Source organism: Phocoena phocoena, chromosome 7, assembly GCF_963924675.1.
Source record: "Phocoena phocoena chromosome 7, mPhoPho1.1, whole genome shotgun sequence".
In the NCBI taxonomy this organism is placed as follows: Eukaryota; Metazoa; Chordata; class Mammalia; order Artiodactyla; family Phocoenidae; genus Phocoena; species Phocoena phocoena.
In genome coordinates, this window is record NC_089225.1 from 67,985,911 (window position 1) to 68,109,777 (window position 123,867).

Consider the following 123,867-nt stretch of genomic DNA (forward strand, 5'->3'; position numbering starts at 1 on the left):
CCACCGGGGAAGCCCTGGTTTCTACTCTTGATTCTCTTTCTAAAACTGTTCTCTCAAGGTCACCAATTACCCCATAATTGGCAAAGCCTACAGTTTTTCTCAAGCTTTTATGTACCATTTAGCAATGTTGAACATCCCTGTCCTTCCTGCAGTGTCCTCCTTTCTTGGGACTGTGACGGCTATCATTCTACTTCTGCATCACTCATCTTTTCTTATGAATCCCTTCCTGGCCTCTCTTCCTCCTCCCATCTTCAATGAGCAAACACCTGGTAAGGTTCATCAGGCCTCCTTATTCCCTATACTCTCTCAAGGTTCTCAATTATTATCTCTATGCATGTATTCTAAAATCCATACCTTAAGGCCCCAAACCCTAAGTTCCCAATAAACAGAGCAAAGTGCCCTCTAGATATCTTCAATTTATATTTTACAACATCCATCTATCTATCTATTTTCTAAGTAAACTACATATTGAGAAAATTCTTTAAAGAACCCACAATTAATAGAGAGGTAACAACCAAATATCTACCTAATGCAATGTAGTTGTAGTAGTAGTAGTAGTAGTAGCAGTGTAATTATAATAATAGTACCTAACATTTAGAATCTTGACTGTATGCTGAATACATTCAAGAACTTGTTGAATCTTCACAAGAGCTCTGTTTGGGAGCTACAAGTGCTATCCTCTTAAGAAGTTCTATGCATAGATCATCTCATAAGTCTTTACAACAACCATAGTTGTTGTAGTTATTCTTATTATCCCCCATTTTAAAGATGAGAAAACGAAGGTTTAAAAAGATTAATCACACAGCTAGTAAATGACAGAGCCAGTATTTGGACCTGACTCTGTAAGGGTGATGATGATGGTGATCGCTATCGTTTCTTAGCACCAACTACATGTTAGGACCTGTGCAAGGTAGGTACATATGTTATCTAACTTCGGAAGTCGATGACATAGGTTTTCCTTTTGCGATGTTAGGAAACTAAGGCTGAGAAGGATTAAGGTAAAAGCCCTTGGTTACAGGGCTAATGCATTGTAAAATTGGTGTAGTACATTCAAGGTGGCAACAAATTCTTTGCAGAATTGGAGGTGGAGTCTATTTCCCTACCAATTGAAGGACAGAATGGAGCCAGAAGTGACTAGAGTTATTCACTTGAATGTCCCAGTAACATCTCAAACTTAGTATCTAAGTCTGAGCTCATTGTTTTATCTTTCTAACACAAATCTTTTTTTATTTGCTTTAATCAGATAAGTCAAGGCTTAGAATCATACAAATAGGGAATTGAATCTCAATTCCATCTCAGTTATTCCCATTCCCTTATCTCTGAATTGAAACTGCCTTATGTATCACTGCCTGATTCATCTTCTTTAAAAGCAACTCTAAAGTGAGTACCTTGTTCAAAAATTTTCCATGTGTTTCCACAGTATGGTCAAAGCCTGTCCAGCCTCTTCCCCAACTTACTTATACTCTAAGTTTCAGCCAGAATGAATTACTTGTTGTTTCTCCACAGATATCTCCTTGCCACCCTCCCTCTCCTGACACACATACTCATGCTTTTCTGCCTTTATGGTATTGCTGTGTGTTTAAAATGCTCTCTCCCTCCCCCATTCAATCTGTCAAAGTAATAACCACATTAAATACTATCTCTTCCATGAGTTTTTTTTTTTTCCTGATGCCTCCAGAAGGAAGTGATTTCTCCCTCCTTTGAATTGCCCACAAAATTTACTTTTCTTTTTTATTTTATGTATGTATTTATTTATTTTGGGCTGCATTGAGTCTTCGCTGCTGCATGCGAGCTTTCTCTAGTTGTGGCGAGTGGGGGCTACTCTTCGTTGCCGTGCGCGGGCTTCTCATTGCAGTGGCTTCTCGTTGCGGATCACGGTCTCTAGGCGTGTGGGCTTCAGTAGTTGTGGCACATGGGCTCAGTAGTTGTGGTGCATGGGCTTAGTTGCTCCATAGCATGTGGTATCTTCCTGGACCAGGGATCAAATCCGTGTCCCCTGCCATTGGCAGGCGATTCTTAACCACTGCACCACCAGGGAAGTCCCCACAATTTGCTTTTCTTATTTTAATTATTCATCCTGTGTTATAGTTACTTATGAAAAGTTATCATTCTTTTTACTAGATTTCAAGCTCCCCGAGGAAAAGAAGTTACCTTAGACATTAATGTATCACCTACAGAAACTTCTGCGAACCTTACACATAGTAGGTTTTGAGAATTTGGGGACCCAATAAATAAAATATTATTCTGCCTCTGAGTCAAAACCAACTGAGAAAAAGACATCCTAGTCATATGGTGGAGAAATATAAGCTTTGTTACTGCTAAAAAGTAGATTGGAAAATAGGTCCAAATAATGGATATCATAGCTCTAAAATAGTACACTTATCATCTACCTTGTCATGGAAGAGCTAGACAAACTCAAATCTTCCGCACAGGGCCAGGCCTGACTGTTGGTGGAGAGCCACACCAGAATGTATCTGGTCGGCACAATGACAGATCCACTGACCACACAGCCCAGGTCCTTCTCCCAAGCCCTCTACGGTGAGAAGTGAGTGACAAGGCAGCGACCTGAGGTATTTGGCAGTTGAAGTCCCTCCACATGACAACTTGAGGATTGGCCTTGAGGAAATGATGAAAACTGAAGGGACAGTCTATCTTCAACTAACACCCAACCAGATTAACCAGATTTATGGAATAAGGAATAGAAGAAAAATGATTTAATATAGAGAAACTTAGAGAGGTACATGAAAGTAATAATAATGAAAGGGCTGGGGGGCAATACATGCTGAATTTTACAATGAGTTAGGACATTATTCCAAGCCTCTAGAAAGAATGTACTAATATTCCTCTATAAAGAATGTACTAATGTTATCTCCCCTCTACAGACAAAGAAACTGGGATATAGAGAGGTTTAAAAATTCGTCCAAGCTCACACATCCAGTAAGTGGTAAAGATGGGATTCAAACACAGTCTCCCTCTAGAACCCAACTGTTTATAAGCCAAGAAATATTAATGACGCTTTTCATATTGCTGTGCTACCTAAACCTCCCCAGCTCATACGCCACTTCCCTACCCCAAGCAATTCCAATAACTCGAAGTTTCTCTTTGTCACAGTTAGGTTATCATTGGTTTGGGAGTCTGCAAATGAAGAATGTCTGTTATTGTGTGATCAGACCGTTAAACGGTTACATCAATAAAGAAACCCCAGATTGGTTTCCAGAATCTAGATGCCCTTCAAGTAGCAAAAGGCATCCTCCAGTCATTCTATTTTTTTACTGCCCTGGTTTTCCATTGTAAAATGTGTCTTTAAGTAATAAAATCTCTTGTCTGGAGATGCCTCCTCTTTACCCTCACTCCCATTCTCCAGCACATGAATGTGTTGGGTTTTTAGAAGTTCAGTTTACTACTAAGATACTTCACTTAACTAAGAACACATGATAGAGACTGTGTGGCATGTAGGCATTAGCCCGGGAATGAAAAATTCCTTGTTGATTACATGCAGACCTGACAGGCTAGACTGATTGTCTCTTGGGACTTGCTGAGTTACCACTACTCAAGAGCAATGTGCTATGAAAAGAAGTAGGTATCCACAGCTCCCAGTTATTGAGGTCAGTTGCCTCCTATGCTGCAACCAGTATGAAACTCCAGAAAGACACTGGCACACAAGCCTAACACCAGATAACAAACTGTGCCCAGCATTACTGCAAGCAGGGATGTGACTGCCTCCACTTGAGAAGTCCCAGAATACCCTAGGATGCCTGAGTAGGATGGGGTAGGGAGGGGAATCAGGATAAGGTGAAGAGAGCAACACACCTGGACTGATTTTTTTTTTTTCAGTACGCAGGCCTCTCACTGCTGTGGCCTCTCCCATTGCGGAGCACAGGCTCTGGACGCACAGGCTCAGCGGCCATGGCTCACGGGCCCAGCCGCTCCACGGCATGTGGGATCTTCCCGGACCGGGGCATGAACCCGTGTCCCCTGCATCGGCAGGCGGACTCTCAACCACTGTGCCACCAGGGAAGACCCTGGACTGATTTTTATAGTGCCACAGTCATTGCATTGCCTTTTGATGGCTGCTTTAATGAAAAGCAAGGTTTAAATTATCTTTGGAACGTAGACAAAAGCTGGGTAGAAACTGATATGCCCCACTGTCTTTGAACAGCCCTTCCTAAACCATAGTCGAGGCCTTGGACACCCCTTAGGAAGAGTGACAGTTTCACTTAGCTGCTTAGGGAATGTCTCAGTATCTGCCTCCAACCTTCCATGCTTTATCCCACTGGCTTTGTTTTGGCATATACAGTGTCATTAGTATTCAACAATATTTATTGAGCAAGGAAGGAAATAAAATAACACAGTCCCTACCTTCATGAAATCTGTAGTCTAGACTAGAGGGGAATACACATTCCTGTGTAAAGCACTTAGAAAGTCCTTACCTCATAGTCAGTGCTACACTGATATTTATTATTATTATTATTTCCTATTGCTTCTTGCCTATTTAAGCTTCAGAGAATTCAGCTTCTCTGCTTATTCCTCTTAGATTTATATCTTGTTTGGACTCTGATTTTTTTTTTTTTTTTTTTGCGGTACACGGGCCTCTCACTGTTGTGGCCTCTCCCGTTGCGGAGCACAGGCTCCGGACGCGCAGGCTCAGCGGCCATGGCTCACGGGCCCAGCCGCTCCGTGGCATGTGGGATCCTCCCGGACCGGGGCACGAACACATGTCCCCTGCATCGGCAGGCGGACTCTCAACCACTGCACCACCAGGAAAGCCCCTGGACTCTGATTTTGCTTCCTGGCATTGCCTTGTATCACCCTGACCTCCATGTTTCCCAGACAATTGGTCAATTTCCATATGTCCCTCCATCTCTATCTCTCTGTCTCTCAAATACACACACAGGCTCCTGCCAGAGGATCAGAGCTCAAGTTCAGTGCCTCAGATTTAAATGGATACTTCTCAACCTTTAAATTGATGACTTTACACCTTAGTTCTAATTGAAAGGGAAAAAAATTCTCTGTCCTTCTCTGGAAAAAATTGTCTGTGCCCAAAAGAATAATAGTATGGGCCTATCTGCTAAAAAACAGACTGGTAAATGATTAAAATTAATTACTAGAAATTTTGTTTCTATTTAAAATGGGAGTGGTGAATGAGCAATTGTTCTGTTGAAGGATTGTATACATTTTTCCAGTCAGCAGGATGTTGTTCAAATGTGTTTCTAAAGAACACGAGTTACAATGATTTCACACTTGCCAAAAAGAATTATAATTCCTGTTTTGAAGCCAGTGGAAGCTCAAACGCTTCTGACTGTTTCGGATCTGACTGGAAACAGAGCCCTTAAGTGAATGAATCAGTAAATAAATCATTTATTAATACTGACATTATGTGGGGCAATCAGCTAGACCCCTGCCTTCTAGCAGCTTGCGGGGTAATGGGGAGACAAATGCGTTGATATGAACAACATCATTGACCCTAAAAAGTAGTTTGAATTATATCCAATGAGTAGGATCGCTCAGTACTGCTAAGACTCTCTAAACTGGAGTGTGGAACAATTACTAGTGCCCTTTAGCCTCTAAGGAAGTTTCACACTTAATGCCAAAGCAAGGGTATGTTTCTCAGGGTTCCCACTGTGTATAATACAGTAGCATTTCAACAGTGCCTACAACACATGGCAAGAGAAAATAATGGGTAGTGTAGTAAACATTTTTTTCTGGCTATGCATATCAATTTACCCTACTTCTGGTAACAGCCCACAATTTATGTTTGGGGATTGACCACCCCTCCCCGCTCAGTCCATGTGGTTCCTATGCAGATAATTCCACTTTCAACTCTGGAGGGTGTTACGTGACCCATACATACTTGGCCTGAGCCAAGTTACTAATTCACAAGCAGGTCAATCATGCTAATGAGACTCCAGGACTTTTGTTGGAGCCATCAAGGTGGCAGACTTCTTCTTTCCTGCTGGACCCCAACCAGAAGCATTGTGAGACCGGGGCTGCTGCAGCTCTCTTGTCACCAAGGGGAGACTTAGAATGGAGCATGACCATGTCACACATGAATCTTCATATGGAGATTAAAAAGACAGAAGCCAAGAGCTTCCTTCTCCTGGGTTTTTCAGTTATGCAAGCCAGTAAACTCCTTTCTTAGTTAGTTTGTGTTTGAGAATATTGTGTTTTGGTTTTACCTAATGCAACTGGCAAGTGTGGTTTATTTTCTCTTAGGCAAACAGTGGCTGATTCAGGAGCTAGTCCTTAAGGAAACTCCCTTTGTCTCAGATCCACTGAGTCAGTGCTGTTTCTTCTCCAGAACTCATGACTCACATGGCTGCAGCCAAGGTTGTTGCTCCCCCTGAGAGGAAATTTCAAGTCAGATTTTCTTTACCACCCACCTGACCTTGGAAGTTCCCCAAGAGCCAGTATAGTTGGGATTCTATCACCTTCTCCCACCTTCCCACCTCATGGTACTGCCCCTTACTTGTTGTGGGACCTTGGAAAACCCTCTCTTTGCCTCCCCCTTCTCCTCTCTCACTGCCACCCCTGCTGGAGTCCTTCCTCTCAGCACTGATTGTTGAGGAAGTGTCTTGCCTCCCCATGGAAAATGTGAGCATCATCTCCTAACATTCTGTTCTGTGGACAAGTAGTAATTGTTAACATATGTTGAATGCACATTAGAGACCATGACTGCTAAAAGTTTTACATAATCCTTTCACCAACCCTGACCTGTCAGTTTATTATTCCCACTTTACAGGTCAGCAAGTGGAGGCATAGATCAGTTAAATAAATTTTGCAAGGTCACACAACCAGTAAGCATAAAATGGGAAGGAATATCACATCCTCTTGTGAATCTTGGTGTGCTTTTCTGGACTCCACCCAGATACTGGTAATTCATGTACGTCACAGGACTGGAAGGGGATGTGGGAGAAGGAGCCCAGGGTCAGGCAGAGACAAGATGATTCAATTAAGTAGAGATAGAGTAAAAGAATATATGTAAGATATATCTGGGGTGGAAAAGAACAGAATAATAATGGAAATAACATTCCAATAATAATGGAATAACTTCCAATTTGTAATTGTTCATAGCAAAGACTATTCTGGAAAGATGTGATACCTCACAAATTCATGTATCTTTTATCTTTGAAAGGCACCTTTCTGGAAACCTTATCTTGTTACGTGCTCTATCAACATTCTTTTCCTATCACTGCTTCCTTACATATTTATTCCAACTCAGCAAATGTTTGTTGCTTGTTTATTACGTACCAGGCACCAAGCCAGGCATGGGGATACAATCTCTGGCAAAAAAGGGTTAGTGTGCCTGAGTTAATGGAGCTACACTGTCAATCTATATATTATACAAATAGGTGTAAGCTTACGAAACAGAGACAGATGGTCACAACTACGAGAGCCTAGGATAGGAGATGTGCCCAGTGAAGGAGGCCAAGCAAAAGAGAAAGAAAAAGATAAAAGATATATATTTGGAGGACATTTGTTCAGGCTCTTAGTCCTCACGTTGGTTTCAGTTGAGACACTCCCCTTCATTATTTTCTTTCTTATCCTTCTTCTTTTTTTTTTTTTTTTTTGGTACGTGGGCCTCTCACTATTGTGGCCTCTCCCGTTGCGGAGCACAGGCTCCGGACGCGCAGGCTTAGCGGCCATGGCTCACGGGCCCAGCCGCTCTGCTGCATGTGGGATCTTCCCGGACTGGGGCACGAACCTGTGTCCCCTGCAGACTCTCAACCACTGCGCCACCAGGGAAGCCCATCTTATCCTTAACTTCTTAACACTTTTACATCCTCTGCACTGAATGTCCACACTTTCCCACAACCCCACACTCACAGTGCCTGCCTTTCCTTACCCTTTCTCAAGCTCCAAGTCTCCAACCTTGGTCCCAATCAAAATGTATGCCTTATGTCTTTGTCCCATTCCCCAAGGCTTTTTCTGTTTTAAAATCATGTGGTTATGTTTTAAAATCATTGTACAGATGTGGCAAAGGCTGCCAACTGCCTGGCCAATGTTTGCTGATCCCTGCTTCTTTAGTACTAGAATTTTTGCTTTATTTTTTTTTTTGGATTTTTACTTTATTTGATTTATTAATGTGCCTACCTGAAAATACTGTATTTCTCAACCTCCCTTGAAGCTAGGTGTGGCCATACGACTAAGTTCTAGCAAAGGAGATATAAGCAGAAAGGTTACATGAAAGCTCCCAGAAGACTTCCTGAAAAGGCAGCAAGTGTAGGCTGTTTTGCCTCTCCTTCTTTCCTATCTCTTTCTCTTTTTTAGCTGGCTAGATTATTGATACAGTAAGTAAAGTTTTTGAAAAAACACACTCCTATTACTCTTTCTGTGTCTCTCAACTCTCAATGCTCTACTTAGGACCACTTAACACTTGTAACACCAGATGTGTGGGTTTTCCACATGCCGATCGGTTCTGTGACACCAGCTGTGTGTTCTAAAATGTAACTCAATTCTGACACTACCTGGAGATAGCGTCACATCCCACAGGTTAAGGGTTCAGTCCCACAGACTGCCACTCCCACACCCCCACTGATGCCAGTCGCAAGCCCAGGTTGTCATCTGTGCTTCTGACAGACAGCTATAAATCAGAGGTTCCCACAACCCCCTCCATGCGTTCAATTAATTTTCTAGGGTGACTCACAGAACTCAGACAAACAGTATACTACTAAATTATCAGTTTATTATAAAAGGGAACACTGCAGGAACAGCCAGGTGGAAGAGATACACAGGACAGGTATGTGGGAAGGGGCGAAGAGCTTCCATGCCTTCTCTGGAAAGGCCACTCTCCGAGCACCTAGTCAGGGTTGGTTACCCTGGCAACCAGCTTCCATCGTTATGGGTTTTCCAAAGTCACCTCGTTAATATAAACTCTGATGTAGTTGAAACGTGCTTGTTATGAATAACCAAAGATACCTTTATCTCTCTGATCTCTTAGGAAATTCCAAAGGTTTAGGAGCTCTGTGCCAGAAACCAGGAAGAAGACCAAATATATATATTTCTTATTATGAATCACAATATCACATGGTGGCTGGAGCTTGAGCAGCTATTTTGATCCTTGAGGTGATCTTGGAATGGAAGTTGCTAGGAGATATCCAACAAGAAAAAGAGGAGACTGAATTTTTGAGGGTGTTTTGGAGCAGGGTTGCCGTAATGACCTTAGGCTGTGTAGCTCCCTAAGGAAAAAAACTCTGATCATGTTTAAGCCACTGGTGTTATGCACATCTGTTACACTTCTAGGAATACCCCTTAAAAGAGGACATATCGTTAGCATGCAGCTTTTTTGCTCTTCTTTACTTCTACTTCTTGCCTGGAACGTGGACACCAGAGCCAAAGCATTGGCAGCTATTTTAGCCAACTCTGAAGATGATAAATAGAAAGAGACAGGGTGCCTGATGACTGGAACTGCCTTGCCAGCTCTGGACTTATTTTCTGTGAGAGGAATATAAAATTCTCTCTTGCTTGAGCACTAATATTTCAGTTCTTTAGTACTCTAGCAGCTGAATACAATTTATAACATAAAATCTGCAATTCTATAAAGAATCTCCTGTATCCACCTAACACAGCAAAAGCTTTCGTTTCCTTTTTTTTTTTTTAATGTCTATTTTTTTTAACTGGGGTATAGTTGCTTATGTTGTGTTAGTTTCTGCTGTACAGCAAAGTGAATCAGCTATGTGTATACATATATCCCCTCTTTTTTGGATTTCCTTCCCATTTAGTTCACCACAGAGCATTAAGTAGAGTTCCCTGTGCTATACAGCAAGTTCTCATCAGTTATATATTTTATACATAGTAGTGTATATATGTCAATCCCAATCTCCCAATTCATCCCACCCACCTTTACCCCCTTGGTGTCCATATGTTTGTTCCCTATGTCTGTGTCTCTATTTCTTCCTTGCAAACAGGCTCATCTGTACCATTTTTCTAGATTCCACATGTATGCGTTAATATACGATATTTGTTTTTCTCTTTCTGACTTACTTCACTCTGTGTGGCAGTCTCTAGGTCCATCCACATCTCCACAACTGACCCAGTTTTGTTCCTTTTTATGGCTGAGTAATATTCCATTGTATATATGTACCACATCTTCTTTATCCATTCATCTGTTGATGGCCATTTAGGTTGTTTCCATGTCCTGGCTATTGTAAATAGTGCTGCAATGAACATTGGGGTGCACGTGTCTTTTTGAATAATGGTTAAAAACTTTCTTTTTTGTGGTTTTACAACTTTATTTTATAATCAGCTGTTAGCCCTCATCCACATTGGCTGTAGATCTTTGACAGTAGTGATAGGTACGTAGATAACCAACATATAGAGCTTGCTTGTTTGGTGAATCTTCATCCTCGTTACACTTTCTGGACAACCACACATGGAAACAGTATGGGACATTCCTATTCCTTTGGCCCAGACAGCTTTGTTGAGCCTGGTGTGAAAGTGCACATCTGGAGTTCCCATCTCCTTCATGGCAAATTTCCAGATCTCTCTGAGTGCCTGAGGGCCCCACTTCTTGAAACCCACTTCGTGGATGAGCTGGTGAATGTCAAGGATGTATCTTCTGGTCTCTACCTCCTTGATGGCAGAACCATTCTTCTTTGCCTGAGCCATTCTCCGGGCCCAGGTTGGAAAGGAAGAGAGTGAGGTATTGTGGGAGAGGGAAAACATTTTTAAGTTATTGAAAACTCTTTGTGCTTATTGTTGTTAATGCCAGCATCATAGTTCATTGCATAGGTGTAGCATGATTTAAATATACAGGGCCCCATTTTCAGATGTTCACAACTTTTTCTTTCATCTACTTGCCATTCTAATCCATACTTAGAAAAGTATCCTACATTCAAGTATGATTATTACACATGTCATAACCTACCAATACTCACAGTTTTCATGTTTTCAGTTTTGTCACACCAGGCTATTTCATGAAGAAAGTTAAATTGGGTCTGAATAAATGTAGGGCACTGAGAGGCGCCCTCTCCACCTGCTAAGGGATGAGAACTTGGATACCCTATTAAAAGCAACTGCATTCTACTCCAACAGCCACTCAGTGCACCTCTCTGTGATCTACTACCCGGCTGCTATTTCAAAACTTCTGCTCTAGTATTCCTGATTCCAGACTTTTGCTTGATGACTAGGTTTTGTCTATTTGCCAAATCTCTTCTGATGACACCTCATTTGTACTATCTGCCTGGATTTTCATTTTCCTTTAGACGCTGTATCTCTGTCTGCTGCATTTCCTACAGCCTGGGTGCCAGTCTCAGCCCACTCCTGTGTCCAACATGGGCCATTCCAGGTATAACATCAGGTAATCTCCCTGAGAACTCCTGTAGTATGTTTTACTTACTTGGATGAATTTTGTTCAAGTGTCTCCCATACTTGAATTTTCCAGACTCTCAGGCCTTTGACACCAAGCATGATATTTGGGGGATAGTTTCACTGTTTTCCTATTGGCTGCAGAGCCATATTCTACTTGTTCTGGTTGCTCAAAACTACTTTCCAGGGGCTGGCCTCTTTTCACACTCTGCTTTGCCTTGTTTCCAGATGACATTTCTAGAATATTTGGACTCTGTGTCCTATTTGACCATCATTTATGCTCTGTACTTTGAAAGCTTCTTTCCATTCCCCTAAACTATGACTTTGATTTGGACTTTGCATACCCAGGCTTCATGAGACTGAATTTGCAATATCCAAATTTAGCCTATGATATTTGACCCTTTATCCTGGAAACTGAAAACCTGTCCTAGTTTACCACCCATCTTGCTAGGTTTTTACTAATTCCCCTCCTTCCCTTAGGATTAGCTTCCTTGCTGTCAATTTGCCACCTTTACGGGGGAGAGGTATATTGGTAGATCCCAACCCCTGGGTCTCTCTAGTTTGCTAGGAGCCAACCATGACAACCAAAGCTGCTATTGCATCTAGCAGGGAGAGATTCACCAAGGTAATTTGGTGATTTGCAGTAGTCCTGTCAAATTGTTGCTGTCATGAAGTGTCAACGGTCATGTCAGAGATCAATCCCAGGTGAATCCTGACAATACCAGTGATAGCATTCAGCCAGTAAAGGTTTACATTATTCAGATTCTGCTACAGTCGGCTCTCTTCTTCTCCTCCCTAACTATTCCACCAATCCTGACAAACAGGCTCTTTATAGATGATTACCCCAAACTGAACAACAATGACAACTGAGAGTTTGCTCAGGTTTATTGCTCTAGAGGACTGTCCATAACCAGATTACGGAAACACTGTTACTCTGTGCCATATCCAGGTCAAGGAGCTAGATTTTTTTATAGCAAACTTCTCTTATGAGGTTTGTTGTATTGGACATTTAACAAATACTTCATTGTCTTCCGGTAATACAGTCTCCAGTGTAAGGACCTATAAAGGTTATTGTTAATAAAAACTTATCATTTTGCCCTTCTTGTAGATTAGCATTATTTTGCAGGTATTTATCTCTGCATTCCCAGGATCTCAATGCAGCTATACTCATATTGTTCCTTCCCCACTTTTTGTTATGTCTCATGAAAGCCATCTCATGCATAAAGTGCTTAAAATGTCAGCAAACACAAAGAAGAATAGAATGTGAGAGTTATGTGGTTGATGCCATATGCTAAACTGTAGTGAAATGAACGCGCTATATCTGTCTTTCTAACTAATCCTGATTACAGGGCAAATTGTGTCTCCTCTCTTCCAAATATGCTAGAACCTCTGAAAAGGTGTTTATTAAAATCTGAATCGTGCACCTAGGGGTTTAAGTGATCTTACACAGCTAACAAGGACTGGCCTTGCGTTTTCTGCTTTTTGTGTTTTGAGTGTGTGATTTGATTTTACTTTTTGTCAGGGAACCAGACCTGGGAGAGTCAAGGGCACTAGCTTAAGCTGGGCTGTCAGCGTGAAGCTGATCACACAGATAAGCAGCTCTGGAAGAATGTCTGAAGTTAGTCATCAACTAGAGAAGGCAGTTTGGTCACCCTTTCAGGCCATAATTACATTCTATTCCAGTGACCAGTGGTAATTAATTGTACTTTGTGCCCAGTGTAAAAATAGGCACATACAGGAGAAAGCGCAGTGTCTGGTAAATGCCATGGGCATTCTTGGAATTCAGAATAGTTTCTTTAAATGGTGCAAAGGAAGTGGAAACCTCGATTTCTTCCAGAATGATATCAAGTTGTAACAGGCAGCTGACCTGTAATAGTGCCCTCCCCCCCACCCCCAAATGAGCCTTTAAGTTAGGTAACCTTTCGTAACAAAAACAGAAGCTTTACAAAATAAAGCATTAACATGGCTTATATTCTCTCAAAAAACATGTGAGTTGTACAGGCTACACAAAGCTTCACCTAGATAAGCACTTTGGAAGAAAGGCAAATAAATGTGCAGACCATTTCAGATACATTGAAGAAAGCTAGAATAAAAGAGCTAGAAGAAACAACTTAATTTGATCTTTTATTTCTTGATGGAGAAACTGAATTCAAGGAAGGTATTAGGACCTGCATAAGGTGAATGGCAGAGGTTGGATCCAACCAGGAGCCTCTGAAAGTGAATCAAGAGCTCTTTCTACAATATAATACACCCTCATAGCATGGAATGAGGAATAATTAATTTTTCCATAGTCTGGAACTCTAGAATCTAGAGCCTAGGGGAATTCAAAAGCAGTTAACATTGTTTTCTTTAGGGTTAGACTTTTCATTTCTTCCTTAATTCAGACATTTTCATGCAGCTAATGGAAATAAGACTGCAGAGTCTTTTTGGTTTTTTTCTTGTTGTTTTGTTTAAAGTATTCTAGACTTTAGCCATCACAGTACTAATGCCATGATTTTTGACATATCTGCATATCAACTCTACTACGTACTTTTTTTTTTTTTTTTTTTGCAGTACGCGGGCCTCTCACTGCTGTGGCCTCTCCTGCCACGGAGCACAGGCTCCGGACGTGCAGGCCCAGTGGCCATGGCTCACGGGATCCTCCCGGACCGGGGCACCAACCCGTGTCCCCTGCATCGGCAGGCGGACTCCCAACCACTGCGTCACCAGGGAAGCCCCCTACGTACTTTTTTATAAAAGTATTTAAATTTTATTTTAAGAGGATATATATCCCTACCATAAATGGAAAACAAAAGGAAAGAAAACAGAATCACTTGCCATAAGTAGAAGGCAACATTAGAAATGAATACAAAGCAATGTTACTAAATTCTCAGTAGATACTGTTGTCTCCCCTAGTCCAAGGCCTGCCTTCTTTGTTAATAAAGGAAGATTAATACAAATTAGCACCAATCTGAGACTTAACTTTTGTTACAATCAGAAAGACTGAAAGAAAATTGAAAAGGGAGTAAAATTCTTACTGTGATTCACTTAGCTAACACTTCAAATAACCTCTTTAACCACTGGTTTAGTTTGGAGAAAACTACTACAGTGAATGCATTTACTACCATTAATACTTAAAATTAAGGTCCTTTAGGATTCTATTATTCCCTGCAAGTATCACATAAGAGGCAGTATCACATAGTAGAGTCCCTGGATATGTTTAAATACATGGTAGCTAAGGTATATGCAGGGTTTCACCTCTAATTTGATTTGTTTGGCTTCATATCCTGGCTTTACTACCAATTATCTGTGTGACCATGGACAAGTCATTGTTCTCTAAGCTTCAGTTTCTTTATCTTTAAAATTGGAGTAGTGATAGTATTTGTTGGGGTGGTTACAAAGCTTTAAAGGTCTAATGCATATAAAAACACATAATGAGTGCTTAATAAATGTTAGCTTAGTTATTATTATATTGTACAGTGCAATGCTATACTGTGGGCTCCATAAGAAAATGTATATAAGCCTTTCATGGCAGGAAGAGTAAATTACCATAATTTAGAACAAATACATTTTTAGGTAGCTACTTTGTATGCAGGACAGATCAGGTTAACTTCCTCCTCTTCATGGGAGACTTCTGCTGCCTAAGAGCCACTTTCCACCTTTCCCTCCCCAGGCAAAAGTTCTCTGAAAGGGCACACCAAGAACCCACAGTTAAATGTTTGCACAGCAATTTGCCACCCACCCGATAACTGTCTTGTTGTACTTCTTCTGAGCCAGCTTTTCATCTTGGCAAATGGGCCCACCCAGGGTCATGGGCATGTGTGGGCTTCTTAAGGTTGTTTCCCAGGGCATGGTGATGACTGCTGGAGCTGGTGAGGGATGCAGGTCAGTTAAAGGTCTGTTCACAGATTCTAGAATGTTTGGGCCCAAGGGAAGGAATGGAGCAGAGAAGTGATGGAGGGTATAAGCTAGGCATGAACAAGAGAAAAGAATGCATGATGAATCAAGTGGACCAAAAAAACCCAACAACAGCAACAAAAAGCAAAAACAAAGAAAACCACCAGGATAAAGTTTTAAAAAGAAAAAAAAAATCTTTCAGTAAAAAATCCAGTGTAAGGTACAAGAAACCCAAAAAGCATTCTTGGAGCTAAACAATACTGCAGAAAAGATCGTGATTTAAGGAAGATGGCATAAAAATTGATGACACTAAAATGACATAATTAGAAGAAAAAAGAGGAGGGTGTTTGGTTAAGAAGCAAGGCTTTTTATAGACATTTTCCACAGCTAACTTTATGTCAGCACCTGTCTGTTTTGTGTAAACATGTGTTATATGCATGCTATATTCTTAGTAGTAGCTTTGAAGGCATGCTTTTATTTTTGTTGACATCTTTGTGTGAAAAACAACAAGAACTTAAAGATTTGATTTTCTTCCCTAAGTCACATTTCCTGACTCTAGCCAAGCCTCACAAAGAGTAATGGACTATAAATTACAGTTTTTTCCAAGCCAGACTGACTCTGAGGTGGTGGCTGTTTGGTTTCCATTAGAAACATTAAGAGAAATAAATTATTTTGGACTCATGGGAAAATGTGTGTTACAGATATAAAATTTCCAAATTTGGAAAATATTTGGTGATCTAATAGTTAAAATAATAAAATCTATTGCTCTCCTCAGTTGCTTAGAAAGCATAATTGAAAGTGGACACATTGAAAAGACTGTGGTGACAATCCTTCCACACATCAGTCTCTCAAGATTACAGTTAATGTGTAATAAAGCACCATGTCAATTTAAAACAAAAAAAAAGCTTTGCCTCCCAGGTAGTTGATAATAAACATTAACCAACATCAAAGTGGATGCATCAAAGACAGTGGTTCTCAACACTGGCTGCACACTGGAAGCAACTGAGGAGCTTTAAAAAATACTGACACATGGCTCCCACCACCCACAATTCGGATTTAACTTGGATGGGATACAGTTTGGGCATCAAGAGTTTTAAAATCTCCTCAGCTGATTTTAAAGTTCAGCAAAGTTTGAGAAACACTGAAAACTTTGCCACTGTGGGCCCAGGGACCAGCAGCATTGCTATCATCTGGGAGCTTGTTAGAAATGCAGAACGTCAGGCCCACCTCAGGCTGCTGAACTAGAATCTGAATTTTGCCAAGATCCCCACATGGCCTAAATGTACATTAAAGTCTGAGAATCAATGCTCGAAGGAATTCTTGTCTTTGATAATTTTTTTCTTTCTATAATGTTAGACAGTAATTACATGATTAATAAAAGATGAAAGAAAAATGGTTCAACTTTTCTTTTCAAAAACTCAGGAAACAGACTTTCATATCTCTGACATTCTGCAGATAATAAAATGTGGATGATATGAAGTAAGATCCATGTTTGTAGGGTTGCCAGATAAAATATAGGATGCCTAGTTAAACGTGAATTTCAGATAAGCAATGTTTTTTTTTCAAGTGAAAGTGGGTTACGAATATTGCATGGAATACACATATACTAAAAAAAGTATTCATTGTTTATCTGAATTCCAAATTTAACCGGGCATCCTGTATTTTTATTTGCTAAATCTGGTAACCCTACATATATTCCCAGGAGCGTCTCTTTGCTCTCTAGGCTCTCAGTAATAAAGGGGAAATGATACCATAAATGGCCAAGTGGCTGTCTAGACTGATTGACTGTAATGTTGTTTCTCATCCCGCCCAGACAGCCAGGACTGTGACATCCCTAAACTGGACTGATGACTCACCCAACTGGGAGAGTAATGGGAAATTTACTTGCTGATTCAGGAAGACATAAAACTTGGCAAACTTTTCCTTCAGCCTAAACCAAAAGAAAAAGATTTCCAAAGTAAATGTTAAATACAGTACAATATATAAAACACTTTAACTTGAGGCAGCAGCAAATTCAAGGGCTTGTAATAGCATGTTTTCCATTAGTTGACTAAAAGACATTTTCATGGTTTGTTCCACCATTGCACTCAGAGTTTGGTATTTTTCTTTAGAATTACTGCTTCTTAAGCCCCCTCAGAGGCCGCTCTCCAAGAATACATTTTAGATCCGTTTTCTCAATACTGCATGTAGTTTGCAAATAAAGTAGCACATTTTTGAGCAGAGATGGGGGTGTGGATTTGATGGCTACCCTCCCTTTGTCACTGACTCACAACAGGCTTTGCAACTATAGACAAAGCTGATATCTCAGTCCTTCCTCCTGGAATGATTATTTAGTTTTACACTCTACCTAATTTCTCAGGTTGTCTTTAATCCTTCTCTATTCTGTCCTACAATTTTACTATTTTAAATTAAGACCACTTGTTATCAAAATCACTGAAAGATTAGCTTTGGTAGAAGAGGAAACTAAATTTACGTTAGCCAATTCTGACCTTTTGGTTTTTAATTTGGAAAATTTTTGACCAGAAAAGTCTGAATAAAATAGCTGTGAAAAATATGCAATATTAGTGATTTTTAAAAAATAATTCCATAGTTGATTTTGAGTAGGTTGAAAACGTGAGTGTAGATACCAACACTTTTTTTTGACAATCCTGGTTTCAGGACCTGAAAGCAAATCAACTTTTTTCTAGCAAATGCTGGCAGAAACTTTCATTTAAAAGCAAAGCCCATGAATAACATATTCTAGAAGTTTCAATCTCTGCAGACATGATGATGAAGACTGAAAGTATTAAGTACCTCATATATACTTAGCAATACACTATGGTGTGTTGGGGAGTATAGCTATAAATGCTTTGCAACTCTTCTATCAAAAAATGAAATCAATTTCCCATGCTTTGAACCTGGTCTGGCCTTGTAACTTGCTTTGACTAATAGAAGTGGCAGAAATGATGTGCCAGGAAAGCCTAGGCCTCAGGAGAGCTTGCAGCTTCCACTTGTGCCCTCTTGGAACACTGCCTTGAGAATGCCATGTAAAGAAGCCACCCCTAGTTTGAGGAGCCACAGGAAAAGAGAACTGAGGCACCCCACTGACAGCCAGCGCCAACTGACAGATATGTGAGTGAGGCCATTTTGGACCTTCCAGGCTAGAGTGATGTTGCATGAGTGAGCCCAAGAGAAACTGCTGGTCAATGCACATAGAATCACGAGAAGTAATAAATCATTGCTTTCATCCACTATGTTTGGGGGGTAAGGGGAGGATTGCTACTTAACAGTAAGTAACTAAAGCTCCCAAAGGAAATTGTTAAAAAGGCACATCCCAGGTCTTCTTTCCAGAAATTCTGATTTAGTAGGCCTGGCTTGGGATTCTGATCACACTTTTCACACGAGGACCCATGGAGGCGATCCTCAGACCAGCCTTTGAGAGAATGTCCTAGTGAGATTTTCTTCAGCACAGAGCAGGCCTGAGGCAGGTGGCCACATAATTGTGCATCAGCCCTGCAAATGGTGCTCTTGCATTTGTGCAGTGCATATTTACATCAACACATGCAATGGCCAGGTACAGATAGAAACTTTTTTTTAATGTTTGCATAAAAAGATAGACTGTATATATGTGGCTATATATACATATATTTGTTATATATATATAACATAAAATAGAAATCAAAAATGTTATTTTTAAGCTTCCCCATTTGCCTAATATGGATTGATTGAGGAGGGGGTTGAATAGGGAAGCAGTAATAGCACAGACCTCCTGGGGGAACAAAAATTTGGTGGGAGTTTTTTTTTTTTTTTTTTTTTTTTGCGGTACACGGGCCTCCCAATGCCGTGGCCTCTCCCGTTGCGGAGCACAGGCTCCGGACGTGCAGGCTCAGTGGCCATGGCTCACGGGCCCAGCTGCTCCGCAGCGTGTGGGATCTTCCCGGACCGGGGCACGAACCCGTGTCCCCTGCACTGGCAGGCGGACTCTCAATCACTGCGCCACCAGGGAAGCCCAAGTGGGAGATTTTTGAATGAAATTGATATGGGCTAAAGTCTTGAAGTAAGAGAGGGTAGGTATTTTTTAAAAAGCAGCACAATTGAGGCAGAAAGAGAAAAAGAGTGTGCAGGTTTCTTAGAGCGTCGTGAAAGGAGGAGGCAGGAGAATAGGAAAGACAGATGCTCAGGGAGGTTTATCGGAGTGAGGGGCAAGACCAACTGCAGGTGAATATCCTGAAGCTGCTCTAGAAAGACAAAGGCAAATCTGCTAGATAGAAACAGCTGAGTCTTTTACTTACGTGTACGTGCCGCGATGGGTGCATCATGAACCCTAGCAGGCTTGAGTCTTTAAAGCCTTAGCTTTATTCGGCTGTGCTGGATGATGGTGATCCTAGGAGCGTCTGGGTCCTGCTTTTATCCGTCTCATATATGTGATTTCTGCTAACGTGCTATTGGAAGAAAGGGTTCCACTGCCAGGAAACATTTGAAAACCAAGGAGTTAAAGCATGAAGGCAATGTTATTTAATTGAAGAGAAAGATGATCAGACCAGTGATATTTTAGTTTCTGACATCACTGCTTCTCAGTGGCAGATATAGTCAAATTCAGTCTTCTTATGATTCTCTTTTGTTCTCAGGAGGTGATGGGAACCCATAAAACCTTCAACAACTGCCATGTCCCCGGGTCCTGTGGTGAGTTCAACCTGCATTTTCTTTGCCACAGTGAAAGTGAAATAACTTGTGGTGAAAACCCCAATTTCTTGTATAGTAACATAACTTCTCAGAAGTCTCCCTTTTTAGGAGCTGTTTGTGAAACTTAAGTTGCTGAAATAGAGTAAGAGAAAAATCATAGATACGTACAGAAAGTTGTCATTGAAGATCCTCCCTGGCTTTTTACGGGCTTGAAGGCTCTCTGACACTCACCAAATTATGATTTTTCCCCCTTTCTCTTGGGAAAAAAGTAGAATTAGCTGTCACTCTTAGGAAATCACATAAACATATGTGTGTGTTTGTCTAGAACATAAATTATACATATTGTAATAAGAGAAAATATATAGTATTTGTGTAATTACAGTGAGAATCTTTTTGTCTATAAAGTATGATAACTTGCAACTTAACACATCTGCATTTATCAGGATTGGCTAGGATATATTTCAGTATCAAATTAACTCAGAACTCTCAGTGACTTAACCCAGCAAAAGCTTATATTTCACTCTATTGCATGAGACACATTTAGTAAAAATATGATATAAACATCAGGTTTTTAATTTCTTTCTATATACCAAGAATAGCATGAGCAGAAAATAACACAAATTATGCTTTCTAGCCAATAAATTGCCTATGAAAATAATGGTAAGTTTTTCTGTCAAGGCTAAAACAAATTGTCTCTAAATATAGTAGCAACCAATGTGTGGTGAGGACAAGAAACAATTTTCAAGCCATCATAGCCACAAAACTAAGATTAACTGAGGAAATGACTTGTTAGATTGACATAGTTTTCACAGTGTCTAAAGACAAATTTGTCATTTATCATATAAAGAAAAAGTTTTAAACCAACATTGCCTTTGACCACCACAAAAATATTACGCCAATGATCAAGTAATTTTCACATGTAGTTTAAAACTAACAAAACCAGATTTATATGACAATAAGGACTGGGGGAATATTTAAATTTTATAATTGAGATAACTGATTAATATTGGAATTAAAAATTGGGGGCACATGTGGGGATATTTTCCCATATATAAATACTAAGATTTATATGGGACAAAATCCTTGAGGACAAGACTTGTTACTTATCAATCCACAGTGGGCAGATGTATTTATATGCTTGGTTGTATCCCTTTCTTTGCAGAACTACCCTTCCTCCATCCTGAATCATTAAGAACATCCTATCTATTGCAGTGGTGTGCCACATCCTTGCTACAGGAGTGATTACGTGACCCAGGCATGGCCGATCCTAATATCTCACTCCTCTGAACACAGTGATTGGTTCAGGGGTAAGTAATTATTATAAACAGAGCCAATAAGAATCATTGCCTGGAGTTGATATACCGGTTTGAGAAGTAGGCAGTATTTTTAGCTAGGATGGGATTGCTAAACTATGACACATAGTCTGAGATCGTGGGTAACTATCTTCCCTCATCAACTGGGGAGCCTGAAGCAGTAGGAGAGGAGAAGACTAAAACAAAGAAGGAAGTAGAGCTGGAAAAGGAAGAGGCAGAAAAAAGGGAGGGTGGGGTGCGGGGAAAACACCACATTCCCTGGGAATTGTGGTGTTTCAAGCCAGAACCGACCCTGAGCTTCCTGTTATGTGAACCAATCCATTTTCTTTCTGCTTTGGGTCATGTGAGCTGGGTTATTGTCACTTGCAATTGAAATGGTCCTGACAAACACTTCATTTTTAGAAGCCCTGTAGGATCTGCCATGTGGCCGTGGTATTTTACATACAGTGCTGAGTCAGTAAAGGTTTTAACTCAGTGAAAGCATAGATGAATCTATCTTCTGGCATCGTTGAAAGGTGTGGTAGGTGCCATCACATAATTTTGTGAAAATAATTATTGTTTTCTACTTGCTTCTTTAACTCAACTTCAAGAAAAAAAATTATTTTCTTCTTTAAAGTTCCATTTCCTTGGTGTAACATTGGATCCTCACGGTGTAACTGAACATTGTAAGTGGTTGTGAGATTCTCATACATGTTTATAAAATCTTATTTAACCCATATTGTTTATGGCTATAATTTAATGGAAGGATAAATTCTCTTCAAGAGTTTTGTTTTCTAGTCACCGTAACACCTTTTATTAATTTTACGACCATGGACAAGTCTTTTCTGAAACTACTTTATAGTAATATACAGTTATATAGCATATGTAGTTATATGAAAAAGAGAAAATTTTACTTCAAAATGTGGAAGTAGAATCCTTTTTTAGGGTAAGAAGTTTTTTATACTTACTTTTTTATTTGAAATTTTGAGTCTGGCAATATAAGTCCCAAACATCTGAAAAATTAGGGCAAAACAGAGAAGACTGAACTGCTCAGAATGAAAAAATGAGAGAGATTTAGACATGGCCTTGACCCAGAGTGAAGAAATGGGGGTTTGGGAATGAGGCGAAGGGAAAGAAGAGGGCCTGGTGGAGGTGGGTGCGAACATGATGGGAGGTTGGGAATCTGAGAAGGGGACACAGGTAGGAAGAAGCCACAGTAGGAATGCTGATGTCTTTAAAGAACAGGGTTAGTTAATATTCACCTGTAACACAGCCCCTTCCACTATTACCCTTTCTACAGAATTCTGCTACATGTAACTACCTTGCATTTAGGTTGCTTTGTGGAATCAATGTAAAAGGGACTGTGTTCCATGTTTGCGTGTATATGCAGTGTTGAATGAACAGACTAGATGCAAGACTGACGTACAAGTGAGACTGAGAACTCCATATAGGCTGAAGCTCCTTTGAGAATCCTGGGAAACATTGGGAAAGAGGCTGGCAATAGTAGGAATTACTTATAGCTCACTAGATGCACATCTCACATGTGCAAGTAATATCACTTTACTTTAAAATCGACTTGAATCTGATTCAGAACCCTTATTTCTCCTGCATGACACCATCAATTCCTGTGGCTTTGCTCCATCCAAGCAGAAAGATCTCTGGTGAATCTGCAAGTTCCAGCATTTAGGTACGGTCTCCACAGCCTGCTACCTAGACATCGTATTTGAAGATGAGAGAGGTGTCCCAGAAGGGGAAGGTTATTGAAGGTAGTAAGAGGAAAATCAGGAAGGTTGGAGGGCTTCCCTGGTGGCTCAGTGGTTGAGAGTCTGCCAGGGGATGCGGGTTCGTGCCCCGGTCTGGGAAGATCCCACTTGCTGCAGAGCGGCTGGGTCCGTGAGCCATGGCCGCTGAGCCTGCGTGTCTGGAGCCTGTACTCCGCAATGGGAGAGGCCACAGCAGTGAGAGGCCTGCATACCGCAAAAAAAAAAAAAAAAGGTTGGAAATATTAATGCCAGAGCAGATCCAGGTTTTTTTTTTCACTGCATTTGGCACATTGTAGTTCTGCAATGACTAAATTAATGCCTTGGTTAATTCCAGATATTAGAAAGAGGGAAATTTCGGTGCAGAATGGAGAAGAAAACTGAGAAGAAATAAAGTTTAACTGCTCATTTTTGCAGCTATGGCGATATAAAGTTGGAAGGGAGTTTAGAATCCATCAAATTCAATTCTTTCACCTCCGTGAATACCATCTATAACTATACTATCCAATTCAGGAGCCATTAGCCACATGTGACTATTAAAATTAAATAAAATTTGAAATTTAACTTCTCAGTCATACTAGCCACATTTCAAGCATTCAATAGTCACATGTGGCTAATGTAAGTATTTGAGGCAGTAGAGATACAGAATATTTCCATAATTGCAGAAAGGTCGAATATTTCCATAATTGCAGAAAGGTCTATTATATCCCTATCAAATGATCATCCAGCCTTAGCTTAAATTCTTTTTACGAATGTCATTAACTATTGCATTTTGGGTCAGACGTAATCGTTAGGTTGTCCTTGAAGTTTTCTTCCATATATTTATCCTAGATATTTTACACGTATGAAAATATTTATTCTCTATAGGAAGCATTTTATTATAATAACTGTTCAAAATTTTTGTTAATGATAAGGATATTAGAATAACTAACCTGAAATATTTAGAATAAAAAAGTTAACTCAGTTTCTTAAAGAATCTCATTTCTGCTTAAAGAGTAGCATTGTTGTAACTATCTCCATAATAGTAGTTTATTTTTTCGAAACTCAAAAGAAAAACTAACTATGGAAATGCCTTTATGCTTCACAAAAATGCTGAACATGTACCAAAGCTTTTATTTAATTCTTTTATGTTTCTATGAGCTAAACCTAATACAATTATGTGATTAAGAGCTCTGCATCTAACTCCTTTCTGAATGCAATCATTTCCTATTAAATCCAGATATTTAACATTTCATGAAAATCCCCTGGCACATTTCTGTAATGACTGAAAGGTGGAAATCTTTAATTAGTCTTCAAGTTTTTAGAGGAAGTATGAGTGGAGAGTTTAGAAAAACCCTCAAATGACTCATTTAAAAGGAACAAAATAGGTGAGGGCACCAGCCTATCTAAAAGAGTATTGCTCACAAGAACTTAATTCATACTTGTTTTATTAATACCAACAGTTGAACGAGCTTCCACAGGGCATACAAAACTCTATTAGGCACTAAAAAAGTGAACCAACCCTGCTTTCTGTAAATAATAATAACCTTGTATCATCAAGAAAGCTGTCAATGCTTTTGTTTTAGTTACTTTAAAAAGTAGGAAGAGTGGTCAATATATCTAGAACAATTTCTGTCAAAATAGGGTAAGAATCCAAATGTTTGGTACTCAAAATTTAAATCTGTTGTTTGAGGAATTAAGGTGGGTATATCAGTTAGGATTAGGTTAATCACAGTATAACTGAAAACCCTTGTAATACCTATTTAAACAAAGATAGAGACATATTTTTTCTCTCACGTAATAGAGAGGTTTACTCTCTAAGACAGAAATGATGGGTCTGTGGTTATCAGAAACCCAGACTTTCTGCTGTAATTCTTAAATCATGACCTTCATTACCAAATATACCTCCTCTTGTTTGCAGTGAGGCTGCTGCAGCTCCAACCAGCACACCCATGTCCCAGGCATCAGCTGTAAAGAAACTGTAGAGGAAAAAGGGCTCCTGATAGTTAAGCTAGCCCTCTACTAAGAGGTTTCCTAGTAGCCCCACATGACAACTTCTACTGACATCTTCTGGTCATCTATAAGGGCGGTGGGAAATGCAGGTTTTTTTGTCTTTGTTTTTCCCAGTTAGACACATCATTGCCATCACACAACATAAGAGTATTACCAAAGGGGACAATGAATATTTGGTAGGTAGATAGTGGTCTCTGCTGGAGCAGGTGGTTTATCCCTTCCCTGTGCTATACTTCCATTGTTGGATAGGTCACACTTTATCCAATTATTTATATAGGAGACAGTTGTGTTGCAGTAAAGAGCATAGACTGTGACTAGACTGATCCTATGTCCCAGTTTGCCCTAGATAGTTCTGGTGCATAGCTGTTGAACCACTATAATTATTATCACTATCCCCATTACTCTCTAAAAAGTGTCCCTGTTGGACAATAAATTATATGATTACTTTAGCTATAACTGACTGGCTGAAACACCCCTAACACTTCCTAGCTCTGTGACCTTAGCAAATTACATAACTCCTCTAAACTCTGGGTCTTAGTTATCTATTGCTGAGTAACAAATGTATTGGCTCAAAGCAGCAAATATTTATTATCTCACAGTTTCTGTGGGTTAGTAATTATACCACAGCTTAGATGGATAGTTTCTGGCTCAGGGTCTCTCTTCAGGTTAGATGTTGGCAGGGGCTGCTAGCATCTGAAGGACTTGACTGGGAAGAAGCAGCCACTTTGAAGGTGACTCACTCACATGGCTGTTGGGAAGAGGCCTCAGGTTCTCACCATGTGGTCTTCTCCATAGGGCAACTTGTAAGTTCCCACCACAAGGCATCTGACTTCCCATCTGGAAGAGCAAAAGGACACCCTTTATGACCTAGTCAACAAAGTTGCATGGTCACTTTTTTTTTTTATCCTATTCATTGAAAACAATTCACAAGATTCAGACGACACTCAAGGATGGGGTATTAGGCTCCACCTCCTGAAGGGAACATACTTTAACATCGCCACACTTGTTTTCCTCTGTAAAATGGGGTAAAATTACCCACATGCAGTAATCGTATTGTTATGAAGAGGTGTAATCCATATAAACATTTTAATACAGCACTTGGCAAGTTGTGAAATATGTCCCTTAATTGTTAGCTAATTTTATTTACTTGAGTATTTGCCTAATTAAACTGTAGGTTCCTGGCAGGGGCGTTCACGTCTGTTTTGTTTTGGTAATTCAAGCTCCAATTGAAGTGTTGGGCATATAGAGGGCACTTAATAATAAATATTTGATGAATAAATGAATGATTCACTAGTCTTTAATAAGACTAGTTAAGTGGAATGTTTCTGAAAGTGGAAAGAAAATGCAATAGTCATGTGAAGGAATTTATGTTTTATTTGTGTTAAAAATCAGATTTTCACAGCTGTTTATATAATAGAACATGAAAAAGTGCCTACTAATGTAGTGTATACTGTTACATAATTTTAATATTATTCACTAATATAAAATGCTATTGTAGTGGGAGTTCCCTGGCAGTCCAGTGGTTAAGACTTGGTGCTTTCACTGCCGTGGGCCCGGGTTCGATCCCTGGTCGGGGAACTAAGATCCCACAAGCTGTGTGGTGTGGCCAAAAAAAAAACATTAAAAAGTTAAAAACAAAAAATGCTATTGTAGGATTACCTTCTTATGTTTTTGATATTAAAGTGTCTTCTGCAAAATTGTGTTATGTAGACATATGTCTAGCTATGTCTTTTAGCGACATGGAGATGATTTTTTTTTCGTTTTTTTGGAGATAATTTTTAATAAGAAAATAACAATCATTTAGATGACATTACTAAACAATAGTAGGATTAAATCATGTATCTAAGGAAAAGAATTTCAGGACCTATACATACATATGTATTATACAAATACTGTGTTTTGTCATTAATGACACATCTTCTTGCCATGTTTTCCAAGAAATAAGCATATGCATGACTCTGTAGAATTTATTTTTTAAAGATCTTCTGATTATGAGTGTTTAAATTTATCATAAATCTGATGGAAAAAAGAATTAGAGGTTTTGGGAATTCCCCGGCGGGCCCTGATTCAATCCCTGGTCGGGGAACCATGATCCCACAAGCTGCATGGCACAGCCCAAAAAAAAAGAGGAATTAGAGGTTTTGGTTTATAATCTCTAGTAAAAGTAAGGCTACATTTATACTAAATGATTAGTAGGAGGAAAGCATTAGCAATCATCTATCAAGGGCCAAAAACATTTAAACTTATACCATGATTCCTTCTATGACTCATGGCATTAAAAAAAACAGTGATTTATAAAAAATTCTATGGTTTTTATGTATTATTTTTAAAAAATATGTTTGCTAATTCTGAATATACTACAAACACTTTGCTCTCTATATCTAAGCCTCTAATTTGACTTTCCAATGACTGAAGAGTAGCAGACAGCATTACCCTCTTCCACACATGGATTTTTTTTCTTGTATTATATGTGCTGTACTGAGAAGTGTGATCTATTTCTTAGCACACATCAGAGTACACATCAACACTTTAAGCCTTTAAAAAAAATTAAATCCCCTTAAGTAGTTATAATGTAAGAGGAGTCTGTAATATTTAATTAGTTTAAATGGAATAATATGCATGATCTTCCTTTTACATTTTTACATGTTGATCATTTGAAGGGAAATTCTGAAAACCATCAGGCGTGTCCTTGGAGTAAAGAATGCCTATCATGAAAGCAAAGTGGTTTTTCACAAAGAGATGCAGAGAACTCCAAGAGTGCACAGGATGTTTCTTGCTATTGATGATTAATTTTTATATCCTTCATAAGCTCCATATCCTAATCCCAAATTGCAACAAGGAATGAAAAACAGCTACTCTTCTAGATGAAGTTAGTAGCTTAATCCCATTTCCTTGCTACTTATAAAATGAATCTATTAGATATCCTTGGACTTTCCTACTTCTTGAAAAGTACATCATTCATTCATTTATGCAAGACTATTTATTGACTTGTTACCTTCGTGTGTTCAATTTAAGGTCACAATTCCTTTTTTATTCACACTTTCATTCATTTATCCTTCAACAAATACTTCTTGGTTTCTTGCTATTCAAAAAGAACTGTGCTGGGCACTGGGCATTTAATGATGGGTAAGATCAACACAGTCATTGCAATTTTATTTGTCAAATATACCTCAATAAATCTGGGGGGAAAAGATCAACATGTCCGCTTCTCCCATGGAATTTACAGACAAAATTCCTCAACAGGTTCTTTGTGATTTTTTGAAATATAAATTCAGCACTGTATTCAATGTTATGGAAGAATATATAAATTATGAAAACATAGCTATTTTTAAGGAACTGATAATTTCACTAGGAAGAATCTAAGATACCTGAATATATCAAGAATTAATATTAAATAGAATGCTGTCAAAAACACCAGGAAATTAACACAGGAATAATTAAATGCTAAGTTGTGAGTGGATTAGACTTGGAAATACAAGCCATTTTAAAGAAAAGGGAGACAATGAAGCCATGTAAATCTCCCTGGAGAAGTCTTGCGCTGAATGCTGAAGTTTGGGTGGAATTGCGATAGGAGAGCAGGTGAAAGAATGATATTCCAGGGTGAGGAAAAAAGAACCTCAGGAACAGAGGCACAGAGGGAGGGGTGAGTGCGGCATATTTATAAGACTGGAGGAAATCTGCACAGGTGCTTACTGACCGTACTGGTACTGAAGCTTCCTGCCCAAAGTGCTCTGCTCCCTTCAGGCACAGAACAAGAGCTTGTTCTGTTCACAGGCATGAAAGTTACCTGTTTTGTGATTTCGATTTTGGTGCTTTGAATCTCAATTTTCTAGGACATCTTCTATCATAGGTTATTAAAACCCTGAAAGTTGTTTGAGAAAGGACTCTTAAGGCAATAGAACCAGGAAAAAGATGCTCAATAAATATGCATTTTCAGGAGGAAATATGGCTGGATATTTTAAATCTAAGTTTGAATCTAATAGAAACCATATGTTTTATGTATAGTTTCATAATCCATTCACTAACTTTCTCTTCACACTTGAGATTATGTAGTGATGTCATTATTTTCAATTTTGGCATTCATACATGTACATTCTTAGGATTTTTATACAAAAGTAATCAATATGGTCTTTTCAGTTTGACCTTTAAGTCCCATGATATTAAAGAGAAAAGATGAAAATTTAAAAACCAGATTGTATGAGATGAATAAACTAAATGCATGTTGGAGAGAAAAGAAATATATAGATGGTGAAATGTTACCTATTAATCAGGCCAGATCTTAATCTTTTGACAATACATGTTTTCTTTGGCTTACCAACATACTCAGTCCTGAGTGGAAAAAATCCAAAAAGTTTCCTGGATAGTAAATATTTCTATTAAGCAATAGTCCATTTAAGTTAAATCCATTAAAAAAAAAGAGTTTAGAGAAGAGCTGCATTTTTGTTTTTGAAACTTCGAAAGATTAGTTATCCATGTCTTGTTCTTTAAACAAGGGAATGAAGATATTTCCACATTTTTCCCAGCATTTATCTCAGACTTCTCAAGTTTGTAACTAACTTTTCCTAGTACGTGGAAAAAGTGTTCTAAATGCCACAAATAATTGATTTCCTACTGTTATGAAAATATAAATATATTACTTATAGATGAGGATGAAAAACAATTCTCCTCCTTGATATTCATGGATGTGAGCCAATTTCTCCTTAGTGGACATCATTATTCTGCCTAGTGTGGGGGAAGGAGATATGAATGAGACCAGATGACTTTGTTCCATGGGGGCTGTCAACAACCACCCTAGTTACTCTGGGGAGGTCACTGAGGCCCCAGGTTCTCAGGGGTGGGGAGGACCTTGGAGATCATCACCAGTGCCCTTCCTTGACCACAAGGATATGGAGGTCAGAAGATGTAAAGAGATTAGAAGATGGAATATACATACGAAATTGTCTCTACTCTTTCATATTAACATCACAAAAAATTCACTTACAACTATTTTCTTCATAATAAAACTTTAGTAGGTTAAGACGATTTCTAGTCTTTACTACCATTGTTCAGTTACTCTTATAATTTCTTCTTAGACAAACCTTGCCAAGTTAGTGATGAATACAACCAATAATAAAGTTTGATTAAAATATTTTATTGGTAAACATGCTACAGCATGGATTAAGGGTAAAGATAATTTAAGTAAACTTTCAGATCACTTTGAATATATTACTCTTTTATCTTTGTTATCCTTGTATTATATTATGTATCTTTATACTGTAAGAGGCAACTTAGTGCTAATGGGTGTGAGCTTGGAGTTGACCATCATGCATTCAAAATCTGCCTCTGCCACACTACCTTTGTGACCTTGGAAAAATTATTCGATCTAGTAGAGAATCAGTTTCTTCGTCTTTAAATTGGGCATATTAATAGAAACTACCTAACAAATGACTTAATATATACACAAAATACTTAGCACAGTTCCCAGTACATAATAATATACTTAATAAAAATGTTAGTTATTATTGTCTCTGAACAATGGAATTAATTCCATTGCTGTGCTCAGTGTTGAGCTCAGAGGATCCAAAAGCAAAAGGCATGGTTCCTGATAGAAGGCTTCCTAGAGGACATGATGATGCCTGATACACATCTTGAAAGGAGAGTAAGAAATAGCCAGGTAGAGGGCATTGTGTAGGTTTGTATGTGGCAGAAGGATGAAGGCTGATTGAGGAGGAGGGCTAATGTTTTCTAGGAAGATAGAGACCTGTGAACAAAGATGGCATTCTGGGGACACCGTAAATAATTAATTTAATATGTAATTGATTTAATATGGCTAAAAGTACTTTGTGAGGTGGGGAGTGGTAAGGGCATGACAGTGAGTAAGATCATGCTGGGGATGTGTCGGATGAGAAATGCAGTGAATCAAACACAGACACCAGGACAACCCTAACATTGAAGGAGCAGATTAGGAAACAAAGCCCAGAAAGGAGACAAGTTTTCTGCCTTCCTTCTCTTCTCTTCCACACACCCAAGGGCTGGCGGGGATCTTTTGTGATACAGAGAGGAAAAGGCAGCTCTCTGTAGGGTACATAGAAGTAGAAATATAATGCTGTACCCATGAAAGTTATATAATGTAATAAACCAATGTTATCTCAATAAAAATAAATATAAAAAAAAAAGGCAGTACTGGGGGTGATGTGGCCAAGTAAATCTCCCTAATAAATAGCTGGGAGAGGAGAGGTAAGCGAGAGTTGGACAAAAAAGCAATGCAACAAACACTGTAGGGTCTGTTGGGTTTAGTGGATTAAGGGCTGTAGAGAAATGGAGAGTGGAAAAAGGGGATTTCAAAAGGGTTTCTGTGGATTATGAACTGAATCCTCCTTGATGTCAGTTGAAAAATAAAAATTTGAAATTCCTGTTAAATTATTTTATGGTAACTGGACTGAGCTCCTTTGATAAGAAAACTGAGGCACATAATGATTGGAGTCATTTGCCTAGGGTCACAAAACTAATTGAACTCAGGCATTTGAATTTATAGAAATCAGTAGAATCAAGATTTTAATCATAGGATAAAGCAGTAGGGGGTAAAATTCAAAGTCAAAATCCTTTTACTATTTACTATTTTATTTTCTCTGTAAAAAAGTGATTATACTTAATGTCAATATATTATATAGTTGTCTTAAATTGGAAAATTGTTATAATGTAGTTTAAAGAGTGCCATGGGAATGGGGGAGGGGCATAGGTTTTCATCTGTAGCATAAAATACACTCTTTCCCTCTCCTATACATACAGTACCCAGCACATTGTGGATTCTGAATAAGCGCTGGCTGAATTGATATGTACTGTAATAACTCCCTCAATTTGCAAGGTGCTGGATAGATGACCGCTCAAGCCTGACTATTCTGTTACAAAAATGCCTGCATTTACAACCCTGGGTGCCTTAAGATACTGGCTTATCCTGGTTCACAGTCTCCTCATAGAAATGTGGTCCTCATTCACTCAAGTTTCAGGGGGCACATGCATGTTGCCATGGCTTTGGCTTTTTCCTTTTCCTGGTTTTCTCATTTCTTCCCTCCACACCTCTGGTCTGTTGGACCTCTGTCCTGGATCAGATGTTGAGGAGTGACAGAGCTTACTGGGTCCAGCCAGCGTTCAAACATTCTTCTGCCCTCCCTATCTGGGTGGATTTCCAAGGGGATTGGTTCTCAGGCTTTTAAGGCATAAATGACCCTTTGGGTTTGTGTGTACATACCCGTGGCCTCTCTGTGTACCACAGAACATGGTGAGGAGAAAGGTACATTTGTATTTATGTGTAAGTATTTGTGTAGGATTGCCTGTCTCACATGGTAATTTCCTTTAGGCAAGTGCTGGACCATATCTTGTGAAACATGCCTGAGGTTTTGCTGAATATCTTTTAGTCACATTTAAAAATCAAAATATATGATGCAATGAAGTACTATATATTCAAATTAGAGACTTCAATTTACATACATATCCCTTCACAGGATTAAACTCAATTAATGTGCATTGTAATTGAGTGTTAATAGTTACATTCGAAATTACTGTTCTAATACTTGTAAGTTTTTAAGATCCAAAAAGTGCTATTTATACTGTTTTGTTCACCAAATTCTTTAGCACGTGATATGGGGAAGTCACTTCTCTGGGCAAAGTTTACTCATCATTTCATCTCCATTCATTCATTCATTCAACATTTTAATGATTGCTTACTGTCTGCCTGGCAAGGTGCTAGGACTTGTGAATATAAAGGAAAAGGTCAAGGTTCCTTTCTCAGTCCCGCTGGCGGGGGCCTGGGCGGAAAACACCAGCAGCAAGCAAGCCCCAAGGGACCCCAAGGTGCATATTCCTTCTTCCAACTCTAAAATCGTATTTCTACCCAAATGTCCTAAATCAACCAGTTAGTTATCTGAATCATGCGACTTCCCCAAATGAACTAGGAATAAGGTTTCGACTAATCTGATGTGATTTAAAACGATTTCTGCTGATTCTTTGCCTTGCCCATCCTTTCGTGGACGGCTGAAGTTCAGCTTTAATACAACTTGCCTGGAAGAGGCTGTGCTAGCATTCTGAAAGTTTATAATTAAGTTCAGTGTTTGCGTGTGGGCTGGAGTAGGGAGGAAAACGACCATAATTATAGAGTTTCGGTTGTGAGTGCCTGCGAGACTTTTAAGTAGCAGAAACACGAGAAACGGATAAAGCTTCCCTCACTTTTAAATAAAAGTCGCACAGGAGTTGCCGGCGGCATTCGGGTGCCCTTGGCGCTCTGTTGGACGCGGGCGGGTTGGGACGCTTGAGCATCTCCCCCGACCCCGCCACCTCCCTCCTCCCGGTCCTGGGTCTGAGGCCCTAGTTCAGGAGTGCTCCCAGAGGGCTCTGAGGGTCTGGGGCCTCGGTACAGGAGCCCTGTTCTTGGGACAGGAGGCGACAGCGCGCGCGGAAGTGCGCTCGACTTGCCCCAGGCCGAGGCCGATTCTCCTCCCCCACTTCCTCCTGCGCGTTGGCTCAGCCTCCGGGGCGGCTCCTCCTCCTGCTCTGCCTCCTCCCACTGGCCGCGGCAGCGCTCTGGCTGGGGGTGCGGCGCCCAGCCCTGCAGTCCCGAGCCCGAGGCGCGGCGCTGAGCGGCCGAGCGAGAGGGAGGCGAGGGGCTGCCCGCGCTGCTATCCCCGCCCCGCGCGCCCTGCGCCCCACTTCCCGGGCAGCCGCTCGGGAGCTCAGCCCTCCTGCCTCCCCCGGCGCAGTCCGGGACTCGCCGGGAAGCGAGCAGCTGGCAAGTTTCGGCGCGCGCAGGCGGCGGGCCGCGGGCACCGTGCGCTCCGGGCGGGGTGGCCGCGTCTCCGGGCTCGGCGCCCCGCGCGCACTTCGGCGATGGCTTCCCTGTCGCGGCGGCGGCTGCGCCTTCGCCCCCGCCGCCTCCTGCTCCTTCTCCCCGGATTCCTGCTGCCTCTTTGCGGCGCCTTCAATCTAGATGTGGACAGTCCTGCGGAGTACTCTGGCCCCGAGGGAAGTTACTTCGGCTTCGCGGTTGATTTCTTCGTGCCCAGCGCGTCTTCGTAAGTGGCCGCACTTGGAAGGGGAGTCGGCCCCCTCCCCCATCGCGCGCACCCACCCTGCGATTTCCCACAGGGAGAGATCTCTGCAAGAGATCCCGGCGCCTTTCTATCCGTTCCCTCTAACCCTCCCTCCCCCCACTGGGCGATTTAGGTTCTGGGTGGATGAAATGCTTGGGGGAGGTGAACCCGTGCACCTCCCACCACCCAGCTCCCCCTTCTCCTTTCCTCAGAGGGAGCGCTTTGAAGCAGACCTGTGCTTGAAATTAGGGGAAAGTGGGAAATCAACAAAGGCTGGTATGGCTGGACACCGCGCCGCCTTTGCCGGTGTCCGGGACTTGGTCAATTTCATTTCCGAACTTCTTTTTCTCCCGTACTAGTTAGCCTGCCGTGGAGTCTTTTTGTTTTTTGGCTTCACAGACTTAAACACCCGTGTTTTTCGCTCTCCCTAAACAAGCCCTCCCCAATTCTTTACGCCTCTCAGTCTGATTCTGTTTCTTCTCATCTCATTTTCCAGACATTCTGATGACTAAAATGACCATTCTGTCGTAGTAAATTCATTGTGTCTTATCTCTGAGACTGTCAAACCTTTGCACATTTGAGGGTGAACAGATGAATTGGATGTGTCATCTGTTCTTTTTATAGTGATTCATTATTTAGGTCATTGTTCAGAAAGAACAAGAATGTTTGCTGAGTTTTCACTCACTAAAGGTCATTTGAATACTGTAGTATTTAAGAATTCAGTTATGTTTCAAATTGCCAGCGTTTCGCGTTGCACAGGATTTGGAACAGAGTTATTGTCATTATTGGATTAAAAGTTGTCTCCTACCTTACTGAACGTTGACGTCATTCTCACCACACCACCCCCTTTTTTAGCGTTAGAAATACTGATTTAATGTGTTCCCTGGATGTCTTCTGATGTTTAAATCTTGTTTCCAAGAGGGAGAACTGTTCTTAGAGTTCTTTCTAAGCTCTTAGAAATTGTAACAACGTATTTTTGTTTTTAATTTTTTTCTATACTTTAAAGTATTGTTTTTTGGGGGGGAGAGGGAGGATAATTTTAATGGTCATTACTTTTTAGTACTATTTTTCCTATTCATACATGCCTAATTTGAGGATGATCTAAATATTTTTCCATGACTCTTACACCATTCATCAGGATGTATCCTTTTATAGTGCAGAGGATTTTAGTTGCTTCCAAGGGTGCTTTTTTGGATTTAATTTCTACAGAAATTCTAATAATTTTGAAAATATATATTGTCTTTTGTCAAGAGTTGGTACTTAAGAGTAGCCAGAGTTAGCACTTAAATACTTACAAATTGATGGAGTGGTTTGCAAATGTTGCTCTTAATTCGGTGGCAACCCTCTGAGCTCTGTAGTGTAAAGATACATGACAAAATGATCAACTTTAAGTGTTTTTACTATGGAAAATGCAGTAATACTGAACTGTTAGCATGAGATATTTCCTATTTTTGGTTGCGAGGCTGGATGGCTAATTTGTGATTAGTCATTGTAGTTGTTGAATATACTATGACCTCACAGGTTTGTTTACATGACCTCCCACGTGGGCCTTTAATGGTAAGGTAAAATTGAACTTGGTTTGGTTTCATATAACATTTTGAAACTTTCTTCAGTGACTTTGTTACTGATAGACTAGTGAGGTCTAGGTATAGCCTAAGATAAAAAATATAAATCAACTTTGAGATTAAAAAACCCCAAAATATATGTAAACAAAGGTATCTACTTCTGAGCTTTTCAGGTTTAACAAAGATTAATGCAAACTTATGCTTAATTTTGTAAAAAGGTACTTTTAAAGTTAACAAGCATTGGAATCCAGGGTGCATGAGGATGCCATTTACAATATTACCAGCTGCATTTATTGTTGTTATTTGGTGTGATAATAGACTTCTAAAGGGAAAAAAAATTCACATGATAGAAAACTGCTAATTAAAGTTTCCTTTCTTCTGAATGAAGAGTGCTAGTATTAATGAGGAAGCAAGGGTAATGAGGTCTCCTGCTGCTTCCGGTTTCTATAGGTGTCTAAATACCTCTGGCAAGCTATAGAACTGTTTTCTGTCTCATTTTTCTTGTTACAGAAAATTGTTATTGAATTATCTCCATATTGTTGTGAAAACTAATGAATCAATGTTAATTAAAAAGAAGGAAAAAGAAAGTACTAAGCAAAAACATTAAGGTGACTCCACAATAAAATTCCTCCAGAAATGAGTCTTAGGTTTGAAGTGAAAAGTCACAAAAATTATGATTTGAAAAATATAGAAAACAAACTTATGGTTACCAAAGAGGAAAGGTGGTGGTGGTGGGGGGGATAAATTAGGATTTGGAGATTAGAAGATACACACTACTATATATAAAATAAATAAACAACAAGGATTTACTGTATAGCACAGGAAACTATATTCAATATCCTGTAATAAACTATAATGGAAAAGAATATGAAAAAGAACATATATATTATATGAATATGTGTATATAACTGAATCACTTTGCTGTACACCAGAAACTAACACAACACTGTAAGTAAATTAGCTATACTTAAAAAAGGAAAAAAATTGTGAAAAATAAAACATTAGCACTCCCTATTATTTTTCCTGTATGAATTAATTTATGGTGACTATATTGCCAAACTTAACGTAAAATTTAAATACTGTATACAGGCCAAGAAGTAAAGGCATGTTTTTCTTGTGGAGAATAATTGGAGAAATTAAAAATTACACCGTAGGCTTAGTTATAATAATGATATCTTACATTGCTTGACCTATTTTATAATTTACAAAGCACTTTTACTTGTGATATCTCATTTTACTCTACACCACAGACCACCAGGGGAAGTAGGGAAGCAGATAAATTCACTCTTACAGAACAGGAAACTGAAGCCGGAAGAGTTTGCAGCCTTTAGCTGTTTGAGTGGGATGGTGTGGGGTAAGGGAAAAGATGGGAACAAAACACAGAGGAAATGAAATTCAAATTACATTTAATTTTTTGTATTCAAATTTTAAAATTTTAAGAAGAAAATGAATAATTTTCTTACTTTTAAGATATGTTATACAGTTCTCATTTTACATATATATTTATTTTAAAATAATGCTATAGTGAGCAACACCGGATTACAAGACTTGCTTTTTCCCCTGTTAAACTCTGTTGGAGCCTTATTTACAGTTACTTCATGTCCTGTGACCCCAAAGACAAGGTGTGGGTGAGTGTGCCCTGGTCGCAGAAGGTCCCACAGAACATACAATGGTTCTCAATCCTAACTTCCTGTTTGCAACACTTGGAGAGCTTTTAAAACCATACTGCTGCCCTGGCTTCATCTTCGATCTAAAAGCAGAGCTCTAACTTTATATTCAACAGCCTGTGGATCATTTCTTCTTGAGTAGAAAGAATTTTACAAAAAATGAACTCTTTTTCACCAAGTGATGTCAGTTGTACCTCTGTTTCTATTAATGGTACCATCATTTTCTCTGTCGCCCTGCAAATAATTTCATATTCCTCCCTCTCATTTTCTATTTTTCTTTGTCTCTCCTACTGGACACCCCTAATATTAGTCAGTGATTAGTCACCAGGCAGAAGATCCTAGAAATTCTTCCTTGTTAATGTTTCTTTTTTTTATTATTATTAATTTATTTATTATTTATTTTTGGCTGCACTGGGGCTTTGTTGCTGGGTGCAGCTTTCTCTAGTTGCAGCGAGCGGGGGCTACTCTTCCTTGCGGTGCACGGGCTTCTCATTGCAGGCTTCAGTAGTTGTGGCTCGCGGGCTCTAGAGCGCAGGCTCGGTAGTTGTGGCGCACGGGCTTAGTTGCTCTGCGGCATGTGGGATCTTCCCGGACCAGGGCTCGAACCCGTGTCCCCTGCACTGGCAGGCAAATTCTTAACCACTGTGCCACCAGGGAAGCCCTTGTTAATGTTTCTTGCATCCATCTCTGCTTTCCACTTGTAGTTTGACCAGTCGTTACAAGCGTGGTCTGTGGCATTCAGGTCATCACTCCTCTGCCCATCGTTTAGCTCTCAGACCTGCAAAACATCTTACATGTTTCTAACAGTTTTATCTTTCTGAAGCATCTTTTGATCCTGTATTCTGCTGCTAAAATTTCCTCGAAAATGTTCTCATGTCCAGAGATAAAGTCCAAACTGCTTAAACTGAATGTAAGGCCCCCTTCAGTCTGTCCCAGTCTGCATCTGCTTTTAAAAGCTTATGTCCCGTTTCTCTCTTCATCTTTGTAACCATCTTTACAAAGCGACACCAGCTTATTTTACTGTGGCTCTGGCTATATTGGTTCTTCTTTCCTTTTTAAAAAAATTTATTTATTTATTTTTGCCTGTGTTGGGTCTTCTTTGCTACGCGCGGGCTTTCTCAAGTTGTGGAGAGCGGGGGCTTCTCTTAGTTGCGGTGCCGGGCTTCTCATTGTGGTGGCTTCTCTTGTTGTGGAGCACGGGGTCAAGGCGCACGGACTTCAGTAGTTGTGGCTCGTGGGCTCAGTAGTTGTGGCTCACAGGCTCTAGAGCGCAGGCTCAGTAGTTGTGGCGCACAGGCTTAGTTGCTCCGTGGCATGTGGGTTCTTCCCAGACCAGGGACCAGGGCTCGAACCTGTGTCCCCTGCATTGGCATGCGGATTCTTAACCACTGCACCACCAGGGAAGCCCCTGGTTCTTTTTTCTTATCATAAATAATATATATGCATAGATTCTATCATCATTATATATTTAGAAGGCAAATCCTGTGTTGATTTCTCCTGCTTAAGGCCCAAGGCTTATAGGATATTATAGAAGAGAAGGGAAAATATATAGGATTTATAGTTAATGCATCTGTTTTACATCACATAAATGTTGACTGTAGCTTTTTTTTTTTAGTGAAAGGTAAATGAGACTGGAATTATAGCTCTTAAGTAACATTCAGTAACACATTTCTTTCTATATACGTATATGATGATTTTTCAGAAGTTCCTTTTGGTGAAGCCTCACTGGTCAGCCAGAGTCAGCCAAAATATATTAACCATGCTTTATCTTGGAAAAGTCAGTGCTGAAAGCAGCCAAATAACTTAGTTCATTTGGAGAGTTTAAAAAATGTACTTGTCATTGTTTGGCTGGTTGTCTCTCCTTGGTAGTCAAGGTCACGTTCCCTGAAGCAGCTGCCCTTAAAGTACACTTTGGATTGAAAGTGCATCCGAAGGGCATCCTCCTGGTTGGCTTCTCCAATCCTCTTGTCTCTCCCATCCTCTTCCCCTTCCTCCCCCTCTCTGTAACTACCTTCCCTTTCTTCTCTCCTTCTCCCTCCCTTGCCCTTGCTCCGCTACCTCTCCTCCCTCCATCATTCTGTCCCTCCCTCTCTCCCTTCTCCCCCACTTTCCCTCCCTCCCTCTTTCTTCTTCTCTTCCCCCTCTTCCCCCAAACACACATTGCTACTCTTTATCTTTCAGAATTTCTTGGCATATTAATGGCTTGCTCATATATGTAAACCTTAATTTTAAAGTCATTTAATGAAAATGATTCGAGTCATTTAAAAAGAATGGTGAGGGGCTTCCCTGGTGGCGCAGTGGTTGAGAGTCCACCTGCCCATGCAGGGGACACGGGTTCGTGCCCCGGTCCGGGAAGATCCCACATGCCGTGGAGCGGCTGGGCCCGTGGGCCATGGCCGCTGAGCCTGCGCGTCCAGAGCCTGTGCTCCGCAACGGGAGAGGCCACGGCAGTGAGAGGCCCTAATACCGCAAAAATAAATAAATAAATAAATAAATAATAAAAAGAATGGTGAGGATGGGGATCCTGATACTGTTCTTGGGCAAACTTTTTGGAAGGGAGATGGATTCTGTCAGGAGGAAGTTGCAAGCATATGAAACTAAGTTGCTCAGCTTCAGATTTTTGCTGCTTACGAGAGAAATCTCTGTCAGCCCCAGCTAACTCTGTGTATCTTCCCCAACTCTCCAACATTGTCAGGAAATGTTGCAAGCCAACTATTACCTATCCTTTTTTTTTTCTCTCTTGAGAGCTTGCGTTTGGGTTAATTAATGGCCCTTGAAAACAGATTTTAACTTTTATTCCTACTTTATTAAGGAGTATTTTATTGTTTTTAGTTCTGCTGTCATCATCTTGTATTTTTATGATGCGTTCACATTTTCTAAGTTTACTTTTATCTAAACTATCCACATTCAGAAATTTTCTTTTTTAAGTAATTATAGTGGGCATTGTTATTTCCATTCAATAGAACAGGAAACTGAGGCTCAGAGATTTAAAGTGACTTTCTCAATTGATTTATATGGTGACTGGAACCTTTAGCCCCAAACTGCCCATTAGACAATGCTGCTTATATCGCGAAATTTTTTCTGGTCTGTCACTTCTTTTACTTTAATTAAGCTGTTGTAGACATTCATTAGACATTCCTAGATGAACTTCAAGTCGTAATGATTTAACATTTTTGTAAGGCGTTTCATTAACAGGCTGTTTTTTGTTATTGTGGCAGAAAGACACAAGACATAAAATTCACCCTCCCGACACATTAACAGGCTTTTGTTTTCTGTAATATGTGTTGCTTTTATAGTCCTTAATTTTCTCATATAGCATCTTTCACCATTCGGTACCCTTTAATCTCTACAAATACTTAATTTTTCTCTCCACACCTTCCTCTTAGGACTTAACATTTGTCTAAGGCAGTCTTACTGTCTTTATCTCTCCATTTTTCTCTTTTAAAACTTTCTATAACACCCTTAAATGGAACTTAAATATCATGTTGACACTTTGCACAAAGAACTTTATTTCTCAGCTTTTTCGTCTCATTAACCTAGCACTTAGAAATTGAGAATGCTCACACATTCCTTTTATATTATTCTACCATTTCTGTGGCATTTCACCAATGTGCAAGACTGCACATGAAGGTATGCTTAGGAAAACTTGATGAACACCCATATTAGTACATCTAATTACCATCATTTCATGCCTATAATGTGCACATGGTCTGATGAAAAGCAGCAGTCTTGTTCCTGATCCTATCCAAGGAACTAGAGCTCTGTGCTGCCAATAGTGAGTGCAGTTTCCATTCAGAACTCTCCTCGACGCCCTTTTTTCTGTCTTTGCTGAAGTCTGTGTCCCCTAATAACTTTCCAGCCCTCTCTGTCTTTAGTGCCAAGTAAAGAAAGTATCTGAAATCCAAAATTAAGAAGAGAAACGTTACAGAAAGAAATTATTTTAAGGATAATTTAAATAATCAGATGTTTATTAGAGGATGATTTCTGCGTTCTACAGGGGTTGATGATAGTGGAGATGGCTTTTTATGTATGGCTGTTTTGATTGAGACTTACAACTATCAAATTTACTTGCTACTCAGTTGTCAATTTAAAAAGCTTTTCTTGAGTGCTTGTTATGTGGCAGCACAAAGATGACTGAGGGTCCCCTCCATTCAAGGAAGCAGTTTATCATAAGGTAGGAAGAAGTGCTTTGATAAAAAATTATTAAAGATTCTGTAGTGTGCCATGTGAGGACAGTCCAGAAATGAGTTTGCTTGTAGGTTTCTAGGCAAATTCTGAGAATCAGCTCCTGTCCTGATCTCCTGGAACTGGCCATTATCCACAATATGAAAATCATACACATACCTGTGCTCGTATTACCCTTATTAGGGCTATTGCAGGAATGAGCCTATGCCTCTTCAGATGTAGACCTGAAAAGTATAGTTATCTGAAATTTTCTTTTTTGCCTATCATGTACTAAAACATCATTTAATCCAGATGGGGAGGGGCAGTTTTGTGGCCAAATTTTTGACCTGTTGAAAAAGGTAAATTTCATATATGTGTGTGTGTGTATAATTTAGCTGTTAACCAGCTCTGCTGTAGAAAAGGAGGGCATAATGATACTTAGCTGCTCTCTTATTCATGGGGGCTGAGGGCTATCTTACTCAGCTTTATTTTATTTCTTGCTGAATGAAAACTAAGTTGGCTATGAGGAGAAAGAGACAGCATTGGTGTTTTACTGATGCCAACTATGATTGCATAAAGCTTTATTAAACAGGGTGTGGTTTGGTTGGGAGTTTTGTCTTTATTTTGAGTATGGAGTTTTAAGATAAGTGTACGAAAACGGGGTTCCAGCATTTCATGCAGCCATCTTTTAACTGGTCTAAATATGATTTAGCAGATACATCCAGAAGAAATGAAATTGATAAATAAAAGTTAAAATGAAAGCATTCCATATTTAAGATGTAGGTTTGTTCATAACTTCACAAAAAAGTGAAAAGCAATTATGAGTATTTTCTTTGCCAGAAGAATGTAAGTGGCTTAGTGTTTAACAAGGAAATGAAATGATAATGGTGACAGCATTTATCGAGGGCCTTCTGTGTCTATCTGTATCCTGTTTTCTTCTCCTATATTTCAGTTAGCTTCCTCTCAGCCTCTTTTACTCTGTCCTCTTTCTCTGACTTAAATGTTGTTGCTTCCTCTCTTTCCTCCTCTTCTCTCTGAAGCCTCTCCCTGTGTGAACCCATGGGTTCCAAGCTGACATCCTCAACACGTTATCTCAAAGGGCAGAACTCTCCTCAGAGCAACAGACCACCAATTAGGTGTCTCACAGGTATTTCAAGCTAACATGTTAGGAACTGAACTCTTGGTTTTCCTGTAAGTAAAACCTTCTGCTTCCCTACTCTGGGCTTTTCTAGCACAGTAAGTGGTTCTCCCATCCCTGCACTCCAGAAAGAAACCTAGGTGACGTGCTTTATTCTAATCTTCCCTTTCTACCACATGCAAGCCTCCAGCTGTTCCCGTTCATTCTACTCCAGATATTTCCCAAATCTGCCCGTCCATCTCCTTCTCCATCTGTCCTCCCAGCCTAGTTTACCGTCACCTCCTTCCTCAGGTGCTCAAAGTCTCTCGCTTTTCTTGTTCCATTTTTGCCCCTCTCCCCCTTAATACTTTCCCCATAAGGCGCCACGTTTCATTTTCTTTATTAGATTATGTCATTCTCTTGCTTTAAAAAACATTCAGAAGCTTCACGTGGACCTTATGATAAAATCCAAAAGTTTTACCTGGCTAAAGGACCTTGTGTGATTTAGCTCTTGGCAAGCTCCGCAGTTTTATCTTGTGCCATTCCCAGCTTGCTCTCCTTTAGCCACACCTCTTTCCTTGTAACTCTTGGAGACTAAGCTCTTTCCTGCCTTGAGTCTTTGTACCTCTGCCTGGGGCCCTCCCATCCACCTCTCCAACCCACTCACTTAGCCCCTCACTCCCAACACACAGACACTCCTTGGCGACCTTCCTCTAATCCCGTACATCTCAATTTACTTAGAGGTAAATCCCTTTGCTGCTTTATCTGAAAGAGGTCTCTTCTCCCTGTTCTTTAAAGATAACTTCCTTAGACATCCCTTTATCCAAAGGAAGTGTCTCCCCTCCATTCCTTAGAGGTAACTTCCCTTAATCTAAAGAAGGTCTTCTCTCCTTGTTCCCAAATAATACCTCTCAGCCAATTGTTGGTTCTTTCGTAGCACTTGTAACAGTGACTTAATTTTCTTGGCAAGTTTCTGGATTTCTTCCCAAAGGAAATGTAAGCTCCACTGAGAGCAGGAACCAAGATTGTCTTATTCATCCTCGTTTCTCTAGTGCCCATATCTGTGCCTTAGTAGAGGAGACACTCAATCCATATTTTTTTCTGAATGAATAGAAACAACTAAAGAAAAGATCTCTTTTACTTGAAAATCTGACTCCTGATTATTTTGTCTTTTGCTAATTTTATCCTGTTAAAAAATTGAATAGTGCTTCTCTTCTTTGACCAGGAATTGATTAGATTAATCCAGTGAAAAAAGACATTCGTTAGTCACTATTAAAAAAAAAAATTGAAGTATGTAGTTTTAAAACAAGATAAGTTTTCCCAATGGAAAAATGATAATATTTAAAATTACCATACTTTAGAATCATTTATTTGGAATCATTTATTTTTTTGTTCATTATTCAGGATATGGAAAGTGTACAGAAAATCACACAAAAAAACCCAAAAATCAAGACAAATGTCCCTGTCTCTAGCCAGCATACATTTTAAACAAATTAATTGAGCTATAATTGACATATAATAAACTGTACCTATTCAAAGTGTACAGTTTGGCCAGCATAAATTTTTAAATGACATGTAACCCTGAAGTTGCCTTATAATGTGTTACTAGGATGAGTAAACTATATTGAATAATGTATGTATGTAAAAGAGCACCAAATGAGTAATGAAGGTGGATTATGCTCTCAGTGAGTGGTTTCTTAAAGAATATTTGTGGATAAAATCAAGAGAATGATTGCTCTTCCTAAGTCATAAGATATTATTTATGCTTTTGCCACTTAAAGTCTTGTCTTGCCTTTTGTATTTTAGCAGGATGTTTCTTCTGGTGGGAGCTCCCAAAGCAAACACTACCCAGCCTGGGATCGTGGAAGGAGGGCAAGTCCTCAAGTGTGACTGGTCTTCTCACCGTGGGTGCCAGCCAATTGAATTTGATGCAACAGGTAAATGTTGATGCAGGGGTCCCTTTTCTTAATTTCTGTTATTTGATATTTTCCGCCTACCTTTGCCTCTCCCCATTTGAATAGAATTTTATTTTTTTAATAAATTTATTTATTTATTTATTTTTGGCTGTCTTGGGTCTTCGTTGTGGTGCGGTGCGCGGGCTTCTCATTGTTGTGGAGCACAGGCTCTAGGCTTGTGGGCTTCAGTAGTTGTGGCACGTGGGCTCAGTAGTTGTGGCTCACGGGCTCTAGAGCACAGGCTCAGTAGTTGTGGCGCACGGGCTTAGTCGCTCCGCAGCATGTGGGATCTTCCCAGACCAGGGCTCGAACCCGTGTCCCCTGCATTGGCAGGCAGATTGTTAACCACTGCACCACCAGGGAAGTCCCTCCCCATTTGATATGTTTCAAAATATGATTTAATTTTTGAAAGTACTTGCTTTAGCTTAAATGTAACAATTTAGTGAAATAATATGTATAAGCACTTCAGATCCCCAGAGAAAGTTATGTAAAGACAAATGACTTATTATATGATTTTTTTGTACAGTTTTGTGGCATATAAAAGCCTTAAAAATATATTGTGTTTCCACACTGCTTTGGATGTCTTCAACTTCCCTGATAATGTCAATCTGCAGAAGTCTGGGGAAAATCTGTTAAAATGTTTTTGCACCTCTTCTGAGAAAGGCTTTTGTCCTTTCTCTTGTCAGCAAAATTGACTCACTGACTCCTTAATCGTGAAATAATCTAAAGTTTTGGGTTGTGCTGTCAAAACCAGTTGAGGAATATTTTGTATTCAAGTAGATTTGGTTGACTTAAAAAACAAATTCTTATCCAAAATTTATTGGGAAAATAATATGTTATCGTTCTGATAACATTAAATTTTTATCTAACAGAGACAAATTCCAGTGTTAGATTGTGGTGGTAAGGAGGAAAATAGCATAAGGAAGATGACAAATAAGAAATAAGTTTTACATTTACATCAGTAAAATAAAATACACATAATCCTATATACATTTGTATTGATATATTTATCCACATATGTGAAAGTTTAGAGACTCCTCAAAGAAATAGTGTGACATTCTTCTGGTACAATAGTTCTGCAAAATTTTTTACCAGTTTTGATTTGCTGGCTTTGACAAAATACTTTAAGATAAGCCTGAAGAAAATTAATATTTTTTTCCATATTGTTATTTCCTGCTGGTTCTAAAACATATTAATTCTGGGAATTATAATACCAGTGAAACAGAAATCATGTTGTGGACTGTTACATTTGATATCATGACCAGTACCAAAATGAGTGTCGTTAAGCCAGTTCTTCATAGGGATTGGGTCACATGTTTGCTTTTTTCCATTTGAAACTATCTACGTTAAAATTTGTTGTTTTTTCCATATATGACTGGCATTTGGAAAACCCCAAGAGTATGTAAATAGGCTCAATTTTACCACAAATGGAGAAATATACCTGGGATTCAGGATATTATGGGTCAGGGCATTTATATCTTCTAACAACATGTGAACACTAATAAAAAATGTTGAACTGTTCAGATATATTTCTGTATTCAACACCACAGGTTTTGTGCCGTGCCAGATGATGTATTACTGGTCTTTTTTGAAATTTGGCTTTAGTATTATTTTTATTGAAAAAATTTCAGACAGTCCAAGAGGGTAGACAGTGAAAAAATAGGACTTGCTCACATTAGCCTGCTTAGAGGCAATCACTTTAAATAGTTTCTTTGATCTTCCTAGAATTTTCTTATTCCTATATATCTGTATATCCTTAAAAAAAAAACAACTCACAAATAGGAATATACTAAATATTACTATTAGCTACCTGACTCAGCCCCCCGCCTCTCCCTGCCCAATATAATCTCTCGTAGACATATATAGATTTACCTCATTCTTTGAAAACCACGGATGAATGGATAAAGAAGATGTGGTACATATATGCAATGGAATACTACTCAGCCATGAAAAAGAATGAAATAATAACATTTGCAGCAACATGGATGCAACTAGAGATTATGATACTAAGTGAAGTAAGTCAGACAGGGAAAGACCAATACCATATGATGTCACTTTTATGTGGAATTTAAAATATGGCACAAATGAACCTATCTACAAAACAGAAACAGACTCATAGACGTAGAGAACAGACTTGTGGTTGCCAAGGGGGAGGGGGCTGGGGGAGGGAAGGACTGGGAGTGTGGGATTAGCAGGTGTAAACTGTTATATATAGGATGGATGAACAACAAGGCCCTACTGTATAACACAGGGAACTGTATTCGTTATCCTGTGATAAACCATAATGGGAAAGAATATAAAAAAAGGAATGTCTGCATGTGTAGAACTGAGTCACTTTGCTGTATAGTAGAGATTGGCACAACATTGTAAATCAGCTATACTTCAATGAAAAAAAGTATATGTAGTGTTTTGATAGAAATTGCAAATTATTTTTCACAGAAGTTTACACCCCTCCGGTGTTTTCTGACATCCATGCCAATACCATTTATCACCATTTTTTTATTTGTCAATTTTATATTATATATCATATCATTATTCTATGTATTATATATGTATAATTTATATATGTAATATATTATTATATTATTTTATATTAATTTGTATTCCTTTAATTAACAGTAAGACTAATCATCTTTGCATTTGTTTGTAAGCCTATGGCCTATTCCTTTTCCTCTGAGCCACTTTTAATATATTTGCACATATTTTCTGTTGATTAGTGGATTAAAAAAAATGAATCTCAGTTGATGGCACTCCATCCTTTTGGTTAGCTAGGCCAAAATTTGGAGTCATCCTTGACATAAAATCTCAGCAAGTCATAGTCTAACTGCTTCTTTGTCCTTCTGCTGCTAATATCCTAGTTCAAGCCACAATTGTCTTTCACCTGGACTGTTGCCCTGGGCTCCTGAATTAGTAAAGGAAAGAGATGGCACACTTAAATTGGGATAGTTTGAGGAGCTTTTAGTAAGGGGACTATTTACAAAGTAAGTGGGCACTAGTTAAAATTTGGCCTCTAAGCCTGAAGGGAGAAAGGGAAGGGAGCAGTTACCAGAATCCAGGCAGTGGGGCGAGCCACGTGAAGGAACTGTGGCTTTTGTCAGAGGACAGTAGCCAGCCCAAGGTGACTGGAAAGAACACGGGAATAAAACCCTGGCCTCACTCTCCTTCCTCCCTTTCATCTCTGTGCGCGCTCCCCACTGGATGAATCCAAGTGGGAGCCAACATGCCCGGCTGCCCATGAGTTCACACTGGTCAGCGTCCTGGGCAAAGAGCAGGGTGGGGAACGATGGAGAGGAGACCTGGAGGGGCAGAGGGAAGAGAGCCGGCACCCCCCTCGCAGTTCTCCCCGATTCTGCCCTGGGTACCCCCTGCTGTTTGTTCTCTAGAGCAGCCAGAGTGATTCTTTTAAAATATTCAGATTATGACACTCCCGTTCAGATTCCACTAATGTCTCCCCATCTGTCCCGCAGTAGCCGAGAGGACTGAGTATTCCAGCCCACCATTTCTATCTTTACCTTCATCTTCTAGTGTTCTCCCCTCCTTCATGCTCTTCCAGCCTCACTGGAGCTCCTTGCAGTGGCTTGTGAACAGTAGGCATATTTCCACCTTGCCTTCCCCTGGACTGTTCCCGCTGCCTGGAGCATTGATCCCTCCAGTGTACATTGGGTGCCCCTCCACCACCTCCTGTGGGAATTGCTCAAGTGTCATCTTCTTAGTAATGCTCTGACCAGCTTATTTAAAATGCCAGTTCCCCCTTTCCCACTTTGTGCTTCCATCCACTTTTCAGCTTTATTTTTTCCTTAGTACTCACATTGCTATAGAAGTTATTTATTTTTAGTTAATTCCTCTTTCTTTCAATTAGGATATGTATTCCACCGGGATAGTTTTTATCTTGTTTTGTTCACTGCTGAAATCCCAGGGCCTAGAACAATGCCTGGTGCCTGGCACAAGTGGTACCCAATAAATTGAATAGATGGATGAATGAATCATAAGAGCTTTTTCTATAGTGAGGATATAACTAAAGTCCTTTCGTTATATGTTTACAAATACGGATTTTTTGTTCTATTCTCTTTTTGTCCTTATGATATTTCTCTTAATCATTTTGTATAACCTCTGAGACTTCTCTTATGAAAAGAATATACAAATTGACTGCATTTTTTACATTGGAATTTTTATCCAAATAGTGTTTGAATTTAAGAAAAAAGGAGAATATAGTTTTCAATAATCTAGTCATGAACATATATCTGGACACAGCACCATTAGACTGTGTCTTGACTGTGGAAGAAATGCTTACAACTTACAGAATCCACCTGAACTTTTCTCACACCTCTGTCCCATCTGAGCCCAAACACATAAACATCTCTGCCCCACTGATGCCTTTTATCTTCTCCGTTATCTCGAGGGAGATAGTGGCTTTTCCCTCTTTCTCTCCCTTGCCCCTGTCTTGTGTTGGGAGACAGTAACTGAGTGGATAAATGTGGTTTCTGAAGGCAAACTGCCTGGGACTCAAGCCCCAGCCCTGTCGTTTACAGCGGTTTAACTTGCACAAGTTACTAACAGGTTACTACCCTCTCCCTGACTGACGCCATCAACCCTGCTCCATAGGAATGCATTAAATGGAATGAGTTGATTTACATGTGTTAAGACATGTAAAGTGCTTAGTGTAGGGACTGGGCACACTATCACGGCTCACTTAGTATAAGCTGGGGTTTTTTTTGTTTTGTTTCTTGTTTTTTTTTGCGGTACGCGGGCCTCTCACTGCTGCAGCCTCTGCCATTGCAGAGCACAGGCTCCAGACGCGCAGGCCCAGCGGCCATGGCCCACGGGCCCAGCCGCTCTGCGGCATGTGGGATCTTCCCGGACCGGGGCACGAACCCGTGTCCCCTGCATTGGCAGGCGGACTCTCAACCACTGCGCCACCAGGGAAGCCCAAGCTGTTTTATATTTTTATTACTTCTCCCTTCTCAGGAACCTTCTCATTTAACTCTATGTTCCTGCTCTTCCCCTGCTCCCTTCTTTTTTTTTTTTTTTTTTTGAACTTTCAAACATGGTTAAATTTTTCCTACCTGGAAAACTAATCAAAACAGCTTTCCCTTGAGCATGTGTCTTCTTTTAGCCATTTTCCTTTCTCCTTTTCTTCACAAGCAGGGTATTGAACACGGTGTCTCTCTTCATCACTTCCCATGCTCAGCCATTTCAATCTGGCAGCTCCCTAAGCCCAGCCCAGCAGTGGCCCGAACTGAAATCGCTGGTGGCAGCCTCCTTCAGTGGATACTTGATCCCTCATCTTATTGAACCTTTCTCTTATAATTCACCTCACTCTTCATTCCTTCCTTATTTAATGTCTCCACTCTTTGCCTGTCTGAAACTATTGATATCTTGTCCCCTTACTCCTCCTAACCTTTTTAAAAAAATTTTTATTGAAGTATAGTTGATTTACAATATTGTGTTAATTTCTTCTGTACAGCAAAGTGACCCAGTTATACATATGTATGTATTCTTTTTCATATTCTTTTCCATTATGGTTTGTCACAGGATATTGAATATAGTTCCCTGCCTCCTAACCTTCTTGATACCCTTGTGGAGTTTACCCTTTAACTCTTCTTTCTTCATTCACTCCATCCATATTTGCTATACATTGTTGTGTCATGAAAAAGAAATAGGCCATGGAGTCACACAGGCCTGGGTTCAAATCCAGACTCTGCCATTCTTCCAGTGTTACCTTGGGAAAATTACCTACCTTTCCACAGCGGTACTACATTCCCAGGGTGATCATGAAAAGTTTCAATTAGTTAGCTTATTTTCTCTACTTTATTGTGTTTCTGAATCCAGAGGAGACTTTAGTGCTTAAAAGGGCTCCATCCTCATGTTTTTAATATTTGGGAAGTAAAATTTATAAAATTATTTTATTTAAATTATCTCTTACATGATATGGTAGATATTACAACTATTCATTAGTATCATATTTCTGGGAATAGCCTCGAATTTCGGTAAGCCCCTGTGACTTTTGCTAGCCAATGAAACATGAGCAGAAGTGTGTCATTGATGGGTGGAGGTGTTTAGGAGTTGGGGCATTGTTCTGCTTCTTCTCTTACCATATGCCATAGTGAGTAGTGATAGTGTAAATAATAGAACCTCCCTCAGCCTGGGTCTCTGAGTGAGGAAGACATAAAGGTTAGACTCTTACTGACCCACGATGTATGTGTATAAAATAATCCTTTGTTATTTTTGAATAATAGATACTGGGGATGCTTGTTACTATAGTGTAATGCAGCCTAACTGAATAATACACGTCGGGATATTAAAGTTGAGTAAAATTATCAGTAGTCAGTGTTTGGAAAATGGTTATTAAAGCCCTTTCCTATTCTGTATGCCAACTCGATCTTCTGTTAAGCTTCTTGTTCTGTTTTACCAGGTCCTGAGTGGCTAAGTGACTAGGTATCATTGCTTATGCTAAGAATAAGCCCCTGGTTGGTATATTGCATTTAAACTGGGAGAAACTGTAAATAGACTAATAAATACCTGATGGGGAAGCCATAGCTTTGGAGTTCCCTGAGTGCAGTGACTCTTACAACTGGCATGTCCTTTGCGGGAACTCTGGAAGCTCTGGCTATGGGGTCTTACAAGAGATACCATTCCTATGGGGCAGGAGGCTTTGAGGCATGGGTAGCTGCTGTACCCACCAGATCTTGTTTCTTCATATCTGAGCTGTCTCCTGATGAGGCAAAGAGAAGAGCTCTGGACAGCTGTGTGTATTGCTGCACAGGGAAGTTCATGTAAGGACTCTCATCGGGGAGGTTATGCCTGGTTCTGTACTATAGCCTCTAAATAGATTGGTGATGTGTGTGGCCTTTGGTAGTTTTGTGAGTCTGAAAGTTTAGTTGAGCCCCGAGAAGACTTCCTGATAGTTGTTGCATCAACATTTGAAGTTTGTAACTGTTCGAAGTACTGCTCTAGGCTCATTTGTTTCTTGGGCTATTTCTCTTTAGAAAAAACAGAATAATGACTTTAGCCCTTCCTGTAAAAAGAACAAACTTCAGCTAGCTCCAGGATCACAATAAAATGTTTTAGAGTAAGGTACTTTTTGGAGATACTATAAATGCTTGGCGTTAAATAGTATATTATCAATGTCCTTTCCCATTTCTTTCTTCTTCCTTTTAGATCAGGTTCTGCTATACAGGCTGTCAGTGCACTAAGTACAGCTCTTTTTCTTCATTTAGCTGAAATTTATGCTTGTTTTCTTTTCTTTTTTTTTTCTGGTTATCTTATGATGTGTTTGTTTTCCTGATTAGACTGTAAACTCCAGAGAGGGAACGGATGTGTTTCTGCTCACCATTGTGTGCTAGTGTATGGAGAAGTGTCTGGCATATGGTAGGTTGTATATGTGTGTTTATTGCATGCAGGTGTTGGGTTCTTCGTGCAAAGCAATAAAAATTGACTTTGGCTAAATTTTGCTGAATAGGAATTTATTGGCAGAATATTGGTAACTTGATAGCTTTCTGAAAAATGGGCAAGAGAAGCTAACAGAGGAACCAGTAGTGTAGGGTTTTATTGCTATTGGAATTGCTCTTACTGACTATGGGGCAACACCATGGGAATAATTTCTTACCCATCCCTGGCTCTCTGCATCACTTGCTAGAGATTCAAAGCTTTTATGGTAGTATCTGACTGAGTCTAAGCCATATGCCTATGAAAGTCAGAAAAAGTCTATCTTATCTGGCACAGCTAAGAAATGATAGATTAGAGCTTGTTTAGAGAACTAAAACTTAGGGTCCTTCAAAAGAAGAAAAAGAATAGCAGTAAGAGAGTACCTTTTTCTCTTTTGGGCTGGAAAAAAAGATACTAGTCAGAAAACATCCTTTACAAATCCAGTGAGTATCTGTTACTGATCAATAATTCATGGACCAATTTTATGTTCTGTTTACCAAAGATGTACCTAGATATTAGGCGATGTATAATTTGTTAGGCCATTTTATTGTGGGTCGTCACATGCATTAAGACATGTAGTAGTAGCTAAGGAAGAAAGTCTGGATTTTGGTATTAGAATAGTGTAACACTTAGTTTCTTAGCTCTTAACAAGGAAAGATGAATATTTTCAGTGTGCTTTTCTTCTTACTCCAGGGCATGATTTTGGGTAGAGGGAGAGGAAGGAAGATTTCAGAAATATGTTTGGAAGACCAATCTAAATTTACTTCATTTTAACTCTGAGAAGTAGACACAAATAGATTTATACCAAAATAAATGAGGCATACCTGGAAAGTATCTAATTCTGCTTGGGGCCTTTGAGGAAGGCTTCCCAGATCGGTTGGTGATATTTTAGGTAGCTAATAAAAGATGAGGTAGAATTCACCAGATGTGGAAGAGGGTTCCAGGCAGAGGAAACAATATATGCATAGATTAGTAAAAGATGTTTATGAAGGAAAATCAACAATTCCATGTGACCTGCGTATATGCATCTATCTATAAGATTTATATGTGCAATGTGAGGGAGTTGAGAGCATGTTGAGAAATGAAGCTGGAAGTAAACTGAGGGAGGATCTAAATGAACTTTAAAAAGATATTATAAACCAGCAGTCCAATCAAATAAATTCACCATCAAGACTAACACACATAAGAGCATTGTATTAAAAATAAAAGGATCTAGAGCTCAGCGGGTAGATCTTGGTTCCTTGCCATGCTAAGTAGATTTGATGTGACCATTACAGAGAAAGTAACACTTTCAGTACCCATTCTGTTAATTTTCTTAGTCATTATTTTTGGTAGAATTATACAAGTTACATGAAATAATGAATATTATCATGTGGATATCTCCAAAATATTGTAGACATGCCTTTTAAAAAATTAAGGGAAAATGTAGGGTTCTGCGATGAACAGTTTAATTTAGCAGAAAATTCAATCCAAGATGGTAAGCTTACTTAGTGCTTTGATTTTTGAATGGTATTTGTGCATTACTGAGTCTGCAGGAATAAAAGGAAACCTCGGTCTAAAATTTCTTGTTTCATGGATTTGTGAAACTTAGTTCCCAAACATGCTCTCTGTTAATTTTCTTTCAAGCTTTTGACTTTTGCTTGTCTTTTTTGTTTTGTTTTGTTAACTTCTAAACATGAACTTTATTACATTTCTAGTTGTGTCCTTTTGTGTGACTTGTCTTCTTTTTCTTTTTCCTGCTGATTTTCTTGATGTAATATGTAAAGAAAACCACAATTACGGTGTTAAAAAGGGAAACCTAGTGTCTTATTTTACATGCCCGTATAGTGATTGAAATATTATATCTTGCTTCAAAATACTAGTTGCCCACTTGAATTTTTAAACCCCTTCATCTAGTGACTCCACAAAATTTGTAGGTTTTAACCAAGGTTTGCATAATGGCTGAAAACTGATTTTCCCCTAAATTGACAGAATAATCTGAACTTGGAAACACTGTTGAATTAGTGAAAATTAAAAGGTCATTTTGGAGTATGATTTGTTTGTTTTGTACTAAGATGATTTTTTTAAAAAAATTAAGGTATAGTTGATTTACAATATTATATACATTTCGGATGTATAACATAGTGATTCACAATTTTTAAAGATCATACTCCATTTATAGTTATTATAAAATATTGGCAATATTCACCGTGCTGTACAGTATATCCTTATAGCTTATTTTATACATAGTAGGATGTATCTTATTCCCCTACTCCTAAAAAAGAAGATGATTGTCATGTAGAAAACACAATTTATCTGAATGTAGATGTGGAAAAGTAGAACTTAAGCAAATCTGCTTTAGTTTAAGGATTAATGATCTATGTATTTTAGGAAGTAAAAATATTCTAAAACTGTATAATGTTGGTATACAAAACAATATCAAGAATATTTATGTAGCAGGCTAGGGATAGTCTGTTATCTCAATTTTGTCTTCATGCCTCAATTAGTTTCTTATTGTTGTCATAACAAGTTACTATAATCTTGGAGGCTTAATTAAAACAACACAAATTTATTATCTTCAGTTCTGAAGGTCAGCTGTCTCATTGGGCCAAAATCAAGATGTCTGCAGTGCTGCATTCCTCTTGGGGGCTCTAGGGAAGAATCTGTTTTCATGCCTTTTCTAACTTCTAGAGGCCACCAACCTTCCTTGGCTTGTAGCCCCTTCCTCCGTTGTTAAAGCCAGCAGTAGCTGGTTGAATCTTTCTCAGGCTACACCACTCTGACACTGACTCTTCTGCCTCCCGGTTGTGACTATATCAGACCTACCGAGAAAATCTGGAGTAACCTTTCATTTCAAGCCCCTTAATTTAATCACACCTGCAATGTCCCTCTTGCCATGTAAGGTCACATATTCAAATGTAAGTTTCCAGGGGTTAGGACTTGGACATCTTTGGGTGGCGGGGTGGGGGGGGATTATTCTGTTACCACAGTGCCCTTTTAAATATTTTGTTTCATATTGGTTATACTATAAGCTACTTTAGGCACAACCATGCTTATGTAAGTCAGCCTTGTTCCCTCTCTTGTTGTTTTTGCTTTGGTTCTATGGTTATGGGGAACGCAAACTAGAAGGTGAAGGCTCAGATTCAAGCTCTGACACGCACTAGATGCGACCTTGGGCAAGTGATTTAAGTTTGCCAGCCTCACTTTTTCCCATCTGTCAAATAAGCATAATACCTACCCTTCAAGTTTGTCATGTGCATTTAATGAGATAATGTCTATGAAGGTACTTTATAAGCGATGAAGCAGTGTACAAATGAAGAAAGGATAGTTTACATCATGCCCATACTACAGTTGTGGGGAAGTGAATGATTATGGAAAAGGAAAAAAACTAAAGATAATTGTGGATATTCTTAAATGGATAATATCTTGGTTTGTGTTGTAACCTCTGTTATGGTGGCATTTGGGAAAATCTTCTCCTTGCAGCATGCTTTCCTTTTTTAGGAAGCAGATGTTGCTAACAGACTGACCATTGCCCAGTTTTCTTAATAGTAAGTCTTTTCTCAAAAGGTAGACTGATGATGTGCACTGACAGAGGAGAACATGTAGCACCTGGCACAGTCAAAGTCTCTTTGTGTAAAAAGATGGGCTTGCCTGCATGATTGTTAAATACGTCCCTTAATAAAAGGAGAAGCGCCTATGTTTATGTTCCAAATTCAGTGAATGGATGTCACCTCTCACCAACAATATCTGTTCTAGAGAAGGTCAGAAGTCAGATCACTGCCCTGCCACCCAAATGGCTTGCTGGAACACTTATTACCTGTTGCCCTAAGGGCTTGGCCGTAGGCTGGGAAAACCCTGGCCATGCCAATTTTCCAGTCAAGAAAGATGCTGTGGAGTATTTTCTGGATATTACAGCGCTTTGTATTTAATAGAAAATAGAAAACTTAGCTGCTCTCTGGCCTCTCTGCCATACAGTTGCCAGCTCATTGCAATTAAAACAATCAGGCCATCTCAAAAACAGCCTCCGAAGTTTGCTTTTGTTCTCTAGGTGAATTTTCTATCTTTCAGAGTGGTGTCTAGATATCTGTCCAGTTGCAACAGTCCTGCAAATTAGAAAGTTAAAGAACACAGAGAAAAATAGTCTCCCTTCCCTTTGTTAATACAAAATAAATTTATACTAAAGAATTATATATATGTGTGTGTTTTTTTAATGAAACTGTTTCTCCTGATATAATCTGTTGTTCCCCAGTAGAGAATTATACAATTGGAGAACTGTCAGGCAACCTAGAAATCAATTAATCCAATTCCTTTATTACTAGTTAGTTGTTATTTTAACTCATGCAGTTAGTTGGTATTTTAACATTTTAAATGTTTTACCAAAACTGAGTTCATATATTCCTTTAAACTTATCCTCTTCCTGGCTCATTTTGACCTGACTCACACCCATTATTTTAAGACTTAACATTGACTTGGGTTTTTTTTTTTTTTTTTAACTTTAGTAAAGAGTTTTTGTTTTAAAATGTTAGATGCTTTCAGGATCATTTCCTTCTCATTACTAAGAGGAAACAAACCAGCATTGATGGAGCAGTGGGTGTTTTCAAAGGGCCTGTATTCTTTGTGCTGGCTCCATGAGAAGCATCAGAATTGCTCATGGAAGGAGAGGTAGATTTTGATTCTCTGTTCCCCGTGGTGGTAATAATTCAATAAATAAATAAGTGGCAGTCCCCAGTGAAATGAGCTTCATCATATTTTTTTCTGGCTCTACTTTTCTGACTCTTCTTGTTTGCTTTTAGAAAACAGTTATATCTAATTTTATATAAAAGATGTTTTTGGATAGCTCTAGGTAAATTAGTATCACTTTCTCATGTTCATAGACTGTGATTTAAGAACTTATTTTTAGATTCACAAGTGATTAGTTTTTCAATAGTTGTGGACCCAAACACTGGATTTAGAGACCTTTATCTCTTCTTATTTTAAGTCAATGCAATTATGCTTCTAGAGACATTTAAAGACACTTTAAAGTTATACAGCAAATCATCATTGCATTAATACTGATACCTAACCACTGCATATTGTCTTTCAGAGTTTCATAAATTAAGAAACTGTATTTTCTTACTAAGTCAAAGAAGTTATTAACCTCCATTTTGATCTTCAGTAATATCTGGAATTTTGATTTTTTTAATGAATTATTTTTCACAGTATTTTACTCTAGTAGTTTGAGTACTAGGAAGTATAATGCTTATTGAATATAGGAAGAATAATGCTTATAAAAATTGCTAAGAGGAGCTTGCTCAATTTAAATGTTCTTGAATTTCATGAACTAAAACTTTTATGTGTGGGAGATGAAAATGTAAACAAAGTTAATTAAGAGGGGATGTGGAAGCTTGTAACTAAGCTTTTGTATGTGAAGATTATTGGATACGTATCCACACTACTTTTTTTTTTTAACCTTTTAAAACATGCAAATAATGCATATTCATTGACTGAAAAAATGAGAAAACTTCGAGGGGCCAAAAGGAAATAAAAATCTCCCGAGTCCCATCACCCAGGAAATCAATGGCCATAGGATATATTTGGATGGGTGTGTATAACATGTTTGTGCATGTTCCTTGTGGCCTTTGTATATACTGTTTGTGTGTGTGTGTGTGTCTGTGTGTATAAATATGTAAAATTATAATTTACTCAATTTATGTCCTATTGTGTTGGAGATAGATTTTTTTGCTGTTTTTAAAATCTATTATAACGGTGCTTTGAGCATGTTTATTAAGTGTTTGTTCATATTTTAAATTATTAGGATTAATTTCTAAAAATGAAATTTGGAAGTCAAAGGGATGTGTTTTTTAACGTACATTTGATAGATATTTGCGAAGTAGGAAAACATCGATACAACCTATCTCTGAACCAAACTTGATATAATCTTTCTTAGTTTGGTGGGTGAAACATTTATCTTGTTTTAACTTGCATTTCTGATTTCTAATGAGGTTAAGTCTTTTCTCATATGTTTATTAGCTCTTTCTGTGTTTTTGTTTTGTATTGTCTATTTGTATTCTTGGTCTATTTCCCTTCTGAATGCATCTGTTTGGGTTTTTTTGTTAATTTTGAAAAAGTCTTTATTATATACATGCATTTCTGTTATGTGGCAGCTGCTTTTCTACCTGACAAGTTTGTCATATTTTAAAAACAGTTTTATTGAGATATAATTTATCATAATATTCACCTGTTTTAAGGGTACATAATTATAGAGTTTTGCAGATATTATTATAATCTAATTCCAGAGCATTTCTATCACTCTAAAAAGAAACCTCATGTTCAATGCCAGCCACTGCCCAATTACACCCCCACTGATGTTAAAATGTGCTATTTAGGTACTACTGAAAAATGCTGCTAGTTATAATTACGTTACCATTGACTGTAATACACATTCATATTTCAAAGATGTTGATATCTGAATATTTGCAGCTCTGAGTCAATGAAATACATTATTTCACAATAGCATTATGTTACAAATACATGATACTAGCAGCTGTCTGACTACTTTTTCATTTTCTCTCATATTTCTTTTATAGTATTTGTAACTCTGAAAATATCTTATGTAATTCTTTATTATTTCTCTCCCTTGAAAGCAGGGACCTTATCTGTCTCATTTAACTGCTATATTCCATTCATTTAGACATAGGAGTTACCTGTGATTTATTTATTTAACTGAATGATCAAAGAGATTTCTTTCTCTGTCCTGTTAATTTTCACATAAATAAGTAAACCATATTGGGAGATTTTTCTTTCAGGCAAATTTGTTATAGGAAGTGTGACTGAGCAAAAGTGAGGTTTGAGGTAAAAAGCTGCTTAAGGAACACTGCAAATTGTCTATTTTATTAAAGGGTGAATATGGGATGGCATTTTTTTTTAATTGAGGTATAATTGACATACTAGTTTCAGGTATACAACATCATGATTTGATATTTATATATATTGCAATATGATGGGCACAATAAGTCAGTTAACATCTATCACCGTTCATAGTTACAAAATATTTTTTTCTTGTGGTGAGAACTTTTGAGATCTGCTCTCTTAGCCACTTTCAAATATGCAGTACAGTATTATTAACTATAGTCACCATGCTGTACATTACATCGTTTTAATAGCCACTTTTTTGGGGCAAAATTAAGCCCTCTGAGGACCTACATCATTATTCGTAAAGTAACAAATGGGAGCTGAATGACTAAATACACAGGTCACTTCCAAATAAAAGTTTACTGTTTTGCTTTTCTAATGTTTTGCCATTCTTCTGGCCTTTGGCCTTTTCAAAAAAGGTGATGTAGTCTTGTTGTTCCCAAGGATATTCTTTAGGCATGAAAAGAAGAAACAAAAAAATGTAGCTTTAGGGTGATAAGGTAACTTTGTCTTAAAAATAAGCATCTCCTGTAATTCTCCAGCAAGTTAAATGTTCGACAGTGTCTTTTCAAACACTTGGAGGAAATGAGAAAAAAATGAGAGGAGTTGGTTACTAATCAGCGGGCAGAGTCTAAAGCTATGACAGTTTGCGTTATCCAATATGCTTCTGTCCTGAAGTCTTCAATCATGGGAGTCTGATAAAGTGCAACTGGCAAGTTTAAAAGCCGACCAAAATAGGTGTTAAATTTTCAAGTCTCTGGTGATGTACTTGCTAATTAACTTTAAGATTCTCTAGCAGCATTTTCTTCTATGAATTTCCGAAAGTGATAGTATGGAGTCTTATGTTAATTTACATAATACGGGGCAATTTCTTCTCATTTTTGCCATTGTGTGAGACACTCTTTTTCCTTTTAATTTACTTGGGAGATCAGAGCTAATATTTCAAGGTGTTTTACAGAATTATGGACAGAAATCATTGTTCTTTCTTGACTGTTCCCTGAGGAAGCATTTCCTTCAGCACTGGAATTTCTGCAGTTGTCTGTATTCTGTATCCCTTTCAAGGTTGGTGGCATGGTGCCGGGGAGTTCCGGCATCACTCGAAATGGTGACTCAGGGCTGTGACTCAAAATATTTACTTCCGTCATGTGCCCTGGATTAGCTGCCAGTTTCAGCCAGGTCATGAATGAACTTCTTGTCAGTGTGTTTGGAGAACAGGCTTTCCTTTTCTTTCTCCCCACCCACCTCTATTCACACTTCCTCTGAGTGAAACTTCTGCCTGAGGTTGAATTGGGTATTTTAAGACTTGGTCTCTGGAAAAAAAAGTTCTGATTGGTAAAGAAGAACTTCCCATTGAGCAAACTTCTTAAAAAGATGGTAATTTGAGGTTGTGACCCTGTTGAAGCTGAAGGCGTTCAAAGCAATGGGTGATAACATATTTTTTGGAAAACTGTTGACTAAGTTTTGGATGCCAATATATGCCAATGCATTATAGCCAAATACATTTGACTTCTTTTGTTTGTTAATGTAATTGAAAACACCTTTAATCACTGGATGCTGTAAGATACGGCTGTTGTCTTGGTTTTTCAAATATACTTTTTAATCAAAAAGAGCCATATTGCCTGGTGCTTTTTCACCTTGGACTGGTGCTGCTTCATTTTTCTTAAATGCTGTGGGTAAATTGCTTGCCATATTGGAAAGAACTATGGATTTTTATGCTCCATAATACTTGATGATAAAAATAAAACCAAAATATATGTAAAATTTCTACTTATTTTCCAGGACATTTTTTTAGCTTAAGCTAAACCTGATGTCCACAAAGGCAGATAACCATAATCATAATGGTAGGGGATGTTTTTGATGGTTTTTTTAAAAAAACAGGACATAGAACATGGTAGCAATGAGAAGCACATAATACCTGACCATGCATAGCAGCGTCCTATGCCACCACTTACAAATTTAGAGAAAAGTCCATTTGTTTAGGAAAACTAGAATCTATGGAAGCAGTTTTTCAAAGTAGTAGGAAGAGAATGGGATAACATCTTACAGAGGAAACTTCTCTTCCTCCTTTCAGAAATATAACTGAAGAAAAATTGTTTAGCATAGAGGGCAATTCAGAAATGCCACGAAGTCCACTCTTAGCGTTGCATGAAAGCTCTTGACCACTGTTCCCCTCTAGACCCTTTTCTCTAGTCACAGTGAACAACTCACAAGTCTCTAAAAAATCCAAGAATATCCACTCCTTTGTTTCTTTGCGTAGAATCTTCTCTTGGCCCAGAAAGCATTCCCTCACTTGTACTCTGCTACCCTTTTCCCATTACTCTTTACACAGTCCTCTACCATTGCTCCACTGTAATTACTTGTTCCCATGACTGTCCCTTGTATCAGATATTTCCTTCAGGGGCAGACTACCATTTCATCATGTGTTAGGGTCATGGACAGCTACACCTGACTTTTCAGTTAGGGTTTGGATCAAACATGGAAGCAAAAAGGTTTTCTAGGTCAGTGGCCCTTGGGTACAGAGGCCTACAGGGCTTGTGTAAGGGACTGGGGACTCAGGGTAAGGGAACTCTTACATATAGAAATAAGTTTATCTTGGAACCTTGATTAAAATTTAGCCATTAGAATAATATTCTATATTACATACCATTTTCCAGAAGGTTTATCATCTTCATTTAGCAAAGAGCTCATGCTCAGATAGCTTATAATGAACTTCCGTGTATATTGGAAGAGTAAGTAGGTGTGACTTTGAGGGAATATGTAAGTCTCTTAAATCAAAATAGAAATATTCCTAAACTTGAAACTGAAGGAGATACGGGGGTTGATTAAATAAACTGCTGTACAGCTGTATAATGTTGTACTCAACAACAATGAAAACGGTGCTGTAGATCTACTCTTACTGACATATTGTTACAGGGAAAAAAGTATATACATTTACATGTATAGTAATAGCTTGAATATTTTTAAATATTGGCTTAATATCTACTTTGCATAAAAGGATATGCATGTATTCCTAAAACAAGTGTTTAAGAATAGACACTAAAATGTGAGCAGAGGATATTTCTTTATGGTGGGATGGTGGTATTTAGATTCATCTTTACATATGACTTTATTTTGTGTTTTATGTTTTCATTTGTTTTGTAATATTTTTAATGATTATTATTAGAGTAAATATAATAAAGAGTGCAAATAAAGAGAAGTAGAAGATATTCTGTTGTTGGCCTTATAGTACATAATATCTGTACTTGCTAACTGCTGTACTTTTATTTTGAAAAATTTTAAACTTACAGAAAATTTGAAACTGTAATACAATGAACAGTATACCCTTCACCTAGATTCAAGTATTCTTGCAGACATTGTGAAACTTTACCTCAAAACACTTCAGCAGGCAGTTCCTCATAACTGGGACTTCCCCTTATATAACCACAGTACTGTCATCATCACATACTAGAAATATGTCATTATTACAATACTGTTATCTAATAAAGTCCATTAAAGTCCATTGAAAAATGGACTTGAAAAATTTCTTCAGACACAAGATTCAATCAAAGATCATATCTTGCATTGGGTTACCATAGATTGTTCTCTTTTAATCATGAATCTTACTTTTTTTGTCTTTCATGACATTGACATTTTTGAGGAAACTATACCAGGTGTCTTGTAGGCAGGAATATTGTATTGGCAAGAATATAGTGATGTTGGGTCTGCGTGTCTTTTTTTTTTTTTTTAACAAATAAATTTATTTATTTATTTATTTATTTTTGGCTGTGTTGCGTCTTCGTTGCTGTGCACGGGCTTTCTCTAGTTGCGGCAAGCGGGGGCTACTCTTCATTGCGGTGCATGGGCTTCTCATTGTGGTGGCTTCTCTTGTTGTGGAGCACGGGCTCCAGGTGCGCGGGCTTCAGTAGTTGCAGCATGCGGGCTCAGTAGTTGCGGCACGCGGGCTCTAGAGCACAGGCTCAGTAGTTGTGGCGTATGGGCTTAGTTGCTCCATGGCATGTGGGATCCTCCCAGACCAGGGGTCGAACTCGTGTCCCCTGCATTGGCAGGTGGATTCTTAACCACTGCGCCACAAGGGAAGTCCCTACATCTCTCTCTTTTTTTTCTGAATCGAAGTTTTAGAGTATGAGGAAATACATGGAGTCTTAAATTAATGTGAGTACCACCTCTCTAATATGGTACTTTCGTTCATGGAAGATTTCCTCTAATATAGAAAAGTTTTGCTTCTGCTTTAACATCTTTAGGGTCTTGCTGAAAAGGCTGTTTTAAATGAAAGCAGAAGCAGGAGGTAGCAGCTGTGATAATGCTGTACTTTTTGTTCAGATACATTAGATCATAAAGTCAGTTCCCTCAGGCTAAGCTTACCTGAGTTTATCATGATGCTTATGGTCTCAAGGGACAATGAATAGAAGTGAATCCCTCCAAGCACCGACTGTTTCACTGTCATACTGTATTTCTCCTGCTTCATTAATGTAAGGGGGGAAAATGCCTTTATTTCCTTTGTAGAAAAGAATAGAATAGAAATCCAGTAACAGTGAGAGAACACAGTTAGCTTGCAGTGGAATTTTTAAAAAATCCTATTAAATAACTTGTAAGCATATATTTTATGGCTAAAATCCTTGAAAAACCTATTAATTGAATCCAATTCTTCCAAGGGCTGAGCTTCTTTGTAGTTGTAGGTTAGTCCATTTTGGATATAGCATTTTGTTTTTAGAACATATATTACTCAAACTGTGCTAGGCTATACTGCAGTAGCAACATGGTTTTGTTTTGTTTTTAATATACAAACAAATACCCAGATCTCAATCACTTAAAAAAGGATAATTTCTTGCTCATGTCATCATCTTGTGTAGGTCATTTGGCTATTCTTGGTGGTTTAGAAACTTGGACTGAGGCTGCTTCCATTAAGGGATTCCACACCATCTATTCTTTCAACCTCATGGCTGGGAGAAAGAAAACATGGAGAATACCTATCCACTGTTTTTGTTTTATTTTGTTTTTTAAAATGAAATGACAATTTGGGATTTCACATATAAGTGATATAATGAAGTGTTTGTCTTTCTGTGTCTCGCTTATTTCACTTATCATAATGTCTTCTAGGTCCATCCATGTTGGTGCACATGGTAGGACTTCTTCTCTTAAGGTTGAATAATATTCCATTTTAATTATATACCACATTTTCTTTTTTTCATTCACTTGACCATAGACATTTAGGTTGCTTCACACCTTGACTATTGTGAATAATGCTTCAGTGAACATGGGAGTACAGAGGTCTCTTCAAGGTAGTGGTATCATTTCCTTCAGATATATACCTGGAGTGGGATTGCTGGATCATACAATAGTTCTGTCTTTAATTTCTTGAGTAGCCTCCCTACTGTTTTCCATAATGGCTGCACCAATTTACATTGCCAGCCAACAGTGTATCAGGGTTCCCTTTTCTCCATATCTCCTGATAATAGCCGCCTTAATTGATATGAGATGATACCTTATTGTGGTTTTGATTTGCATTTCCTTGATGACTACTGAACTCATATCCACTCTTAACTGACTTGAATTGGAAGGGACACATGCCACTTCTGCTCTTAGCAGAACTCATTTTATTGATGAAAATGAGTTATGTGGCTTTAACCTAACTATGGGAGGATGGGAAATGTAAGGGAGCACGTGAACTGTTAGGTGATCTATAGGTCACTGATGTGTGAGGTAGGCATGTGAACATAGGCTTCAAAGGCAAGCCAGCTACTGTTGGGAAACCTTGATTCACATGGTAAAAGGCATGTACTAGCTGGTTTGTTCCTCCTTCCTCCCTCCCTTTACTAGTAAATGGTGCCTTTGTGACCACTGACAAAAAACAGTGAGTGGTGTTTAGACTACAGATAGAGGACTTTGGAAATTGACACATTAAAATTTTTTTTGCAAAACAATGAAAATGTTCAAAGAATAGTACAACTAATATGTTAACACCTTGCATCTTGCCTAGATGACATCTGGCATTATTGAAATGATCATTAATTATGTATAACTCTTCAATTGGTCTTAAGTCCTCAGAATGGAATTGAATAACCATAAGCACTACCTTAGATGGGTGGGGTTTAGGGAGTAGATTTAACCAAACCTTTGGATGATATTAACATGTTGGCTGGCATTCTTAAAATTGACACTTGTCTGATGTATTTGTCCAATACAATTATTGAAATATATGTTTATAAGGAATGATTATTATAAACAGATTTTAAGAGGAACAGACTGGACTTTAAAAACAGTCTCTCCTTCCCCAAATACTTTATGCATATATTTCTGTAATTTTTTCATTGACCAGATCAAGAGCTTTCTCATGGAAAAGATTTTTATCTTTATCTTTTTAAATCTACAGTGCTTTACATGAGTGCCTGGTATATCAGGAATAATTTCCTCAATAATGTAGGCTGAAAAATAAGTGTTTGCATGTAGTGTGCCAAATCAAATTCTTTTTCCAACCAGCCAAATCATGTGTTCTGGGTTCTGACTCACGTTATAATGTCATTGGTAAGATCTTAGTCTTTTACTAAATGTTAGTGTAGTGTTAGCTAAGTGTTTTACTAAGTCTTTAGTCTTTGACTAAGTGTTAGCTAGTGTTCTATAAAGGTGTTTCATAGCCTTCTATTTTTGTAAATATCTTGATGCCACAGAAAGAAGTTCTGGGAGTACAGAAGGTAATCATAAGTGTTTGTTTAATAGTTAATTTGCTTACAATTTAGCAACTGGAAAATTTCACGTGCTGTTACTTTTTCACTTCTGCATTATGATAATTGGTAGGATTAATAACAAATCTGCATTATGATAATTGGTAGGATTAATAACAAATCTGAGACACTTCTAAGTCATCCTGTGTTTTATTTTTTCTAATTAGTTGGAAATCCCCAATGTGTGTAAAGTATATGAGATAAATAGCCAGTGTACTATTTGATTAATCAAAGGCACACTAGTCATAAACCTGGTTGGATTGAAAGAAACTATGTTATACTAAGTAAGAATATTTTGTTTCTCACCCCTCACAGTTTTTTTTAAAAATTATTTTTTAACTTAATTTAATTTTATTTTAGGCAATAGAGATTATGCCAAGGATGATCCGTTGGAGTTTAAGTCCCATCAGTGGTTTGGAGCATCTGTGAGGTCAAAACAGGATAAAATTTTGGTAAGTGTTTTAGATATTTAATAAGTTAACTTCAGTCAATTTATGTGGGAACACAGGAAGTTTTATGCTTGAAAGCTGATAGTAAAATTCAGTGTGCTAAAGGGCAGAGAGTTTAATCAGATAACTTAGCTCTGATCAAAGGCCACCCCTTCTAAGGATACCCTCTCTCTCACCCTTCACAGACTTGGCTTTTGCTACTTTCACCTTCATTCCTACATTGTCCATTTTTTTTTGCCCTACTCGGTGGTTCCCATCAGTTTGTTTCTGTCCAGCCAGGTTTAGGAATAATGTGCCGTTGATTAATTAAATGCCCTAGTACCTCCTCTCCTTACGAATAAAACACCCCTGCCTTTGCCTCATCGTCCCCTCTGCTACAGTCCCCTTCCTTTGCTCCCCTTTTCAAAGACTTGTTGAAAGTGGTTTCTACAGTAACCATCTCCACTTCCTCACTTCCCATCCTCTTCCCAACCCCTCCTGTCAGGCTCAGGTAGGTATGGGCAGGGTCATCCTTGACTTGCAGGTCAAGAATACTTTTCTTGCCCCCTCAAAACCATTCAACAAGGTCATTTGACCCATGCTTTTTGAAATACTTTTCTTTCCTTGGCTCCTGGGACTCTGTACTTTTCTGGTTTTCCCCTTTACCGCTGGTCGCTCTTTTGCCATCTCCTTTAATAGCTCTACTTCAGCTTAGCTTCTAAATGTTGAGGTGTCCCTGAGCTTTGTTCTGGGCCCTTGTCTTCTTCAGCTACACCTTTTACCTAGCTGCTTCTATCCTATCCTGTGGCTCTGAATACAATCTATATATCATAATCCCCAAATCTATAGCTCTAGCTCTTAATTCTCCTTGGATCTTTAGAAGTTGTATTTCCAAACTACCAATTTGACATTTCCATTTGTATATGTCATATATTATTCAAAATGAATGTGGACCAAAATGGAACTGTTACCCTCCATCATAAAGGAAAAACCACAAAAATAAGTATTTCCTTATAAACTTCCCCATCTTAGAGGCACGACTCTCTACCCCATCCACCGGCAAGCCCTGTCAGTTCTGTCTCCAGCTTCCGGAATATATCCCACGGCCCTCAGTAAATCATCATCTCCACTATTTCTACCCTGTACCAAGCCACCGTCGTTCCTCACCTGGGTCAGTGCAGTGGCTCTTCTCATCCCTCTGCTTCCTCTCTTGCCCCAGCTACAACCCATTCTTTATAGAAGGACCAGAGTGAGCCAGAGCATTTCACCTGCCTGATTCAAATAGTCAAGCACTTTTCATCACTCTCAGGGTAAAAATCTTATGCTCCTCCTAGTTTCTATAAGCATCTGCGTAATCCGGTCACCAGCTGCTCTCTCTTTGGTATCATCTCACTCCACCTCACATGTGTAGCTATACTAGTCTTTTTATTCCTTCCATACCAAGTCATTTCAGTTAGATCCTTAGTGTTTGTCCCTCTGCCTATCTTACGCTCATCTTACTGCTTTTCACTTGGGCTGGCTCCTTGTCATTCTGATTTCAGCTCTACTTTCATTTCCTCAGAGAGCCCTTCCCTATTTTAACTACTTGCCTAGTATTTATTATTTTCTTCTTTTTTCCATTGGGTTGTGGGGCCAGGGAAGGATTTGTTTAGGAAGTGAAATTTCGGCAGAGCTTCAAAGGATGTGTCAAATTTTAGCAATTGGAGGTGAAGGGAGAGGTTGAGAATGGTGGCATTCTAGGCAGAAGGAGGTACAAAGAAGCAAAAATATGCAGAAGTGGCAAATACTCCACTCTGGAACATCAGGTACATGTAGAGAAGTGGCAGTCATTTCTTACTTTAAGTTTTTAGGGTAAATATAAAATAACCCAGTGTTATCTGTAGTGTTTGTATTAAAATGTTTTGCTTCAAAGGGTATTATAGAAAATTCATTGAATTTTTTCCAGCAAATTAAATTGTTATACTTTGGTAGATTACTATGCTGTTAAAAAACATGCATTCTACCACTTTTACATGGTGTTGAAGTCTATAATTCTGAAAGCAAAAAGGTCATAGTTTATTTGGAAAGTAAATAAAATAAGCACTGCAAATTCTTTTACTCTCTTCTTACTTGATAAATTATTTGCTTTATAACTTAGGGATATATTCTACACACATGAGAGTGTTATTTAGTTAAATATTGGTTTGGTCTGTGCCCTTCAGTTTAGCACCTAACGTCAAGAAAGGTGCTACTCAAAATAATGATTTTGCTATTTTGAAAAAAAATATATCTAGACTCCAAATATGGCCTTTAGAAACATATGAGAAGAGTACTTTAAAAATCTTTATCCACTACTGTGATAAGGAATTTAAGGTAAAGGATAGGTTTGATTAATTTTTATAAATGCTTATAAAGGTATATTGTAATCTGAGGTAGTATAGATTATATGAAACACTAATTTTTTTCAGAGAATTCTTATGTGTGGACCACCCCCTTTGATTTCAGGCCTGTGCCCCACTGTACCACTGGAGGACTGAAATGAAACAGGAGAGAGAGCCTGTTGGAACATGCTTTCTTCAGGATGGTACAAAGACTGTTGAGTATGCTCCATGCAGATCAAGTATGTATAGGAAATTGACCAGCTTTTACAAAGAGGTTTGGGAAGCCTAGGCTGTTAAAAAAGTGTGTGTGTGTGTGTGTGTGTGTGTGTGTGTTAAAATTTGTAGACATACGGTGCTGTTTGATGACAGCAAAATGAAGGCAATTTTATTAATGTAAAGAAATTTAGACTATGCAGGCAACAGGCTTATCTTTCTCCCTAAGAACTAGTTTTCATCTTCCTTGGTCAGTAATAATTAATATTTGATTTTGGAAATCTGCATTTTTAGTCACTATTAGTCAAAATGTGCTCCCTTGAGCTTCTCTAACAGAGGTGCAGACCCCACAGCTAACGATTCTGATTCAGCAGGTCTGGGTCAGGCCTAGCTACCTTCATTTTTAACAGACAGGGTAATTCTGATGGATACCAGAATTTGAGAACTGCAGCTCTATATTAATAATGATGTTAAAAGTCAAAAATAATTGTCATAAGGAGCCAGAGTTTTTATAGGAAGGTGAAACATTGGGGTCAGGAGTCAGAGTCTGAATTTCCTTGCTTTTAATCAGTCTCTTTGTCAGTCTGTCGACTAAGCTCACTCCTCTTGATCTAAAAGATCTCACCCTGTTCTCTAATATTATTTGAAATTTCCAATGAAATTTATATTGTGACTAAAGATGATTTTGAGCACTTGTAATTCTGATTATGCTTTTCCAAACTCTGTATACTTTTTCCTTCTTGGAGATTGCAGTCCTTTTGCTTCTCCACTATTGTTGAATTGGCCACCACTCCAGATCCTCTTTATATCAGAAACATAAAAATAGCTTCTTGAAATGCAGTGTGGTGTTTATACCTGGACCACTTCTTAGGCCGTTACTTTTTCTGTTCCACTGGTCACCAGGTAGTGTAGTAAAGAGAATTAATAACAAAAGTACAACATGTAAGACTCTTATTGCTAGACTTTTTTTCCATGTTAGGTAACTTGTGACACCAAAGTATCTATTTAGTCTTCAAAATTCTAAGCCGTTGAACCTCTGAGAAATTGCAAAATGAATCCATTAAACACTTATTTCTTAGCCCACTGCCCTGGCCCTACTTGTTGTAAGTGGGAGGTAAACATGAAAAGAATGATACGTACCCATAACCACTTTATTAGAGTAGGTCAGAAAGCACACCCTGCGAGAATGGAGGAGGTGGGCAGATTTATCCTCAGTGTCTGACTACACCACCTTCTGTTGTTGGTGTTTTGGTCATAGTGCTGTTGTCTTTGGTGGCATGTGGAAAATGTGAGGACTAAATTTGTGTTTTTAATTTCTGTATTGCAAAAATGTTCCTATGGTGAGAAGATAATTTCGTAGCTCTGAAGCATGAGCTAACCCTTATGTGCCAGGCTTGTAACCTATTGTTTATGTGATGGACACACCTGTAAAATCACCTTTATTCTTTTCTGATACATGTGGGAACTGAGATCCAGACAATTGAAGTCATTTTTTCCTACATCTTATGGTAGTGAGTGATCTAATGAGGATTTTAACCCAGGTCTGTCTTATTCCAAAGGAATCTTTTCCCTGTATTACTAACAATAGAAAATGTTTTCCATTTCTATTTCCTCTGTATTAAGCACAGCTTTTCTACAGAGAATACTGCTTTCAAAAGTGCAGGTTTGGGCCTTCCCTGGTGGTGCAGTGGTTAAGAATCTGCCTGCCAGTGCAGGGAACACGGGTTTGAGCCCTGGTCTGGGAAGAACCCACATGCCGCGGAGCAACTGGGCCCTTGAGCCACAACTACTGAGCCAGCGCATCTGGAGCCTGTGCTCCGCAACAAGAGAGGCCGAGATAGTGAGAGGCCCGTGCACCGCGATGAAGACTGGCCCCCGCTCGCCGCAACTAGAGAGGGCCCTCGCACAGAAACGAAGACCCAACACAGCCAAAAATAAATAAATAAATTTATTTTAAAAAAAAATAATAGTCACAGGACAAGACAGCTCCCATTCTACCATTTAATAGCTTAGAATACTATTCACATGTCATGAAAATTGCTAAACATTACAAGGGAAACACTTTAAAAAAAAAAAAAGTGCGGGTTTGGATAATTCCTGATGTAAGAAGACAAGAACCCTTCTGAAGACAAGCATTCTAACGATGATCCCTTGAGGATATACTGCCATGTTCAGCTAGTATTTTTCATCATTTTGCCTCTTTAGTAACGACCAGTTCTCTTCTTAACATGTATTTAAAGGATTAAGACTGCATGATGTAGCTGCTCATAATGCTTTCACTTATTTGGTTTAAGCACAGACATTTTAACCTTATTTTCTGAAGTATTTAACATCCAAATCAGATCAGCAAACTATGGCTTGTGAGTCTGTTTTTGTAAATAAAGTTTTATTGGAACATAGTCACACCCATTTGTTTACATGTTATCTATAAAGGGAGAGTTGATTCCTTGCCACAGAGACTGTATAGCCCCTAAGCCTAAAACATTTATTACCTGGCCCTTTACAGAAGATGTTTGCTGATCCCCGATCTCAATAGTAATACCTCAAATATTAGAAAAAGCAGAGAGAACAATCTTAAAAATATCAAAGTGAATGCCTTTCTTCCTAATAAGCTGGCTTTCAGTATCTCTTGATCATTATATGTACTTTAGGGCTCAACCTTTGAAGTATTAAGCTACCTGCAGCCCGAAGTGCAAGGGGCAACCTGCCCAGAGAAGAACGCTCAAGAGTGGGAATCTCAGAACTTGGGTTATATTCTTGCACTCTGCCAACAACCTGTATATCTATAGTCATGGGTGATTCATCACTGGTAAAACGCTGATTTAGGCAAAAGACTTCAGAGATGCTATTTTTGTATTTTATGTCTTTTTCATACTTCAATAAATTGTGTAACCCAGTGGCTGATTTTACGCGAGGCTGCCAGTTTTGTAGGGCTACACTGCCAACTTCTTGATAACTGCTTGTTTTGGTGGTGGTAGTTTGTGGGTTTTGTTGTTGTTCATTTGTTTGTTGTTTGCTTTCTTTTTTTTAACACCTTTATTGGAGTATAATTGCTTTACAATGGTGTGTTAGGTTCTAATTTATAACAAAATGAATCAGCTATACGTATACATATACATATATCCCCATATCTCCTCCCTCTTGCGTCTCCTTCCCACCCTCCCAATCACTCTAGGTGGTCACAGAGCACTGAGCTGATCTTCCTGTGCTATGCAGCTGCTTCCCACTAGCTATCTATTTTACATTTAGTAGTATATATAAGTCCATGCCACTCTCTCATTTCGTCTCAGCTTACCCTTAACCTTCCCCGTGTCCTCAAGCCCATTCTCTACGTCTGTGTCTTAATTCCTGTCCTGCCCCTAGGTTCTTCATAACCAATTTTTTTTTTTAGATTCCATATATATGTGTTAGCATACGGTATTTGTTTTTCTCTTTCTGACTTACTTCACTCTGTATGACAGACTCTGGGTCCATCCACCTCATGCTTTTGTTTTTAATGTGACCTATATGGATCTGTGGAACGTCACTCTATAAAAGTTTACCTTATTACTGATTATGTTTGCTTTTGGCTTCTCATTACTGTATCTATGACCATTCTTGGCATTGTACAATAGGCTAAATGTCTTTCTGTTCTAAAAGTGCCTGAACCACAAATCATATGATTGAAATACTCTTTCATCTCCATGCTCAGACTGAGTCTTTGTTCTTTCTGTCTACTTTCTGATGATAATGTTATTTGCATATAGATTTTTCTCAGTTGTGATTTCTAGTTTGTTTTTTCTTCCCCTTGACGGTTGCTTAGGGAATTATAAATGCACTTCTGGCTTGAGATATTGCAGCCTAGTGGTGTAGACACTCCTCACCTCAGGTCCATGCTCTTTTATTTACTAGATGGTTTACCAGAGTCAAGTTCCTTAATTTCTGTGAGCCTCAGTTTTCTTATATGTAAATTGTGACTAATAATAGTATCTCTCATAGAATTGCTGTATAGATTTTAAAAGATTTTAAATGCTTTAGTACGGTACTGGGCTCACAGAAATTAAGGGCTTAATAAACAGTAGCTGCTCTTACTATCATAACCAATAACATTATTTATAATATTGTCAGGCTTAACAAATAGCAGAAATATTAATTGTCCATAGAAATAAAAACAAAAGCCTTCACTGAAGTAGATTATAGTCAACATAAAATTCTTTACATTCGCACTGTTTAATAGGTACCTGTTAAAATTTTAAAGGACGGTTATGTTTCTAGCTGGATGTTCTGGGAAACCAAATAAAGTAGATAATTGTACAGTATGATAATCAAAAAAGGATGTCTTTATAAATAGCTTGAAATAGTTCCCCAGATGCAACTCGAATAAAGGAAATAAACGGCTGACTTGAGGTCAGGGCAGAATTCCTTAGTATGATTCACTAGACACTGGAAGCCCCAGCCCTGCATTTTCCCATTGCCTCTTGGTTAGAAAAATTTACATTGGGGTAGCATTATACTCTTGAGGCTATTTTCTAAAAAAAATTCTAAATTTAGATATTAAGTGTGTAATCTTGGGGCAGTTCCCAGGTTTTAAAATGGGTTCAAAATTTTAGATGGGATTATTTGACAAAAATTCTTGTGAGTTGTCCTCATGACTGAAAGTAGATATTTTTGGTTCCTGTATTTGGGTGGCAAATACAGGAATACTATAGCAAAATTATTTAGATATTGTGACATTGACTACAAGAATTCCTTGATGACTGAAGAGCAGCTGTTTTTCATTGTTGCTTATTATCCTCAAAATAAAACAAGGAAGAGTCTTCAGGCTCACTGTTACTTCTAGGTACAGTATTACTCATGATTAGAGTTAATTTATTATTAATTAGAGTTAATTATTATTGGCCAATTTAATAATTGAGTATAAAGGAGTAAAACAATTGAGTCTATTATCATTTGGAGAATACTTAAAAGTGTCATGTTTAGGGCTTCCCTGGTGGCGCAGTGGTTGAGAGTCCGCCTGCCGATGCAGGGGACACGGGTTCGTGCCCCGGTCTGGGAAGATCCCACATGCCGCGGAGCGGCTGGGCCCGTGAGCCATGGCCGCTGAGCCTGCGCGTCCGGAGCCTGTCCTCCGCAACGGGAGAGGCCACGACAGTGAGAGGCCCGCGTAACGCATAAAAAAAAAAAAAAAAAAAAAAAAAGTGTCATGTTTAAAAAAGTTGACTTTCTAAATGTGTTGTGAGAGTAGTTTTCGTATTTTGCTCATTGCAGAGTATTAAATTAGGGTCTGGCCATCTCCCCAAATTCTGAACTACTTTTTTTCAGGTTTGTTGTTGTTGTTGGATATAAATGTATATATAGGAAATGTATCAGGAATGTAGGTATCTCCTTTAAGTATTCATAATAACTTAGTGAAGACCTAACAACTGTAGGAGAATAATAGTAAGAAATAGAAATTTCAGATTGGAGTTTTTAACTCGATTAAAACTCATCATTGTTTTATGAAATCAAAGTATGAGTCATAACTAGTAATTTTTAAAAAATGGAATGAAATATAATATGTGTATGTTGGGTTGTGTGGGCTATGATATAAACTATAATCTTGTGGGTTGTGGTTAAAAATAAAAAGTTTGAAATCCACCATCTTAGGTGATCTTTCTGTACCCTGCTGACTGGTTCAGGTACTTTCATCTCTCTCTGTTGCCATTTCTGATTAATGGGTGCTGGTAAACATGCATACTAACTTTTTTTTTTTTTTTTTTTTCGGTATGCGGGCCTCTCAGTGCCGTGGCCTCTCCCGTTGCGGAGCACAGGCTCCAGACGCGCAGGCTCAGCGGCTGTGGCTCACTGGCCCAGCCGCTCCGCGGCATGTGGGATCCTCCCAGACCGGGGCACGAACCCGTGTCCCCTGCATGGGCAGGCGGACTCCCAACAACTGCGCCACCAGGGAAGACCCATACTAACTTTTTTAGAATGTGTTAATAACTCATTAAGTGCCTGAGTGAATGAACACTCTCAGAGACTAGTACATTATCTTACAGTTAGAGTGATATCAGATTTTTCTTATGTTTTGTTTTGTGTTGTTTGTTTTGGGGTTTGTGTATATTTCCAATCTTTTTATTTTAGAAAATATTGATGCTGATGGACAGGGATTTTGTCAAGGAGGATTCAGCATTGATTTTACTAAAGTAAGTTCTCATTTAAGACTGAGTGAGATTCAGATCTACCTTATTATCTAAGCCATGGTTAAAAATTAACTGGTTAATACTTCAGATTCTCTGTAACTATTACCTGTTTTATGAAAACAGCTAATAAAAATGACCCATGCATTTTGATATCCGTTGCTTTATATTATTCTCTCCCTAGGAGACATTGCTTGTTTGAAATAGACATCAAAATGGAATGAAGGACAGTAGAAAATCTCCTGAGTAGAAGATAGATAGCTGTTATGACTTAATATTAATATTAGAATTTCCAGTTGGATAAATTTATAGACTATTAAACCTTTCTATTTTTGACTGAAATTGAGTTTTTATAAAAGCTAGCAATGGGAGCTTTCTTACAAAATCAGAGTTTAGTTACATAAAAGTTGAAAATCATGCTTATTTACCATCTATTATGTGCCTACAGGCAACAAGTAAAGTTGAAGCAATTTAATTATTGTAAGAAATCTCATATACAGGGCTCTATGTATTTTTAACTAAGCTGATATGCTCTCTAGTTGATAGTTTTTAAGCTATTTTTTAAAAATAAGAATTCCATTTATATTTTCAGAGGAAATTTTTCTTAAGTACTTTTCTTTATGTAATTTTCTTTTGTGTGTTGGGGTTTCTTTTTTGTGGGATATATGAACATTTTGAATATCAAATTGAGACTATTAATTACCCCTAGAGAAGTCTCAAAAATACATTGCTTGGTTAAAAGTAGAGCTTCCTTAGAAAGCTTAATATGGCTTTCTTAGAAAATGCAAACAGAAGTGCCTTAAATTTATTAAAACAACAGAAACTATAATCATGATTCAGAAAAACTAATAAAGCATTTTCTTATTTTTTTAAATTTGTATTTTGTCTGTATTAAAATTTTTTTTCTAGATGAGGTACTGGTAATTATAGTTGACTCTCCTTATTAAGTAATTGATTTTAATTCACTCAATTTGAAATTCATAATTCAAAGCTTATTCATAATTACTTATAATTTAAAATTTAAGGAAGCAAAACAAAGAGAGGTAAAGTATATTAATGCATATTAGGTTTCAGCTCATATGATGTGTTTTCAAATAGGTGTTGTACTAAAGCAAAAAGTGTCCTTATTTTCTGTACTTATGCCAGTACAACTATAACCCCAGATATATTCCCATACTATGAACAGTCATTGCTATATTAACTGTTTGCTTTCTTCAACTCATTTCTGAAAAATGGTGTCATTTTAAAGCAGACAACTTAGAAATATCTTTTACATAGCCATGGCCAGAGGTTGTTGAAAGCTTGAAAGGCTATATGTCCATTTGGAGAGAGAAAAATTTTCTCTTAACCTCCAGCAAGAGGAAATTTTAAAATATTATGTTCAAACACTAACTACCTTGAATTAGATACTTATAATTTGTTACAGATGTAAGAAATGCTAGTCAAGTATAATTTGTATATATAATATACCCTGAAAAATTTACCCTCTAACCTCACTCTTGTTTAGATATGCAAGACACTAAAATTTTTCCTTTAGCTGAAAAATTTTTACTGATTATTAGAAAGGAAATTTGCCTATGTAGTCACAAAGGTAATATACAGAATTAAGGAGTGACTTTTTTCTTACTGTAACCAATAATACTATGCTGATGGCACTTCATACTACGTGTGTGAAGCAGCCAAGATCTACGAATCTATATGTATATATATGTTTGTATATTTTCACATATTAAGTGAATATATTATAAGTTTCCTTTTTGATATTTATTGCATTGTGTTTTAGAAAAAGTATAGTGAAAATTACTGAATTAGATGAGTTTAAGACTTATGATTTTGTTTGCTTTAATATATACGTGTTTAATATATGCATATAATATTTGTATATATATGTCATATATACATATATACTTGTATATGTAGCTTTTATGTTTATTACATTGCTCTCCATTTTTAAAGATACCTGTTTTAAAATATGTATCTTTTTGTTTGATTTAATCTAGGCCGACAGAGTACTTCTTGGTGGTCCTGGTAGCTTTTATTGGCAAGGTAGGTTAATCTTTCAAAAACTACCCAATAATGACTGTGTTTCAGACTCATCTGGCTTATCATGTGCCTATGAGACCTTTCAAATTATTTTAAACAAAGAAATGGAAAAATAAAATTTAAATGTATAATCACTATCTTTGTATAAATTGTATAAAAATTGTATACAATTTTTTTAAAAAGGACTATAACATCTTATAAGGTGTATGTAAAATATATAAATATATAACATAATATATAACGTATATTATATATATTCCTAGTAGAAAATAAACTGAATATTTTAAAAGTAAATTATAAAGTAAATTAATAAAATAATTTATTTTTATTGTTTATGATATGTACTTTTTCATCTCTGTACTTCAGAGGAAATGATGTAATTAAGCATTAGAAAGTGTGTGGAACTGATTTGTAATAGGTAAATTGTGGCCTTCCAAAAGCTCATGGTTTTAAACTTAATTTGAATTTGCACATTAAAATATTTAAATGGTTATTTTCTCATTAATCGCTGACATCAAGAATGATTTCTTTGTGTTTGGGGAGTTTTTTAAATAGAGTATCTTATTAAGTTTCAAAAGAATATATTAAACTGGCATTGACGATTGATGTAAAGATAAAACACTACGTTCTTTAGTCATTTTCTGAGGACTAATAAAATTACCATTTGAACAAATGTATAACAGATCATTATTTTCTGACAGTTTGAAAATAGGTAACTATATCTGCTTATTTTCTTAGTTTATGATTCATTTATCATTAGAGACACATTTATTTAGTCAATATAGTCACATGTTTATTTTCTGCTAAAAAGTGCCATTTACCAGATTCTGTTATTCAAGCATTGTCAATATTTGGAAGAACTGGAAAATCTATGACTATATTGATTTGCAAGTACTTTCTGATTCTGAATTTTACTTCTGTATTCTGCACTCTGCTTTCTTTACTTGCTTCCTTGTAGGAAAACCCGTGCTTTTGCTTTATAGAAAGGGAAACTAAAAGAGATTTGCTGAAGGAAAACAGGATGGAAGGAAAATAAGAAGGAATGAGAAATGGGAATAAGTGAAAAATTGGAAGGGATGGCAAAGGAGAAAAAGAAAAATCAGGCAAAGAGGATCAGTATGAGAAACATACTAAAACTGAAAAATTTGAATTTCTATGAATTGTACCTCTTGGAAAATGAAATGATTTAGGAAAATTATACTTGAGTTTTACAGTTTTACAATAAAAATTAAAATAGCGGCTCTGACTCTATGTAAGAAAATAGATATTAATGCTTTCTAATTAGCTATAAAACATGGATTTATTTTTCTTCTTTACTGCTAGGTATGTTCTTCAGTGGAAGGGCGGGAAGTGTCTGATGAGCATGTGAGGGAACCAAAGATAGATTTTGTGATTCTGAGTCAGGACTCTTTGTTAACTCTGCCTTTTTAAGAGACACAGCTGTGAACATGTTTAAATGACTTGTTCTTTTAATACCTTGAGCATGCACAATGTATGCATTCCTGTTTATTATAAATTAGGACAGATACTATTAATATTATATTCACTAGAGATTTATTATAAATGGTATATAATATGTAACTGAAAACTCAGTGACTGGGCGGAGAATATTTTGTTTTAATAAGATTAAAATCAGCACGTTTCACCGTGAATACGTAAGATATTAGGATGAATTTTTCTATAGATCTCAGAATTGTCTCTGTAAGAATAGAGAAAATTATAATGGTGTTTTATTCCAAAGACATGATAAGTTTTCCTGTGTTCTTTGATTCAAGAAATATTTAATGAATCCCTCCTATGTGTTAGGTACTGTTTAGGCACAGAGGGTAAAGTAGTGACCCAGACAGAAAGTGTTTCTGCCCTACAAACTCAGCTTATGTGACTGGAAAAATTGGAACAAGATTAATATCTTTAGCTATTATGATTTTCTTTCTGAAATAGCAGAAATGAAGAGATTATTTTTCATATGTTATGGAGATGGCATTTGATAAATCAAACAACCTTTCTTGGGGCAGGGAGGCAGTCGATTTTTATGTAGTTCTCTGGATTTCTTGTGTACTTAATAACTTAAGGTTGGGAAGAAAAGTGAACTCACTCATTCAGGCTGCTTTCATAAAAGTGTCCAAATAACTTGTTAAACAAATCAGTTTAACAAATTATTATGAAGGTAAAAGTAATTATTTCAGTAGGTTTTTCAAATTCTAACTTGAAATTTGGTTTGGAAACAATCTTTGATTTTATGATTCCATTTATTTAACATTGATTTTTTTTTTAGTGAATTAAAACTAATTCTGCATTTATAAATTTTTGTTTTTTAGCAGAGTAATTTTAAGTACTAGCTTGAATAGAAATAATTATGACTTAAAAATAATCAAATTTCAGATTTAGTATTATGAAGAAGAGTTATTTAAGGCTAATAATTAGAAAGACATATCTAATCTATTTTCTTTCATGCAGGTGCTCTCCATCATCTGTGTCATAAAGTTCCCATTAGAAACTTGTCATTTATTTTATATATTTTTTTCAGGTCCACACATTTCAAATTATAATTTATTTTTTGTATTTATTTCAGGTCAGCTCATTTCAGATCAAATAGCAGAAATTGTATCTAAATATGACCCCAAAGTTTATAGCATCAAGTATAATAACCAGTTAGCAACTCGGACTGCACAAGCTATTTTTGATGACAGTTACTTGGGTAGGTAAAATCAAAATATGGATTCATTTTCTGGTGTTGTGGTGGATTTGTCCTGTATTTACATATGCTGCTTTCAGTAGGAAAATCTTTTATGTGAAATAGATTAAGATTTTCTTAAAATATAGGGAACATATTTGTTATGAATACTTAGGTTATACTGTATGTCAGTAACTGAAATTTAAGAGGATGATTATTAACACAATGATAATAATAATAGATAACCTTTAAGATATGCTTGACCCGTCCTGGGCATTGTTCTAAGTGCTTACTTGTATTAACTCATTTAGTCCTCACAACAGGTCTATGAAAGTGTCCTCATGTTTTACTCCCATTTTATAGATAAAGAAACAGGCACAGAGAGGCAAAATAATTTGCCTAAAGCCCCTCACTTGTAACTTGCTTTTCTGAGATTCCAACCCAGGCAGTCTGACTCCTGAACTTTTATTCACTATGTTAAACTACAGTTTTGGTTTAGGATTTATTAACTTTTGTTCTCTCTCTTTAAATTTCTCATATTCATTAAACCAAAAAATACATGACAGAAATAGTATTGTGCTGATTGAGAAAACCTGTTGTCGCTTCTTTATGATGAATGCAGATTTACCCTGTTTTTAACTGACTCCTTTGTAAAGTTGATAAAACAGGTTTATATTTCTAACAGAGATATACTGTTTAAGTATTTAACTCCATTATTTTCTTTAAGATATATTTGTCATATACATATGAATCTATTACTCCTAGAGGACAAAATATTACATAATTAAAGGAATTACTTGAAGATATTTTCCAGGAAAGCTTAGTCAGCAAGTACGCTGAAGATAACCAGTCCTGCCCTGATGGTGTCTTACCTTTGGTTCCCCTTTAGGTTACTCAGTGGCCGTCGGAGATTTCAACGGTGATGGCATAGATGGTATGATGCACTTGAACTATATTTAATCTTCTTTAAAAAAATGAGGCTAAGCATTTGAAACAAGTGGCATAGAAAAATTTCAGCAATTAAAGAGTTTTGATATTGAGCTTGGTCTCTGGTAAACTTTCTCTAGCAGCCAAGGGGGCTGAGGGCCTCAGTGACCTCTTGTCTGCTCCTTTCCAGGCCCCAGCACTTCAGTTATTTCTTCAGCTCCTTCATTCTTGATTTCAGCAGATTCAGTTCTCTTGGAGAGGCATAGTTTAATAGTTTCTTCTTTCTTCAGGCCCGTAATTTGTAACCTTACAAGCTCTGTCAGTAAGGCTGTTACCCCATCCTCTCTCTGTTCATCTTCAGAGCTCAATCTGGGGATCCTAGGCTCTACCTGATTTTGATCACATTTCTGTGCCACTGCTACCTCTACCCTGTTTCACTTTGCTCTGAATTATCTTTCATTACTGTATGTTTAGCTTTTCTTCATTCTTAAGCCCTTTTCTCTTGTCTCTTCTCTTTCACAAGACTGTGAATACCTTGAGGGCACACATGCATTTATTTGAGGTTCTCAAGAATCTTTCCATGTTTCTTAAAGATTTGACTTTGTGGTTAAAAAATGCTGGGGTCATTTATTATGGAGTACCAAGTTTTTAAAATCTCTTACTCATTGTCTACTGAAATAATACTTAAAGCTTTCTGACATAACCACTTACTCCTGCAGTTGCCAATACTGGCCTTAAAAATGAGTAATTAAGTTTTTTCTTTTCAGACTTTGTTTCAGGAGTTCCAAGAGCAGCAAGGACTTTGGGAATGGTAGGAAAGTTAAAAGGTGTTTTCTAAAAATATCTGGGTTGTTTTATATTTTACTCTATTTCATATGCTTTTGTTTTTCCTGCACAGGTTTATATTTATGATGGGAAAAATATGTCCTCCTTACACAATTTTACTGGTGAACAGGTATGCTTTTAAAGTGTTGTGTTTTGTTTTATTTTTTTTCTCACTTAACATTTTAACACCAGCACTTCCTAATGTCTTTAAAACTTTTCTTAGTAATATTCTGATGGTTTAATATTCAATATATAGTAACTGTTTAATATTTGATATTATAGATATAAAATAAGCTTTAAATATTTCTCCTTTGTTTTAACCAAAGTGATTTGTTTAAGTAAAGACTTGTAATTGCCCTAATAGCTTTTTTTTTTTTAAAGGAAATGCAGAATCTAATTGCACACATACAAAACCAAAAAATTCCTTTTTCCTTGCTGATGATATTAAATTATCGTTTAAAAAATGATCTCTGCCTTTTAATTTTATTAGATGTAAAACAAAGCGTGGCCCAGATGTGTTTACTATAGATATTACAAGTAAACTTCATTTGTGCTACAAGAAATAAAACATTCTTCAGTTAAAACTTAGTACTAGACATTCTCTACAATTACAGGCGTTTTATAATATTCTGTATTGTATGACTCAGAGATTGAAGTGGTAAGTTAGTACAGACATACCTTGTTTTATTGTGTTTTATTTTATTACACTTCATAGATTCTGCGTTTTTTACAAATTGAAGGTTTGTGGCAACCCTGAGTTGTCAGATGATGGTTAGTATTTTTTAGCAATAAAGTATTTTTAAATTAAGATATGTACATTGTTTTTTTTAGACATCATGCTATTGCACACTTAATAGACTATATAGTATAGTGTAAATGTAAATTTTATATGTACGGGAAACCAAAAAATTTGTGTGACTGACTTTATTAGGCTATTTGATTTGTTGTGGTGGTCTGGAACTGAACCTGCAATGTCTCCGAGGTACGCCTGTAATGATAAAGGAAAAATTAATCAATAGGTAGAGAAAAAACGTCTCAGTTTGCAGATCTGGGATTTAAGCCCACTTCTTGTTCAGTTGACTCTGTTGGGCTTTGTGAGAGGATTGATAGGATGGGAAACTAGACCCAAGGTCCCCAGTAACCTCTTCCCGTTTGTGTGGTGGTCAGGGTTGACACCTGCAGTTGACAGCCATTAGGCTTGTGGCAGGGGTGGCTGTCCCTTTGTGCTATTGTGACTTCTTCATCTCAAGCAGCTTCTCCTGTCCGATGACCACGTGTGTCTCTGGATCTTGTACTTGATCCTTGATGCTTTCTTTCTCTGTTCTTCCTCAGCTCTTTTGTGGGGGAAAGCACGGGCTTTCCATTAGGACAGACGTGGGCTCTCACTACTCACTACTACATTGGGCAGGGTGTTTCCCACTGTAAATCTGGTGGCTCATGTATAAAAATAGGGATACTGGTAACTTGCTCATGGGGTTGTGGTGAGAATCAAAGGAAAATATTTTAGTGATAATACCCAGGCCAGGACTTGTCTCAGTAAATGCCATCCTTTCTTTACAGTTTCAGGCCTGATGCCCTGAGAGACCAAGGCCCAAGAATAGTATTCTGTTAAATTCCAGTCAGCACTTCATCATGGTACCCCAAATACAATGCACTTTATTACCTTGTGATTGAACACAGATTGCACTTTTCATTTTCTCAATTATACTGTATAAATTCAAAATAGATTAACATATTAATCTCCCATATCATTCCCTCCTGATAGCTCAGCTAATCAAATTTTGGAAGCTTTGCTAACTTTACGTTTTTTTGGTATGTTGACTCATCCTTCATTTTAGTTTGTCTTTAATCTCTCACCTCTCCTAGTTTTGTATGTCGGAGTCTCTTTAGAACTTTCCTTTTTCACATGTATTTCCAGCCAGGCTGCTCTGTCTGTGATGGCCAGCAGTCTCCTGTGGTGGGGAGAGGACATTCTTTCTCCCTCTGCAAAACAAGCCCATGATAAAACCAAGTACATTTGTACTGTGTGTAATTCAAAAGCAAAACCACTGGCACATAGTTGATTGAGATGTGAAACAAAAATGAATTCCAGTCTCTATCTTTCCGAACAGTAATTTCTTTAGAGTTGTAGTGGTTTCACATAGGAAGAACCATTTATGACCTATAAATAATTATTATTTTTACTGCATAGGCATCATTTATAACTTCTTGGGTTCATTTGAAACATCTGTTTGTGACTGTTTCTCTTTCTGGTAGTGTGTTTGTCTGGTGTGCTTTGGGTAAGTGGAGAGGAAGGGAGACAGTAGGTGGGGCCTTGGAAGGAGGCGTGATTGTATTTGGACTTAAATGGCATGTGCTGAAGACACCAAAATGATATACATGTGCTATGTCTTGCCAGTAAATCTAGGAGAGTATGCAAGCCTCATTAACTGATTGTCATTGTTTTGGTAGGATAAACGAAAGAAGAAATTTAGATTGAAGCACTATATGCAGAGAAAAAAATAACCCTTTCTATTTCATAAATATACAACAAATATTAACTGTCTAAGCTAGTTGGATGAAATGTAAACATTTCATTTTCATCTTATTATCCAGATGGCTGCATATTTTGGATTTTCTGTCGCTGCCACTGACATTAATGGGGATGAGTAAGTTTAAAAAAATGTTTCCAGAAACAGTTTTCCTCTGTGTTTATGAACGCTTTACTAAAACTAAACATTTTTTCTTCTGTTTCTCTGTCCCCTTCCTGCTAATCTTTCTATTTAAGGAACCGATTTGAAGCAACCTTAATCACAAATACTAGAAAACCTTTATGTTGTTAATAATTTCTTTCAATAGCTTTTATAATATGAAGGAATAAAGTAACTTTATGAATTACTCATAGTTTCTTAAAAGAGCTGAAGGAAGGCTTGAATTAGAAATGATCATTTCAAATGTGGCTATACGAGCTGTAGAAAGAGGAAAACTTGAGTTTTAATAAGAAAGAAAATGATTATTAGTAGTCACATGGAATTTGATCTTGCTTTTGGTGAAAAAGATTATGTTTTTTAGTTACGCAGACGTATTTATTGGAGCGCCTCTCTTCATGGATCGTGGTTCCGATGGCAAACTCCAGGAGGTGGGGCAGGTCTCAGTGTCTCTGCAGAGAGCTTCGGGAGACTTCCAGACAACCAAACTGAATGGGTTTGAGGTCTTTGCAAGGTTCGGCAGTGCCATAGCCCCTTTGGGAGATCTGGACCAGGACGGCTTCAATGGTAAGGTCAAAGTTTATAACAGCTGTGTGTCCTGATTTTCTGTGTCCACCTGGAAAAGTCCTGTACCCCACGCATAGAAGTTCACTTGAACAAACCTCCTTCCTGGAAAGAAGGATTTGAGTGACACACGAGGTTCAATGACAAGTTGCTCGTTTTCCTTAAAAATCAGAGCAAATTTTTCAAAAGTTGATTCTCATGAGTTATTATTCATGCAGCCTCAAATTAGAGTGTTAGAGTGGTTAACTTAAAAAAAAATTTTTATTGGAGTATAGTTGATTTACAATGTTGCGTTAATTTCTGCTGTACAGCAAAGTGAATCAGTTATATATATATGCATTCTTTTTTAGATCCCATATAGGTCATTACAGAGTATTGAGTAGAGTTCCCTGTGCTATATAGTAGGTCCTTATTAGTTATCTGTTATATATATAGTAGTGTATATATGTCAGTCTCCATCTCCCAGTTTATCAAAGTGGTTCATTTTAGAAAGGAGCTTGCATTCCCAGGGAGCCCAGTGTGAGCTGGTGATTTTCTGTGTCTCTGTCCTGCTTAGCAGCAGTGCCCTCTGCTGTCCATTTGGATACAAGTGTAAAAAATGCTCCCAGGCATATTGTCAAGGCAATGCTGACCCTAATGCATCCCTCAAAGGTATTATTTGCCACTAATATTTTATTGTTGCAGCTGTCCAGAATATTCTGAGGGAGGTTATACCTCCCTTCATGGGGACAAGTAAAAAGGTATAAGCTCAGTGTTTTATAATAGTCCCATTTAAAAATTTAATTAATAGCTGTAGATATCTTTAAAAATCAAACTTGGCATCTACTATAGAGTAAAATATAGATTACAAATTACCAAGTTTTTTTTTAAAAAAGAATACTGCTAAAAACCTTTCTAGAGGTCACAAAATGAAGAATTGAACTGTTGGTTTGTTTATATAATCAACAATATATAGGGATATGCCCCTGAAAATGTAAAGAAAGTTATAAATTAAGATGAAAGCTTCAAAAATGCAGATGACTCTCAAATCTCCCAGTTAGTAGTAGGAAAATGTTTGTTTGGCCTCAAGACCCCACTCCTGCCTTGTGGGTAGTTTTATGTCACACTAGAAGTGTCATCTCTCACCCTAGAAGTTTTCATTGTTAGTGAAAAACTACTCAAGGGGACATTTTGCTTCCTAAAATAGTCTTAAAGATTTTTTACCACCAAGAGAACTTAACGTAAATCAAATGGAATTCTGGTATAAAGTTCAACATAGAACTGTAAAAGAATACTATAGAACAGACCAAATCATTACTTATTGATAACAAAGACTACCTAGAAAACACAGGGCCAGATTCGAGGTTCTACCTTGAACACATCTGAGTTCTTTGCTATAGCTGGGCCTGTCTCCAGGTGTTTTGGTAGAGCCTGGACATGTTTGCTGTCACCTTGAATTGAGGATATTCCACACACTTTAAAGAATGTTTCTTTAATATCAGGATCCAGACAACATCTCATCCTGTTTTCCCTATTTCTATTAAAATGTATTATCTGTGAACACAAAAATTATAAGCAATGACAGCTAAAAAATATCGAAGTTTTACAACGATTTTACAAAGAGATTTTACTTTTAGAGATAGATACCATAGAGGATGATTTTATTCTCCCAAAGTGTCTCCTGGGGGTCTTATTGTCCCAAAGAGTAGATTGTGAATGACAGTGTCTTCAGGAGAAAATGATCTGAGCTGTTATTTATATAACTATATTTATATAGTTTATATGTATATATATATGTATTTGTAGTTTATATGTATATATAGTTTATATATACATATAATGAAGTATTAGTTGTAACCTGTATCTTTTCCTTGTTCAGACCTGATGACATTGACTCTTTGTTATGTCTTTGCTGCTGTTTTCCTCCCTTTCCACTTACACCCACTGGAAAAACCCTACGTATCATCAAGAGGGTTGCCGAAAGCAAAACAATAAAATTATGTTCCACAATTATGTGGAGTTTTTGTCAATACTTCTCCAGAAAGGCAGTGGGAAAAAACACAGAAAAGAGAAACTAAAATGATCAAAGGAAGAGACTGATGACATGAAAAAGTAGGGCTCTCCAGACTAGACAGATACCAGCCAAGAGAAAAGATGATTAGAATGTACAAAATAATGAAAGGTTTAGAAAAGGTAAGGAGAATTTTTAAAAACCATCTCTCAACAGTAGAGCCATATTCTGTTGGAAAATTGTATTTTAATTAAAACTTTCTTAATGCACGTGTCAATTTAGAAGTTATATTTATCTTTTGAAACTTGAAAAAGATAAGGAAGGACTCTTACATAATTTAAATACTACTTTTTATTTAAGGATAACAAATTCTTAGTTGGTGCTTACTGCAGGCCAAGCACTGTTCTAACTGCCAAAAATGAGAGGATAAATTAGAGCCCATCCATGTCCTTAAGGAATTTAGCGTCAGTAGGAGCAAGTTTAATGTGAACAAGTAAACATTGGAATGTAGTCATCACAGTGTTTGAGATATTCTTGGGCATGATGGTCTTAAAGAAAAGACGAGTGACCAAGGTGTCTTTGATGTCTCAGGGGTTGCAGCATTGAGGGGGCTGAAAACATTTCAGGTATATTAAGTAAATAGAGTCAGTTTGGAATGGCTGGTACATAGGGGCTATCATAGGCAAGATGGACACATCCTTGCTCTCATGAAATTTATGTTTTGTGGAGGAGCCATAGAGTAAACACATAAAGGGGAAATTTGGATAGTGATAAAGGCTGTGGGTTTAAACAAAAAAAGGCAAGGTAACGTGATAGAGTACCTAGATGGAGAGGGGAGAGTGCATTGCTCCATAGCATGGCCAGGGAAGACCTCTCTGACAAGATGACATTTGAACTGTGATTTGGACAAACAGAAGGAGCAAAGCTTGAAAAGCTCTGGAGCAAGAACTGTTAAGGCAGAGGGAACAGCAAGTATAAATCCAGAGATGGGGACTAGCTTGCTGAGTTTAAGAAACAGAGAAAAGGGCCGGGATTGGTAGGAAGAGTGAGTGAGGGTAGACTTGGGGTTGGGAGTGGGGTGATGAATGGACAAACCAGGTAACACGTAAATGCTTTGGGAAATAAGGATTTTAAGAAGGAAGATAACATGATATTAACATTTGGCAGTTTTGAAGAGAATGGATTATAGGGGCAAGAGTAGAAGTGGGAGGCCACTTAGGCTGCTTTAGGGGTCCAGGCAAAGAATGAGAATGGCTTGTCCAGGGTGGAACCAGCAAAGATAGAGGGAAGTGGGCATAGTTATTTGTAATATATTCTAGAGTGAGGAAAGGTCATAGTGACTATTTGGTGTACTGTTTTGTTTTTAAAGCATTTCAAACTTTTTATTGTTTATTTCATTTCAGTATAAGTTGAGCAAGATAGAGATGAAATCATAACTTTCAACTTTCTGAGTCAGGTTGACTTCTCAAAAAACCTGAAAACCATGCCCAACTAAATTAACTAGAATTTTAAGAGCTAGAATGAACCTTAGAGGAATCTTTTTACATGTCCCTTCCCCTCTATTTTAAGGATGAGGCATTTGAGGTCCAGAATGGTTAAGCGATTTGTCCAAGGTCAGACCCGGAATATCTGGTTAAGCGATTTGTCCAAGTGATTAATTAAGCTTGGACAAACCCGGACAGACTGGAATATCTGGCTCCAAATTAATGTCATTTCCATACAGTTTTGCTTGAATCTCCTTGAATTTGGTTGTTGCTTTTGAATTAAGAGTACCCTACTGCCACCACGCATGGCTGCTTTGCCTGAAGTAGAGAGCCTGGCTGCCCAGAGGACTCATTCCTTCTTGGAGGACTTCCTACTTTGAGTAGCAGGTTGTCATCTTGGACATCACCACATGAGGGTGCCGTGGGACCACAGCTGCCTCTGCTTCCTGTGCAACTCCCGGCCGCAGGAAGTCGCCTAGGTCCCATGGGGTAGCCCAGCCAAAGGGAGAGGAGAGAATGGCCAGGATGTGTCCTGGAATGGGGAATGGGAAAAGTTCTTTCCCAGAAAGAGAAGAGAATTGTACATGCGATCCCAGTGGAAATAAAGGTTTTATGGCATTGGTTTTAAAAAAAAAAAAAAAAGAGTACCCTACTGAACTTTGAACCGATAAACATGATACATGGGTTCTAAAGATGTTAAGATCTTTTCCACAGAAATAACGATGAGTACTAAGACTTCCTTCTCTCCATCCTTGCCGTCCTCCCTCCCACTCTCCTTTCCTCCTTTCTTCCTCACCTTCTCCCCTCCCTCTTTTCCCTCTCCTCCCTCTTCCCCTCTTCCCCTCTTCCTTTTCCCCCTCAGATATTGCAATTGCTGCTCCATATGGGGGTGAAGATAAAAAAGGAATTGTTTATATTTTCAATGGAAGACCCACAGGCTTGAATGCGGTACCATCTCAGATCCTTGAAGGGAAGTGGGCTGCTCGGAGCATGCCACCAAGCTTCGGCTATTCAATGAAAGGAGCCACGGATATAGACAAGAATGGATATCCAGGTGCTTTCCTAGAAATACAAAGAGCGTCTTAGATTTTTCGGTCCTAATAGCAAGTAGTATTAGTTACTGCTCTCTTGATTTCTGTTATAAATCATTTAAATTCAGTATTTCAACTACTGTTCAAGCCCTTGCCGTTGCTCAAGGCACTGTTCTCGTTACTGAGGGGATACAAAGCACAGACAGCTCTGTTTCCTGGGAGCTTCCAATAGAAAGCACGTACTTCTTTTATTGTCTTGAAGTCTGTAATGAAATGTCAGAATGTGGAAGCTATAAACAAAAGCTTAGTCTAAGTTTTCAGATGTCAGCCATCTCTTTTTGTTTTTAATGGTCTAGCAGTTTTATGGACTTGACTAATCATCGTGATTTTTACGAAATATATTATCTCAGTAAATTCTCACAATAAGGCTGGTGAGGAATATGAGGTAGCTTAGCTCATTATTATGTCATTTTCTGGATGAGAAAAAAGACTGAGAAAGGTAATTTGCCCAAGCTTGCCCACTGGTTTGTGCCGGTACAAGAAGTGAGGCCTTTTTCTGGCTCTTATATACTTTGGAATATTTTAATGGATCTAGGATCATAACGGATATATTCTTTAAGTGAAATATAATGTGGAAAATTTAATTACTTTGCTGTTCAAACAGTTAATGAGCTCAATATATAACATGTTGAAGTGCTTTTAGAAACAGGACATGAAGTTGATTCTTATCTATGTTACTGTTATTTCAAGAATTTTTTGTTATAAATTGTAATATATTTATTATAGAACTTTTAGAAAATATAGCAAAGCATATCATTCAATATGCTTTCTTTTTTCCAGTGCATTCACATAATTTTTTTAACAAAATACAATTATGCACTGTTATTAGCGTATTTTATTCACTTAAAGTATTACTATTTCCCCATGTTATTATTCTTCTGAAGCATGAATTTATGTTTTCCATTCTATCAAATATTTGTATCATATCTTATTTAACTTTATTTTGGGGCATTTGTATCCTTATATATAATTCCGGTGCATTCCTCTGATTATTTCCTTAGGACAAAATTCTAGAATTGCTATGTCAAAGATTAGGCACTTTTTTTTTTAAGGCTGTTGATACACCTTGTCAAATTACAATCCTAATCCCTCTAAAGAAGGTTTTGCAACTTTTTAAAGCACTTACCAGCAGTAAGTGAGTTATTTTCCCACATTTGTGCCTACACTGGTGGTCATCTTTTATTTCTTTTTAAAATAACTTTATATGATAGGTGGAAAATGTTATTTTGTTTTAATCTACAGTTTTGGATTATTAGTGAGGGTAATAAGCATTTTTGTTTACTTGCATATATATATATATATACTTTTATGAATTTCCTTTCTACATCTTTTTTTCTCCATTTCTATTGGAATGTTGTTTTTCTTTTCTTTCATTCATTTTTTTTAAACTTGTGGCTGTTCCTTAAATATTGAGGGTTTTAACTCCTTAACTCTTACATATATTTCTCAGTTTTGTCATGTTTTCTTTGGGGGCATAAAGAAATTCTTAATTTTTATGTAATCCATTGTACCTGTCTTTATGGTTTCTCATGTACTTTTCTGCTTAGAAAGGGCTTCGTCAAATTTAGCTTGGGTATACTGAGAGAGAGTTCTGATTTCATTTTTTCCTAATTGTGAACCAGTGGTACCAGCTACGTATAAAAACTAATGCATTCTATTCTTTTTGATTTGGATGCTATCTGCTGTCATTATAAGCATTCTAAGTACAGTTGACCCTTGAACAACGTGAGTGTTAGGGGTGCCAACCTTCTGCGCAGTCAGAAATCCACATATAACTAACTGTACACTCGGCCCTCTGTATCCACAGTTCCACCTCTGCGGATTCAGCCAACCTTAGGTTGTGTAGTGCTATAGTATGTGGAACAAAAAGTGGACTTTTCTCAGTGGAAAAAAAGTCCGCTTATAAGTAGACCCGCGCAGTTCAGATCTGTGTTGTTCAAGGATCAAGTGTATATGTATTGTGCTTTTTTGGTTTTGTTTTGTTTTTGAAACAAAATAAGTAAATGAAAAAGAGAAATTTTACAGTGAAATTGTAAAATCCACAGGCATCTATAAAGCTTTTTCCTTTGGGGATGTGTGTGTTTGCGTGGTATACACTTCCTTATTGTTGCTGAATTTTACTGTGTATCCATTAAAAAGATTCTTGTCTACCTGGATGGATGAAAAAATTAGTTTTATGATGAGTGTTTGCCATTGATGATAGCATATTTAAAGTTTTCATATACATTTTAGCCTTTTGGATGTTGTCTTACAACCAATTAATGAAGAATAGTTTTGAGACTATGTCTGTATCTTTATTATATGCGTTGAGAGCTTTATGGAATGATATGTGAATTAAAAAAAATCATTATTAACATATTTTTCTGCTCTCTTTTAAGACTTAATTGTAGGAGCTTTTGGTGTAGATAGAGCTGTATTATACAGGTAAGCATTTCCATATCTGGTAATATAGGAATATTATGAATTATATGAAAATTTTATAGTTAAGCACCAGTGTTTGAATTTCAGTTTAATTTTCTTGAAGTAATGATAAAATTTGTTCTTTCTATTTAAGATTTGCTTCAGGCAAGTAGTAATGATACAAGGAGATCCCAAAGTAGAGAAAGCTATAGATTTTTTTTTTTTTTGGTGGTACGCGGGCCTCTCACTGTTGTGGCCTCTCCCGTTGCGGAACACAGGCTCCAGACGCGCAGGCTCAGCAGCCATGGCTCACGGGCCTAGCTGCTCCGCGGCATGTGGGATCTTCCCGGACCGGGGCACGAACCTGTGTCCCCTGCATCGGCAGGCGGACTCTCAACCACTTGCACCACCAGGGAAGCCCTAGATTTTTTTATTTAGGAAAGCATTCAGAATTTTCCCTTTTTGTTCTTTAAATTATGTTCAAAGGTGTTCTCCTGTGTTTTAGATTATATGAGTTTAAAATTATAGGAGTTTACATTTTCCTCTAAGAGACAAGAACTTAACTTGGTGTTTGTGCCATAGCATTCTGTGACCACAAGGGCAGTATGTAATGATTCCCCAAATGAATATTTTTATTAGAGCAATATGTATAAGTCCACATATCTCCGTTTCCCAGCTTCATACATATTCCCAGTATTTCTCTGAATTTCATCAATTCCTCGTGCCTTACAATATCAACTAGCATCCCAAGTAGATTAAGATGTTTACTCCTCTATGGACTGTGCTTATACATGGCAGGAAAACTAACACTGGTACTATGTAGTGGAGGTTGTGATGGGTCAACTTGATTGTGCTTCTCGGGGCAGCTTGTGTCTGTACAGATTCCAGGATTTATCATGATTGAGACAGATACACTGCCTTGAGGCTGCTGTATTTTTGTACAGAGCGTAAACCTGTGCATCTGAACTTTGGAAGCTGTATTTTAATTTATTGTTTCAGTTTTTTAAATTGCTATTAACAAAGTAATACATACATGTGGTAAAAATTCAAGCAATGTAAAAAGGGCATACAATAAGAGAAATATACTTCCTCTCACACCAGTTACTAGTTTTATTAGTATATCCTATCAGAAATATTCTGTGCATTAAAAAATTATGTGTGTGTGTGTGTGTGTGTGTGTATGCATCCTTTGTCCATGGTGTTTTTTTCCTCTCATTATGTCTTGGCTATTATCATCCCATATTAGCACAGATGGCTTTACAGCACTCATTTCCCCCACTGTATTGCACTGCATTAGGTAGATATCCCACAACTTGTTTAACCATCTTGCTTTAATGGACTGCATTCAGATAGGTTGTGACCAGTGGTCCTGCTTTGCCTGGAACTGAGGGGGATTTACCAGGTCATGGGACTTTCACTGATAAAGTCAAGACAGTCCTGGGCAAACTGGAATATTTGGTCCTGCTAAGTTTAGGTTGTTTCCATTCTTTTTGCTATTATAAACACTGCTTTAGTGAACATCACACTGTATATGCAATGAATGTGAACCTGAAATGCTTAGATCAATCTAACATTTTAAATAACTTTTTTTTTCTTTTCTTTTCTTTTAAACCAGGGCCAGACCAGTTATCACTGTAAACGCTGGCCTTGAAGTGTATCCTAGCATTTTAAATCAAGACAATAAAACCTGCCCACTGCCTGGGACAGATCTCAAAGTTTCCTGGTAAGGATGTTTGTTTAGTAATAGTTATTATTGTGATTATTGGTTCAGTCATTATAAAAACAATTGAAAATGGAGGGGGAGGCTGAAATATTGCTAAAGCAGTTTCTGTGGGTATACTCTATTTTCTTGTCATAGATTGAACTATAGAAATATTGTTCCAAAGAAGATATGTAGAAGGCTCTAGAAATATGCTATAAACTAGTATAAAACTAATTTAAAAAAATTATGCATGCTCAGTGAATATATTCAAAAATAAGATTTCAGAACTCATATTTAATGCTAAACAAGCCTGTGAACATTTTCATTTTAATTTTTAAAAACTAATGATCTTTTTCAGATTTAATATCTGTGACTAGCTGTACGAAAAAAATAGTTTGTTTTAATGTATTGGTCTTCTATTTGTTCTTTTACTAGTTTCTAAAGAAAAATATATTTTTGTAAGCTTCATGTCTGAATTCTTCTCTAGTCCAGTATTTCTTAAGTTTCCATTATTTGTATGTTACTTTTCTCTATGTTGTATGATTTTTTTGCTATGTTTTCATTCTGCCTGTATTTATAATTTTCTTAAGGCTTTTTTCTTTAAACTGACTCATGATTCACTTTAAAACATATTAAAATAAAATAGAGAAACCAGTGTCTTTCTCATACATGTCAAAATAAACATAAAATTAATAATGAAAAGTCTTGACCCATATATAAACTCACCATGGGGAATTCCCTGGTGGTCCAGTGGTTAGGACTCTGCACTTTCACTGCCACGGGCCCTGGTTCAATCCCTGCTCGGGGAACTAAGATCCCGCAAGCCGCATGGCACGGCCAAAGGAAAAAAAAAAAAACCTCACCATGAGTACTCCACTTTGGGAAACACTGTTCACTTCATGTTCCTTGCTCACATAGAAAAATCAGAGAGAACTTACAGAAGAAGGGTAAAATGATTGGAAGCTGGGAAAATTTTCCTTCAGAAGAGCTAATGAAAAGATATTTTTTCTGATTTTGTTTTTGAATTATGTATTATTGTTATTAAAATCATTTTTCAAAATTTTGTTTATAATAAAATATATTAAATAAATAAACATGTATATAATAAAATTTTTATTTCTTTCATTGGATTGCATTAAAAATTCAGTAATATTTAGTCTTCATTTTCATTGACTGGCAGTGAAGTTGCTTTCAAGATTTTGTAAGTTTTACTGACTTTCATCCCTTCACTCACCCTTTGTGTCCTGGTGAAGTTGCTGCACATTGCTGATGATGTGCTTATGATTATGGCAACAAGGTGAAGGCTTCGAATACACTAACTAGAGCAGTAGCTTTCATATGTTTTCGAATATGACGTGTAGGATGAAATACATTTTACATCATAATCCAGTAAACACATGCATGTAATTAAAACAAAATTTTCATGAAATCTTACCCTTGATACTTAACTCAACTTTACATATTCATTTTTTTAAGATGCTGGACACACCCATTAAACTGATGTCATAACCTAGTAATAAATTGTGAAAATGCTGTTCTAGAGGAGCTTGCTAATTAAAGGGAGCTTTATGGGGCTTTTTCATAAGTGAGACATTTATTTTAAATCTGGACTGTCATTTCACCCATTTAAATTTATCAACAGATTCTATAAGCTTGACAGGAGGTGAGGAAATTCTTTTCTTTCTCTCTTTCTTTTGTCTCATTCCTTTCCATGGAAGGAAACATGCCTAAATTACTGAAGGATGAATTAGATTATTCTGTATAGCTTCATGTTTTAAAAATAATATTAAGACATAAAGAAAGATATAAGGCTTCACAAAGTGAACTAAGTATTAGAAATATGAGATTTAAAAAAAAAGAAATGTGAGATTTGGGTGATAATAAAAAAATGTCTAGCTAAATGAATATTATCAGTGTAACAAAAGTGTAACAACAACAAAAGTTTTCGAATCATACAGACCAGAGTTTGTATTCGAATTCTTTTCAATATGTGTTCCATGAAAATGGGAAAATTAATACCATCCAAGCCTCAGTTTTCAATCTGTAATATAGGGATGATAGCTTATCTAATAGGTTATTATGAAGAATGAGAGTGTATTAGGTATCCTAAACTGGCATAGTGTAAATATTTAATTTTTTAAGCAATATACTATAATTTCATCTACTTTGTGTATTTTGGGGGGAAAGGGGGAAACCGTTACATGGTAATATCAGATTATGTCACCTATAGTGAGTTTTTCAAATAATAAATAAGAGAATAAGAGAGTCATAGATAATCTCTTTTACTGTCTTTTTATAAAAATTAATTGTAGGCATTGTGACTTTTTGGTATTTTAAAGTTTGAATTGTAATTCCAATTCCAAGATAAATAAATAAACAAATAAATAAGTAATGCTATATAAATGGGAAAAATGTCTAACCTGGATTATGGGATTTGTATGTATTTTTTATTTTTCTACAGTTTTAATGTCAGGTTCTGCTTAAAGGCAGATGGCAAAGGAGCACTTCCCACGAAACTTAGTAAGTGTTCTATGGAAAAATTATATTATTTTAATGACGCTGCATACATAGCACTTAAAAAATGTTTTAGGACATTTGAATAGCTATTCAAATAGTTGTTATTGCTTTTTTATTTGAATGTTTATGCTTAAAGACATTTAATATTGCAACATAATTATTTTGTTTGGCAACTCTTCAGCCAATTCAGAAATAATACATTTATTGACATTGTGAACAATTAGTGGTAAATATGGCCTTCACAAAGTTAAACAGTTATCATTGTGAGACAAATGAACTCCAGGAGAAATAAGTATCATTGTTTATAAGTCAATGACCTACTGAAAAGTTTATACTTTATGTCTTAGAGAAGCCCCAGTCATCTCCAGAGTAGAGGTGGTTTAGAAATAGAGAGAAGGAGAAAAAGTTAGACCACTAAATTTAGCCCACACAGCAAATTCTAACTTGACTCTTCCGTTCTAAAAAAAAAATGGTTTATGTGATTCTGAGAGCAAGGTAGGAGAGTTAAGTAACTGTTGTGGAGATTTGTTGGTATATGTGCTAAGGAATAACAGTAAAGCTCCGGATAGAGGACTGAGTCTGTTGGGGGTGTGTTTGTGCGTGAAAGTTCACATAGAGTATAGCAAGAACGGGTCTCTCTGGAAGGTAACTTTTCAGTAAAGACCTGAAGGAAATGAAGGAGCTAAGCGATGTCTGGAGGAGTATTTTGCACAGGCGAAATGGCAATTTCAAGAGGCCAGAAGCAGGACCTTGCTATTTCTCACAGGGTGGGTGGAACAGAACGAGAAGCAAAATGACCCTGGCTTTTCACTCAGATTTGACATGAAGTTCAACATTTAGAGAAACTTAGAGATTTGTGGTTTTAAAGATATGCACTCTTATCTCCTTTGAAGAAACTAGTTAAAGAAGAACTGATGTTAGAAGGCAGTAGTCTAGCAACTGTGCTTCAGACTGTTCACTGGCTGCACATTCATTTTACGATGATTCTTGACCCAGTCAGCTATATTTGGTTATTTGCTTCACGAGGGACATATTTACCTGATAGTTTGATACAATAGCTTCATTAGAAGTAGGAGTTGCAAGTCATGGAAACTGCTCATTCATCATAATGGTGAATGTAATGGTAAGGGGTATGGGTGCATATTAGTAAACATTTCTTAATCACAGTCAGCAAGAGTCCTGCTACCTGCATTAGTGATAAAATTCTTAATCCATATATTTTATTTCTGAACTTCCTCCTCTCAGCTTAAATTAAAAGAACAAATTTCCCCCCTATCTGATAGTTGTTTTATTACCATCATCATCTATTGTCTCAATTTAATAGATGACATTAATTTGGGGATAGTTGGATCAGTTATTTAATTATTAAATATTTATTCAGAATTAATATGTTGTCATCTCACTGCAATGTATAGACATTTTTACTGAGTTAGAAGCAGATTACTTCTTAAGGGATAAATATCTCTGTTTAAATGAAAACTTGAGATATTTAGGACAGATAGGTGTCCCTAAAGATTATGTTGGTTATAAATCCTTTGGTTTGTATAGACTTCCAGGTGGAGCTTCTTTTGGATAAACTCAAGCAAAAAGGAGCAATTCGACGAGCACTATTTCTCCATAACAGGTCCCCGGGTCACTCCAAGAACATGACCATCTCAAGGGGGGGACAGATGCAATGTGAAGAACTAATAGCATATCTGCGGGTAAGAGGTTATCCATTATCTCTTTCTACTTATTAATTTTTCTTTTCATCTAAATGATTTTCACTTTCTGTAAATTTTTTTGGTAGTAAATCAAAAAGAAGACAGAAAAATGCATTTGAGGAAATTGGGCTTTTTAAAGAGTCAAACTTGAGTAATGGACTTCTACGCTTATCAGACTGGATATTGCATGTGGCCTTTCCACAACAATGCTACTGAATAAATTATGACAAACATATTTCTTAAATATTGCTGGACTCTCAAGACAGTAAAAGAAATCCACCCCACCCCCCCCACCCCCCACCATAAGCAATCAATGAAAAAACTACATTGGCTAAACCTGACTTATGAGTTGTAAGCAAGTGTGTGAGCCAGGATGGCTAGGGAGGGAGGGATGGAACCTGGGCGGAGGGTGAGCTGTACTTGCAGACACCAGCACAGGGGTTCAGGCTCGCCTGGGGCCTTCTGCAAACCAGGGGTCTGACCTGAGCCTCCTGCATTAGGTCCAGAGTCTTCCACAAGGCTAAAGTGTTCCCAAAACAAAGATGCGCCCTGACTTCTGCAAGAGTAAATACAAGGTCTCACTGGAGCAATCTAGTATGGGTCCCATAGGTTAAATTCAATCAAATAGGAATTCATTTCTAAAAAAAGTACTAAACACACCAGGAAATAAGCCATTAGAAGACACAGCAAATGAATCTTAGTCCCGCAAAAGCTTGAGATGTTAGAATTATCAGTTACAAAATATAAGTGTGTATAAAATGTTTAATGAAATAAAGGATGACATTTTTTAAAAAGATAAAGACATCAGGACTTCTCTGGTGGTCCAGTGGTTAACATTTCATGCTTCCACTTCATGGGGCGCAGGTTCGATCCCTGGTTGGGGAACTAAGATCCTGCATGCCCCACGGTATGGCCAAAAAAAAAGACAAAAACATCAGTAAAGATTTAGAAGACTCAACATAATATAATATAGTAGACCTATATACCTATATAGAACTTGACATCCAACAATTAGAGAATATAAAATTTCCCCATATATACATATAAAGGAAGTCTGAACAAATATGAAACAATTGGAATCATGGAAAATATGCTATTTGATTACAGTGCAATTTTTAGAAATCAATAGCAAAGATAAATTGGGAATTAGGAATTGTGATTTTTAAGTAACTTATGGATCAAAAAAGAGATCATATTAGGAATTTACTTAGAAGGAAATTATAATGAAAATACTACATATCAAAACGTGTAGGATATCCCAGAAGCAGAATGTAAAGGTAAATGTATAGCTTTAAATGATATTTAATTTAAATGAAAGATTGAGAAAAAGATGAAGGAAAAACAAACCCCCAAAAGCCTCTACAAAAATAGGAATTGAGAAAGGATGTACCTATAGATAATGGAGGAATTAATAAAATATTATGAATAACCTTCTGCTAAGACATAGAAAAGCTGAGAGGAAGCAGACATTCTTAGAAAAACACAACACAGCTGTCATTTGAAGAACCCGAACAATTCATTTAACCATATAAGCCATTAAAAAAAATTGAACTGGCAGTTAAAAATCTTTACACAAAGGAATCACAAGACCTAGATGGTTTTATAGGCAATATCTAACAAACTGTCAAGAATGAGACATTCCAATGTTAAACTCTTAGAATAGAAAAATAAAATATATTTCCAGCTTATTCTGTGAAGGTAGTGTAACTGATACCCAGACTGACCGAGGTTAGTGTAAGCAAGGAGAATTCATGACAGTGTTATACAAAGACATAGATGTAAAATTACTAACCAAATATAAGCAAACTAAATCCTAGAAGTTTATAAAAAAAGATTAAAAAACAGACCAACTTGGATGTATCCTAGGTTGGGTTAACATTGAAAGTATAGAAATGTAACTTTACACATGAATAGACTGAAAACATGGCCATCTTACTTAAGTGCAGGGAAAGGTTTTTGATGAAATTAAATAACTTCATGATGTGAGCAAACGAGACAAATACCTCGTTACAATTATGAAGAAATACCATTTTACACTCAAAGTCTGCCAGTACCTATTGCTTGGTCAAGATGTGAGTTAATCAGAATTCTTACACATTGCTCGTGGCAGTGTAAGTTGCCAATATGAAGAATTTGGAAAATAATATTGTATCTTACAGAGCTGACAAATCTCCTTGCCACTATGTAGAACAATACATTACAAGATTTTTTTTTGTAATAGCAAAAACAAACCAAAAACCCAAAGCAGTCCAAGTAACCTTTGACAGAAGAATTGATAAATAAATTGTAAATAAATTATTATATGATAAGTATTACTCAACAGTAAAAATTAACCTCGCTACACGTAACAGCATGAATGAATCTTAAAAAGTGTTGAACAGAGAGCAAATGACAGAAGAATACGTATGGTCTCATTTTAAAATAAACAGGAAAAGCAATCTGAAGAACATATTGTTCAAGGACACACACACTAGAGTAAAACTGCTGAAAGCAAACAAGGGAATGGTTACCTCTGGAAGGAAGACAAAGGGATGAAAAGAGAAAAGAGCATGTGGGTAGCTTTAGCAATATAGGTTATGTCCTAGTTATTATTTATATTGGGTGTGTATTTGAGTGCTCGTTTTATTAACATACCTCATATATTTTTGTGTGAATCAAGTATTACATTATAAAACAAAGTTGATTAAGTGTTCTCACTGGATAATGATAATCTTCTTTTTGGATATTCTATTCTTATGTAAGTGTAGTTTTTCAAAGAGTTTTTGTAGAATTTGATCAAGGGGTGAATACAGCTGGCTTTGTGTTGTGTACTTATGGATTTCTCCAGATAGCTTGATGTCATAGGTTGATGTCATCATTAATTCAGAGCTTTTCCATTTTTAGGATGAATCTGAATTTAGAGACAAACTCACTCCAATTACTATTTTTATGGAGTATCGGTTGGATTATAGAACAGCTGCTGATGCGACAGGCTTGCAGCCTATTCTTAACCAATTCACTCCTGCCAATGTTAGTCGACAGGTACTGTACTTTATTAATTTATCATTAATTTTATACTTTTGTCTTTTTAAAGTCTTATAGTTCATATTGTTAAGTAGCATAAGGGATTGATTTTATAATGTTGGGTTTTAGTCAGAGAAGTCAGGAGAAGGAATCTGGATTTTCAGGTCAAAGACATTTAAAGCCACTCAGAACTTAGAGGTATGCAGAGGAAGACAGGGTCGCGTTTCATACACATAAAACAGTAAAATAATTCAAGGAAAACAACAAAATGCCAATTTACTTACATAGTATTTTATATTTTGCTAAACAAGTTTATTTATATTACCTTTGATTTATATTTTAATTGTAAAAAATAGTATATGTACACACATATATGCATATATAGTACATAAATCATTCTTTTCATAAAACCAAATACAGCAAAATAAAATTTTATAAAGACTATATTAAAATATTTTTAGAAAATCCTATGTAAAACCCATACATTCAAATGTTATTGTATTTACTATTAATCTAAAAATATGAATATGTAATAAGAGGAATATGTAATTCCTCTTATTACATATTCATATTTTTAGATTAATATTTCTGCTCTCATAGAATGCTTTACCCTAAATTTAGGTTGTTACTTCTTTGTCTAATTTGTTAAGATCTCATAAACTATTTTTTTTTCATAATTTGAGAAGACTATATATACATGACAGCAGCATAAGGCAAATTAAAATTTTTTAGTCTTTTGTAATTTTTATATTTTAACAATTTATTTTATATTTCATTTTGCACATGAATAGTATACGTGCTAGTTTCTACTACCTATTAATATAGAACTTTAAAACATAGTTCTGTGTTCATATTTCTTACATTTTTTATTTTTAGGGGATATACAATATTATGTTGATTAATAATTTAATAATGAACAGCTGAGCCTCTTAGAGTCTGTCATTCAATTTTACATTTTTTAGAAAAGTTAATCATTGCTTGTCCTTTTACATTATGTGTTTTGTTATAGGAGTTATGATTATTTTCTCTTTATAATTTTTTAGAAACTGTTTATTAGTGTTAACATTACTTTTATTTAGTTTACTGAGATCACCAATCTCTTTAATACCAATACAGTTTAAAGCCAGCTAATCAAATTGGTTAACTTTTGAAACCACTTCGAGGGAATAATAACTTCAGTAATACTTGGTTTTCTTCCCTGTCCCCACCCCACTTTCTTCATTATTTGAATCTTTGTTTCCTTTGTGTTCTACATTTGTTTCAGCACCGACATTACCTACTCTTAGGCATCTTTTTTTCTGTATTCTTAGCTTTATTATGTACTCTCATTTCGATGTTAATTACCTATCCCATCATTCTTATTTACTTCTCTCTAAAATGGCCCTTTATTTCACTGGTCATATTACAAACTTTTTTACTGTACTCTCTCTACGAAGTACTGCTGTCTGTTAGAAATATAATGTTAGCCACATTTGTAATTTTAAATATACTGGTCAGTAACATTTAAAAAAAAACATAGAAAACTGGTGACATTAGTTTTAATAATATATCTGTATTAGTTTACTAGGACTGCCATAACAAAATACTACAGAATGGGTGGCTTAAATAATAGAAATTTATTTTCTCACAATTCTGGAGGCTTAAAGTCTGAGATGAAGGTGTCTGCAGGGTTGGTTTCCTCTGAGACCTCTCCCATTGGCTTGTGGGTGGTCACCTTCTCCCTGTGTCTTCACATCATTTCCCCTCTGTGTCTATGTCCTGATCTCCTTATAAAGCGCCAGTCATATTGGATTAGGGCCCGCCCTAATGATGTCATTTTAACTTAATTACTTCTTTAAGACCATATTTCCAGATAGTCATATTTTCTGTGAAATTTTTTAAGTTCTGTTTTTTACGGTCTTCAAAATCCAGAGTGTATTATATACTTACAACACATCTCAATTCAGATGCTAAAGCGTCATCAGAAATATTTTTTCTGTATTTAGAACTCATAATTTATAGTTGAAAAAGTAGATTCACATAGCCAAGTTGTTCTAAACATACTAAAAGTTTTTCAGTAGCAGAATCAAGTATCAGTTTTAAATTTAAATTAATTAATATTAAATGAAATATAAAACTCAATTCCCCAGTGGCGTTAGATATATTTCAAGTGCTCAAAAGCCACATGTGGCTCACTAGTGGCTACTATATCAGACAGGGCAGCTTTTGAGTTTCCCTTTCTGTACCCTAATCCTTTGGAGTTAGAGATTTCATGCTTCCTGCAGAAAGAGAGTTTTGTTTTTCCTACCCTCCATTTATTCATTCAAATATGTATTAAGTTCTTACTCTGTACAAGATATTAAGTATGTAACCGTAGAGATTTAGTTCTCTGTGAATGGAAGACATTGCTTTGTCTTTTCCATCTCTGAAACTATCTTTCCTGACAGCATATTTTAAGGCTATAGCTGCACCAATGCCAGTTTAATCCTCTCTCTTCAATGTAGAATGGTAGTTAGTAAATATCCCTTTACCATAGTTTATTAATATTTCATAATAAAGGGTAAGCTGGGAGGAAGTGAGAGAGTTGTATTGACTTATATACACAAAAGCTCAGTGATTTGTGTTCACCTAGAGGGGTGGGATAGGGAGGGTGGGAGGGAGACACAGAGGGAGGAGATATGGGGATATATGTTTATGTATAGCTGATTCACTTTGTCATACAGCAGAAACTAACACACCATTGTAAATCAATTATACTCCAATAAAGATGTTGAAAAAAATATTTCATAATACTTTTCATTCCAAACTTCAGATACTCATCATTCTAACTGGGACTTTTAATACACACCATATCACATATCATTAAATCCGTTCTTTGTTCATGAACTAAATTAGCAGTGATTGTATTTGGTATCACTTATGGAGTCACCTCAAGTTTCTTCTACTGGTCCTGGCCTTTCCCCCCATCTTCTTGAAGTGCATAGCAGCTGTTTACATCTAGGTCATTGAATTAGTTTACATGTACTGTTGGGTTTCATCCCAATTAAACTGACAGTTAAGATCTCTACCATACAATTCTATTCTGGGGAGCTGTGCCTCCCTTGTGACTTGTAAACATACAGTTTTTGTTTTGTTTTGTTTTGTTTTTTAAGAAAGCCTGTCACTGTTTTTTCCCTTTAAGATCCCTCTTGATCCCTCTAAGGTCACACAACTTGGCTAGCAGCAGCTGAGTAAAGTAGAACCCTCATTTCTTGAATATTACTTTCTCTTCTATACTTCATTCCAAAATCTTAACAGCTTAATTTGAGGTAGAACTAAAAGGTTCCAACTAGTTGTATTATACCCTATAAATCTTTTTCTTCCTTTTCATTCTTACTAGCTAAGACTGACCTATTTAAAAACAGGCAGCCATGATCCCTTTTGAATTCAGGTATATATACAAGTAGAGTATATATAAATATATACATGTGTGCATAAATGTATATTCATATACGTCCACACATATATTGGTATACACTGCATATGTGACCTGTACTGGTATTTATTCATGTAGAGAAAAATAAAATTTTTTTCTAGGCTCATATTCTGCTTGACTGTGGTGAAGACAATGTCTGTAAACCCAAACTGGAAGTTTCTGTAGATAGGTAAGTTTTGCTCCAAATTATAGACTGTATAATAAGAAATTTAAATGAAAGAACACATTTTTCTATTAAAGTAATAGTAATGAGAATTAGTTATGTTGGAGGATAATTCATGGTTTTCAGTAAAGCTATAAATATTGAGCTTTAAAAAAATAGGTGCTATGTTTTCACTGGCTACCTAGGTTAGCAGATCTCTTCCTATTCAGCATGGAGTAGTGTCACAAAGTAACTTTATATCCTCTTAAAGATACTCTTAACTAAAGGACTCATTACCATTTTATATGATGTACAAATTATAGCGAATACTGTGAGTATCAAGACAAATGATTAATTCAGCCTTTAGAAAAAAAATCAGGGGATTAATAAGTACAAAGAGAGATAAAATTACTTCCGTAATACATATGAGTGATAGTGATATGCTAAAGGCATCAGTGTTCTTTTACTGGGAGAAGCACTGGATTTGCACCCAGTGTGCTATTTCCAGTTTTCTGTTGAGCTGTAGAGTAGTCTTAAAAAATCTCGAGACACTGTTGAACATGTCAGTGCTTTGAATAGTCATGCTCTCGCCGTGCAGTCTTTTCTCATTGTCTAGATTTGTATTAACTCGTAGTGATCAAAAGAAGATCTATATTGGGGACGACAACCCTCTGACCTTGATTGTTAAGGCTCAGAATCAGGGGGAAGGTGCCTATGAAGCTGAGCTCATCGTTTCCATCCCACCGCAGGCCGATTTCATCGGGGTGGTCCGCAACAGTGAAGTAAGCAAGCTGCCCCTTTAAAAATTGAAATGCACTCGTAGTTCACATTAACATTAATGAGCTGCTCCCCTGTTTAGTGTAGTACAAGCTTAGCCTTTCTACCTAAGGCTAAATTGCTAGACAATAGAGTGCCTATCTTACATAATTCCTTTCCAGCCTAATAACTTTGCATAATGCATTGATAGGACATTTACAAAACTGCTAGCTAAGTGCCTGAAACAGGGTCAGATGGATAAAGTGTCTAAGCCTGGCCATCAAATAATTTTTCAGAGGTAATATGGTTATGGATCTATGTCCTCTAGGGATCGTTCAGAAACACTCTGACTTTATATGTGGTACTTGTACACAATTCTGCTTTCCCCTGTACCCCTCATTGCTCAAGTAGATGCATTTGCTTTGTAAAGCCAGAAACCTAATCATCCAACTGCATGATATTGTCTAGGAACTTTAAAGTTTTATTATGGCTTCTGCATTTTTTTGGTCATTAATTTATTTTCCTTTCAATCCTTTTTCTTTGTCTATCAAAGGCTTTAGCAAGACTTTCCTGTGCCTTTAAGACAGAAAACCAAACCCGCCAGGTGGTATGTGACCTTGGAAACCCAATGAAGGCTGGAACTCAAGTAAGGCATTTTAATTAAATGGATTGTTTTTTCTTTTATAGAGAATAGCATATTTTTCTGTGGGTTGTCCATAGTAATTTTTTTATAAGCACTTCAAAATAGTGTGTAAACTGGCTTTGATTTAGAATGTAATGACTATCAGAGTTTAGTTTTGATTAAGATACTAAAGTAATGGGTTGTGTTATTACCTGTATTCAGTAAGCTGCTCTTCACCTTCAATTCGGTAAATGGATGAGAACATGGTTGAAACTAAGGACTGAGATTGTAACTTTGATATTTTAAACTAACACTTCAATGCATCCTCAAAACTACTCTGACAAATACCAAGACTGTCATTCTTAAGTGAGTTAGAATGAGCTCATTAACTTGAAACCTATATGGTCATCCCAGTAGGATCAAAGAGCACAGTGGTTGGATCAGGCTCCCCTTCAGGGGGTGGAGAAGGGAGCCCAGGAGCTTGAGAAGAAGCACTCAGTGAGTTGCTTCCCAAATCCTCTAAAAAGGAAACAAAAATATACCTTGTAGAATTCCTATTATCAATGAAAAAAAAAAAACCAGCAGTATATTTCATGTTACCTTTTCAATAGAATTTAATTTAATAAGCACATAGATATTGGTAATTTGAAGATCTGTGATATTATGGGGCTGAATATTCCATATCTACCCATATAAACAACATCTCTCCTATTGGATGTTGTTTAAGGGTACAGACTTGCGAGTAAGTCTAAAGCTCTGATGTGCAGCATGGTGATTATAGACAACAGTAACGTATTTTAATCAATCATCAAACTTGCAAGAGACTAGGTCTTAATAATTCCAACCAGAAAAAGGAAATGATAATTATGTAATGTGACAGAGGTGCAATTATTGCCACAGTGGCAATCATATAACAGTGTATAAATGTATCAAATCAACCTTAAATTTACAGTGTTATATGTCAAATATATTTCAATAAAAATAAATATTTCATATTTCTTTAAATATATTTTCCATTAAAAGTCATTATTATTTCTAGATATAAGGTCTCTTAGGGAAAAAGGGCTTGAACAAAGTACCCAGAGTTGCATTTTTTCACATGTATTTAACACAGTGTTTAACTACAATGTTTCATTAACAAGTGAGCATGCTTTTTATTTTCTTATATTCTCGTTCTATCTTTCTCACTCACTGCTCACTCACTATAGATAATTCCAGGTTGATTCTTGTGGCTGGTTCCAAGCTTTGTAAAGTGGGAGGCAGTTTCACAAGGTCCCCTAGAAGCGCCATTTTTAGATGTCATTTATGTGACCCCCCCGCAAGAAGGCTGCTTTCCCTTACCTTGTAGCTCAGTTTTTTCTTTAAAATAACAATTTTCCTCCTGCAGAAGTTAAGATGTTTGTTATTGGTGGAGTTGTGGGTGACGTGGAGAAATTCTGCTTCTGGCCCTACATCTGTCCTTTTAAGCCAAGTTCTCTCACTCTTGTAAGCCATCTGTTTCTTCCTTCCTGCTCCATTAACACAAGTTCATGTGTTAGCTTCCTGTCACCAAATTATTGTGCATAACTACTATGCTGTCATTGGGTCAACAAGCAATTCCTCTTGCATTTTTCAGAAAGTTAATATTAGTTAATATAATAAGGAGATAATTAGTTAATATTATAAGGAGATATAATTATGGTTAATCATTGTTAAACAGGCTCCATTATGGATTGGCCCAAGTATCTGAAATAATAGAGATTTGATAGAAGATCAGACTTAATTACCTTTGCTAGAGTACTTTCAGTTTTATTGTAAGTTCAAACCCTATTCTTTTTTCTTTGGACGGTGGATTTGGAATTTCACTAATTTGACACTGTTCTAACTAACATTGCCATCTTTCCCGCCTCCTTCAGCTCCTAGCTGGCCTTCGTTTCAGTGTGCACCAGCAATCAGAGATGGATACTTCTGTGAAATTTGACTTACAAATCCAAAGGTATGAAAACAACTTTTTTCCGTTTATAATAACTATGGAGGAAATATTATTTGTTATAAATATATTATGCAGTATACTTAAATATTCTGGAATAGGATAGACTAAAATTTTAGTACTTAATTATAGCATTTTAAAATCAATATTTACATCATAAGAATAATTTATGTTGCTTTTGAGTTTGTAAAACAAAACTAAAAGTTAACTAAAAATTATCTTCTTGGAATTAAATGGTAATGAAAGTAATTATTTTGATTTGTAGTTTGTCATTTCTTTACTGCTTTTAATTTGTTTACTTTTAGTTTCACTGCATTTGCCTCTGTATGCTATTGATGACGATTATGCTCAAGTCTGTCCTAAATATATTTTTTTCTTTTTCAGCTCCAATCTTTTTGACAAAGTAAGCCCGGTTGTATCTTACAAAGTTGACCTTGCTGTTTTAGCTGCTGTTGAGATAAGAGGGTCAGTATGATTACCCAGTTGAGTATCTCATTCTCATGATTTAAACTACTTTAAAAGTAGTTACTTCTTAAAAGTAAGTCCTAGGGCCCCTAGCTTCTTTTGGATAGTAGACACTCCATGTTTCGGTGTCATTTTACTAGAGCTGTAGCTTCTGTAGAAAGAAGAAGGTCCTGGGTGTATTCCAAAGCCCCAAATATTTATTTGATAATCCTTTGGAAATAAACCAGACATGGCAAAAGTGGCACAAAATAAATTTATTGAACTTTTATGCAAAAGTTCACCTGTTATCAATTCACCTGTTACATTAGATTCAATAAAGAGTAGTTTGTATGTCCATCTGTGCATGTACATATACAAGTATAGTTTCTGTTTTTGTTTTGTCTGTTAAATGTATGGTGTTTTTTTTTTTAATTAATTCTGATTATATTCATTTGGACACTAGGTACTTTTGAAAATGAACTGACCATATCATTTTGATATTCATGGTAGGTTTTCTTTGGTCATTGTTTAGAGTCTCAAGTCCTGATCATATCTTTCTTCCGATTCCAAATTGGGAGCACAAGGAGAACCCTGAGACTGAAGAAGACGTTGGGCCAGTTGTTCAGCACATCTACGAGGTTTGCAGCTGTTGGATTTAACTGATACCTGGTAGACAGCCAACAAAGAGAGGAATAGATAGGCTCTTTTTAAAAAACAAGTCTATTTAACTTTTGCATAAACTCTGCATAGTTTAAGTATGTACCAGAGATTTCTTTGAATTTTTTCCCTATTCTTAAGTTCATTTTTATTAGACAAGTAGCTTCCAGTAGTAAAAGAAAGCTGTTTTTACAAATTGTTGTTTAAAACAACAATTAGTAAAAAAAAAAATAATAAAAATTAACTTAAAAGTAATATTTTATTATTATTATTTTAATAATAAAATAAAACCAGTTAGTTCTACTTGAGTAAAAAGAATAGGTCACTGAGTAAAATTTTGGTTCTGTAGGAAGAAAATTTTCTATGCCACTTATCATTAACTTTTTCAAGTTTTCCTCTTTTGTTTATACATTCATCCTGATTTATACTGCCGTACGCAGAGGCAGATGTTGAGTTTGATCCTTTTGCATAATAATGATCATGTTGTAATATTAGAGTAACTATGGAAACTGTTATTCAAACTGTTATTCAAATCCTGTTGCTTAATGATTCCTAAAGTTGCTGTAGGGGAAGGATTATAGAATAGATTTTTGCCCTAAGTATTTACATTTCCTTCTCCTCATTAGCTGAGAAATAACGGTCCGAGTTCATTCAGCAAGGCAATGCTAAATCTTCAGTGGCCTTACAAATATAACAATAACACTTTGTTGTACATCCTTCAATATGATATTGATGGGCCAATGAACTGCACTTCAGATACGGAGATCAACCCTTTGAGAATTAAGGTAATGTACTTAATAGCAGCTATTTATAATGATGATATTTTATTGCTTTTCTTTCTAAATCTATAAAAGAAATGCATGAAATAAACAATTGTTTTAATAATAAATCTATTCTGCGAAAATGTTTTAGCTCATAACCAGTATACTATGAATTAAATTGTTTATTTGTGTAATGAGTAAGGATGAATTTTGTGAAGTCCTAGTAAACCATTTATTTATGTAGTGTTTAGTGAGCCTCCGGAGATACTCTTTGTTTTTTTTTTTTTGGCCGTGTCTCGCAGCTTGCTTGAGGGTTCTTAGTTTCCTGACCAGGGATTGAACCCACGCTCTCAGCAGTGAAAGCGCGGAGTCCTAACCACTGGACTGCCAGGGAATTCCCATCCGGAGTTATTCTTAAGTGACCCAATTTGACTTTGGTTTTATCGCAGAGTGGTTTATCCACATGTAATATGTGTCAAGGGTGTTTGGATGTTGAAATTTTTGTCTTTGGGATAAGATATAACATTTTACTCTTGGCTCTTTTGACTTGACCTAGAAAAATGTCATTTTATGGAATTCTATTTGGATATAGTCTTCTCCATCCTAGCACATATGTTTGGATAAGAAGCTATTCACAGGTCAGAGTAAGGAAAGTTAAGAAAACAAAGCAAAAAATGTATACTCATGATTGACATACATCACAGATGTACACTGTGAAATTTCAAGCTGTTTCTAAGTATTTTATCAGTTTCCCCTCTAGCTATGCAAGGGGAGAAAATGATGGCTAGGTAGAGGTAATTTTTTTCCCGCATATTAAGGACTCTAATCTTTATTTCCTTTGCTTAGTTTTAGCCATATATTAAGTGGTGAATTTTCTGTCATGCCACATTTTTAGTCACTATATTTTAATCATGTATAACAGTTTATGCCAAAATGTCAGTGCAAAATATTTTCCATTGTTATTTACCACCAGTTTATTTATGTAATCCTAGATCTCAAATTCGCAAACAACTGAAAAGAATGACACAATTGGTGGGCAAGGTGACCGGAACCATCTCATCACTAAGCGGGATCTCACCCTCAGTGAAGGAGATGTGCACACTTTGGTAAGTGGCATTTCAACAACAAGCACTTCAAATATTTTAAAATATGTGATTATAGAACTGATGCCAAAGAGCATTTCAAAAGTAACAACAGCTGTGCTGGAAAGAACTCCGTATATTTTTATACCATTCACTTCTCTTACTTTCCTTGTTCCTAATTGAATTAATGCCACATTTTCTTCAAATGATCTGTCTTTGTGTAGATTACTAATAAAAATATTTTATGTTCTAACTTATTTCTCTGACTGCCCTCCTTTAACTGACCTCTTTCTCAGTCTCACCCTAATCTTTGAAACTTATGTTCAATATTGCAGAAAAAAACAGAAGGGCTCAACAGAAATATAAGAATAATTAGCATTATGATCAACTTTTGTTGAGTCAGCCAATCTAATGACTATAATGTTATAAAGAGGTTTGTCACTTAAGTTTTTAAAATTTAACAGATCTGCAAACCATCAACTAACAGAGAACCTGGTATAGTGTTTATGTTCATTAGTGATCACCAGTTACTTTCACATCTCCAGATTCCATGGTTCTTCTTAGTTCTCATTCAGTTCAACTGCAAAGTGACTTTTTGGCACAATTAATCACTTACTCTTTTGTGAAACACTCCTCTCTCACTTCTTGGGCACTATTCTCTTGGTTGTCCACCTACCACAACTGGCTACTTTGTCTCAATCTCCATTTCCAGACCTTTAAGCTCTAGAGAATATTCCAGGGCTCAGGTCTCAGAGTTCTTGTCTGCTCCACCTACAGTCATTCATTAGATCTGTGCAGTCCAGTGTTGTAGACACCAGCTACATTTCAAGTGTTCAGTAGCCACATGTGGCTAGTGGCTACCACTTTGGGAAGCACAGGTATCTCCACACTGATGATTTCTGTCATTGTAGAAGGTTCTATCTGACAGTGCCATATGAGATGATCTTAATCATTCGTATGGCTGGTAAGTACCATTTCTATGTAGATGACTTTGATTAATATTTCCAACCCGATCCTCTGCATTGAACTCCAGACTCCATTATCCTCTGGAACTCCTCTTAAATATTTAATAGGAATCTTAAACTTAATTCTAAGAACATATCCTTGAGTTGTCTCAACTCTGATCTTTCTATGGTGTTCCTCATTTTAGTAAATATCAACTCTGTTCTCTGTCCCAAACTTTGGCATGGGGCTTGACTCTCCTCTTTCTCTCAAACTTCATAATCCTACATATCAGCAAATTCTATCATTATCTACTTTCAAAACAGCCAGAATGTGGCCCCTTCTTGCCGTATCTACCACTGCCACGACCTAACCTAGACCATCTTCCTCTCTCACTTGAACTATTGCCAAACCTCCAGTTGGACTCCATATTTCTGCCCCTGTCACCACGACAGTCTATTTGCCACATAGAAGCCATAATGATCCTTTTAAAAGTAGGTCAGGTCATGTCACTCCAGTGTCTTCCTGTCTAACTCAGAGAGAAAACCAGAGACTGCAAAGCCTGGGGTTTTTTTTGTAGTCATCCTCATCGGAGTGAAGTAGCATCTCATTGTAGTTTTATTTGGATTTCCCTAATGACTAATGATGCTGAGCATCTTTTCATTTGTATATCTTATTTCGAAAAATCTCTATTCAAACCTTTTGCCCATATTTAAATTGGGTCGTTTGCCTTTTGTTGTTGAGTCATGAGGAGTTCTTTATATATTCTGGATACTACCCTTATCAGAGCTGTTACTGCACATATTTTCTTTCATTCTGTAAGTTGTCTTTTTTACTTTCTTGATAGTATTTGTTGATGGAAAAAAGGTTTTAAATTTAAAGAAGTCCAAATTTCTTTTCTCAAGTCTGTCTCTTCTTGTGTTGCTTATATTTTTACTGTCATATTTTAAAAACCATTGCCTAACCCAAGTGCTGGAGATTTACACACAAGTTTTCTGTTTTTCTAAGTTGTTGTTGTTGTTGTTTTAATATTTATTTATTTATTTGGCTAGACCGGGTCTTAGTTGTGCACGCGAGATCTTCGTTGCCGCGTGCGGGATCTTCATTGCTGCATGCAGGATCTTTTAGTTGTGCCATGTGGGATCTTTAGTTGTGGCATGCAGGATCTTTAGTTATGGCATGCGGGCTCTAGTTCCCTGACCGGAGATCAAACCCCAGGCCCCCTGTGTTGGCAGCATGGAGTCTTAACTACTGGACCACCAGGGAAGTCCCTGGTTTTCTAAGTTTTATACTTTTAGCTCTTACTTTTATATCTCTGATCCATATAGAGTTAAGTTTTGTATATGGTGTGAAGTAGAGGCCCAGATTCATTCTTTTGCATGTGGTTTTCTAGTTCTCCCTGCATCATTTGTTGGAAAGACCTGTCTCTTCCCTTTAAATGGTCTTGGCTCCCTTGTTGAAAATGAGTTGACTGTGAATGTATGAGTTTGTTTCTGGACTCTCAATTCTATTCCATTGATCTATACATGCATCCTAATTTTTTTGATTGTTGTCCTTCTGCAGTAAGTTTTGAAATTGGGGAGTGTGAGCCCTGCAGTGTTTTCATCTTTTTCAAAATTGTTTTGGCTAGTTGGGGTTCCTGGCAATTCCATATGAATTTTAGGATTAGCTTGTCCATTTCTACAAAAATGGTAGTTGGAATTTTGATAGCAATTTTATTGGATCTGTCTATCATTTTGGTAATATTGCCATCTTAATATTAAGTCTTTCAGTCCTTGAACATGAGCTGTCTTCTGTTTATTAGGTCTTCTTTAGTTTCTTTCAAAAACATTTTGTAGTTTTCAGTGCACAAGTTGTGCACTTCCTTAGTTACGTATTTTATTCTTGTTAAATGCTATTTAAAATAGAATTTTTTTTAAATTTCATTTTCATATTTTTCATTGCTAATGTATAGAAAACAATTCATATTTGTATACTGATTTTGTATTCTTTACCATTTCTGTACTTGTTTATTAGCTTTAATAGTTTTATTGTGGATTCTTTAAAGTTTTCTGTAAGTAAGATTCTGTCATCTTTGAATAGAGATAGCTTTGCTTCTTTCTTTCCAATCTGGATACCGTTTATTTAATTTTTTTCTTGCTTAATTGCACTGGCTAGAACCTTCTGAACAATGTAGAATAGAAGTGTCATGAGTGGGCACTGTTGTCCAGTTCCTGATCTTAGGGGAAAAGCATCCATTCTTTCACCAGTAAGTATGATGTTAGCTGTGGGCTTTTCATAGATGCCCTTTACCAGGTCAAGGGAGTTCACTTCTATTCCTATTCATCAGCTGGAGGTGTCACTTACTGGATAACACTGTTGTGAGGTATATGCATATGACATGTCTAATGCAGTTTGACCAGCACGTAGAAGGTGGTGAATATTTATTCTTTTGACTGTCTGCCTTCAGGTTACTGATAAAAACACTCATGCCGCTTGATTTCTACAGGTCTGATGTGGAATAGCTATTAAAGATTCACTGTTTCTTTTTCTTTTCCGCAGGCCTATTGTGATCTGATTCTCATGTCTTACTAAAATCACCATGCTCTGGGTTTGCCTAAAGAATGTTGAGTTCTAGCTATAACAATAAATATTTTAATATTATAGCACTTATCCTTCCATAACAAATCACATTAAAACCAACCCCTTCATAACAAGAAGCATTCATAGATTCAACTGTTAGCCTACTCATTTTAAACGTTACTGCTATTAAGGCAAAAGAATCTAGATCATCTCTTTAGCCTTCACATAAAACAAGTCAATTGTCTACTTTTCATATGTTGAAGAGATGATAGAATGATCTTTTCTTTTAAGTAAGTAATTTTTTGGCAGGGTTGTGGAATTGCTGAATGCTTGAAGATTGTCTGCCAGGTGGGGCGACTAGACAGAGGAAAGAGTGCAATCCTGTATGTAAAGTCTCTGCTGTGGACTGAGACCTTTATGAATGTAAGTGGGCAGATGCAGCATTCAGCGAACTTATCCATTTTTTCGAAGAAATAAAAAAGGCCTGACATATAGAAAATCATTTTATTGTTATTCCCATATAGAAGGAAAACCAGAATCATTCATATTCTCTGAAGTCGTCTGCTTCATTTAATGTTATAGAGTTTCCGTATAAGAACCTTCTAATTGAGGACATCTTCAACTCCACATTGGTAAGTCATTGATTTGGGGAAATGGAATAAATGCACTCAGTTCAATACCATAGATATTTTTATTTTATTTTAAATAATGGCAGTTAATTATTTTGATAATTTAAAGTAACGAGTTATTTGAATGGATTATAACCTAGTATAAACTAGTTTAACATTACTATTTTCCTCCCCCGCATCCCAGAATTATTAAAGGTAGACCTTTTACTTTAGCATCTTGTCCTATGTAAGATACTTAGCATCACTAAATTTCATGAGGGAAAATTTTGGGAATTTCTCCCCACAGAGTTAGAAAGTTGGAAATTAACTGCAGTTAAGTGAGGGCATTTTATAAATCTTTAATTTGAGAATTAAAATGGGACCAACACATCGTAAACTGGGTTGGATTATTTAAAAATCATTTCAGAGTCAGTCAGAGGTTAACCTGTTGAGAGTTTCGTGTGTGTGTGTGTGTGTGTGTGTGTGTGTGTGTGTGTGCTATTGATACCAAATGTGTAATCATAAATTATCATGTACTAGAAAAGAAAATAATGTGAGTAACATTGACATAAAATATAGTAGACATTCAGACATTTGTTGAATGATTCAGTGAACTATTTTCAAAACTCAAGAACTTTTTCCCCCAACAGGTTACCACTAATGTCACCTGGGGCATTCAGCCAGCACCCATGCCTGTCCCTGTGTGGGTGATCATTTTAGCAGTTCTAGCAGGATTGTTGCTACTGGCTGTTTTGGTATTTGTAATGTACAGGGTAAGTGATGGACTTAGGAAGAGAGGGAGGGAGGGGAAGCAGAAGAAAAGGAGAAGGAAGGGAGCAAAAGAAGGGAGGGAAAGAAGAAAGGGACCTTTAATAATGACGCATGATGAGCAGTCCTTATCATTTGAAGGAAGAAAAATTCAACTAAGTGCCATTTAAATTTTCTTGGTCATAATATGGTCACTCAGAATACTTTCAGTATTCTTCATTGATGTGGCAGTAATGTGAGTTTTTTTTTTTTCAACTGGCAGATGGGCTTCTTTAAACGTGTCCGGCCACCTCAAGAAGAACAAGAAAGGGAACAGCTTCAACCTCATGAAAATGGTGAAGGAAACTCAGAAACTTAACTGTGATTTTTAAGTTGTGCTACATCCTGTCCCATTAGAAGTACCAACTTCAATATAGATTTTAAAATTTCCTTCATGAGGAATAAAGTTCCAAGACTGTACTGCTGATGGTACCCATTGGTATTAACCACAAAGTGAGAGCAATATTTGTCAACCTTTTCATTATAATTAAGTTCAGACATACATTTAATATACATCCACTGACTTGTATTTTTAGGTATTTAAATAATAACATTTCAAGGATAGATCTTCAATGTACATAAGACAGGTAGTGCCTGAGTTACCACTTTATCTAAAATAGTACCTCCTACAATTATTGTTTCTGATTTTGTATGTTGGATTTTGTTTGTTGTTGTTTTTGTTGTTTTAAAGCAATCCAAATTTGGACCTTAGGATCCACATGTTTTGTAGAGATACTTACCGTTAATACACATTACACTACAGTTGAGTTTTCAAGCTAACTTTATAACCGCATAAACTTGGATTTTAATATTACCTATATGGTAGAACTTTAAAAAAAGAAAAATGCATGATCCCATCAAAACTCTTTCCTGTAATAGCAAAGGTACAGTTTTTTGTTTTAATCTGAGAATTGAATACATGCTATTAAATTTTTATTTATATTTTTATCCACAGTCCACTTGATTACATTTTATTTTGTATAAGTTTAAGTTCTATTTCAAATCCTTTAAGTCAACTTATACTAAAAATTAGTTTTATAATCACAAATGCCTCTTCTGTGTAGTCATTTAATTCCTGCTAAACATCACGATGCTTGAAGCCATATGGAATTGGAAATCATTTCCAAAGTACATTTATTCCATTGCCTTAGTCTGGCTATATACAATACAATACAAAAAAAAGAAAAAGGAGCATTTAAATTAAAAGACTATGTTTGTAGTTCTTTGACAGAGTTGCTTATTAATAGTTTGTTCTTAGATTAAAGCAAGAGTTTTTAGTTGGGATTAATTTATTTTCCTCCTATATGTGTATTTTTCCTTACGTTTCCAAAACTGTTACTGAGAATGTGTCAGGATCAATGAGGAATCTTTACAACTTAGAGGAACCTGCACTCAACCTCCCAACCCTGCAAGAAATGCTTGGAATTGAAATTCTTAAAGTAGCTCGCTGGTTTACTTCTAGCAATAGTGTAGTACTGCTCAGATGGATATTACCTCAGTTGAAGCCAGGTGTAACATGTAAAACCAGTCTCAGCTATCAAAATGACTTCTTAGAGGTTATTTTATAAGCAATTCAAGTTATTGGAAACCTTTTTAAACTTTTTTAGGTTTATTAATATAAATTACTTTTCTAGGATTTTTAAATAAAAGCTGCACAGGTGGCAAGTTGTAGTTTTATAAGTCCGTAGGGTGATGAATCTTCTAGAGGAATATGTGAATTATTCACAGTTCCTCCAGGCCTGGGGATAACTATTAGCTATATCTATTTTTGTGCAATTACATCATGTTGTGCATTAGAAATTGAGAGTTTGATAGCTTTTTAACTACTGTCTTCATTAGGCAATGATAAATATTTCACTTAAATAACTGAATATTTTTCTATGTTTTAAAAATAATTGAAATTTATCTTGCCATGTCTTGTGTTATAACTCCCTAACAAGTGCCTACGCTAGAATATATTCATAAAACAGAGGCATATGTAGGTGAGTTATACAAGTTAGAACGTTGACAAGACCCTATATTTAGCTTTAGTGATTTTCAAAATTAATAGGTGTTGTAATATAGATTTTATTAGTACCTCAAAAGATCTTAGTCATATGCAGTAAGTATTTTTATTACCAATAAATTTAAAGTTTTTAAGAAAAAAATATTTTTATCCTAGGGCCTGCCACCAGACAGTCACTGAATTGGTCTAGAACAATGTTCACCTTACCTGTTTTCCCACCTAATAGCAGTCATTTCTGAAACTATCTTTTGGATAGAAAGTCACTCTTTTAAAAAAATGTTACTGTTTGATTTTGCACAGTCTATTGCTTTTATGGCCTCTTATCTCAAGGTATAATCTTCTACCAGAGATTGAAGGAGGAGCCAAAATAGCTCAGTTGGGAGAGCATGAGACTGGAGGAGATTGAAGGGTGTTGTCATGGAAATTAACATGATGCTTTAAATTGCTCTTATGGAATGTAGTTTAAAGCAATAGTATTTTCTTTAAGAAAAATGAAGATTTATATCTGTACAAAAATATGGTAGGAGTATAATTTAAAAACCTAGTCCTTGAGGAAAATATTTGGGAAATGTTGAGTTTCTTTTTACCCTAAAGTAGCATGTGAATGTTTTGGATAAACTGTCAAAAAATAATCACTGCTGTTTTTGTGATTTATTGAGAATTAAAAGCCATTTTGAGTGTAAAATTCTTATAATCTGATTCAGTTTAAGAAAATAAACATGGTTGGGGCTGAGAATGTTTAAAACATTTGGTATTGGTAAGAAATATTGATGCTGTTGTTGATTTCTTAAATAGGCATTTATTTCAGACTTGATATTTTGAGAAACATTTGTGTGAGGGAGGCGCTTTCCTTTTCTTCCCTTTACCTTTTTCTTGTAATTGGTGATTATTGTAATTCTGATTAAGTTCTTAATACTGAATTGTAAAACAATTAATCAAAATATTAGTGCCACAATTCTACCTGTTATGAAACTACTTAGTCATAGTCAATTCTCATTGATACTCTATATAAAGAGAAAATTCAAGTATTAGAGACTGTACTGGCTTCCTTAAGAGGATGTGAAAGATTTTTCATAGTGAATCATGACCCTAAGAGAGAGGTATGTGGCAAAAGTATAGTATATAATAAATAGATCCGCTGGTTTTTTATAAGGCAAACAGCTGTAAGTTGGTTGATGTTCCTGTGTTACAGAATGTAGTGTTGAGCTTGGCAAAGAATAAGTCACTCGTGGAATACTTGTGTGTGACTGTTGCTTATCTCAGTGTCACTGTGTTAGTGCTCTTGGATAGCTTGTATATGTGATAGTTTGATTAATAAGAAAAAAATATAAAATTTGAAAATCGAATATAGGATCCAAAGTGGTGAATGAAATGACTTAATACTCAGTGTTTTGGAGAGTATTTCTTTTAACCTGTTGGTAGGCTAGTTTGAATGATGAACCTATGGACATGTAGCATGCATATATGCTTGTATTTCATTGTAATTTCTGATATATAATGAATTTCTTGGGAGAGGTACTGAATCTTTGATTTTTCTTGTCATTCTTCTCAAGTGCAATATAACAATGTAACCAAACCTAGATATTTCAAAGTCATTATTAACTTAGTAAACCGAATCTAAACGGAGATTTATTAGTATTTTTGTTAGCAGGAAGGAATGATTCTGAGATGGATATACGAATGAAGTTATTTACCCCTAAAAGGTCCATTTTACACTTTATTTCAGGCTGGACATGAACTATTCCCCGCTAGTTTTGAAACACTTTGCAATATCTTAAAGTAACTTGGAAGCTGTGTATATCAATTAATTTCCTACCTAAGTAACATAGAAAGTAATTTTCTTTATTTAGCTCTCTTGTGATCACCCACATTGGGTGAGACATAAAATGAGTGTCTTCTAAAATTTGTCATTTGCTAACTTGATTTGAGTTAGTGAAAACTGGTACAGTGTTCTGCTTATTAGTCTCCAGTGTGTAACTTGTGTCTGTTCAATAAACTTGAGCATCTGGTGCCACTTATGTGCAAGGACTTTATATTTTCCTTCTGTTATGTTGTTTTGTTTTTTAATCACATGAGCTAGCAGTAGTGCACTAAAAGGATGACCTCAAAGAGGTGACATACCTCTTTAAAAGTCCACATTCTTAAGAGTGTTAGTTATTTGAAAAAAGGCGTCACAAACAGAGCAAAAGGAAACTAATGTTAAAATACACCAATTACAAATCATAGACATTTGAAATTTTAAAGGGGCTTCCAATTTCAATAATGGCAAAGTAGCTTGTATCAGATAACAATGAATGAAATGAGGAATAAGAAGCAAAAAAGAAACTTTTATAGACACTGCAGATACTAAAAGCAGGCAGAAACTGGAGGGAATTGGTCTCAAGGAAGGGAACCACACTTTTCCCTGAGTTTACTCTCTGTTGTGTGGATGGAATGCAAGCAGAAAAGTGCCCCCTCATTTCCTAGAATGATGGGACTGCCATCATGGCTAGAAATTGAGGGATGGGAGGAGGGAGAAGCCACATTGTGGGAAAGGGGAACATTTTCCCCTCAAAGCCTTGGCTGACGCTGACTCTGCTCTAGTGAGGCCCCAAAAGGAAAACAGCAGATGGAAGTTTGAAAGAACTGAGCAGTTATTCCAGCTACTGTCCAATGCAGGAGAAACAAGAGACTGTAGTTCAAGTCTTGCCCAGGGGCAGAGCCTTGGAAACACCCCCAGTCTTTCCATTGAAACCCCAGAGGATCTATTATTCCTTGGGAATAAATACTACATCCCAAGATTGATTGATTCACCGTAGGATAAAGGGTAAAACCAGTGTCCCACCCTAACAAAGCATGAAACCAAGCTTCCACAAGTTTAAGGTGATCCACCTGAAATTTAATTGTCTGCTCATAAAGGCAGTTACTTTCAGAGGAAGGTAACACAACCAAAAGACTGCAGTGTATCATTCATAAGGTCGTGTGTGTGTGTAAATGGGAAGAAAGGAAAATGTGATGCTTGGCTTTGAGAAGAAATAGTCAATAGAAACAGACCCACAAACAATTCAGCAGGTATGACTTTAAATAACTATGATGAATATGTTAAAGAGTCTATAGGAACACATGAACATTATGGATGAAAAGACAGGCATTTCGAGAAAGGTTTGGAAACTAACAAAAGAGACTCAAGTGGAAATCTTTAGACTGAAAAAATATATCTGAAGTCAGAAGTTCATTGGAGGGGGATTGCAAGTAGATTGGGTAGGACAGAAGAAAGGATCAATGAACTTAGAGATAGATCAATAAGGACTTATCCAAACTGAAGCACAGATGGCAAAAAAACAAACAAACAAAAAAACAGCCTCAGTGATCTGTGGGACAAATCTAGGTGCAAAAGGAGTCTTAGAGAGGAGAGAGAAAAATGAGACAGACAAAATATTCGAAGCCAAAAAGTTTCCAAATTTCATCAGAAAGAGCAACCTGCAATTCTGGAAGCTCAACAAACCCTAAACAGGACAATTGCAGACAGCACCATCTATGCAGGTCATGGTCAGATGGTTAAAAAGCACACGTTGGAAGGAGTTTACCTCACTCCCTTCGTACTGTTAACCATGCCCAGAGGGTTCATTACTTGTCTAAAGAAGTTACCGGCAGGATTGGGACTAGAGCTGGCACATTCAAACACCTAGTACGTTATGCATTCTGCTGTGCAACACTGCCTGAACTACTAGTCACAGTTTATAAAATAGATTTGTTATTATCTGGGGGATAGGTTGGGATGCCTGAATATCAATTGATGTACCACCAGTGCTTTTCCAATTACAGTTGACTCTTGAGCGGCAGGATTTGAACTGCATGGTTCCACCTATACATGGATATTTTCAATAGTAAATACTGTTGTACTGCCTGATCCTTGGTTGGTTGAATCCCCAAATGTGGAACTTTGGATATGGAGGAACCACAGATACAGAGCACTGACTATAAATTATACTTGATTTTCACAGAGAGTCTTAGCCCCTTACCCCTGTGTTCAAGGGTCAACCGGAATATTTTTACTCATTTTCTAAACTGTCCTGCATTGCCTAGAGAATTATATAGTTAGGTTCGCTTTTACACTCAGGTTCACTTTCCTTGCCAACCTCACTTCCTGAAGCATAGCAAATACATAAATTGGTGTTGTTTTAATAGAAGGAGGACTTAGATTTTGAACTTCACACAGTAACTTACCTTCATGTTATTAACCTAATTTTTTTCAAAGTAATTCTCAAAGTTCTTTTACATCATTTCTCAGATATTAGAGTGTTGGAATCTTTAGGGATTACTTTTTAGTCAATCTTGCAGTCAGAATATTAATTACTTGTTACAAAGTTATTCACAAAAAAGCACTAAGTAATGTACAAATGTAGCAGTATTTAATTTGGAGAATTATGCTCTCCACTTGAGTAATAGAAGTGATTCTTGATTTTGGATAGGGTCATGGTAAGTTTACCATAGAAAGCAAGAAAGTTCTGGTGGCTTATAAATTTTCTCATCTCTCAACAGTGCAGTTAAAGTTCTTTTTTGAGATTATAAGTGACATAAACCCCTTTAAAATTCGGAAATATCATCACCTGATGGGCAGACAAGTGAATGATTTTGAATTTTTCAGTACACCTTAGTGAGGAAATGAAAGGGAAGAGTTTATTAAAGAATAAGCAAAAAAAAAAAAAAAAGAATAAGCAAATTTCCTACTTCTTAGTAATGCCAGTTTTGACTTTCTGACTTGAACCTTTACTACTAAACCAGAGCAAAGCACTTCACTATCATGTGGTAATAAAATACTAGCAAAAATTGAACCTGAAGTTTCTTTTCTCAATTACACAGGTAGGTGTTCAGTGATTACCAAGTAATAGAGATGACAGAACAGAAACTAATTTTACCATATTCCCACTGAACAGTCCTAGCCTCTCAAGGGAACCCTAAAGCAGCGGCAGTATAGGAGTGATTTAATAACAGAGCTGAGAATCTGGTTTACATACTGTACAGAAATAGTTCCCTCTTCTCACCTCTAATTCTCCAAATCCAGTTCTTAACATTATCTACTCCATATCCTTTCCTAGATCCACGCAGGCTTGGTCATTGCATGAGGCTGGTGACCTCATGCCTTGGATAGTGAATTAGTTTTAAATTATTGCAGTCTCTTTGCCATGATAGGTAACATATTCACAGAATCTGGCATTAGATCATGAACATCTTTTGGAGGGCATTATTATGTCTACCACAGTCCATGGTCTGGCCCTCAAAGATTCACATCCATCTCACAAGCAAAATACATTGAACCCATTCCTAAAGTCCCCCAAAGTCAAACCACTGCAACATCAACTCAAAGTCCAAAACGACTTCTTAATCTCAGCAGCTCAAATGTCCCAAATCTCATCATCTAAATTATGGGCAAGGCTTGGGTATGATCCATCCAGAGGTACAATTCGTCTCTGTATGTGAACATGTGAAACTAAAGAAACAAGTTTTCTGCTCCCAACATATCACAGTAAGACAAGCATATGATAACAATTATAGACATTCTGGTTTAAAAAAGGGAAGAAATAGAAGGAAAATAAAAGAAGTCACTGGTCCCAAGCAATTCCAAAATCCAGCTGAGCGATCTATATTTGGTTTCAAAGTCTATGAATTTCTGTGGTTTCAAACTATGTGGTTCTCAAACTCTGTGGCTCATGGCTTCACCTTATGAGTCATCGTTTCTCCCCCCATGAAATGTAGCAAATGTTTACAGCTGAGTATTGTTATCATTTTCTTCCTGCTGATAAGACTGTGTGGGTTCAGTATGCTTTTTCATTTTGTACACTATCCCTTTAGACTAAGCTGGCAGTGTTTCTGCTGATATAAAATTCACAGGAACCTTACGGATCGCCTGTGTATGTCAAGGATATTTCACTCCATTAGACTAGAGGCTACTCCACAGAGCTTTCCTAAATAATCTCATCTCTATTTTTGGCTTCTGTTGGGTTGTGTGAGGAGAATCTATGAGTCACACACTTAATCTCTTCAAAGAAAAATTTCTGAGATATTAGCAAATGTTTGTACAGTCTCTGTGTTCTTTCTAGAGCAAACTCTTTAAATATATAAATCTCTTAATTTTAGCATCTTCTGCAATCTGGATGTGTTAAAAATTTCCCAAATCATAAAGTCCTGGCTTCCTGGGTTCTCTCTTTTAAAGATTCATATCTATTTAATGAATTTAGATAGTTAAGGTCAAGACACACAAGAGTGGGGTCAGAGGGCTTGGCACATAGGCCCTCAACAGTCTTGTCCCTGAAACAATCCAAACTTCTGAAAATCTAGATCTGGTCTTGAAGTAAACTCTGGCTTGAGCCTTTTAATCTAGTTTGAGCTGGCTCCATCACTTCCCACTACACATTGGGCCATCCTAGCTGTAGTGCCTAATGAACTTTTCTACCGAGTCACCATATTTGGAACAAACTTGTTGGGGGTGAGGGTGGAAAGTACCTGAAATGCCATGGATAAAATTGCACAGCGGGTAATCCATGCATGCTGACCCCAGAGAGTCTTAATGATTTACATGCCTGTACCTGAGAAGGACCGCTAAACCCAGAGTTTAGTGACTATTTGAACCATATGACCCACTTTGGTTAATAATCCCGAACTGTCCCTATCTGTATGGATAACCCTACCCGGATAAATGGTTCTTAGTCAAAGAAATACAAATTTGAACTTTGTTCAACCCTCTTTAACAGTTAGTCCTTTGGTTTTCAAACTCAAATTAAATGGCTCACTATCAAATGAAGGCAGCAGTGTTGGAGGAAGAGTCATAATTTAAGGAAACAGTTACTAAACCTTGCAAATCATATTTCCAAAAAGGT

General features: G+C 37.0%; 1 protein-coding gene and 1 pseudogene across 4 annotated transcripts; one reads left to right on the plus strand and one right to left on the minus strand.

The window, feature by feature from the left end:
* Positions 1-10,239: 10,239 nt before the first annotated feature.
* Positions 10,240-10,605, minus strand: LOC136125401 (large ribosomal subunit protein eL31 pseudogene; annotated as a pseudogene).
* Positions 10,606-33,489: 22,884 nt separating this feature from the next.
* ITGAV (integrin subunit alpha V) lies at positions 33,490-116,176 on the plus strand. Of its 4 annotated transcripts, none has more exons than XM_065881192.1 (30): positions 33,490-33,930; positions 44,271-44,398; positions 65,791-65,882; positions 68,343-68,457; positions 74,534-74,595; positions 76,590-76,635; positions 79,205-79,330; positions 80,196-80,240; positions 81,001-81,044; positions 81,132-81,188; positions 83,654-83,706; positions 84,110-84,312; positions 88,646-88,837; positions 91,253-91,298; positions 92,890-92,997; positions 95,438-95,496; positions 97,042-97,196; positions 100,080-100,217; positions 103,755-103,822; positions 104,430-104,577; positions 105,105-105,197; positions 107,069-107,148; positions 107,527-107,607; positions 108,119-108,224; positions 108,870-109,028; positions 109,997-110,110; positions 113,900-114,013; positions 114,115-114,222; positions 114,849-114,971; positions 115,229-116,176. In XM_065881192.1, the coding sequence occupies exons 1-30, from the start codon at positions 33,746-33,748 to the stop codon at positions 115,322-115,324; spliced, it is 3,144 nt and encodes a 1,047-aa protein (XP_065737264.1). In that variant the 5' UTR covers positions 33,490-33,745; the 3' UTR covers positions 115,325-116,176. The 4 variants fall into 4 exon arrangements, with proteins under 4 accessions (XP_065737264.1, XP_065737265.1, XP_065737261.1 ...); XM_065881189.1 differs by having other exon boundaries at positions 33,746-33,930; positions 44,268-44,398; positions 104,412-104,577; positions 115,229-115,324; XM_065881191.1 differs by having other exon boundaries at positions 33,746-33,930; positions 44,268-44,398; positions 115,229-115,324.
* The last annotated feature ends 7,691 nt before the right edge of the window (positions 116,177-123,867 follow it).

Coding starts and splice junctions, on each gene's coding strand:
- ITGAV (XM_065881189.1), top strand. CDS start 33,746: ATGGCTTCCCTGTCGCGGCGGCGGCTGCGCCTTCGCCCCCGCCGCCTC. Junction 81,189..83,653: donor ACAATTTTACTGGTGAACAG/GTATGCTTTTAA, acceptor CTTATTATCCAG/ATGGCTGCATATTTTGGATT. Junction 84,313..88,645: donor GGACCAGGACGGCTTCAATG/GTAAGGTCAAAG, acceptor TTTCCCCCTCAG/ATATTGCAATTGCTGCTCCA.